This window comes from Plecotus auritus (assembly GCF_963455305.1).
Source record: "Plecotus auritus genome assembly, chromosome: 7".
In the NCBI taxonomy this organism is placed as follows: Eukaryota; Metazoa; Chordata; class Mammalia; order Chiroptera; family Vespertilionidae; genus Plecotus; species Plecotus auritus.
The window spans coordinates 129,124,642-129,268,820 of NC_137774.1; positions in this window are offsets into that span (position 1 = coordinate 129,124,642).

The window sequence follows — 144,179 nt, forward strand, 5'->3', positions numbered from 1 at the left end:
CTCCCCATACTCTTGTTAGAGAGAGAGAGATTTCTGAAACATTACATATATACTAAGTTAATCACATCATAGAGTGTGGTATTTAGAATAAATTATTTTAAATTTAGTCCCTTTTTTGTTAAAATGCAAAATTGAAAGGAATAAAAGAAAAGCTTTGTGTATTTTCTTCACATGGCAGAATTTCCTAAAACAATTTACTTGTAGTCCAAAAGAGATGATGGTGACTACATATTTGCTGAGTTGTTTGTTTTTATTTTTAATTGAGACATAAATTTTCATCTGGTTTATAAATCTAAGTGTTCTCTAAATGCTTAGTGTTATTTAGCAGTATGTATAAAACAACATTTGATAATGTGCCTATTTTCCTCATCCACCCTCCCCACTCCTCACACCACACACAAATATTCACCTGCAAATTACCGTGTGCAGAATAATGTGACTCTAACCTAATTTCAGGGATCCAAGAACAGGCCAGGATTAATTTTTTTAAAAATATATATATTTTATTGATATTTTACAGAGAGGAAGGGAGAGGGATAGAGAGCTAGAAACATTGATGAGAGAGAAACATCGATCAGCTGCCCCCTGCACACCTCCCACTGGGGATGTGCCCGCAACCAAGGTACATGACCTTGACCGGAATCGAACCCGGGACCCTTCAGTCCGCAGGCCGACGCTCTATCCACTGAGCCAAACCGGTTTTGGCAGGATTAATTTTATTAGCCACACACAAAAAAAGATGCAGTGTGATCCAGCAATCCCTCTTTGGGGTATATACCAAAAGAAAATGAAAACAAGATCTTGAAGAGATATCTGCACTCCCATGTTCATTGCATCATTATTCACAATAACCAAGATCTGGAAATAACCTAAGCAAACATCAATGGATGAATGAATAAAGAGGATATTTTATAGCTATATTGACATATTTATAAATGCAATGGAATATTATTTAGTCATGAGAAACAAGGAAATTCTGCCATTTGTGACAACATGGATGGAACTTGAGGCAATATGCTAAGTGAGATAAGTCAGACAGAGAAAGACAAAGGTTGTAAGATGTCACTTACAAGTAGACTCTAAAAAAAGCCAAACTCATAGAAATAAAGTGGAATGGTGGGCACTAGGTCTGAGATTCAGAGGAATTGGGGAAATGTTGGTCAAAGGTTATAATGTTCCAGTCATAAGATTAATAGCTTCTGGAGATCTAATATCCAGCATGGTTATTATAATTAACTAGAGGCCCAGTGCACGGATTCGTGCATGGGTGGGGTCCCTCTGCCTGGCCAGTGATCGGGGCCAATCAGGGCCATCTCGCCCAGTCCCGATTGCGGCCGGGCAGGGGAGGAACTGTAGGAGGGACCTTGGGAGGGCTCCAGGGCATGTCCAGCCCTGTCTCACCCAGTCCCGATTGGCTGGACCCAAGCAGCAAGTTAACCTAATGGTCAGAGCATCTGCCCCCTAATGGTCAGTGCACATCATAGCAACCGGTCAGTCAACTGCTCAGTCGGACACTTGGCATATTAGGCTTTTATATATACAGATTTTAACTCACGGCTTGGAATGCTTGGCATGCACTTTCTCTCCAACCCCTGGTCTTGGAGACCTCATGTTCTTCCCAGGCTCTGCTCACTCTCTTCAGCTGCCTCACGAAATAAATTGCATTGTGTGTGTGGAAACCCTTTGCAGGCTCCATGACTTTGTTTTTATTCGCTGCATTCTGATTACCACAACATAAGGAGAGACACCCTCATTATCAGGTAACACCATCGTGGTAAGACCCCTCTTCAGCCTACTGCAGTGGTTTTAAATAGGCCATAGGTCACCCTAGATGGTTTGGCTCAGTGTATAGAGCCACGGCCTGCAGACTGAAGGGTCCTGGTTTCAATTCTGGTCAAGGGCACATTCCTAGGTTGCAGGCTCAATCCCCAGTAGGAGGTGTGCAGGAGGCAGCAAATCTCTCTCATCATTGATGTCTCTATCTCTCTCTCCCTCTGCCTTCCTCTCTGAAATCAAAATATATTAACAAAAATAAAAATAAATAGGCCACGAATCAAGCATTGCTGCTCTCCATCCATCCACTCCCCTCACACCCTCTTTTGTCTTCGCCCTGCCCCCCCCAACACACACACTCCGTTGGGGTCTGTAAAATGGGGTCAGAATTTCTATTTCAAGGGCGACGCTTCCTCATGGCCCTCCATCCCCGCCCATCTCTGTCCCCATTTCTGTGGGGTCTCTCCCTCTCTCCCCTCCATCTAACTTGGTGGGCCCTGTTCTGCCCCCTCCTCCTGCAACCTCCTGTCTACAGCTTCCCCTTTTCTCCTTCAGGGGCAGCTCCCCAAAGGCTGTGCACGGCAGGGCTGTGTGGGGCAGGGCAGGACTGTGTGGGGTGGGCGGGGCTGTGTGTGTTGGGGGAGAGGGGGCCCAAGCCCAGGCAGGGCCTCGGAGGAGAGCTGGGGTGATGGGTCACAGGGAAGAGGAGGGAAGGACCTGGAGCCTGTCCCATGGGAGAGGCATGGGGCTCCTCGGCTACCCCCACCCAGCAGCTTTTCTAGGCCCCTGTGCAGCCGTCATCCTCCACCTCTCGCTGCTCCTGCTTTCTTTCAAGTTTTGGACTCGGTTTCTCTGACTCAGCCCCGCCCCCTCTCTGCTGTGCCCCCAAGAGCCCCACGTAGTTAGTGAAACTTAACAAATAAAAAGAAGCAGCTCTGAAGATTATAAATTGTGCACTGAAAATGCCACAGGCTGCACAGGGTTGCACAGTCCACAGCTCTCAGATCACACATAGCAGCCTCCCACCACCTGGTCCCTCCTGGCTCCCGCCCCCACCTACCTCTGCCCAGGGCTTGGGCCAAACCCTGGAAGCTTCCTGACGGCTCTCACCTCACACCTCACTTGCCAGTCCAGCCCACCAGCGCCTGCAGCAAGCTAACCTATCGGTCAGAGTGTCTGCTCCCTGGTGGTCAGTGTGCATCATAGCGACTGGTCGAGCGGTCCAACTCCCAGCAGAACTGCAGTCCAGGGGACAATTTACATATTAGGCTTTTATTATATAGGATAATGCTGTATTATATATTTGAAAATTTATAAGATAGTTTCTCTTAAATGTTCTCATCATAAAAAAATAGTATGTGACAAGATGGTGGTATTAACTAAAGTTCTGGTGGTAATGATTTTGCAGTGTATAAGTGTATCAAATCAACTCACGGTATGCTTTAAACTTACACTGTTATGTGTCAATTATATCTGAGGAAAGATGGAAAAAATATCTCAAACATAACATAATTCTAAGATAATCTTTTTACTATATTCCCAAAGGACCAGATAGTATGTTTATTAATTTTGTAATTTGAATATTTTCATATTTTATTATGTCAAGAACTTAAAAATTTGGATGTGCCCTATATTAAATATACAGCTTGTTTGGTTAATTGATGGTATTTGTTTCCTCCATTTTTAATGGTATACACAAACTTAGATTGGATGAAAGTTCATTTTCAAATCTAGGAAGAAATATCATTAATGTATTTAATACACAGGCCTCATTTAATAAATATTTCACAAGTTATTGTCAAGCATTGTGGCAAAAGGAGAATTAATTATAAGTAGTAATGACTTTTAAATCATTTTGTTATCAGCTTTTGATAATAAATAGGAAAAGTAAAGCAGTTTTTCTAAAAATCAGTAAATCAAGAAAATAAGGTGTAATGCAGTGCATAAAGAACTCAGGGCCATCTGTACATGAGATGTATTATATAGAATAGATGAAAGCCATTACCTCCATTACTTTTCCGTGAATATACAGATGATGTGATGTTTCAGAACTGTTAATCTATCACCTCTAATGGGCATTACATCCAAGTTTGGCTAACAATCACCTATGTTACAATCATCAAAAATTAATACACCATGGACTGTTTATCCTCTGAATGATATGCCATAAATGGAAAAAGCTTTTGACGTATTTTTTATCTACTGAGACTGTTCCCTTGAAATTTCTCTCATGAATCAGAATTGTGGCCCATTTAGCCTAGAAGCGTCAAGTAAGTAACAGTTCATAATATCCTTCTTTGTCATTTTTGTAGCTATGATTTCCATTCATGTGGGTTTATGAAAAATGAGAAAGACTTATTAAGTAGATAGGCAATAACCCTGTGAATTTCTGTCTCTGAGCTCTTCTATTCCATGTAAAACATTTCAGTGAAAAACACTGACATGAAAACTCCATACATCATGTTTACAAATGAACTTGTGAATATACCACTAAAAACAGGAACTTTACCCTAGCTGGTTTCGCTCAGTGGATAAAGTGTTGGCCTGCAATAATAGAAATAAATTCTAAGATTCCCGACTTCAAATCCATTAGGTGGTTTTAGATACTAGTGTTTCTAAACACAGCATGTATTATGCTCTAAGCATTTTTTATTATGAATTACTTATGTTAAATTTAATTTTAAATTATAAATTCACTTTGCCATAATTTAATTTGGTAATAATGATTATTTATCCCTCATCCTTTTACAGTTACCTATTTACCCATTTTCTGAATTTCTAAATGGTCTGTTATTCAATTTATGATGTCTAAACTTGGCATAACTATTTTCCATATATTAATATCATTTGTGATGCTCTATTAGCATTAACATGAGATTAAATTACACAAATGTAACTAGTATATATTTCTCTTACATGCCACCAAGGAAGTGGGTAACATTACTAGGACTAGAATAGAGAAAATAAATGGGAAGGAAGAAAACTCTATTTAGGTCTGTATCTTAAAAATGAATTTCACAAATTATTTTATTTCACAGTCCTTGATACCAATCTGTTTTCCTTCTCTATATTTTGGCTTTTATATGAGTTATAGGTTATGATAACACCAGTATTTCTCACTAGAGTTAGGATATTACATGCCATTAGAAACACATAATTCTATTTTTTATCAATGATAGTCATGCATTGGAGCAGAAAAATGGTAGCATATTCTAGACAGATATTTGATGTTTAGTGTTTGAACATGTTTCAATGTTACTCTATCACATTATCTGATATTATATGAAGTACTTGAGAAAATAGTGTCAAACAGCTAAGAAAATGTAATTTTTTAAAAATGATGGCAAGGTTCATCATGTATTGGTATACAAGAAAGAAAAACATCATTCCTCACTGGAAGAAAAAAGAATGCCTATTATTATTAAATCATCTTGAGAGACATGCTTATGAATATTTAAAGAGGTTAATGTAAAACTAAATGAATGTTTGATTTTATCAATTAAACATATTGAAGTACCTAAACACACAATCTAAATTTGCAAGTAAAATGCAATGTCTTTTGAATATATCAATTCATTTTTTTAAAAATCTCACTGAAATTTTTTAAAAATCCACTTATGTCTCTGTGTAATTAAAATAGTTTATCCTGATTCTATCAGCAAATTTTTATGTGACAAAAGCAAATGGCTTAACTTGTTATATATACAGCAATTCCCATGTTTTAGCATTAATATAACAAATGTAAACAAAATTATGACTGCTATTATAAATAACTAGAGGCTCGGTGTACAAAATTTGTGCACGGGGGGGGGGTGGTGTCCCTCAGCCCAGCCTGCACCCTCTCCAATAAGGGACTCCGAGAGGAATGTCCGACTGCCCGTTTAGGCCCGATCCCGGTAGGACTGCTGGCTCCCAACTGCTCGCCTGCCTGCCTTCCTGATTGCCCCTAACCACTTCTGCCTGCCAGCCTGATCACCCCCTAACCATTCCCCTGCCAGCCTGTTTGTCCCTAACTGTCCTCCCCTGCAGGCCTGGTCCACCCCCAACTTCCCTCATCTGCTGGCCTGGTCCCTCCCAACTGTCCTCCCCTGTTGGCCATCTTGTGTCCACATGGGGCAGGATCTTTGACAACATAGGGGCAGCCATCTTGTGTGTTGGAGTGATGGTCAATTTGCATATTATTCTTTTATTAGGATAGAGGCCTGGTGCACGGTTGGGGGCCAGCTGGTTTGCCCTGAAGGGTGTCCTGGATCAGGGTGGGGGTTCCCTTGGGGCATGGGGCAGCCTGGAAGAGGGGCCTGTGGTGTTTTGCAGGCCAGCCACGCCACCCAGTGACCCAAGCAGAGGCCCTGGTATCTGGGATTTTTTTATCTTCTATAATTGAAACTTTGTAGCCTGGAGCGGAGCCAAGCCTCCTGCTCGCTCCATGGCTGCAGCCATTTCTTTTGGGATTTATTTATCTTCTATAATTGAAACTTTGTAGCCTTGAGTGGAGGCCTGGGCCCACCAAGGTGTGCAGAAAGCTTGGCTTCCTCCATTGCCGGGGGCAACTCAAGCCTCCTGCTCTCTCCAGCTACGTGGCTGCCACCATATTTGTTGGGATTTATTTATTTTCTATAATTGAAACTTTGTAGCCTTGAGTGGAGGCCTGGGCCTGCCAGGGTGTGTGGAAAGCTTGGCTTCCTCCATTGCCGGGGAAACCCAAGCCTCCTGCTCGCTCCGTGGCTGGTTGTTTGGGGTTAATTTGCATACTCGCTCCTGATTGGCTGGTGGGTGTGACTTGAGGGTGTAGCAGAGTGATGGTTAATTTGCATATTACTCTTTTATTAGATAGGATTTATTGCAGTTATATATTTTTCAATTGTTAAAATAACATAAGAAAAATGATGTTAATGCTAATTGTCAGAGTCTCTTAAGATAAGTTAATTATCAGTTTCAGCCCAACCAGTTTGGCTCAGTGATTGAGCATCAACCTATGAACCAAGAGGTCATGGTTTGGTTTCTGGCACATGCCCCTATTCTGGGCTCAATCCCCAGTGTGGAGCATGCAAGAGACAGCAGATCAGTGATTCTCTTTCATCACTGATGTTTCTATCTCTCTTTCCCTCTCCCTTCCTGTCTGAAATCAATCAATAAAATATATATATATATATATATATATATATATATATATATATGTACACGTATATATATATATTTAAAAGAGAAGAAAGTTTGTCCTACTCAGAAGTATATTCAAAGGTCCAGATTTAACAGAATGGGTACTGTACTTAAGGAAAATGAGATGTGTGCAGAAATAGTTTCACTAGGTTTTAGAATTTGAACTTTTCATTTGCTCAAATATTTATATATTTTTCTTTAATTATTTATTTTAACTTGAAACTAATTTTGCTTATACTCTTAAATGCACTTAGCATTTAGTATGACAAGAATGTTGGGAATCATTGCACTACTGTGAGTGATTCATGATGGCTTTGGTTAAATATTAATATATTTAACATCATGCTGGTTGCTATTGCCATTATGAGGTTAACATTCCTTTCCATTTACCTGTCTGTACCATAAAAGAGATTTAGTTTCTTTTTTCCTTCTTCTTCCTCCCCCAACACTTTTTGAAACTTAACATGCAATTTATTTATTTTACTTATGGGAATTGGCACTCAGACACCAGCCTGCTGCCCTAACACACAATCCATCTTTCTCTGCTGATTCCTGATCGACATCATTAGTTTTGCACAACGTCCAGTGGAATGCAGGAATTAAAAAATAGTTAAGTGGTCATGGTGGCTTTGTTTCTGAATTGAAAAGCCTATTTTTTTCTGAAGCCTATTTTTGAGATACAGTGGATGAATTTCAGACTTAAATGTTCAGGTGTAAAAGAATCACATGACTTATATAAAGCCAGATTGATATTTTGTAGTCATAGCCATACATCAAAACTTTAATAAATAAACAGCAGAAGAGTGAATTGAGTCATTTTTTCAATTTATTTGTTTGTAGTTTATATAAGGAGTCTATTTTCTAACATGTTATGACCTTCTCCTGGTGCTATATTTTGTAAAAGTATAGGAGAACACTACAAAATGAAAACCAAAATTGGCATACATAATAGAAAAGAACAAGTATTAGAAAATTCAGTAACTAAAGAGTTAAAAGTTTAAAATATGTAAAATTATTACAAACAATACAAAGCTTTCACAGTCCGTACAAGATGCATATACATGCCTATGCAGATGAATGTTGTTTCTATTTGATGTTATTTTTTCTTTCTTTCATTATCATGTATTCTGGTTAAAGTTTTAAGTTTTTTTTAAAGTTCTTAAATTTAATACTAAAATGTGATTTATTTACTTTTTCCAAATCAATGCAATATTTCCTTTTTCTCCTAGTGGTCTGGTATGTAGTTTAGGAAAAAATAAAAATAAAAAAGCTATCTTAACTCTGCAGCTTTGGTGTTATTGACCTTGTCAAATGTGAGAAGGATGACAGAAGAGAACACACATTTTTCAGTGGTATAAGCTGATTATATTCAGTAAAGTCGACATTTAAGGATCATTTCTAATCACATTTAGAGTTGAATCTCATGCTACTCTTGCTAAAGCCTTTTTGAACCTTAGAGCCTTTTGAACTTAAGAAGTAACAGTCTGATCCTTGAAAAAAATGCTTGGCATTTAGGAAAAATGGATACTGATGAAGGAATGGACCATAACTTCAAATATAAGCAAGAAAAATCTTTACAGGATTTCTAAAATTTTACTTTAATTTAGAGGCACTTTATTCTACCATAAGAGATGTGTTAGGAGATTGGGCATATGCCATTTTCTCAATTGGCTTTTTTAAGAAGCACAGATTGCTTATTACTGTCCCCTTTTAATAACCTGTATACAATGGATTTTACTCCTATTTATGGGTTACATTCCAAAGTCATACTGCCAGAAGAAAAATTATAATGTAGTCCAAATTACTGCTAATTCCCCAAATTCTCCTTTAATTTCCAAAACCTGGACCTCAGATTCTGAAAATAATATGCATTTTATTTATGGCTTTTTCCCTGGAAAAATAAATGGAGGTCAAGGTTCTGATTGGACCAAAATTGTTCTACCTCTTTTATCTCTCTTCCTCTCCTTTCTCTCCCCTCCAGGCTCTATCTTTACTTCTGTTTCTCCTTTTATCTTACTCTTCTCTATAAGCCATATTGTTGCAATCAAGCTTGTTATATGTGCATATGATGGGATTCCATTGTACTGAAATGGATGGAGCTGATATAAATCAAAGGCCATAATTTTAATACCAGATCATTGAAAAAAAAATATTTCTTCTGTGAATAAATGATATATCTAGTTAGGTCTTGTTACATATTTTCACAGCCTCCAGCTCAAGTAAAATATGGAGGTGAGAGATCTCTAAGGACACTGAATCCCAAGTTCTATTCATTTGTTCTACTCTCAAAATCAGAATTATATTCTCTGGACCTTTCATTTAGCTCTTTCCTTTTTTAGTCAAGCATATATATATACCTTTGTTACCTTTAACATGAACATGTCATGACTATTGCTTGTTGCAATGGGAGACATAATGGCTCATAATATAACATACATTGTACCATTCTTTCTATACATGATTTTGATAATCGGAACGGTAAACCACGGTTTTTTCCTGGGGTTGTGTCTTGCAACACTGAAGAATGAGCTCTGAGGACCAAAAGATTTAAGCAAAAGTAGAAAATTTATTACAAGCAGATTCAGGCTCCCCAATGGGGAGGAGGGCCTAATAATGAACTGCCCATTAAAGCCTTGTAGTCCAGGGGTATATATTTGCTACAAGCCTGCTCTATGTCTATCTGTGTCGTCACCTGATTGATTCCCTCAAATGTTCTTGCCCAGTGGACCTCAACTTTCCCTGTTTCTGTGTGTTCTTTCTCTGTTCCTATGCTGAACTTTTTCTTTTTTCTATGTGTCAGTATATCTTATTGTTGCAGGCCCTCTCTTGCTTTCCCATGCCTCCCGCTTTGAGCACAGAAACATTTTATTTCTGTTTGATTGGTTCCTGTGGTTAGGCTGCTCAAACTGCCGTGTCTGCCTGCCTATGTTCCACCTGCCTTTGTTTTCCACTGGACCCCTGCCCTATCTGCCTGCGTTTCAAGTTAACCTTCTCAATTTAGCTAGACATACACAGAATCAATGAAATCCCCAAATTTGAGACAATAGAATCAAAATATTGTGAGATTCACTTTATTATCTCTAAAGAAAAGAAAACATTTTTATAAAAAGGAACACACTTTGCTAAAATTTTAACTTGAGCACTAGTGCATGAAATTATAACAAATAAAAGTGGGGTCCTATTAAAATTAAAATAATGCTTTCCACACAATATCAGGTGAATATATTTGTTTTCTGCTCAAAAAATTTGCTCAAGAATATTGGCAAATATATTCCTCTAATACTTTTAAAATTTGACAAATATTTTCCAAGGTTATAAGTAATAGGAAGACAATGCAAGACACAAAAGCAAGGTTATTGGATAACGTTATCTAAACAAATTACTAATAATAAAATAGATGAAAAATGATAAAGGAATCACATAACATAAAGTTTATGCTGACTTTTTAATGTGACAGAGCTACCCTTCTTTCCTTTCCAAAGACACTTTTAACTGCCTAATATAAAATAACTAGAGGCCTGATGCACAAAATTTGTGCATGGGTAGGGTCCCTAGACCTGGCCGGCGATCAGGGTCAGTTGGGGCCTTCTGGCTGCCAGCTGGGACCTTCCTTTGTTCTGTGCTGTACCCCCCTGGTGGTCAGTGCACATCATAGTGAGCAATCAAACTCCCAGTCACCTGGTGGAACTTCTGAGGGGACAATTTGCATATTAGCCTTTTATATATATATATAGATTCTCAATCATTTATAGCCATTTTTGTTCAGGTTTTATTGTAGATTAAAATTACTTGACATATTTGCCTCAGCCTATTAGGCAAAATCAGTAGTTTATAAAACTAATAAATCCAACTGATATTACTTTTATTGTTTTGTCCATTCTACTCAAACCTAAATCATTAATTAATTTATTTTTAAATAAGCATGGTATTTTTAGTGATCCATTAATATACTGGAATAAGAATTGAGGATTTTACCTGTCCGAAGAGTTAACTTTGCACACAACAGACTAGTTGCAAACCTTAAACACCCACATCTAGTAGGGTGTTTTACTATGTTTCATATTTTGTCAAATATTACAAATTTATCAGAATAAATGGGTTAACAAAACTGTTGTCCATTCCATTTAAGCCTGAATGGCTATTGTTAAAATATTCTCTTGTGTCTTCCCAGTAGTTAGTTATAAGGAAGTATAATTCCAATTGTGTGCATTGAACTTTAATTTTTGTTAATTGTCCATGAACTGAGATTCATATTATGTATAATTGACAATATTTTTAACAATATTAATTTAGTAAACATGACTTAATAAATTAAACTTTTAAATTAACTTTACATTCTGAAATACAATATACATTAAGTTAATAAAGCTCTAGTGAAAAGAAATGTGTTAGATAGAAAAAAGCAAAATATTTTCTTTAAATAAAAAATTCCATTAATATATACAGAATATTTTTTTTCATATCTGCAAGTGCTTTAGGCCTATTCTTTATTTTAATAACTATGAACATTCTATTTTTATAATTCATTCTTTAAACAATGGCCAAATCATTCATAGTGTCCTGACTATGAAAGAGAAAAATGATTTTTGGCAATAAATTATCATATTAATTCCCTTGAAATAAATGTGTATAAATATTCTAATAAAGTGCAATTCTATATTTATTTTTACAATAAAAGTTAATAAAACTAAATAACATTTAGAGAACTGCTTTATTATGTGAATTATAAAGAAACAGATTGTATTAAATAGGTCTTTCTCTTGAATTAAATGATACAGTTAATTTATGTAAACATAGATATCTATAATATCTATATCTATTCAGATAAAATGATGGACTACATACTCCACTCTAAGAGTTCACGACTCTATTTATAACCATTTGCAGCATTAACATTATGTGTACATGTATATAATTACTACTATAGGCCCAGTGCACGAAATTCATGCACAGGGGGTCCCCTCAGCCCAGCCTGCACCCTCTCCAATCCAGGACCCCTCGGGGGATGTCCAACTGCCAGTTTAGGCCCGATCCTGGGATCAGGCCTAAACCGGCAGTTGGACATCCCTTTCACAATCTGGGATCACTGGCTTCTAACTGTTCACTGGCCTGCCTGCCTGATTGCCCCTAACTGCCCCCCCCCCCCCCCGCCAACCTGATTCACCCCTAACCGCCTCTGCCTGCCAGCCTGATCACTCCTAACTGTCCCCCTCTGCTGGTCTGGTCACCCCCAACTGCCCTCCTGCCGGCTTGGTCACCTCATTCAGCCTGCTGTTCAGTTGTTTGGTTGTCCCTCACTAACCCCCCTGCCAGTCTGGTTGCCCCACACAGCTTGCTGTTCAGTTGTCCATCCAGTTGTTTTGGTCATGACGGCCCCTGGCTTTTTATGTATTAGGATTATGAAACTATAGTGCTGATATTTGCATTATCCTATCTAATAAAATAGTAATATGCAAATTGACCATCACTCCAAGACACAATATGGCCGCCTCTATGTGGTCAAAGATGGCTGCCCCCATGTGGACACAAGATGGCTGCCACAAGATGGCCTGCAGGGGAGGGCAGTTGAGGGTGACCAGGCCAGCAAGGGAGGGCGGTTGGGGGTGACCCAGGCCTACAGGGGAGGGCAGTTGGGGGAACCAGGCCTGCAGGGGAGGGCAGTTGTGGGCGATCAGGCAACCAGGGAGGGCAGTTAAGGGTGGCCGGGCTGGCAGAGGAGGGCAGTTGGGGGAGACCAGGTCAGCAGGGGAGGGCAGTTGGGGGGTACCAGGACAGCAGGGGAAGGCAGTTGGGGGTGACCAGGCCTGCAGTGGAGGGAAGTTGGGGAGGAACCAGGTCTGCAGTGGAGGACAGTTGGGCGGGACCCAGGCCTGCAGGGGAGGGCAGTTGGGGGGGACAAGGTCTGCAGGGGAGGACAGTTGGGGGGACCAGGATAGCAGGGGAGGGCAGTTTGGGGGGACCAGGCCTGCAGTGGAAGACAGTTGTGGGTGATCAGGCCAGCAGGGATGGCAGTTAGGGGTGACTGGGCTGGCAGAGGAGGGCAGTTGGGGGAGACCAGGTCTGCAGTGGAGGGCAGTTGGGGGGGGGGGCACCAGGCCTTCAGGGGAGGACAGTTTGGGAGGGAACCCAGGCCTGCAGATGATGGCAGTTGGGGGGGGGGGCAGGCCTGCAGGGAAGGGCAGTTGGGGGGCCAGGCCTGCAGGGGAGGGCAGTTAGGGGTGACTGGGCCAGCAGGGGAGCAGTTAGGTGTTGATCAGGCTGGCAGGGGAGTGGTTAAGGGGTGATTAGGCTGGCAGGCAGAAGCGGTTAGGGGCAATCAGGCAGAGGTAGGTGAGTGGGTGGGAGCCAGCAGTCATGGATTGTGAGAGGGATGTCCCAGATTGGAGAGGGTGCAGACTGGGCTGAGAGACACTCCCCTATCCCCCCCGCCCCCCCCCCCCCCCCCCCCCCGTGCATGAATTTCATGTACTGGGCCTCTAGTTATTTAATATTAACATTAAAATAGTTTATGATTGCTAATCAGCCATATGTCATATATGATTTTATCTTATACTATTTTAATTTGTTTATATTTATCTCAGATAAGAAAATGTGTTAAACATATAGATATATCCATCCATGATCATTTGCTTCAATTTGTCATTGATTTTTTTTAGCCTTGAAATTTTTCCTGGAAGATACATTAATACTGAAGTAACTACCCGTAACAAAACTGTACCTAGACAAGAATTCTGAACTAGTATGGAGTCATGCAGAATATAACTATGTAATTTTATGTCAAAATATTTTTGCAGTTTTACATTCAGAGGAAAGGGTGAAAGCACAGGGAATTTGTAGTTATGTTAATCAATACACCTCTAACTTTTAATATTATCTATACTACATGTGTTTGTATGTGTTTTATATACACTTTAGTAATTATAGTTTAATAGTATGATTATAAAATAGTCCAATTTTTTTCTAAAGTACCAGAGAAAAAGTTAAAAAAAAAAAAGATATTTGTAACAGCAGTCTGCCTTGTGGCATGTCTAATTTTGTTTTATCTTGTGGTACAATTATCTCACCATACATAAAAAACCCTTGAAGTTAGGATACATGTTATAGAACTCTATGTCTCTGAAATTACCAGCATAATATTTTACCACAGATTCTCAATGCTGTCATATATATATATATATATATATATATATATATATATATATATATATATTAAATTTAGCACCATGAGAAATATAAAAATAGGGGTGAAAGAAAATATCCTTGTCCACAGCACTTATATGATCTATTGTGGATGTATATTTATATGTGAAAGTTTCAATTATAGCATAAGGAAACATGATCCACCATTAATACACTAAGGTTGATAGAAGTTTCTACCCTGAATTAACAAAAAAGATACATATAAGGAAACAATTTCAAAGTCTTGGTACAATCAATTTATTTACAGAATGCAAGTTCCCTAGTTTCAAAATATAGAAATTGTTTGAACTCATTTTGTACAAAAAAGTAATGAATACTTATTTCCTAGCAATTATGAAAAAAAAAAAAGCTGCTATAAGTATCCTTATACATATTTTTGTATAGATGTTAAGTTTTTAATTCCATTTGGTAAAAACCAAGAAGCAAAATTTCTGGATCTTATGGTAAGAACATGTTTTATTTTTATAACAAACTGGCTAACTGTCTTTTAAAGTGGTTGTATATAGCCCTAACCGGTTTGGCTCAGTGGATAGAGCATGGGCCTGCGGACTGAAGGGTCCCAGGTTCGATTCCGGTCAAGGGCATGTACCTGGGTTGCAGGCACATCCCCAGTAGGGGGCGTGCAGGAGGCAGCTGATCGATGTCTCTCTCTCATCCATGTTTCTACCTCTCTATCCCTCTCTCTTCCTCTCTGTAAAATATCAATAAAATATATTTAAAAAAAAATAAAGTGGTTGTATCATTTTATAACAACTAGTGGCCTGGTGCACAAAATTCATGCACATTAAAAGGGAATTAATTAGAGGAAATATTTTAATATTGCTATTTGCGCTTTCTCTATAATAGAAGTGTCAGAGATGAAAAGAAATTAGTAAAATGTATATGAAAATAATACATAAATTTATTAATAAATAAACAATAACAAAATGATATAACAACAAAGACATGATATAAAAACAACAAAAACATGGTATGAAAACAACAAAAACATGATATAAAAACAACAGTGGATAACCCGAGGGAGACAAAATGGCGGCAGAATAGACAGACATGTCCTGAGCCTTGTCCCGGAGCAAATAGAGGGAGCAGCTGAAACGAGTGGAATCCAGCCCGAATTGGCGAAGGAGGCGCAGCTGGTGAGACAGTTTGCAGCCGAGAAGGGCAGAGATCCCCCCGATAAAGAAAACAACTCCAAGACCATGTGGATTCCTGCAACAGAGAGGAATTGACAGGTCTGCTCCAACCACGAAGACAAGAGGAGAAACAGTCCAGAGATGGAAGATGCTGACGAAGCCTTGCCACGCTAGCAGTCAGCAGCTGTGCGACGCAGCAGGTTGCCTAGGACCAAACCAGAGAGGGTCGGACCTGCATTGCCACCACGTGCCCACCATCCAGATATCATTGCTGATATGTACACATAAGGAACTGTTTGACATTGAAATGGAGACTCAGAGCTGTTGGACATTGAAATTGGGACTCAAACATTTTTTCTTATTATATGTTTATTTCTAGTCTGCAGAGGCAAGATTTTTTTAAAGGAAAGAAATGGGGAAAAAATAGATACAGAGGCAAAGAAGCATTGAACAGACTGTCAAACTACAGTGGGAAGGCAGGGGAGGCTGGGGGGGGGGGGCGCTGTAAGAGATCAACCGAAGGACTTTGTACGCATGCATATAAGCATAACCAATGGATACAAGACACTGCGGGGGGTGGGGGGGGAATCAGGTAAAGGCATGTACTGGGGGGTAGGGGAGGCCGGGGGGAGATCAATGGGAAAAAGAAAAAAAAGGAGACATGTGTACTACCATTTGTAATACTTTAAACAAACAAACAAATAAAACAGTGATGCAAACAATGACTGATAAAGTGATTAAACTTACTCTAATATCTCCCTGTATACCACATTAAGAGTGAAAACACTTTCAGAGTGCTTGACTAATTTCTCTTGTGATGAAGTATTTACAGCTTTAACTATAATGTCACATGCTCTTCGAACTCGAGAGAAAACAACATATAACTGACCATGTCTGAAAACGGGTTCAGGTAGGAGTATTCCTACTCTGTCTAGAGTTTGTCCTTGTGATTTATGAATAATCATCGCAAATGCTGGCATCATGGGAAACTGTCATCAAATTAATTTAAATGGGAGGCCAGTGTCAGTTAGGAACAAATCAATTATTGGAATCAGAACACCCTCTCCCTCTGCAGATCCTGTTAATACTTCAGCTTCGATAATGTTAGGTTGTAATCTTTTTTGATAATAAATCTAGTACCATTACAAAGACCCCATTTACTATTAAGATTTCTTGGTAGCATGATGATTGCATCCACTTTCAATTTTAATTTATGACACTGCATTCCCGAAGGAGTAATACTATTAAGAAATTCGATGGGAAAATTTTTCTTTTCAGCATCATCTGTTGAATCAATGGAATCATCACTCAAATATGTGTGAAAATCTCCATCGAGTATATCCAAATTTTCTTCATTTAATTTTTGAACATGCTCATTTTTTGGACAAAGAATTGCACATTTAGATATATTTTTAATATTATCTATAGATATACTATTTCCAAAGGTAGCTTCAATAATAGATCCATTACAAATCATTTCACAGGGGATTTCAATAATATCTATTCCTATTCTTATTATTTTCTTCTGCTTACTTTGGAATAAATTTGCTCTTTTTCTAGCTTCTTAAGGTTGGAATATTAGATTTCTTATTTTAGAGCTTTCTTAATTTCTAATATATGCATTCAATGCTGTAAATTTCCTAAGAACTCCTTTTACTTCAAATTTTGGTAAATTGGGTTTTCGTTTTAATATATTTCAAAAAATTTAAAAATTTATTTTGAGATTTTTTCTTTCATGCATGTATTATTTTCAAGAATGTTGTTTAACTTCCAGATATATTGGTTAGCACCAAGGCAGATTTTCAAAGAGCCAGCTCTTGGCTCTTGGTTTATAACTCTTGGTTTTATTGATTTTCTCAGTTGTTTACCTATTTTGAATTTTATTAATTTCTGATCTAATTTTTATTATTTCTTGTGCTTGCTTTAGACTTAAATTATTATTATTATTATTATTGTTATTATTTTGTTAAACCTCACCAGAGGATATATTTTCTGTGGATTTTTAGAGAGAATGAAAGGGAGAAGGAGAGACAGAGAGAGAGAAACACAGATGCGAGAGAGACACATCCACTGGTTGCCTTCTGCATGCTCCCCAGCTGGGATCGAGTCTGCAAATGAGGTATATGTCCTTAACCAGAATAGAACCCAACACTCTAACTACTACACATAACTGGCTAGGGCTTAAATATCTTTTCTTCTTCCAGTTTCTTTTTTCTTAAAATATATTTTTATTGATTTCAGAGGAAGGGAAAGGGAGAGAAAGATAGAAACATCAATGATGAGAGAGAATCATTGATTGGCTCCTCTTGCATGCCCCCACTGAGGATCAAGCTGTGGACTCAGGCATGTGCCCTGGGGTGGGCAGCTTCTTCCTCTCCCAGGCCGCAGCCACAGCCGCTGGCACCCGGGACCGTGGGCCGGTGGATTCGCCCAAGCCCGGCTTTCTCAGGAAGGACGTCCGGTCTAATTAGCATTTTACCCTTTTATTAGTATAGAAGATACTTTCTGGTTGTAAAATATCTATACAATGAAACTTGCCTTTTTGTGCCTTCAAAGGTAATATTGTAGTTTTATGAAATAAGAAGAAGTAGCACCAACTTTATAGTAGCTCAAAAGTTCACCAATGTTATAGACAGTTTGATAACTAATATTACGAACACTGTGCCTGTCACTTAGTTGAAGTTTCTTCTAAAATATAGTTTATATAGAGAAACAGCTAAAGAAAATGAAAGAATGGTAGGTCATAAAAGTCAAACAGAATAAGACATAAAATTTTATAACTCACCTTCAGTCAGTCCAACTGAAAAATCAAAGAAAAGAAAAGTGAAAATCATTTACCATGGCTAAAGAATGGGTAATAGTGGGCAGTTTATTCTCAGAATAATTATTTATGATGAAACAACCACATTTGGAAACATTTTAAAGGCTATAAGTTGGTTACTGACATCACATGCTTGCATGAAGTTTATTCCCTTTATAAAGTATGGGCATATATAATTATATACTTATAAATAAGTAATGGAAAGTATAGGGAATTATGAATAAGCTAGATAGTTTGGCGGGGCGGTGGGTGGGGGGGGGGCAAGGAAATGTTTCATAGAACAACAAGGACAATTCAGAGGCCATACAAAGAGAATAAAATTATAATCTGTTTCAGAGAAAAGACATCTCATGGAAGATAAAATTGATGCATGAATTTAATCTGTGAAGTAAGTTGTATATTGAAATTAAATGTTTCATGACTGGAACTTAGTAGAGTTAGGGCAGTGGTCGGCAAACTGCAGCTCGTGAGCCACATGCGGCTCGCGAGCCGCGGATTGCCGCTCTGTTGACTAATGAGTTTCCGACCACTGACCTAGACTCTCGATTCCAATAATTACAGGCTGTTGTTGTTCCTTGTAATTAAGCCCCTAGGGTTTAACATGTGACAGTCTAATGAGGAATGGGGAGCAAGAAAAAGGAGAACCTACACATAAGAGAGCTTTCTCTGGGTCTAATTCTCCATTTGCCTGCACTTGGTAGTGAGAATTGAGTTGACCTGAGAATGGAATCCTCAAGAGGGAAAAAGTAAAATAGTTCTTGCTTTGTTTTCTCTATCCTGTTATGATGAAAGAAAGCTGACTTTTAAAATACTGAAAACAAACGCCTGATGGTAAAATTTCATTTGGTGCTGTAATTTCAGGCCTTGTTGAAAAGCATTACTTGGTTCAAGACTACTAACCAGGTTCCAGACACAGAATTTAGGTCCTCCAATCCTTTCAAAAGATCTAAAAATTATAATTTTTTCTTTAGTTGTATTTTTTAATCCGCTCCAAAGTGTTATGAGCCCTCTATTTTTAAAAAGCTTGTTATTTCTACTTGCCAAAATATTTGTGGAACACATTCACATGTGTAACAATAATATTTGGAAAAGAATCAGTGTGTGTTTTCGGTTTTGCCTGTTAGAGCACATTTATTTATTTACTATTATTTTTTAATCTAGTACATCTAAGGCACTCTCACTCATCTGAGAACCATTTGGGAGTGTTGCTGATTTTCAGTGCTCCTTTCTTCCCTTTACAGTAAATGTGCCCACCATGTTATTGTCATTATGTCCTGGCATTTGACCTTTGATGTTCTAAGATCCCCTCATGAAGCTTGAAACCAGGAAGTCCATCTCAATGGCAGTGTCCCCTATGTTCACACCTGGGCTACAGAGGAGAGCAACCAGCTAGCAGTTCAAGGATGGTGTTTGCCTCACTATGAAAGCTTGGAGAAGAGAGTGTCTTCTGGTCCTTTTCATGGAATATAGTTGGGTAGTGGGCATACAAGTCATACATGATAAATCCAGTCCATCTTTTCTATATCTCCAAACCTCTAGGTTCCCTCCTCCTTATCACACTACCAAAGTTCTGGAATCTCAGTCCATTACGTGTAGTCAAGTTTTATTCAGTCTGCTAATATTAGAGCTTGTTCTAGCTGTTTATCTCAGTTGCAAGAGCTAAATTGTTGTGCTCATATAAGTAAATACAACCCAATTTAGTGTTACATCTAGTCCTGTTTGCTCTTTGGAAGCCATTCCCACACATTCCTCCCCAGCTTTCTGATGACATATAAAGGCTTGTGTGAGGTTTTTCTTACTGTATCATCATATGAGAGAAAGAGAATTAGTGTTTCTGGTGAGATTTGACCTTAGTTATGAGTAAATGGCAGAAGGGGGAAAGGAAATTTATGGTAGTTCTTGAGGGGAATTAGCATCCTTCCCCTATTCTGTAATCTAACCTAGGTAAAGTTACCACAGCTTTTCAAACAAAGAAAGGCTAGTCACAAAGACACAACAAAACCAACTCCAAGCCCCAACATTGAGGTCTATCTCCTGTAACCTTTCCCGGTACTAATTCAGAGTCAGTCATAGTTCAATCAGGAGAAACCAACTGCTTAAAAATTTGAACAGGAAAAGTTTAATATAAATACTAAGTAAATATAATAGAAAATGTTTATTTAAACAGATATGTTGAGTTATAAAAGCTAATTTATATTTTGAATAAGAAATTTTCAAAAAGGCAAAGAAAAATATCAAGATCAAAAAAAGACAAAACAAATTAATCAACAGAAATTCTTAATGGACCAACCCGTTTTACATTTGTGTAGTGTTACAAAAGCACTAACTAAACAATATTCTCATTTGTACACACTACTTGCTCAGTTATAGAAACTCTGGCTCTTTACCCCTCTGACTATCTATAAACTGATTTAGGGAACTTACAGTGGTTTTGCACAAGTCCATGAAAATGAGTCCAGGCTTTCCTGCTCTAGCTGGCTTAGAGAGCAGAATGATTGGTCCTAAATTACTCTGTGTCCTCTACTTCTTGGTTCTTTGTAAGTCAATTATGTCATTAATATGGAAAAAGAAATAGTAAATGTCATTTTTCTTTTTAGTTTATATCACGATTTAAGAACCACCTCAGGAGCAGGAACCATGTTTTACTTATCTTTGGATCTCTGTCTGATATTTTAAGGTTAACCTAGATATCCTTTACTATTATTTTCAAAACTGTTTATAAAGATGCTTTAAGTAATAGGAAATGAAACATAATTAAGTAATAGGAAACTAAACATGAACACTGTGTTTTAATAAAAATTCCCAACCACATAAAAAGAATAATGTAAAGACAGAAAATTTTGAGGACCCTAGCCAGTTGGCTCAATGGAATCTGCCAACCCAAGGGTCCTGGGTTCAATTCCAGTCAAGGGCATGTACCTTGGTTGCAGGTAGCTCTGCCTCCTGAGCCCTGGTTGGGGTTCCTGCAGAAGGCAACCAATCATATGTGTGTTTCTCTCACACTGATGTTTCTTTCTGTCCTTCCCTCTCTTTTCCACTCTCCCTAAAAATCAATGGAAAAATATCCTCAGGTAAGGATTAACAAAATAAATAATTAAAAAAATAAAATTTTGAGGGAAATAGAAAAACTTTATGCCTCAATGATAAATGAAAGCAAATGGAAAGCAAGTAAAACCAAAAAGCAAGAAAGAAACAAAAAACATAAAAGCATTAAAATTCTATTTTCCAATTAAACAGGTGCTTTACCATTATGTGACATTAATTGTTGCCAAACTGGCATATTAAAAAAGCATTCCTATTAAAATTAACTTATTAGCCATTGAAAAAGAAGGGAATAGAGTGATATAATACCTGAGGTTTACCAGGCAGCATACTGCTGACTATTCTTCCTAATCTTGGTAGTATTGAGGCCTGATAGCTATAAAGGTAAATAGCTGGAAATACAAGAAACATAACTTATTCAACCTGACAGAAAACCAGCTGGCTGTAAATTTTCTGTTCAGTTTAATGTATTCATTTTCAAGAGATGCAGAGCGATATGTAATTTAAACATCTGGAAATCATACCAATGTGAGGCACTAACATTTTATGAATTAATATCTTCTCTTTCTGCAGTGAACTTGAATGGATTGAATTGTTTATCCAAAATTGAAAAGCTTCTGCCACAGCCATGAACTTTGTTGCCTTGTTTGTGTAGTCCTGAGGGTCTGGCAAATGAAACATAAAATGTTACAGGGAAAGTGACTAAAAAATGATGGAAGAGTACACAGATGGTGTGACTGAATAGTAAGAAGTGTGTATTATACAACTGAACATGAGCAGATTGATACTAGAGCAACCACAAAGTGGAGATAACAAATAGAGATAATGGTATAGCATTTAAAGGGGATTAGTCATTAACTGAGATGTACTTGGGACTATATTCGTGGTTATTATAAATTGCATACATTAGACATTTTTTCCAGGCATGGAGTAATATTTATTTAACTGCACAATAGTACTGAGTTTAAATTATCTACATTGTGCTTTGTCTCATTTGCACTCAGTCCATAATAACCTTTTTTATAAAGAAAACTAGGGGCCCAGTGCACGAATTCATGCACCTTGAAAGGAACTGTGGGCCGCAAGGCTGCAGTGGGCACAGGGGTGGGTCTCGGCCCATCCTTCATGCCCCCACCTGGCCCCTCCCACCACGACCCCTGGTCCCCTGTCTGCCGGCAGCTCTGCTCCTGCTGCTGCCGCTCCCACGCGCTGATGGCACGGGCCCTGCTTGCACCCGCAGACAGAGGCTCTGCTGGCACCGGCCCCAAACACTCTGCACTGTCAGTGGGTGCAAGCAGTGGCTGCTGCCCTGATTGCCCCTCAGGAGCAGGGGGAGGTGTAGAAGCCCTGAGGGGCAATTGGGGCCAGCAGCTGCTGCTTGCACCCACTGACAGCACTGAGAGTTTGGGGCTGGCGCTGGGTGCCAGCAGTGGGTGTGAGCGGCGGCTCTGGCGCTGGCAGCGGGTGCGAGCAGGGCCAGCACCAGCAGCAGGTGTGAGCGCTGGGCGGGACTGCAGCGTGTGGGAGCAAAGAATTTTCAGTAACCACCAGAGGCTCACCCTAATGACAGTGACTGGTGCCCCACCTTGGTCTGGCACCCCCGCTCACCTGCTCCACCATCCCACCACGGCCAGTGCCCGCCATGTTCCACACTCTGCTGCCTGTTGCCGACACCCGCCATGTTCTGCATGCACCCCCTGGTGGTCAGTGCATATCATAGTGAATAGTTGTTCGGTTGTTTGGTTGTTCCGCCGTTCAGTCTTTTAGCATATTAGCGTTTATATATATATAGATATATTTGCTTTAGATTTTATTTTTGTCATATTTTATATATTTTCTTTTTTATCAGTATAGATATCCAAAATATTGTACCACTCAATGTTCTCTACCTGTTAAAGAGTGGGTGCTTGTGGCTATGATACATATTTTTACTTTCCACAACACACTAGTAATTTCAACAGGAATTTCCTGGTATAAGTTAAAATAGGAGATATTCTGAGATTATAAATGTCTGTGAGAAATTCTTCTGAAATGCCAAATAAATTCCCTTTCAGTGACTCTGGAGTGACCTCTACCTCTAGGCCATATACACAGAAGCAGATTTGATGAGTTTTGGTTATTACATATTGTCAAAGTCCTCTTCAAAGTGCTTGTGACAATTTATACACCATCCTACCAGTAGTAAAAAATAACTCACTGTTATCTTTGGAAATGCATGGTAATATCAGCCTTTGTGTTTGATTTTTCCTTAACTGATGAGCATGAAATGCTATTCTCCATTGTACTTTTAATTAGTCCTTTTCTAATTACATGTAAGAATGAGCAGCTTTTTATTAATTTATTCGCTCTTCAGCTTATTTTTCTTTTACTGAGTGTCCTCTATTTTAGAATGTTGGAATTCTTAAGATTATACATATATATCTTTTCTTATGCTTTTTTAAAAATCACAAGTATATCCTTCTTAGTGTTTTAATTATGGATCCATGTGAAGCAAAATTTGGTTTTTATTTTTTCTCCCCAAGTACCTCCATGTTTTCATTCTTTTATTGATATTTAAGATTGATTCATTTGCCTATAGATATTATTGCTACAATATATTCAATTTTTCTATTTCAATTTTATTTAATAATTGTATATTAATGTAAAGTAACATGGCTATTCATAGTACATTCATAACTACTAAACTTTTTGTTAGATATAATAGTTTTTTTTATTTTGTAGAGTCAAATAATAATGACTATCCTTTTCTAATTTTATAACTCTGATTTATTTTATAGCTTTATACCATATTTAAATCTCTCCATACAATATTGACAAATGAATAAAAGAGATCTTAGTGGATATGCCTATCTGGCCTGTCACTTTAAAAGGGTTACTTCAAATATTTAACCACTGGTATTTTTATTCATGAATGTCATATTTCATATACTTTTCTCTATTTGTTTATGATAACCACTAATTTCATCTTAGCAAATATGATATATGTAAATATAATTTAAGAATATGACTTATCTTTGCAATCATTAAATAAACATACTTGGTTATGGTCCATTTTGTAAACTAAAATCACTTCATTAAAAATACTTAACTTTTACTGCAGTTTTAGCATTTGATTTAATAAAGTTTTCAGTTCTTGATTTTTAAAAAATTTTCATTATATTTTACTGACTTGTCTTCATTATTATGATTATATTATTTTGACAATATAAATTAGTTACTGTTAATTTCCTATTCAAACAAATATATAATATCTGTTCTTGAGAGTTTGTTAAGATTTATGTATAGATTTATTTGCACTTGATATTGTATTAAGGCAGCAGAAGAAATATTTTATTATATATTTAATTTCTTAATGATTATTGGATATTCAGGTTCTTAACATTTATAGAGTAAATTTTGAATAATTACATTTTTGAAAAAATTTATTTAAGATTACATATAAATGCAAAATAACCCCAAATGTTTGACACAAAGTATCTTATAATGTTATAGTCAAATGACAATGTACCACATTTTCAGCTTACTTTTATAAATGAGGAAAACCCAGCCTAACCCCTGGTATCAGGCAGAAATCCTGGCCCTATTACCCCATTATAACTTCATAGAACAAATTCCTGATTATAATTGTTTACTTCAGGACCTAAAGCTAGCATAAGCAATTTTACCGACATACATACTTTGCTTAGCAATTTTTCTTTTGTGATCCATGGAGCTTGGGTTTTTTTTTTTTTTCTGTTAGTTCTTTTGTTTGATTTTCTAACTTTATATTTTAACTGTCATTGCTACTAGTATGTCTTCAGATCAGAGAGAGTGTACTAAAAAACCTAAATGACTGTGTCATCTTAAATGGAAAATTTTACAAGATTTTATAATAATTGCAACTTTTTTTTCTCAACCTGTCAGTTCTTCTTAGGCAATAACTACAAAATTCTTAAAGCAGAAGGAATTATCTTTCTATACCACACTGCAACTATTTTTTTTTAATTTTCTAGGACATCTATGAAGAAAGATATTCAGGTAGTAGAAATTAGTTGTGGCAGTTAGCGCTAGATGTACTATACTATATAGTAGAGGCTTTGGGAAAAAAAATAATTGTGTACGAATGATCAGGCCTATTACTGAAATTAAGTTATTATTTAGGTGGTTTGTCTGAGCATAGTAGAGCTGTAGATTCATTGTAAAGCTATGAATGGCTCTGGTAATTTTTTTAGTTTTTCTATTAAAGCTTCTCCATTTTTCATAGCTATTTAGTTATGCACAATTAGGCAACATTTACTACTACAAAAATCAACCAGAATCAAAGCCTCTTGCTCAAAAATATCTATCACAATAGCTTGTCCTGGTGTCTAGAGTTTTATATTTTATATTGATTTGTTTTCATTAAAGCATTATTTTCTATTAAAATGCAAATACTCTTGAAGTTTGTACTTAAATTTGTGTCATATCTAGTTGTCATACAGGGCCCATAGGAAATTTAAGATTCTACGGAGATATATTTTAGTGCTGGTGTGGAAAAAAATGTGCTTAAAGGAGATAGTATGGCCCAAGAAAGCAAATATTATAGGATAAATGTAGGAAACCTGTATCATATCTCAAATTTTAGGAGCCTTCTCAGAATATTAAAATAATCAGTGGAAATACATACTGTTTTCTAACATGCAAAACCTTTAAATTTGAAGCTATTTATTTGGAAATTTAAAAGATCAATGAATATATGAGTATTTCTGTCTTCCCATAAACCTGTTGAGGAGAGTGAAGAAGGCTAGACAGACAGGGACCAGGTAGAGTAGGGGTTGGGGGCCGGGGAGCCTTGCAGATGCCAGCAGAATGCAACTTGCTTGACCATGCCCTCTTCCAAGAAAAACCACAGAGACAGACAAAAAAGCTTTAAAATGTATGGATGTTATTAAGGCAGGCAGCTTGCAGATAACCAATCCCAAGGATGTTTCTAAGGCAGAATTCTTTGACAAAAACAATCAGAAGCCAGCAAAGTATGTATTTACCCCTAGACAAAGAAGCTTAAGGGGAAACGCACTTTGGACACTCTCGCTGCCTACTGCAGGGAGCCCATCTATCTCTAATAAACTTTGCTTCTGCTTACCATCTTGTTCATGAACTCATTCCCTATTTATATCACAAAACTATAAAATGAATGTGATTCAAATATGTTTGGCTTTTTTATGTTAAATTTTGAATAAAAAGCAACATATTTTGTACTTGCTATTAATATGGTTGTTCCCAAATTAAGTTTTATAAAGCTCTGAATTTGCTATATTAATTTTAATGTTTGTTACACTACATAATATAAATAAATATCAAGGCACTTGCATTTTATCAGGACATTTATTACTTAAATTAATGTAGGTTTATAGATATTAGAAATTGTGTGTTTGATAATTTTTAAAATGTGCCTTATACATAAGAAAATTTATACTTAATAACTCATTATCAGGTGCAACCCTTTACATTGATAAGGGCTGTTTTTGTTTTGTGTTTTTACATATAAGATTAACTAAAGAATTCATATTTCTAAACTGAATTCATATTGCCTGTTGTGATGACTTTTATTACAGTTTGAAGACATGTGCGTGTGTTATCTTGTTCCTTTGTTCTTATCAATAATTGATGTAAATAATATAGTTCTCTAAAAAGATTTAAAGTCTACAAAAGATGAACAACCAATACCACCTAAGCCAACCTTTCATCTTGATATGGTTCTTCCTTCATAAAGTTAGAGTTAATGAATAATACACATGAAGCATGCTTAAAGTAGATCTGCATATATTACCCTAAGAAAGTACTTACTGATTTACAGTATCAGAGTTATTTTAAATACTATTTATAGTTAAAATGCAAATAAATCTTGTGCTAGGTGTTATGTATCTGGAGAGAAGCAAATCTGTATTTTAGGACAAAAGTATCAATCATTGATGTTTTACTGAAATTAGGTGTTAAAAAAAAATCTGCTTCTCCTTAAGGCAAAAGCTTAGAAAAAAAATAGTATTCTTTCCACTTGCAGACATAAGGAAAGCATACAGTTCATAAACTGTGACACCAAGACAATTTCAGTCACATTATATACCATGTTTCAGTTAAAATTGATTTAATTTCTGGTAATATAACCTTGACCTACAGTGTAGTTGCTCCTTAAGCTCTACAATTAGAAAAAAATATTATATAAAAATACTAGTAGAAATAAAATACAATGATGCATTACCATCTTTAAATCATAGGCTTATACATGTCTTTTCTTCAACAGTATAATGTTTGTATTGTCTAACAGACTATTTATACTTCCATAATTATTGCTGCATAGTTCACCATTTAGATTTCAAATAACAGTTTGCATCCCTTCTTAAGAATCTTCTTTAAAGAATTAAGGACAAAATAAAAATAAAGGCATGCATGAATGTAATAAATATCACTTATTGTTTTAGGCAGTATTTTGAATACAAATGTTACTTATTATAAGTTCAAAAGCCCCTGCAATAGTAATTCTTAACTTCTGAACTCGGTAGTTTTTTTCCAAATATATATTTCTATGTGCACATTGGGAAATTTAAGAAACAATAATATTGTTAGATATATTAATTAGTTGCTATGCACATCTACTTTTTTTCAATACCACAATAAAAAATATAAAGAAATTTCTTTGATTACTGAGGTTGTTAGAATTCTATGCTAATATATTTGAGTTAATGTGTTGCTTTTGAGGATCCTTTTTAAAGTATCCCTTTAAAATTATAAAGAGTAAATGAGATGAAATGTTCTAAGAAAACTGTTGTAAAGTTGATGTAGTGATGCTTTATCTCATTTCACCCTATTAGTGTTCATTAAATTGTCTTGATAAGCAGGTAATTGCTCAGATGCATACACAGATTACTTAAGGAGAGAAGTCGTATTTTCAATTTATAACCTCCACAGCACGGATCACAGTTAAATTCCGAGAGTATGTTCTTCATAGACACGTGGTAAACAAGCCAATGGATAAGCCAAAAAAAATATTTATTACTAGAGGCCCAGTGTACAAAATTCATGTACTGGGTGGGTTTCCTCAGCCCAGCCTGCCCCCTCTCACAGTCCAGGAACCCTCAGGGGATGTCCTACTGATGGCAGTCTGCGGGAGGCGACTGTGCTGATAAGGGGAAGGTGCCTCCCCCATCATCCCGCTGGCTGCTGCAGCCACCAAGGTGTTTTCATCAACACGGACTCCAGTCCCTTCACCATGAAAAAATGACAACTTTCTTTAGGCATTTTCAAGATGTCTCTTTCATAGGATATGACATTTCTTTCTTTTTTTCTTTTTTTTTTTTTTTTTTATCCTCACCTGAGGATATGTTTCCATTGATTTTTAGAGAATGTGGAAGAGAGAGGGAAAGACAGAGAGAAACATCAATGTGAGAGGCACACTTAGATTGGTTGCCTCCTGCATGAACCCTGACCTGGGCCCCAGCCAGGGAGGAGCCTGTAACCTAGGTACATGCCCTTGATCAGAATCAAACCTGGACCCTGCAGTCCACAGGCTGAGGCTCTATCCACTGAGCCAAACCGGCTAGGGCAGGATATTAAATTTCTTAGCCCCTCCAGCAGTGGACCTTTATTTTTTCCTCCAGGAGTGAAGTGCAAAAACCCTAGATCACCTTCTTGGATTCTTATTACCCAAACAAGTGGCATACTGCAAGCTTAGCCAATGAGTGGTCAGAAAAGGTGTTTCCTCTGCAGCTCCCGAGCAGAGGCAGGACTGCTGGCGCCGCAGCCATGGGGCTGCTGGGTGCTGGCCCCCCTGCGGGTTTGTGTCTCCACTCCAGCCCCCCCTGCATGTTGTTCTCTCTGGCTCTGGGGCCGGGCATGGGCTGCCCTGTGTGTTGTTCTCTCTGGCTCCAGGCCCATGCCTGTCCCCTCCTCCTGAGCTGGCCGTGACTGTTATGGCATCCTAATCTGCATATTACCTCTTTATATATATGGATTGCTCTTCTTTTTAGTGTGGATATTTATAAGTAATGGATATCTATAGTTATTTTAATTAGTTAATTTATTAATTAATTTATTTTTCCCATCACTATTTATACCCTTGGGGCTCTCTTCCACCTCCACCCACACCCCTTCAATCACCACAATGTTGTCCATGTCCATGAGTTCTCTTTTTTTCTCAATCCTTCCACCCCATCAACACCCCCCATTTCAGCCACACACACACACATACACCAGAGCTGTCTGCCTGCTCTCTATCTATGAGTCTGTCTCTATTTTGCTTGGTAAGTCAGTTTGAATATTAAATGATAAATAGTAATGGTTTCTTATCAAACCCTTTTCCCTTTGGCAACTTGAGATGTCTAAAAGTAAAAAGTCTCTAAAGCAGAGAAGGAAACCCTTCCTTACTGCTTAAACACAGAATAAAAACCACAACAAACATAAAGAATGTTTTTGCTTGTCTTGGTAAACGGCAACATTATCTGGGTTTTACTTTTGGTCAGGAATTATGCTTGGAAATGTACATAAATTATTTGGTTTAATTGTCACAATCTTACTCGATGGTAGCATTATGAATAAGCTTAGGTTAGAAAAGTTAAGAACTTTACTAGAAGTTACTTAGCTAGGTAAAAAGCTGTTTCCAAGAGCTTTGGTTGCAAATAACAAAAGTAATACTAAGCTAACCTACGCAGAAAGAAGAAATTCAATATTAATGCTCAGAGCATTTTACGAAATCCATGAGTACAAATCCAATTGAGCATTAAACAGTGGTTGTTACCTGGTATTGAATAGTTCTCTGTGTCTTTAATTCATTCTTCTATATCTGAAAAATATATGCTTCAGCTTCCATGTTTTCATGGTACAATTTGATCAAATTTCACATATTACGGCTTCAGAAACCTGAAGCTAATGATTTTTTTCTCTGTCTCAGCTTAGTTGAGATGTGCATTCATAGACCAATCACTCTAAAAGAGAAGGGTGTCACATTATGTGCACTTACGTGAACCTGCTCACAGTCCTCCCCAGGCAGAATAAATTAATAAGGTCATCTAAGAAGTGGCTCCAACAGGAGCAGAATGGCACAGTACTTAACCAGGATTAATTGTCTCAAAATGCATGAGCTGAACACGACTCTGTTTCATTTTTAAAAAGACTTTTGCATTTTATTTTTGTACTTTTCTGTCTATCTTTTCCCCAGACAGCACTAAGTAGTTGCTGTGGTCTGTAGCTCTCAATAGCAGTTAGATTGCACAAACAACTGGAAAAACATTCAACTTTGGGTGGTGGACAAACAATGGAATATATAGATGATGTGTCATAGATTTGTACACTTGAAACCTATATGATTTCATTAACCTATGTCACCCCAGTAAATTTAATCAAAAAAGAAATCAATGAAGAGTATTTAAATACAAAAAAATGGTTCTAAATTACCACTTAATAAAAAATTAGGAAAATATTAAATGTATGGAAACCTCACTGAAATGATATGCATTTTTGTAAAAGAAGTTTGTAAACACAGCAAGAATGTTTTGAATTATAAAAATTGAAAAATTAATAAAGAATATATTACTGTGTTAGGGAAACTCTATAATACACGAAGTTTGGTAATTAGGTTGTAAGTGATTTTAATGTATGAAAGTTAGGAAGTTCTATGATTCTTTCTGTTCTCATGAGAGGGCTAATGGTTTGAGTGATTCCTGGCATTTGGATTTTTGCAAAATAAAGATGCATGGACTTTTAAATTTTAAAATCAAGGCAAATAAAAGTCCAGAATTTAATTAATTCTGTACAAGGAACAAAGACTTCATCCAGTGAGTCTATCCTTGTGTTTGGCTTTAAGCACAATAAAAAATGGATGAATGGAAGACACTGCATTTTTATTTCTAATTAGGAACAAAGGGAGGAAAAATTACTTTGTTCTTCCCCATCCCCCTATGGAAGTAGGAAATTTACAGTGAAAGATTTGATTGTAAAAACACATGAAATTTACAAGCACAGGAAAATTTTACAAAGCAGGATACCATTCCTACCTATAGAATATGATTATTAGGTTTGGTGAGGTCTCTTAAAATATCTATACATACAGCTTTATCAAAAAAAATGAAATTTAGCCTAACTATTGCTATGACAACGGAATGGAAAATTCCAAAAGTTTATTTCAAGTGATAATCTGAGCTGAAATATATTTCTATGGCTAATGAGCAGAGTAGGCCCAAGGCATGTAAAATCTGGCAACTGGACATGCCCCATAACAGTCACATCATGCATTTTAACCAGTATTTGCCCAAATTGTACAATCTTAAAATATTGGCTCACAATATATAAGCATGGCTTTTATGAGATATGAATTCACTTTGCCAACACATTTTTTCCTCTTGGCCCAATGTACATTTCTATGAACACAATAGCTCTAAAAAATATATCCATCTGTAGAACATGCCAGTACAATAACAAGAAGGAAAACTGACAGTTTTATAATGACTGACAGCATAAAGATTTTAGAGAGGCAAATGTATCTTCCAAATCACTGGAAATTATTAAGGACACATTGTATTCCATGTGTTTGCCTGAATAAAATCCCAAACTGAAATGAATCAACCAGCCTGTGCAGATGGATACCATCCTAGCAGGACAGATTGTTTTGGAATATGGAAGACTGCAAATTTATGGGAGTAGCTTCCTTTTCTAGGTGTTTGTTTTTTTTAAGGCAAAAATATAAAATAGTTTAAAAGAGTATCCTCTTTGACCTTTCAAAATTTTAAGAAGTATTTTTAAATGATGTTTTTTATTTAGGTACAAACAAGTTTGGAATGGCCTGCCATATTTTTATCTCTACATGTGCTAATGATTTCCAGTATCCATTTCCTAATACTATTTCTTATACACCCTGGCCTTTGAATAAGATTTTGGAATTCCTGATATTTCTAATAAGATGCTGTAATGATTGAAATCTTTACTTGCATGTAGTAACCTCCCTGTATAGGCTATAGAAATCTCCCTTCAGTATTTGGAGGAAAAAAACAACAACAACAACACAAATTATCAATTGTAGTGGGTCAAGAAATGTGCCATTCAAATTGCCAAACAAGGAAGGCCGTGATGCCCCACTGTGGGCAGTGTGGATAGCAGACAGCTCCAGCTGTGCATTGCTGGAATATACCTCAGCAGAGAAACTGCCTTCTTCAAGGCCATGCCTTCCTAAGCAGCCTGCATCTGATGACTGAGCAAAGTGGAGATGCAAATGATTGGCCATGTTAGCCTATTGTAGGACAACTGATGGACAGTATTAGTTCAAGAACTCCTAGTGGGATTGATCAATTCTCTGTCAGGACTACATCACATTTGACATTTCCATCTGCTATATCCTCTCCTTTATTTCTTTTCACTGATATTGCCCCACAAATATTGTGCACTCCAAACTATGTCTTGTCCTCTGGGTTTGGAGAACTCTCTCTACAACGTATATTCAGAATCAAATACAAATAGAAACATAGTGAAAAATTTGTGCATGCCACTACATGGCGTGGCATATAAATGTGACAGTAGGAAAGGAGGCAATTGAAACAATGGTTCAATATTTGCTAATTCAGTGTTTGTGGAGGTTTTGTAGATCATAATTATTGCAAATAATAATTGACTACATATAACATTGTTGATTTGCAGTTCTATATAGACATGCTTTGTTCTCCCTCCAAAATTATTCTATTAGAAGCCAAAGATGGCTACTTAAGACTAGTATTTTGTACTAAGCTTATTTTAGGGTTTTATCCTAATTTCCATGAAGCCAATCTTTTTTATTTTATACTAGAGGCACGATGCACAAATTTGTGCACTGGTGGGGGAGGACTGTGGGAGGTTGGCGGGTCACGGGAGGTTGGCTGTGGGAGTGCACTGACCACTAGGGGGCAGCTCCTGCATTGAGCGTCTGCCCCCTGTTCGTCAGTGTGTCGTCATAACTATGGTTGTAAAGGTTGCTTAGGCTTTTATATGCATAGATTTATAATAATTTTTCCAACCATGCTAAGATTCCATCAGAATGTGTCCAGTTTTGCAAAATGAATTACCAAGGCCTGACTATACTTGCAAAAATGTAAGCAATTTCTATATAATCCTATAAAACTTTATTGCCAGTTAGAGAAACAAAGATGCCTTCTTAAAGAGAAAATAGAGAAGTGGCATGTGCAAATGCCTTGAAAACTATAAATATCTAAGAACAAATATAGATGTTGATGATTATTAATATCATAAACATGTCACATACAGAAGTAGTGCTTTGGATCATATACATTTGTACTAGTAAATTATCTTACCTAATAAAAGAGAAACATGCAAATTAACCATCACTCTGCTACACCCACAGCCAATCAGAGTGAGTATGCAAATCAACCCAACAAAGATGGAGGTTAATTTGCATATGCAGGTGCAGAGCGGTGTGAAGCCTGCTATGAGGGGAAGAGGGGCGGCGGAGGGAGCTACTGGAGTGGTACTCTGGAGAGAAGCGAGGACGTGCTGGCTCCCCGGCGGCCAGGGAGCGGGGACTTGCTGGCTCCCGGGCGACTGGGGAGCGGGGACTTGCCAGCTCCCAGTGGGAGCAGGGACATGCCTGCTCCCGGGCGGCTGGGAGTGAAGCCAGGGGCCTATTCTTGCACGAATATCGTGCAACGGGCCTCTAGTTAATTTATATAACTATTGCTTTATGAAGTCAATGAAAATTATTCATCCTAAACACTATATATGTTTACATATAATTTAGTAAATAGTCCAAATGTGGTATTCTTATGATGAAGCATTCAAAATATGTTGCCAACAATTAAAAATTAGCTTAATGTGTTTACCAGTGAAAACTATTTGGGTGCAGTAACCGCATGAATGTAATTCTTTATTACTCTATCGTGGCCAATTCAAATATATGGGCATTTGTTTTGTATCATTTGGGAAATCAGTTATTAGAAACCAATAATTTCAGTAGAGAAATATATGGAAAACCATTTGTACATCATTGTACATCTAGAATTTCAGCAACTCTGGCTGTATTTGCATGAACATATGAGAAGTATATCAATGTCTAAAGTGCTTACAAAGGGCTTTTCTTCATTCCAACTGAATGATAAAGATGTGACAGAAGTTGACTTGAGTCCTACCAAGCAATAGCCATGTAATGGTAAATATAAAAGACCCTAAAATTGGACCAAATGGTGTTACATTCTTTGTCTATGTGAACTTGGATAACCTACATCACAGAGTTATTATAAGAAATTAATATTATAAAATGTACATGAAATACTTGATATCAATAGCTAATGTTTTCACCTGTAGAAAAATAATGGTAATTTTGTATTTTGTTAGACGTTAACTTAGCAGTAAAAATACAAAAAAAAAATACAGAAAAATCAAGGCTTGGTTCTATTCTAAGTACATAGGCAAAAATAAATATTAAATTAAATTTTATTTACTTTATATTTCAATTTTCTATTGAGGAATGCCATTGGACTTTGACTTTTGGTGTCTGATTCACAGAAATGTCAAATATCTATTGACAGGCTACCTTTCATTTTAGACTGGAGGCCCAGTGCATGAAATTCATACAGGGGGGTATGTGTCACTCAGCCCAGTCAGCACCCTCTCCAATCTGGGACCCCTCGAGGGATGTCCAACTGCCTGTTTAGGCCCGATCCCAGTAGGATCAGGCCTAAACGGGCAGTCGGACATCCTTCTCACAATCCAGGACTGCTGGCTCCCAACTGCTCACCTGCCTGCTTTCCTGATTGCCCCTAACCGCTTCTGCCTGCCAGCCTGATCACCCCCTAACCACTCCCCTGCCAGCCTGATTGATGCCTAACTGCTCCCCTGCCAGCCTGTTTGCCCCTAACTGCCCTCCCCTGCAGGCCTGGTCACCCTTAACTGCCCTCCCCTGCAGGCCTGGTCACCCCTAACTGCCCTCCCCTGCTGGCCTGATTGCCCACAACTGCCCTCCCTTGCAGGCCTGGTCCCTCCCAACTGCCCTCCCTTGCTGGCCATCTTGTGGTGGCCATCTTGTGTCTACATGGGGGCAGGATCTTTGACCACATGGGGCAGCCATCTTGTGTATTGGAGGGATGGTCAATTTGCATATTACTCTTTTATTAGATAGGATTATTTGAAGACATTTTCAACATTATAATAAACTAGTGGCCCGGTGCATGAAATCATGCACATTAAAAGGGAATTAAGTAGAGGAAATATTTTAATATTGCTATTTGCCCTTCCTCTATAATAGAAGTGTCAACAATGAAAGAAAATTAGTAAAATGTATATGAAAATCTCCCTCTTGTCAGAGTCTGGGGCACGCTGTGGGACCTAGAGTCAAGTCCCTGCCCACCACCCGCACACGCTTCGAAAATGCAGGAAACCCAAACCTGTCTGGCCCCACCTCCATTAAGCCCCTCCGGGTTGGGGGGCGCAGTCTTAGGTCTCTCAGCCCAGCGCCGGGTGTGGGGCACAGCCTCAAGTTTTTCTGCCCGGCGCCAGGATGGGTGAGTGGCCTGAGGTCCCCCGGCCCAGCGCTGGGGTAGGGGGACGTGGCCTGAGGTCCCCCAGTGCAGTGCTGGGGTGGGGTGGTGGGGCATGAGGTCCCCAGGCATGGTGCCAGTGCAGGGGTTGGCACGGCCTGAGGTCCCCGTCAAGCCCTGCTGGCCAGCAGGTGTGGCCTGAGGTCCCCCGTCAAGTCCCATCAGGCAGGGAGTGCAGCCTGAGGTCCCCTGGCCCAGCGCTGGGGCGGGGGCATGGCCTGAGGTCTCCTGTCAAGCCCCATTGGGTGGGGGGGCGGCCTGAGGTCCCTCACCCCGGCCAGACGCCATGCAGTCTCAGGTCCCTGCTGTTTGGTTGTGATGTTATGGTGTCCCATCTAATTTGCATATTCCTCTATTATATAGATAGATTATGGAACATACATGTGAAATAAAAAATAAAAGTTTTAAAAGATTATTTTCAGTGTTTTCTGCATATACTTAGTATTGTTAGACTTGTTGCCAATGTTGTGAGTATAAAAAGGTACATCAGAGTGCATATTTTTAATATGTATGTCTCTCTTTTCTAATAAAATTTAATTTATTTTCTAGTCACAAGAAACCCGAGGTGATGTAGAACAGGCTTATTGAGGAATGACATACCTTTGAGTCATGTCTACGGTTCAGGAAGTAATTGACTTGCTCTCACCTGTCCCCTTCTTTATTCAACTCATTATCCAAGCAGTGAAAGATGAGTCAGGCTTTTATAATAAACTAAAATTAGCATTCTTTTTCTCATTCACTTGTCATATTTTTTCTCCTTTGCATGACCCTGCTTAGCCATCTATTTTGACATTTTAAACTGCTCAAAATCATGCATTTCCCTATCATTAAGTATATTACATATATTCTAGGGTAAATTGTGTGTGACAATAAAATATGAATCCTAAAGTCAGAATTGTCAGAATAGCATTAAATTATTCATTTATATCAGGGAATATCCCTTAATGCTTATACTTACTAAATTAAAAAATAATTACTTTTTATAGTCACTTTTAATAAAAGCCCTTTGGACAGCATTCATCCATTCAAGAGTTATGGTTTATGAGTTGAAATAGAAAAAAAATAAAGGAAAGGGAAGAGAAAAAAATGAAAAAGAGTTGGCATACAAGTTTTCTTTAATGGATGGGCATAGATATAAAGTGGGGGTAAAACTAAAGTCATTCCACACTGATGTATCAGAAAATAGTATGGGGCTTATCCAGAAATCATAAATCAAACTTTGCCTGAACTGTGAGATAGTGATGGGCCATTAGGCTGGAAAGTAGAGTGAAATGGCTCATAGCATTACAAAGAATTGGTTTTTTATTCTGGATTTTTTTAAAATTAAAGGGCTTAAACAATTAGTTAGAGGCATCTAGTACTTTGGGAAGATAATCTAGTATGTCAGAGAAAAAGTATTAAAGTATAATTGCATTAAAGACCCTCTCTTAGTTCCATAATACAGGGTATCCCCCCCAAAATGTGTACATACTTTAATAGCTGATAACTCACTTAATTTTGAAAATGAATTCTATATTAATAAACACTAACTTTATAATCATTCAACATGTGTATATAGTTTTGGGGGACACCCTGTATGATAGCTCAATTTGAGCAGGCAGAAGGAAGCTAGGTAGTCAAGAACTGGGCCCTAGTCGAGGAGGAAGTAGAACCAGGAACCCAGCTGTACAGGGAAAGAAGGGTGTGTGGGAGCAATGAGCTTTAAAATGTATGGATGGGTTGCTAAGACAGGCAGCTTGTAATCAATCACAAGGCAGTAAATCCCAAGGATGTTACTAAGACAGAATTCTTTGAAAGAGCCAATCAGGAGCTAGCAAAGCATGTGTCTACCCTTGACCAAGAAGCACACGCTCTTCTCTGCTCTTCCTGGTGCATGGGGCTCCTGTCTCTCCCATGGAAGGAGATAGGCGCCCCTGTGCCCACGTGGCTTATGGCCATAGGGATTCTGCATATGGACCAATAGACTTTAGTTAGCTTGGATACTAAACTATACCCAGCTGCAACCTGGAACGGAACTCTGGACACTGGCCTGCTTTTGGCTTTCCTGGAACCCCAGCTGCACCGTTTCCAGGACTGGCTTAAGGAGAATGAGACTTTGGAACCTGAGATAAAGAAACTTCAACAGTAACCTGCTTTGGGCCCCCTTATGCTGCCTCCTGTGGCAGGGGGTCTGCCTAACTCTCAATAACTTTGCTTCCACTCACCGTTGCCCTCCCCCCATCCCCGAGAATTCATTCTTTGATTTTGCAAGACAAGGAACTCTGACCCGAATGGAAATTTTGGCATCAAATTGATGTTTCTTTCTTTTCAGATTTAACACACTGAAATTAATAGTTATTCAAAGTGTGTATACATTTTTGGGGACATTGTATTTTTTATGTTAATATTTATCTTTTTTTCTGATTTTATGGTAAAATAGACTCTTAAAAATTATTCACACAATACTCATCTATATATACTAGGTGTACCAGTTAATAATGCGGATTTTGTAATCAAAGAAACCACGATAATTTCAAGAGAAACATCTAAAGTGCTTTATTCAAAGTAATGTCCATCACTAGCTACACATTTCCCCATCTTTCAGGTAATTTGTGGATACTGTCCCAATAGAACTTTTCTTGTTTTGAGGCAAACCATTCAGAGACCCAATTTTCCACTTCTTCATATGTTTTGAAGTGCTGCTCAGAAAGTGCGAGTGCCATCAATCAGAACAAGTGGTAATCTGAAGGAGCAAGGTCTGGTGAATACAGCGGGCGGGTTAATACTTCCTAGGCAAGAACTTTTAACATGTCTTTAACTGGTTTTGAAGTGTGTGATGGTGCATCATCATGAAGCAAAATTACTTTGCCGTGTCTTCTGGCCCATTCTGGTCATTTCATGATCAAAGCATGGTTCAAATTGATTATTTGTTGTTGGTAGCTATCAGTATTAACGGTTTCACCTGGTTTTAGAAGCTCCTAATACACCACACCTTCCTGATCCCACCAAACACAGAGCATTGTCTTCTTTCCAAGGCAATTTGGCCTTGCAGTAAATGTTGATGGTTGACCTGGATCAACCCATGATTCTGTGCATTTGGGATTCTCAAAATAAATTCACTTTTCATCGCCAGTCACAATTCGATGCAAAAAAAACTTCCTTTTTGTGCTATCGAAGCAACATTTTACAGATGACTTTTCAGTTTTCCATTTGTCTTTTGTTGAGTTGATGTGGCACCCATTTTCCTTCCTTTAAAATCTTTCCCATTGCTTGTAAACAATCAGAAATTATTTGCTGAGCAATGTTTAATCTTTCTGCAAGTTGTTCTGAGTTTGACACACATCTTCACCCAATAAAGCTTATAATTGTTGTTCTTCAAACTTTTTTTTTTTAATTTATTTCAGAGAGAAAGGGAAAGGGAGAGAGAGATAGAAACATCAATGATGAGAGAGAATCCACCGACTGGCTGCCTCCTGCACACCCCACACTGGGGATCAAGCCCACAACCAGAACTGAACCCAGGACCTTTCGGTCCACAGGCTGACACTCTATCCACTGAGCCAAACTGGCTCGCACTCTTCAAACTTTTTCAGTTGACCTGGACATTCTTTGTCTTTCACATCAAAATCATCACTTTTAAAGCATTTAAACCAGCGTTCACAAGTATCTTGAGATGGAGCATGTTCACCATAAGCTTTCTGAAGTATTCAGCAGCACTTATTCTTCAAAATAAAGTAATGAATTAAAACTTCCCACAAATGCTCTTTTTTAAGCATGAAATTCGAAATTTTAAGTGTAAAAATATCTATGATGTTAACATCTTCAGCAAATTTGACATATGAAGTTTTGAAGCTTGTCAATACAACAAAAAAGCATACATATCAAATTGCATGTATATCAACATATGTGTAACTCCATCGATTGAAAAAAATCTGCATTTTTAATCAATACACCTGGTATAAAAGGCTAATATTCAAAGTGTCCCCATGGGAGTTTGACTGGGAGTTCTATCGCTCGCTATGATGTGCGCTGACCACCAGGGGGCAGCATGGAATGAAGGAAGGCCCTGGCCAGCAGCCAGCAGCCAGGAAAAGGAGACCCCGGCTGGCAGCCAGAAGGCCCCTATCAGCACTGATCCCCGGCCAGGCCTAGGGACCCTACCTGCGCATGAATTTCATGTGCCAGGTCTTTAGTAAATATTATATTCTCCAGAGTTATTTCTTTATGCAAGAGGTGGAATGACAAAGAAATTCTTGTGTTGTAAACAATTTCTTATTTAGTTTAATTTCCAGGGCATATTTACTGATGCAAGAAGTAAAATATGTTCTTGAATTCCTACTATCCCAAGAGGGAGAACACTCTACCATCTCTCCCTAGGGAAAAAAGAAAAGTTATAGACTTGAAATCTCGAGCAAGAATTAAGCAAAAATATATGTAAAATCTGTATGAAAGAATAAATGAAATCACCAGGTGAATTAAATTTTTGTTTTCTATATCCAATTACATTTATTATGAATAAATCACTTTATGGTATATTAAGTATATAAATATAGCCATTAGATGTATAGTTAATGAAGTAAAGAAATAATTTATAACAAATAAATATACTTTTAGGCATGTATCTATTCACTGGAACCCAGATTTTACCTTGAGTCTAGAAGAAAAGAGAAATGGTAAATATGTTGGTAGTAGATGAAGGAGGCACATGAGAGGAATTTTTTCTAATTCTTCTAGTGTATAAACTCGTAGGACACAGTTTCTTATAAAGTTGAATATGGAATATAGTAGCAGCCATACTCCTAAATTAATGAAAGTATATATCTGCAAAAGCACCTTTCTATTGCTGTACATAGCACATTTATGTATAATTAACAAAACTGGAGAAAATTCAAATATCCATCAGTTGGTGATTCAATACTAAAATTGTGCTATATTCATCCAGTAAGATACAACTCAGTAAAAAACAAACATGCTGCTAAATGCAGCCATGTGGATGAATATCAAAAACAGTAGGCAATTTGATCAAAACCACATAGAAAAGGCTAATACTGTAATTCTATTTAAATAACTGTCTATGAAAAACAAAACCAAAGGAAAATATATTTGATCACTGGTTTCCAAGGCCTGGATCTAGGGACAGAAAATTACCCACACAGAACATGAGGGGAGTTTTTGAAATTTTAAAAATATTCATCTTGATTGTAGTCATGGTTATATTACTGTATGCAATTGTTAAAATTCAGTGAGTTATACACCTAAAAAGTGGATTTTTAAAGAATTTAAATACCTTATCTTATCTACATAAACAAACAAAGAACACAGAAAGCCCAGGCAGTGTGGCTAAATGGTTGAGCATCAACTTATGAACCAGGAGGTCACTGTTCGATTCCTGATCAGGGCACATGCCTGGGTTATAGGCTCAGTCCCCAGAAGGGGGCATGCAGGAAGCAGCCAACCAACAATTCTCTCTCATCATTGATGTTTCTATCTCTCCATCACGCTTCCTCTCTGAAAGCAATACAAATATATTAAAAACAAACAAACAAAAAAACACAGAGAAACCAATGAACAGGAAAAGCCATCAATTCAAAAAAAAAAATATTTTAGGGAATATTTTACTAGCATGTAAATGTAACAAGAACAAAAACACATAAAACTACACAAATATAAATAGCATTGATCTGTGTACCGCCATGAAATAAAAGCCAGATTTAAAAATTTAAGCTTCATTACATATATTCAAATAAAAATAGCATTCCTATGCATCAGATGTATTAGGTTTAGTGTAATTAAAAAATAACCTTCTCTATCTGGATTGTTAATTTTTTTCCAAACTAATACTCCCCTCCCCGCCCCCTTAAAGTAAAAGCCTTTATGTTTTACCAAATTTGCTGAGTTATTTTCCAGATGAGGATGATTTCATCTGTCAGTCTCTAGTGCAGTTATGTGGGAGTTATCTCAATTTCTACCCCTCTCTGATCAATATAAGTTATCCTTGATTAATTTCAGCTGTAATAAAAATTAAGTTCACAAGAAATTCTAGACAGGGTTGAAAGCTGGCACCAAAGCATGTTCATTGTTGGTCTTAGCTCCATATCCAAGGTTTTAGAGTAATGTTATATATTTATTTTATTCATTCATTTATTCATTTGGTAATATATCTTCGATAGCTAATCTGTGAGTTGTTCAGTAGTCCCTGATCTAGATATTACGTGCACAATGATGACTAGAAACATGGTTACATTCTATGAGGAGGAGACAAAACAAGTTAGAATGTGCTAGTTAGCAAACAAGATAGTTCAAACTGAAATTTGAATAAATGTTGTAATTAGGATAATCTGAAAGAACAGAACTGGGAAAACTGGTTTCTGCCCTCATGGCAATTCACCTGGAAGAGTTAAGGCTTGAGTGAGATAAGGAATGGTAAGGAGTGAAAATCTGAAAGAAAGGTATTACTGGCAGAAGGAAAGCAAATGTAAAGGCCTAAAGCAGGGTAAACAAAAAAGACAAAAATAGTAACATTTTTGAAAAACACAATTAAGTCTTATCTCTTGAAATGTCCCTGTGACATAAAGAATAACTGGGATGAACTGATGTAGGATCTTTTAACTGATTGCTCAAAGTCTGAATGTTATTCTACTAGTAAATGCAAGGAGAAACAACTGAAGGGATTTAAATATGGTAGAAATATGACCTCAATTATGTTTTCAAATATCCACTGTCTGATGTGTGGGAAATAGTTTGTGACAGTCAAGGAGGAAATTGGAGTAATTATTACAAAGGTCTTAGCATTTTGTTCCTGTAAGGGAGATGACTGCTTGCACCATGGGACTGGAGGTGGAGATGGAGGAAATTCTTCAGATGGGATAGAATTTACTTAACTTTGCTGTCAACTTAATTATTACATATGTTACTTAAGGTTTTGTGGGAGAGCGCAGATTAGGGTCATTGATTTTTTAAATGTTATTTAAAACCATGGGGATAATTAAAAGAATTGCTCTTAATGACAGAAGATTGTGACAATGCACTTTAAAAGCCTCTGAAATATATAAAACAAGGCTTAGTTTTACGAGGAAGATCAAATGGATCAAGATCGCTTAACAAGCCCTAACTGGTTGGGCTCAGTGGATAGAGCTTCGGCCCTCGGACTCAAGGGCCCCGAGTTTGATTCCGGTCAAGGGCATGTACCTTGGTTGCAAGCACATCCCCAGTAGGGGGTGTGCAGGAGGCAGTTGATCAATGTTTCTCTCTCATTGATGTTTCTAACTCTCTATCCCTATCCCTTCCTCTCTGTAAAAAATCAATAAAATACATTTTTTAAAAAAGATCACTTAACAACTCATATTAGTACCGACAACAGAGTGCTGGAAGAATATAATATATAATTTGACTATATATACCTGTACCACAAAGTAGTTAATTATTTTTCTTATTATTGAAATTGTAGTTGAAGATATTAGGCTTTTGGTGAAAGCATACTATTTTAGTGGCTCCATGTTAAAAAACAACATATCCTAAGTATGTGTAACAAAACCTAAGATAATATTAGAAGTAAGATATTTCCATAATTATATTTAGAAATTTCCTATAAAAGGTTTTTGCTGTCATGTGACATCACTGTAGCTGATAAACTTGTTTCCCATGGAGGACAGGTAGGCAGTTCTGCCATAGCTATAATGTATACTGTAATTGAACAATTAAATAAACGGGTGATGGTTAAAAGCAAGTTTCTGTTGAATTAGAGTTTACACGTGAACACAAAGAGTGATGGTTTTCTCCCAGTTGTGTTGGCAGAGATGTCTTATCTTACAGCTCTCCTAGCTGCTTAAGTGAGGGCTACTTTTGGTCTAACTTATGGTCCCTTTAATTGCTCAGGTCAGAGATACCCCTGACCTTGGTTTATGGCTGTTTTAATTGCTCAGGCCAGAAATGTTTCCATCTGCCTGTGGCATTTCTCTATCCTCTGCACAAGTAAGATAAGCATCTTCAAGTCCCCATCTATGTACTAGTATTCCTCTCCCATGGACCCTCCTCATTCCCGAAACCTTCCTAATTAAGCTAGCTAGCTAACCCTTTCAAAAGCAGGAAATACATGAGCAACAAAATAAGCAATGTAGTATTGGATTATAACCCTAAGTATAAAATAAATATCTATAAGTATATAGTGATATGAACAAATGGATCTATTATTTGTAAATCATTTTACAAATGAATTAAGTGGACATTTAGAAGTTATGGCTAAATAATAAACTACAAAAAAAGATTGTGTATGTTTTCAAGGATTTTAAATGATTCTCTAATTTTTCTGGGATTAAGACATTTTACCTCTGATGATTATATTCCTTTAATACTCAGACTAGCTCTGCCTCAAGTGATGATTAGTTGAATAGATTCTTGAATAGTAGGAAATTCCAACTGTGTTAATGCTATAAATTTTCTATATCCAGTGGAGGGATTGTTGGTTAAACATTTGAAAGGATTATGCATCACTAAAAATAAATGACTAACCCAGTATCATACTTGTCCCTGTATTGCTAACTGATTATACAAAACTTCTTTTCTGAAAAAGCTGAGAAACTGTCATTCATATTAAATTAAAATGTAATGTTGGAATCCAAGAAAATTGAATTGGCTGATACATAACATCTTGAATGTCTCCTGAAGTGTTATGAGTAATTATAATAAGAGAATTCTCAGGCACATGGCAACTTCTTGTAAAATTAGGAATGATTAAGTTTGTTTTGTTATGTGAGAAGATAAAATTGACATTGCTTTCATTATGACAAGGTAGAGATGCTCTCCTTAACATTAGTTAAAAATAGGTTTTGTTTCTCATGTTAAGAAGAAAATAAAAAGAATGTAAGAAAACTTTATTTAGATTTAAACAAGAAAGGAAAATTTCTGTTTTAGTATATTTGATCCTATGTAGCATTTTTTAATTTAAAAAAATTTCCTGTAACCCTATATCAGAAGTTCTGATGTAGAGAATACCATTTGGAATTATTTTTTTTTTTCTCTTTTGGTTTATTCGTCATGATAAATATGTTGGTATAAATTGGTTAATGTTGAAATAAATATTTGCCTGGCTCAAGTAAAAACTAATTTTGACTATTTTGCTATTTGTGTTTAATATATCATGTCATTTTGCCTCTCATTTTCTCTGTTACATTTAATTTATTTTTTTAGTTATTTATTTACAGTGTTTTGTTTTGACTCTCATCTAAAGCCTTTTAAATCATGTAGAAAGAAAAGTGGAGTTGCAAAGTAAAAACATGTGATAATGATAATGGCCGAAACCGGTTTGGCTCAGTAGATAGAGCATCAGCCTGTGGACTGAAAGGTCCCGGGTTCGATTCCGGTCAAGGGCATGTACCTTGGTTGCGGGCACATCCCCAGTAGGGGGTGTGCAGGAGGCGGCTGATTGATGTTTCTCTCTCATCGATGTTTCTAACTCTCTATCCCTCTCCCTTCCTCTCTGTAAAAAATCAATAAAATATATTTTAAAAACAAACAAACAAACAACAAAAAAAAACATGTGATAATGACTTTTATATTTGCCTATGTAATCACCTTTCCCAGAATAAAGATATGTTTAGTGTCCTTTGATTTCAAATTGAAGGACTTTTTTTTTTTTTAATTTTTTACCATTTCCTACAGGTCCACTAGTAACAAACTCCACTTTTATTTACCTGGGAATGTCTTAAATATTCCTTAGACTCTGTTCACTTCATTCTTGTTTTCCTTTGCAACTCAAACATATTGATTTCAATTGTGCTGTCTTTGTGTTCACTGATTCATTCTTTTACCTGTTCATATCTTCTGTTGAGCCCCTATAATAAATATTCCTTTCAGATATTTTATACTTCTTGCCAGCACTGACTCTAGAGATCAGCAGAGGCATAGCTTACAGTGCTCTCAGGTGTTTTGGGGGCAAATGCATTCTGGGAATGCACATGGTTTTCTCAATTCTCCAGTATACCTGAGCACTTTGAATGACATAATTTCTCTTTTCTTTGAAAAAAATATCTTTCCAAGTTTTCCTATTATATTTGGATAGTCTACTTTATATTTCAACTGTTATATTTTGACCCTGGTGCCCAGAGGTATTTTTTTTATTTACTTATATTGTTTCTGAACAATGCCCACCACTATTCTGACCTTAGGTGAAAAGGAGATGAACACCTGACCTCAGTTCTTCAAGTAGCCCCCAGATAACATAAAGTTACACAATAATTTATGAATAGGGTCTGCTCTGCTCCCACTGGTTTCTGTCTTCATGATCACCACCAAGTCTGGAGAGTAGTGGGGCAAAGACATTAGTGCCTCAGAGCTTTCCTACCATTTTTTGTTGCCTTTTCCTTGTTCAGGATTTGCTTGGTTGCTTATATCTCTGACCATTTTCCAGAGTATTGACAAAATTGGTTATGATGCTTTCTGCTTGTTTTTCAGTGTTTCTGTGGGGGTATGAGTGTTTGGAGCTTCCTGTCATTTTGGTAATATCATTTCTGATTTCTTATTAAATTTTAATAACAACACTGTGATATAAATAACATCCTTATTTTAAGCATCAGAAATTTTATCAACTTGGGTTGAATAAGTTAGTTAAGGCAACAATTTCAGTAATTTTTGAGAACAAGGAAAATAATAATATATTTCAAATATATTATTTCACAAGAAAATTCAAAACTGATAAGAAAAAAGGTAAAAAATTTGGGAAGTTATTAAAATTTGGGCTTGTGTTTCTGAAAAATAATGGGTTGAGTGAGACTTAGCAAATTGATCTCATCCATCCTAAACATCCTATGAAGACTTTACTAATCAAACCTCTCCAGGAAACTAACTTTTCTTATATTTACGATGATTACTCCAATGTGATACGTATTTTTTTATTTTACTGTTGATTCAGCCTTTCTAATTATTTTTCTTTTATATTCTTGTTAGTTTGCTACTGGCACAAGTAAAAGGCTTCTTATTTTCTCTGATGACAGGAGAGAGGAGAGTAAAAACAAAACGTTTTCATGCTCATGGGTATTACAAGTTTCAACTACACAAAATTCCTCCAGCACAACCACAACAAAGAGAGAAGAGAAAATATCAATTCACATTTGCAAATACCAAAAAAATGTTGTTATTATAATAACATTAACCATAAAAACCAATGGTTTTATATGTCACATAAATTAGAATTATTTATTATATGCATGATATCACTAAAGGGAAGTATGGCAGATAGTTAGCAAATAAAACTATATTGTACTATGAAAAATAAACAATAAAAATCATTGTGTAAGTCACCACTTCTGTGATTGCTCAAAAGACTCAGTAATAAACCATAATTTATATAAATATATCAATTTCTATATGTGTCGGTTTCTATTCCATTTTTAACTATTTTACAATTTCTGTTTCAGAGGGATAAAAGAAAGAGAACACATACCTCACAGAGTTACTTCACTTGTTAACAGAGATGACTTTTATAACAGATAAAAATGGTAACTAACATAGTATTAATATTTAGAAATAAACATCTTTCAGTCCTTGTCAATTATTATAAAATGATTTTTCATAATGCAGATATTTTAAGTACTGTGTGTCATTAAATTTTCTAACTATTAACCATTTCAAGAGTTAGTTTTATTATACTGTTTTACTGGCATATAAAGAAAGGTGCTGGATTTAATATATTCTAGCACTGGTTAATTTTCAATTAGTTACTGGTACTAATTAGATAGGACACTTGATTTATTTCTGTTGCTTTACCTTTACCTATTCTTTTTTCCTTTCACTCTACCTGCAGTCTAACAGAAAAAGTCAATCTATTTTATCTACTACTTTAGTTTAAATTACCTTAAGAGATAGGATGTAAATTCACTGTAACTAGCATCTCTCTATATTTCTAGCAAGACATTTGGCAATTAGTTCTAAAAGATAAAGATAAAACTGACTTCCAAATAAAATTTGTTATCCATTTCAAACAGCTTCCTTATTAATCAACATCTAAACTCTTTCTCTCTCAAGCTGTTGTTTTATTCTCAAGATCTGAGTCATTTAGTCCTTAAAGGAGAATGCAAAATTTTCTATATGAATTGATTTAAAAGGATATTAGGGACTTAACTACCACTCCCACCTTCCTCCACTGCCATACATAAATATTTAGCAAAAACAGGAAAAAATCATATTTACTTTCCCCCAATATTATCCACTTGTAGGCTACCTTGCTATAAACTTCAGAAGTCCTTATTAAACTTTAATCGAAAGTTAAGCAGAATTATTATGACAAATATAAACTGTGGATTATGTCTGTGTATATAAGGAAAATAACTTCCTTTTTAAAATGGTTCATTGTGATGGAGCCATGATTCTTTAGGAAGTCATAAAGGCCAATGTTCCACCAAGCCCAGTGGAAACATTTAGCTGGAGGCAACCTATTTGCACAGCAGGACTTAATCTTGGCATCTTTACTCAAATCCCTGAACCTGGCAAGTGGGCCTAGGATAGCTGCCTGCACAATCAGCCAATGATTGTCCACTGGACCATCCACCTGTATAAAAAGCATAGCCAGTTTTACAATGGCTCAACTGCATTGCTACTCTGTATAGACCAGGCATTTTCTTTAAAAACTGCTTTTATACCTGACTGAAGAAAACAGGCTATAGTGGCCTACTTGCAACTTACTTTCAGACCATCCACTCTATTATAGAGCATAATAAATTTAATGTAATTATTTATTAACTACCCCACAGGTCTCTTCTGAGAATAACTTTTGAAGGTTTCCTCTGTCTTTAGAAGGATGGGACTTTTTTCTATCCCTCTTCTTCCACTTCCTCCTTTAAAAAGGGTATCTTAGCATTCCACCACCTGTAGTTTCAGCTAATACCAGGCTTGTGTTAGCGTAAAATCATTCAAACCTGTAAAGAATTTTTGTGAGTTTATTTGAGCCAAACTATCAACAATTGCTGGGAAGCAGTATCTCAATGGATTGGGATAATGCTCCAGAGAATGGTGGTTTCTCATCTATTTTTATACATTGCAAAGGAGGGGACGTAGGTGGGTTACATGAAATCCATTGGTGATAGATTAGAGAGGCGGGAGAAAGCAAAGTGGGGAAACCCCTGGGATTGGATAAAAAGTAAAATGATAGACACATACTTAGGTGGGTGCAGGATAGTTAACAGTCAACAATTAACATGATAACAATAACAATGAAGGAATTTGTGGTATCTGTCCTGGCACCCAGGCACATTAGGTTGTGCCCCAAGGGGTCCGGAAAAATGGAAGTTACAAGTTACCCAGACATTTCAAAGATATGCTATCAGAGATGCAAAAAGACAGACAGGCTCATTAAGGTAAAGGTTGGCCTTGTCAGTGAAGATACTGGCCTAGGACATAACTACGCACCATAACTGCTTTTAGTTAAAGTTTAATTTTAGCCCATCCTTTAGTGGTTACTGTAGGTCTCTGAGTTTGCAAGACTGCCATGCAGTCCTTCCTTGAGCTTGTCAGGTTAGCATGTGGTTCCTTCCGTCCACACTTGGAAAAGCAAAGCAGAATGTCAGAGGTTCTGTAATCATGACAATGGTTATTGTGTAATGAAGGATGGACACTCCAGGATTTTCAAGAGCAAATGTGTTAGTCCTGCAGGCTTTAATTCTCTCACTCTAAAATTACATAAGAAAGCCTCTCTTTTATCAGATATTGTTTTTCTTCCTCTTAAAGACTACAGGGTTTATATATAGGAAAAGCTATATCTTACCTCACTCCCACATCCCTATGACCATATACACATAGCTGAGAATATGATGTAAACCATTGCCTGAAAGCTAGAACAAGAAACTAAAAGGAAGATGATTCACAACCATAAATGCAATGTTAAATGGTGGAGATGAGGGTGAATCTTAAGGGAAGAGTTAGAAATGGAAGAAGTTTAGGAGACATTTTATGATCTCATTGCTCATGAAGGTGTGCATTTGTGATTTCTCAACCCATAATTTAATTTAAACTCACAAGGTTATTTAAAACATCTTTTTGGAAATCTCCAGCACCTTAGTTGTGATCTCATGAAAGTTTCAATAATGATTCCTCTTTTAACTCAGCTCATTAAATGAGTATTTTTAAACTTGCAACTTTCTATAGTGCAACCGTTGTGGAAATCACTCCAGTTAAGATTTTACTTTAGAACCTGTACTTCTGAATAGTTGACTTGATTTACCAATGGAAACATTAAGGGTACCTGTTGCTGCCTGGAAGAAGAGATCTGCCACTCACTAGAATCCGTGGACTTCAATTACACCTCCATTAATGACTCTGCTACCTGACTATCTTCAGAGTCTTCAGCGTGTGTGCTAACATCACTGAGAGCCCTCTGCCTTCAAGTGGGGGATTATGCCTTAGACCCAGGCCTAGAGCTGCCAGCCCTGACCCATTATCACGCAACAACACCATTCTGATTCCTTGGCCTGTTTGGGGGAGGGGGGTGGCTGGGGAGTCACCCTTTCTTTATCCTGTTCCTCAGTGTCCATTCCTCTCGCTCTCCTCACCCTCTCCTTTCTTTTTTGCAACTCCATCAGGGAAGCCCTAGGACCAGACAGGGGTGCAGTCCAAGTGTGTGGAGTGTGGGATTTCCAGAGAAGTAAACCGGGGTGCAGTTGGAGCCCACAAGGTGTGCTCTGTGGCTTCAGGTGGGTATGGGTCCGGGGAGGAAGGATGGGTCAGAAAGCACTGAGCATCGGGATAGCTTACAAAACAGTGGAATCCGGTCTCCGAAGCCACTGCTGAAGCGATGCCCACCTGTGCGGGAGGAGGCCGGGTCTCTAATTTTGCGGGATCTTAGCTGAATCTCCCCAGTTCCCTGGGAGGCCAGGGAATGCTGGGAGGAGAAACACCTGGTGCCCTGGTTGCAGGTGGCTCCTCGTCCCAGACTTGTCCTAGTGTTTTCTGCCTCTCTCACCTTTCAAACAAGCCCCAATTATTGAAGAGGCCTCGCCACCCCTCCTCCCCCACTCAGCGTCCTGAAGCCGAGCGGGGGTACCTCTCCCAGGGCCTGGCCAGGTAAGGGGCAGGCAAAGGGCTCGTACCCAAAGGTGGTGTCGGGCAGGCAAGATATAAAAATGATTCCCCTCAGATACTAGCATCTCAATAAATGTGTGTGGGTTGAGTGGGTACATAAATGAATGTTATATTATTTACCCTTCCACTGAAAATGTCTTGTGTTAATTTAAACAACATATTTCAGCTTTATCAAAGTTGAGAGGTCTTAGATGTAATTAATACAGGATTTGAGCACAACCATTTTGGAAACAGTGAGAGAAGTAAAAATTTCTCCAATTTATTTAAAGAGAAGAAATTTATTTTTCTTGATAAGACTTCTTTGTATCTTTCATTTTGTTCTTGCAACAACTGATGGCTATTATTCCCATGTTAACTTCAGGGGGAAAAAGGGTATCAGTACATCAAACTGTGTTAGATGATATGGATTGAGTGATAAAACGCTAATTTCCTTTTGCTCATTATTTATCCCCTTTCAAGTGTATATTTATTAAATAGAAAAACAGTTAATGGAACTAAAGAGCCTTCTAAAATTGAAATTTTTAAATGGAGTTTTAACTATTAAATTTTATTTCTCAAACAGATGTGCATCATGAGAACTTGCAGACATGGTGCTTAGGAAGGGAGTTCTACTCATGGTGAGTGGTGATTTATTTGTTTAAAGCACAGAACCTGAATCCAAACATTAATGCTGCATTTTTTTAAAGAGTGGAATACAGTATATATCTGGTATTATATTGATCTTATCTATCTACTTATACATGATTATTTAATTCATCATTTGTTTATCTTCTTTCGCCAACTAAGTTATTGTACATTCCAACTAATTAGTCAGGGGATAGAATAACATCTGATGAAGTGATCAAGTTCAGTTTATGGAGAATATGAGAATGAAGCTAGTCCTTGAAGGAGAAGGTTTTAGATAGGCAAGCAAGGAGTTACTTAGAATTTCAGGCAGAAAATAACAGTGTATGCCAATGGGCAGAGTTTTATATGAAAACTAGAGGCCTGGTGCACAAAATTCATGCACGGAAGGGGGGGTCCCCCCAGCCCAGCCTGCACCCTCTCCAATCCGGGACCCTTCAGGGAATGTCCGACTGCCAGTTTAGGCCTGATCCTGAGGATGAATCCTGGGATTGGGCCTAAACTGGCAGTCGGATATCCCTCTCACAATCTGGGACCACTGGCTCCTAACTGCTCACCTGCCTGCCTGCCTGATTGCCCCTAACTGCCCCCCCTACCAGCCTAGTGACCCCGAACTGCCCCCCCCCTGCCAGCCTGGTCGCACCTTACTGCCCCCCCTGCTGGCCTGGTCACCCCCAACTGATCTCCTGCCAGCCTGGTCGCCCCTTACTTTCCCCCGCCCCTGCTGGCCTGGTCATCCCCAACTGCCCCCCCACCAGCCTGGTCACCCCTCACTGCCCCCCTCTGCTGACCTGGCCGCCCCTCACTGCCCCCCCACCCCTGCAGCCTGGTTGCCCCCAACTGCCCCACCTGCGGGACTGGTCACCCCACGCAGCCTGCTGCTCAGTCATTTGGTTGTCCCTCACTAACCCCCGTGCTAGCCTGGTCGCCCCATGCAGCCTGTTCAGTCGTCCGTTAGGTTGCAATGGTTGCTTAGGCTTTTATTATTATAGATCACCTGAGCTTTTTTTTTCTGTATTTTCATTTTATTCATTCATTTACACACCTATCTATTCAACAAGCATTCATAGAGTGCATATTATGTTCCAGGCACAATGCTAAGCCTTTGTGATTCAGAATAAAATAATGCACAGTTATCTACAGTTGTCTCCAAACAATTCCATTGTAGTCATGACATATGTATAACAGATTTAATATACACCTGTGTTATGTATTAAATCCTCACAATCTATTGGAGCTCACCCATAAAGCAGGCTATTGTTGAGCAGATGCTGTAAACAAATGATATAAAGCTAAGTGAGGAAGCACTGACAGCTCTTGTGACTTACTGAGCCATTTAAAATGAGCAATGAGCCAAAGCAGGAGTCCTACCGAGAAAGAATCAATAATGAATGCATTATCATGCATATTTCCCTAAGACGGGAGTAATGATCATGTGGCATTCACTTCTGTTACTAAATAATTTTAAGGAGCCTTCCCACCCCCTCCCATGGACTCTAACATACCTATTTCTGGTAAAATAAATAAATAAAAATAGAGAGATCTGATTGTTGTTAACACCATAACTTTGTGAGACTTTAGCTGCCAGTACATTTTTCAGAATCCATTGGCTCATTTAAACCTTCAGTGGGAAAATGGCAATTGAGCATGAGTTTTACATTAAAGCAATACTACACTGACAAGAAGCAATGTGGCATTTCACCATTTCATCAACTGTGCTGTAGCCTGGTAAACTTACAAAGGATAAATAAATTCCTTGTCTTCTCTCCCATCTTACTTTCCAATCCCAAATTGAACACAAACCTTATTTTTGTTATATTATCAAAATGATTATTTTCATATTTAAAAAAATTACATCATTTTAGAAAATAAGACATTTTAATCCTACTGTTTTATCCATGATTTTTATTATGCACTATTGTCCTTTTCTAGTATTTTCTTAATATATTATAAGTTGGTGGAGAGCTTACATATGTTCAATAAATAGTGGTTATATAAAATGCAACTGCATTCATTGGGAGAAAATAATTAAAGGATAAAGAACACAACAGTGCAGGTTATTCTGGCCACCTTTTTACTCACAGGGTTTACCCCCGGGTGGAAAGGAAAAACATAATTCTGCTATTTTCACTGCCAGTTTAAGTTGCCTCATGCCTTTCATAGATTGAACGTCAAATCCAAACAGATGCACATGCTACTGATTAAAGATATGTATTAATGTATTTTTAAATTTACTTTTATTAAATCTATTGGGGTGACAGTGGTTAATAAAATTATATAGGTTTCAAGTGTACCATTATATCGTAGATCATTTGTATATTGCATTGTGTGCCCACCTCCCAAAGTCACATCTCCATATGGCTCTTAGAGTTTTGTAGGCATCTCTTACAATTGCATAATTCCATGACTTCTAAGATTACAAAAGTGAGGAAGCATTGGAAAGCTTTGGAAATATTATAAAATGCTTACATTTTTGTTTCCAGATTCATACAGCCTAGACTACATTTTAGATGGAGTTAGGCTGAAAGTATAAATAGGAGCCAAAATCAAGAAATCCCAAGTCATGCAAAGTATGCATGGTTTTGTATATAAAAAAACTTTCGTAGTTTTAGTGTATGCTGAAACTTAAGAATCACAATCTAGGAAATATATATTTCAAAGCCTATCAACAGAGGTCTGAATTTTTGAACCATTTGCCTTTAATATAACATTTATTAAATCCCCCATAGTTACTCAGGCCTCTATAGAGAATTATATACTTGGCATACTGGGTTCAAGTCATTGTTTTTAATATTATCTTTATTACCTTAACATATATTAATAGAATTTGATTTTATGGGGGTAAGCAGAAATGCATCTTATTGAGGCAGGAGGGGGGATAATTTCTAATATTACCAACAAAAGATTAAAATATTTATAACTTGACTTCACAGTATCTCCTGATTTAGCTGATGATAAGACAATAAATAGAGACCTTATTTTACTTGACACTTCAAGTCCTGAAGATGGAACTCAGCACAACGCATTTCTCACCACCCAGCTTCACACATTCATAGAAACCTCTCTTCAGCATTGATAGGCATTCAAATAAAATTTAAAAGAATAAACTGTTCTCTTATCACATATGGCAACCAGCATCTCTGAGGACCTGTAAACCAACACATTCTCTACTAACTTGGCACCTGATTATTGTAGACTCCAGAAATAAAGGTAATTCTTTCCTGATGGCCATTGATTTTATTTGATCCAGGCAATTTTCTATCCTTCTGTCTTGGGGCATACTCTTCAACATGCCTTCAAACTGGACAATATAGGGGATAAGTCAAATTACCTTTTACACCTCATTAGCTTTAACAAATACATAGCTGGCACTTACAAAAACACCATCTTACCTGCTGTTCTGTTCCTCATGATATTGCTTTCCTGCTGTTTTTACAGGTGGTATTTAGGCAGTGCTATTCTGAGATACATCATTGTTACTACATCATTGTCACAGATTTGCAGACACAAATCTGGGAACAAAAGTTAACTTGGAAAAAATTACAATCACAGTATCAAAAGCTCCCACAGCACCATTTGGAAACTATTTCTTTAAGACAATCAACACCTGCAAAAGTCAATGGAAATAAATCACTGTTGTTTTCTTTCTTCTCATAGTTATTGTCTTCCTCTTAAACAGTCTCATGTCACGTTGGACATATTTGTACATGCACTGTACTGAAGTTCTCTTTTTTTCCTTTGTAAGAGTAGAGTATGCTGGTATCAGTAATAAAATAGGCAATTCTTTACTCCACCTTCACATATCATTTTGATATAGCTGCTTGGACTTCTGCTACTTCTTAGTATTAACCTGTAATGGTTATTAGTCGTTGTAAACAGATTTTAAGGTATCATTTTTTGGTGTTACAATGAAAATGGAAAACCAGGAATTTAATTTTAATAAAGATGATAATCAAATACAAATTTTAAATGTAGGCCAACACTTTCTAAAACAAATAACCAACAAAATAAATAAAATAAACTTTCTTGTTTTTCCTTTGAACAATTAAATAATTAATTTATTAAGTAAATAATTATTCCTATCATGTTCCAGGCTCTGGGGTTACGATATAAGTCAAATGGGATCCATACTCTATGAAACTTACTCTTTGAAACAATGGAAGTGGGATTTGTGAAGTTTGTTCAAGGTTCCATTGATAAGGAAAGGGCAGTAGAAAAACAAGCTCTGTCACAGACACCTAGATTTTATTATCCTGGTCTTGCTAGTAAGACAGCCATCATTTCCGTAGTTAACTTCAGAGTTGGACTTAAGCCTCTCTATGGCCAGTAATCTGACATAAGAATAGAGAAGGGTCTTCAAGGAGGCTGAGGCTCCAAAGAACAGCCCTTTGCACTAAATTCCACCTCCTATCCTTTTTCTCTCCTGAAACCTTTCCTCTGGGACTCTGTCATTAGAACATGGGGAGAATTTTCTGGGAAAATATAACATAGCCAGCAGCATCTCACACATGAAAGAGGGACTCTGGACAGAGATCATGAAACCAAATTTAGCTTAAAACTTAGCTTCCCAAGTGTGCGAAATTCTTTAGTGCATTCTGCAGTTATTAGAAATTTAGATTATATTCTTTGCATTTCACATGATTTCTCAGCTTTTCTTTTGTAACACAGGTTAAATGTGACACTACTCACTGGCCCTTATCAGGGAAACATACCCATTTCTTTGTTTTTAAATGCTTCCTTGGCAATGAAATAAGAAACAAAAAGGGATGAGTGAAAATTACTGCAAACTTGCCCTTGCTAAATTGGCCTAAAGAAATTTAACATGGTAGACCATGAAAACTATTGGAGTTGAATAACCATATTAAAAATTCCAGAGTCTTTATTTCCAGTGTTCCCAGTCAAGTCTGGGTGAAGTTAAGTTCTAATTTGAAAAGAAAATAAATCAAACAAACAAAAAACAGTGATGCCAATGCTAGTTAATGGATACCATTCCATTACAACAAAAGAGATTTTTTAGCTTGAAATCAATTCTTTGTCTTTGAGTGGAGAAAAAACAAAACCCCAAAAATGTTACTCTTGCTCCTCTGCCAGTTAAGATTTTCACCATAGTCAATGTAAAACTCTGCCCCCACCCTCCACACCATTATCACCAAAAAAAAAAATAAATAAATCAAGCAAATATCTTTTTCCTTTCTGGAATGAAGGAGAATGCCATTTTTCAGTGTCTATGAGTTGCTTCTTCCAGAGAGTAATCAATTATTGATTGTGTGAGATTTCATAAATAAAGTCAAATGTAAGCAGATGATTAATCATTCATTCTGGTTCACCTTGAGAGAACAATACAATGATAACAAAAGCAAAACATGGACTATGTTTCCTGTTCGTTCTGTGCAAGTTCGGAAGGTGAAGGCTCTATGTAGTTCATAAGGATTCTTGCACCTTCAGCTAAGACATTTGGTGAGGAAAATCACGCAGAAAGGGAAAAATGACATTTTGAGAGTGTTAGATCCACGCTAATAGGAGCCAGGCCAAGAGACGTCGTGCGAGTTTAAGAAATTTTATTAGATTCTCACAGTCGGCTGATACTAGTATATCGGTGTCAGCAAGCAAGAGAAGGTAGGGCGGGATATTTATGTCTCCTGTGCATGTCAGGGTGACCTGTCAGACCGAGTATAGGCAGGACTAGAAACTGGGTGTAGGTAGTTTACTGGAAACTGGAAGCCATTAGTCATGTCTTACAAAACCTGAAATGAGAATAATAGGGAGGGCGAGAGTCCCAAGAAGGACGTAATGGAAAAGGACTGAGCACGCAGGGGAATGGTAGAGAATATGCCTAACAGAGAGTACCTACTATGTAACAGTAACTTTATATAGTTATATGGGTTACTGTGCTAAACATTAATAACTTCTTCCTTTTTTTTTAAAAAAAAAAAAAAGGCTTATCAGACTGGTTCTGTTAGTGATTGAATTATGTGCTTATTTGCAATGTGACCTTGGACAAGTCTTTTAACCTCCAATTTCATTTTCTCATCTCCAAAATAGGGATAATAAAGAATATCCTATATAATAAAAGCCTAATATGCTAAGTGTCTGGTCGACCAGTCGGCCATTCAACCAACCAAAGCGTAATATGCTAATGATATGCTAAGGATGCTCAACCACTCGTGATGATGTGCACTGACCACCAGGGGGCAGTCAGTCAACCGGCTGACCAGTCGCTATGATGTGCACTGACCACCAGGGGTCAGACACTGCAACTGGTAGGTTAGCTTGCTGCTGGAGTCCGGCCGATCAGGAATGAGCAAGATGGGCTGGACACACTCTGGAGCCCTCCCTCACTCCCTCACCAGCTGGCCAACCTCCCATGTCCCTCCCCAGCCCCAATTGTGCAGCGGTGGAATCCCTTGGCTGGCCTGTGCCCTCTCGCAATCTGGGACCCCTCAGGAGATGTCAGAGAGCCAGTTTCATCCAGATCCTGCAGGCCAGGCCGAGAGACCCCATTTGTGCACAAATCCATGCACCAGGCCTCTAGTTATTTCATAAGATCATTGTGAGAACACACAACACATACACTTTATCAGTCAGGGTCCAACCAGAGAAACAGAACCAGTAAGGAGGTATAAATATACAAATATATGAATGCGTTTGTTACAGGAGGTTGATTTTTCTTACATAATTGTAAGAGTTAAGTTAAGCAGTCCCCACAGTAAAACTGCTGTCTCCACAACTGGTGCCAAAGTTAAGAGTCCACCAGGCAGGCAGTCAGGAAAGGAAGATGGATGCAAAGTGGTGAAGATCAAGGACAGGTGGGAACTCACTAGCAAGAGCTGGAAGTCCACTGGGGCCAGAGTCTGATGTTACTGCTGCTGCCCTTAGTGACAAAGGTATCCTCCCTAGGTTGGAAACCTTCTTTGTCACAGAGATGAACACACACACCTGGTCCAGGGGAGAGAGAGGCTAATAGATGATGCTGAGAAGAAAGTGCAATTTTAGGCCCAGCTGCTGCTTCAAATCAACAAGGTGAATCAGCTGATCAGCAGCAATGTATATCTGTGCTACAGAAGTATGCTGCTTTCCAAATCTCCTAAGAATCCTCCTTGTGGCTTCCCCTAACCAGAAATGTACAAGAAAGTGAATTCTAGGAAACGTGGTTCATCTTAGCCAAGTTGGTACATTATAACAGCATCTTACATGTGTAGATATACCACATATACAAATATATTTGGGGTTTCTTTGTTGTATATTTTTTGATAATGTCATATTTTTTTCAATTTACTTATTTTCATTCAAGAATTTAATAAGATTCAGCACAATTTTATGAGTAAAAGGTGGTGAAGAAGAGAGCTTATCAAGTTAAAATGAGATAGACTTAGAACAAGTATCAATTGAAATAAAGTCATTATTTATAATGGATTTAATTTAAAACAAACTTTAAAGTTACCAAAACTTCATTAAAATTTAAAATTTCTAATTTTTGTAAATCTGAGGCAGTGTCTGTCTCTCTACCAATTAAGATAAAATGTACCCAAGAAATCCCACTTTCAGCAAACAACCAGGAATGTAGTTCCAACATCTTTGAGCATTTATTTTCTCAATCATCTTCTATTTAGATAGATTTCATTTTGAAATAGAGATCCATTTTACACATGGATTCTGTACAGAGCCACTTTATTCTTGCTGAGGGAAGATTTCTTTGTTGTTAGGGTTAAAGTAAGTTTATCATTAACTGCTCAATTAAGTTTATCTTCAGTTGAACAACTCAGGTACTCAGACAATATATTAAACCATTTAACCTTTCATGATTGTTACTTTTATTCTTCAGTTAAGAGTATTAGCTTTGGTTCTTTAATAGCAATTTAGTAACTATTTCGTTAAATTCTTCTAACCTACTCTTAAAATAATGTCTTCTGCATTTTGGCCCATTGTGCCTTGAGATCTTCATGGACTTGAGAAAACTTCAGTCAAAAGTCTTGAATACTTAGGGATACTTTTTTTTTTCTTTTTTTTTTTTTTTTTTGTATTCAGATCCTATTGAATGGAGTTAAATTTTATTATCAGGTAGTTATGGAGACTAGAATCTGCATTTTTAAAAAACCAGAGTTTTGTGGTTTTTGTTTTTTTTTATGACTAAACCTTGAGAGCATTATTTTGGAAGATAGTATGATCTCAAGTTAGGGCTGGGTGCAGAAAGAGTGATATCTATAGATGTGTATAGGTGCAACAGGAGAAGGAAATTCCTAAAGGGAATATGAGTGATGCTGAGAAAATATCTTTCTCTGTCACAAATTTTTGCCCAAGAACCTTTGACAGCTTGTTTAGTGCATTTTAAGTTCCATAATCAATTGGTAGCAGACCATGCTAGATTTCTGGGAGTTTACTAAGAGTAATAACTCAAGACAATATTTGTTCCTGAAGAATATTTGCTCCAGCAATTTATAGAAAATATATTCTCACAGACTGAGGAATTTCATAGGGAAGTTGGAGTGGGGGGGGGGGGAGGGGATGGGGGAGAAAGAGATTAACCTGGAAATTTATATGCATATATGCATAGCCCATGGACGCAGACAATAGTGTGGCTAAGGCTTGGGAGGGTGCTGGGAGGAGGGGGTCAGTGGAAAAAACAACAATACTTTCAACAATAAAGATAAATTTAAAAAAAGAAAAAGAAAATATATTCTCGCAAAGGACAGAGCTGTTGAACAATTGTGTGAGAAATGAGTAATCATCTTGTTTAGATAGTTAGGGGTCATTTTGGTCAAAACTGGAAGTTACTCGGCTTCAGCTGTGTTCTTCAAAGTAGCAAGTTAACAATGTAATCTTTGTGTACCTTTCCAAACGTTTTCTGAAGGCCTATCATTTTCTAACTGTGAACTTTAGATATAGTCACCACGTCTCATACCTAATCGTTACTCAGTATTGTGATTTCAGGAAAAATATGGTATGAAAATATAAAGCAAAGCTATGTGAAAATACAAACTCCTGTTTATAGTGATTACAGGAGAAAAAAACACGCAAAGTAACAAAAATTCCTGCAAGCAAATATCCATCAAATTGTACCATTGCTTAAAAAAATCTCCTTGATATATTGTTGAAAGAACAGATTTTTTATGCACATATTATGACTCAGAATAAAAGTGACAAATTCCATTAAATGAAAACCAGTGAACACAGGTGGGAGCTTTCATTATTAAATAACTTCAATTATACCCTTGCTTATAGAGTATTATCTATTAGAACTAGTCAGATATTTCAGTTATAAAATAAAGGTTAAGAGTTTATTTATCTATGATGAAGCAAATTTTTAAAAAGTTTTATTTAGCTGATCTTCACTGTTTTACTGTCCATTTATTATTGCTTTTTTAATGCACTCAGTATTTTTGAATGCTCATTTTAGACAGTTATTAAGTGTTGTACATGCATTACTTTGTTTAATCTTCACAATATTCCAGCAACTTATATAAAAAGTCATTTCACTCATAACCAGGGTATAAATAAGAAATGATAAAATAAGTTGAAATGAAAAATTTAAATACCATATAAGTTTTCAAAGTTACAAAAATATTTATTTTTATTCTGTTTGTTTAAAAACAAGGCTATGGGGTAATTACTTAGTCAAGGTAATTAATATCTGCACTCTTTTTCTTTAATTTTCTTTTCTTGGATCTCTAGTGTACAAAGTTGAATTAACCCTATTCCTCAAGCGAAAGGGTTAGTGACTTACTTTGTTCATTTTGTGCAAAAATTTGTAACATAAATATGGGTAGAGGGTAAACTAAATTATATTCTATTCTGGGTGTTTATATTTTGTTTGGTAGTTTTAATTTTTGGCAAATGTCTTCATAATAATATCTACTAAAAAGATCAGAGTAACTGTAGCAGGCCTAAAGCTAAAGATTTAACCTACAATATCAACTAATATTCTATTTAATGATGATAATCAAATAACTGATCAACACTGACATAGATAAGTAAGAAAACACAAAAATTGTGGAAGTAAGCTGTTTGATGCTTGTACAAGCTGCAAAAATGTCAGAGGGACCTTGTTTCTTCTATCTTCTTATTGCAATTTAGTTTTGGCTTTCATCCACAAGATGATGATAACCTCTGTAGTCCTAGTAATCAAAACCATTTCTGATATTATACATAATAATCATGGAGTAGGGCAAAGGATAAAGGGCCAAATGAGATGTCAGGTGAGTTTGTGGATTATTTATAAACTTTCCTGGCAATCTCACCCAATGTATTTATCACATTGGCTAAACTTGAGTCACATAGCTACAGAAACACAAAAGTATATGCTGTAAGATTCCATTTATATAAGATAAAACTAATATATAGTGACAGAAACAGGTCTGGATTTCTTGCTGGCAGGTTGAGAAGGGAGGTAAAGGACTATGAGGATCCTTTTGAGGAAGATGAAGAAATCTGTATCTTGTTGATATATGTCTGTAAGAACCCCTTAAATTGTACATTTTAAGTGGCTACAGTTTATCTTTTCCTCAATAATGTTGATATGGAAAAAATAAGAATGGATTAAGGTAGGAAAAAGGAAATTCTGGGCAAAAAAATTTGCTATAGTGGAAAAGCATGAGCTTTAGAATCCAATAGGCTTGGGTACAAAGCCTGCTACCAGAACTTACTAGCTTTGAAACATCAAAGAAGTTATTTCATTCTCTGGTTTTCAGTTTAACCATCTCTAATACGTGGAAAATAATCTAACAGTGTTGTTAAAAACTTAAGTTAAAAGGACTTACAAACAATCATGTACACCATAGGTACTTTTTTTTTTTTTAAACTGGATTGCTGATGTAAGTGATTTCAGATATTTACTTGCTTAATAAGTTACAGCTTTACATAACTTATATCATTTAAAATGAAAAGAGCTAAATACAATTATCATAAACCCTACTAACAGTTCATCTCTGTTTAAATGAATTTGCAAAGTATTCCTCTCATCTTCTAGCACTTTTATTCCTATTTTCTCATATTCAACTGCCAAAGATCTTATTTGTTTCCAATAGAAAGAAATGATCATTGCCATGATCAGTGTCAGCCTTGTATTATTTGTCATATATTACAGTCTATTAAGAATTGGAATTACAAGATCATTTAAATATAAGAATGGGTTGGATATTGCTAGTAATGTGTTAAGTGACCACTGCATTTCCATCTGAGTTGCTATATTCAATAAACATAGTTCTTCCCAAGAATATGATTGTCCTATGAACTCATTTTATCCTACCCTTTGTATATATTTGGAGGACCCTGGGAGATTTTTACTTTTATTCTATGATTCATTGCTCAAAGGGACAGCCATTAAATTACCTTTCAAGGCCCAATTTCAATAACAACTTCTCTTGCAACTTCCCCTGGCCTTTTCTATGACAAGAAGAAAAGCACTGTAATTTAAGTAATAAAACCTTAAAGATATCTAGTCTAATTCCTTTATTTAGTAAATGGCTTTAGAGAAGAAAAATCACTTATTTAAAGGAAAATAGCATATCATGTCAAAACTAGGACTGGGATACAAGTTCATTATGCCCAGTAAAATCTAGCAAAATATTCACTTTCTATGTTGACATTTTTTAGATTTTCTGAAATAATATAGCCACTTTCTTTTCCATTTATTTACTTAGCATGTACATTATTTAGAATACATAAATTTATGTTTCAAAGAAGATACACTCCAAATAATGACATAAATAAGAGAGCTATTTATTTCACTTATGTTTCAAATCAGTGGTGAGCCATCTGGGGCTTATTGGCTAATGGCCCTGTCTTTCCTCACATGTGGTTTCCATTTCTGGAATACAAGATAACTGTTCAGCCATTGTCATAGCCCAAAGAATTTGAAAGGGTGAAGATGAGTGGCAGGCAAGCAATTTCTCTTAGGGTGACCATGCAGAAATTACACTTACAATGTTGTCTCACACTCCGTTTGTTTCATGGTCACAACTAGATACACGGAAAAGGGGAACATAGTATCTCCAGCTCAATACTGATATTTGATAAAATAAGGAATTATGTCATGGCAAGAAAAGACATGAAGAATGCAAAATGACAAATAATTAGAAGTGTCTGTCACAGGATGCTTTTTATCAGTGATTTAAACTTTTTCCCTGGCAAACCTTGAAAGAATTTTGAAACAAAAAAGTTAACATTTCTAAGTTAATATAGAAAATTATATCATAAATTTACACAGTTGCAAAGGTTATAAATTCTAGCATATGTTGATTAAATTGTGTTTTTATACCCCGTGTCATCCAGCTAAAAGTGTATAAAAAAGCTCTCCTTTAACAATCATTTTATGTTTTTTTTCTGCTTGAATTTATATTTTTATTCTACCTTTGCCATAGAATTATGTTCTAATCTATACTAATAAAAGGATAATATGCTAGTTAGACTGGACATCTTCCAGGCAACCTTCTGGACATCCTTCCAGGCAAAGCCACAGTGGTGCAGCCGAGGCAGAGGCAGTTAGGGGCTATCAGGTCAGCAGTGGAGAGCAGTTAGGGGAATCAGGCCTGCAGGGGAGAGCATGGAGGAGCAATCAGGCCGGCAGGGGAGAGCAGTTAGGGCGATCAAGCCAGCAGGCAGAGAGGTTAATGGTGATCAGGCAGGCACACAGAGGCAGTTAGGGGCAATCAGGCAGGCAGGCGAGTGGTTAGGAGCCAGTGGTCCCAGATTGCAAGAGGGATGTCTGACTGCTGATTTAGGCCCAAACCGGCAGGCGGGATTGGGCCTAAACCGGCAGTTGGACATCCCCCGACGGGTCCCAGATTGGAGAGGGTGCAGGCCAGGCTGAGGAACCCCACTCCCATGCATGAATTTCATACACTGGGCCTCTAGTCTATATATATAAAAGCCTAAGCGACCCTTATGCCCGGAAGGACCAGAGGTTTGGTCAGCCAGCTGACCAGTCACTATGATGCACACTGACCTCCAGGGGGCAGATGCTCAAAGCAGGAGCTATCCCCTGGTGGTCAGTGAACTCCTACAGCCAACCTCCCACGCCCCCTCCATCCCCCAGCCAGCTGGCCAACCTCCCATGGTCTCTTCCCCAAGCCTGCCAATCTCCCGCAGTCCCTCCCCACAGCTGGCCGTCCCCCAAATAGGCCTCAATCACCAGCCAGGCTGAGGGACCCCACCCATGCATGTATTCCTGCACCGGGCCTCTAGTATATTTATATTTCAGTTCTCTTACTAAGCACACTTTATAGCTTCTTACAAAAATATTATATACAAAATTTGAATGTTTTTTTCTGTGCTCATGTAGTTTGAAGTTTAAATTTTTTCTAGGGTAGCCTAATCATTATCATCTATCTATATAAAAGCTTAAGTGACTGTCTCAACGGAAACAACTGAATGGATGACCAAACAGGCTGCATGGGGCAACCAGGCCGGCAGGGGGGTTAGTGAGGGATGATCAAATGACTGAGCAGCAGGCTGCATGGGGTGACCGGGCCAGCAGGGAGGGCAGTTGGGGGTGATCAGGCAGGCAGGCAGGTGAGCAGTTAGGAGCCAGCAGTCCAGGATTGTGAGAGGGATGTCCGACTGCCGGTTTAGGCCCGATCCCAGGATCGGGCCTAAACCGGCAGTCGGACATTTCCCGAGGGGTCCCAGATTGGAGAGGGTGCAGGCTAGGCTGAGGGGACCCTCCCTCCCATGCACGAATTTCGTGCACCAGGACTCTAGTAAGTATATAATTGATAAACATTGTTATACATTGCGATAGTTTATTTTAAAAAGGTTTTAAAAACGACTTTGATGCATGGAGGTTTTTTCCTTTTTAAAACTATCTATAGATTAATATCACCTATTTCTCAATTGAGATATAATTGAGGCTCAATATAATTCCCATTTTTGCACTATGTATATGTAAATAATAATAACCATTATCTATATACTGTATATAAAAGCCTAAGTGACCTTCTGACTATTCGACTGTTTGACTGGTAGCTCTGACACACAATGACCACCAGGGGGCAGATGCTCCGACCTGTAGCTATGACAAGCACTGATCACCAGGGGGCAGACTCTTAATGCAGGAGCTGCCAAGCTGCGGTGTGTTGGCAGCTGCAGTTCTCAGGTGACGCATCCAGAACCAGAGAGGAGGTAGCCCGATTCCAGGCTGCATTACCCGAGAATTGCCCTCTCGCAATCCGGGACCCCTCAGGGGATGTTGGAGAGCCGGTTTCCACCTAATCCCTGCAGGCTAGGCCGAGGGATCCCACTGGTGCAGGAATCTGTGCTCTAGGCCTCTAGTAATAATATATAGATGAGAGTGAGAATAATGTCATTAAAAAATGCAATATCACTCAGTTCTTTGGACACCTTCTGAGTTACATGCCAAAAAAATCACATTGAGATTTGTTATGAATAATCTATTAATTGAAAAGTGTAAGAAGTATTTTTTCAATGTAATGAAAGCAAGGAATCTGGAAATTGTATGATATATGAAAGTATTTGTCACAACTCTTTACTGTCAGTCACTTTCTGGACACTAAACTGAAATCTTGAATCATCCTTTGTATTTCTACCCTGAATGAATTTTATACAATAACCAATTTGTAATTAAGATATTAAAAATGGAGGTTAACATTACTTTTGAAAAATGGATGAGAGAGACTGGTCAAGGAAAGAAGGGTAAGAAGAAATACCGGTTTATTCTCATGAAGGTTAAATTTATGAAAGCAGGAAGCCAAAATGTGGTGGTTGGGTCCCAATTTGTTGTCTCATAAAATCAACGAATGAATTTGTGGACAAAAACGGTTAGCAGAAACGAAATTTATTGAGAGAAGCCAGTCCTGGAGAAGGTGCAGCTCAGGTTCCAAAAGCAGGCCAGTGTCCAGAGCTTCCATTCCATGTTGCAGCTGGGTGCAGTTCAGCATCCAAGCTAATTAAAGTCTGTTAGTCCATATGTGGAGTCCCACATGGCCATAAACGATGTGGGCATAGGGGAGCACATTCCCTGCCATAGGACCCCAGAATCCAGGATGCCAGACAGAGCAGAAAGGGAGGAAGAGAGTGGGTTTCTTTGTCCAGGGATAGATACAAGTTTGCTAGCTTCTGATTGGTTCTTTAAAAAAATTCTGCCTTAGCAACATCCTTAGGATTGGTTATAAGCCTGCCCATCTTCGCAACATCCATATATTTTAAAGTTCATGTCTCCCTGGCATGCACCCTTCCCCCACCCTGCTGGGTTGCCTTAATAACCCCTGCCAGCTGAGTTTCCTGGTGCTACTTCCTCCCCAACAGTGGTCCAAACCCTGAATGCCTAGCTACCTTCTGTCTCCTCAAGCATACATAAGAGAATCTAGGGTTTGGCAATGATTGTGCTGTTTCCTTAGAAAGTCTTCATGTTATTCCAGGTTGCAGGTACCCTAATTTGAAGATTATTACTTAACAATGTATTATTTGCTTATTATTTTTAATGGTCTGTTTTAAAAGCTTTGCCCAAACACAACTTTCTACTCACAAAATGTTTGCCATGTGATATTTTATGTATATACAGAGTAAGCAAAGTAGGTTTACAGTTGTGATAATGCAACACAGTTAATAAAACTATTGTAATAATCATAGCCTGCATTTCTTTTTTAACAACTGTAAACCTACTTTTTCCCACCCCTGAATATACCTGGCATAGCATGTCCAACCAGGATTACCTACTAAGAAGTGAAGTCATTATATCAAGGGCATAGTTATTTATCTCAGGCTAAAACATTGAAGAGAGATCAATGAGTACGTATTGGAGAAGAACATAAAGTTCTTAGGATATCGTGTTTTACTCTGGATGATATGTTGCATTTCTCGTTATCCATTTCTTTTTCTTATAACCAAAACGATGTTCAAAAGGGAGCAGCCAAAACCACCTTTGGCCGATTGCCTGCAATTCCAACCAAAACAGACTTGATTCTCTATATTTATCAGAGCCATTATATCCTTTATTTTGATTGAAAAAATTAAAAATGGTCAGGAGTCATTCTGAATGGCCATATTTGAAACTCTTCAAGAACTATAAAATTACATTAATCTTTGCTGGTTGGAGTTTTCAGGGTCAATATTTAAAGGTATGTCATCTCACTATCAAATAACCAGCCTCTGAGATTCCCTCATAGTCCTACTTCAAGGGCAGATGCTAAGCCCTTGATAAATGTGCAAGTGAGATAAGAAGAGGGACTGCTTAGTAGGACCAGGTAATCTATCAAGCCCATTGGTATCTTATCTTTGCTTTACCTACTGGTTATCTTGTAACAGGTGTTCTTTTAATTAAAAGTAATTCATCTTCTCTTGCTTAACTGATAAATATGTCTAACCACAGGGAGTAGAGGCTAAGGAAATAGAAAACTGTAAGAAAAGAACCTAACTTTTTAGCAGGAAGTCTTTTACAGGCCATAAAAAGATTTAAAACTTTATCTGCTCCAAAATATCTTAAATTACTTAAGGAAAGACACATTTTTGTGTATTTAGTTTTTTTCTTGTTTGTTTTGTAATTTTTTAAATGTTCAACAAGCACTGACCCAGACTTTATTAGAATCTAAGAATATAATAGTAAACAGAAGAGAAAAAAAATCCCTGTTAGTGGACCTTGCACCCTAGCAAGAAATTCTCAATGTGAGTTTGTGGAGACAGCAGAGAACTGAATGAGTAGATTCATAAATTAATAGTATATATAAGGTTTCCAAAAAAATGTGTACACATACGTTTTTTGATAATTCAATTGATATTTCTTTCTTTTCAGATTTAACCCATTGGAATTAATAATTGTTCCAAGTAATTTTTAGGGGACACCCTGAATTTACTAAAAGCCACATTTCTTGTAGTTGAAATTGTCTAATGGCAAAGAGAGTACAGTTGAACAAGGACAAAAGAGTGATGATGCATAGAGTTTTCCAGATAGTCCTAATTTCAAGTATTTTATCACTTCTATAAACATGTTTGAAAGTAATGAATACATGTAATCTTTACATACATGCACAATGCAAAAATTACCCCAGTTATCTCAGTTCTATTTTGAGATCTTCCAGTTTCCATCCTTGGTGATCTTGGGTAAATCTATGAGCTTTGTTTCCCTCATTATGTCAAGTTAAAATATTGTCAACACTATATACCATTATATGGGTGCTATATATCAGTGTGTTTGGAAGCATCATGAAGAATATAGAGTGCTATTTAACTGTAGGGCTGCCATAACAAAATACCATAGACTTGGTGTCTTAACAGAAATTTATTTTCTCTCACTTCTAGAGAGAGAGGAGGGAGGGAGAGAAAAAGAGAGACAGAGAGAGAGATGGAGAGGAAAACATTGATCCTTTGCCTCCTGTACATGCCTCAACTGGGGAACGAACCTGCAACCTTTTGGTATACAGGACAACGCTCCAACCAACTGAGCCACCAGGCCAGGACTGTCTTATTTCTTAAGATTGTTGGGCTCTTATAAACCCTTTCATTTTCATATAAATTTTTCATTGATCCTGAGAAAATGTTTGTAAAAATTCTGCTGACTTTGCATTAGGTTGCAATAAGTTTATCAAATGATTTGGAAGGATTAATACTTTAAAAATTCTTATTACATTTTCAAACATATCTTCAATAAAATTATCTCTCTCTTGTCTTTTGGAAAATCAAATAATCCATATGTTTGACCATTTGATATGATAAAACATATCTCCAATGTTTTTTTTGCATTCTTCTCCACTTTTTTGTTTATTCATTTTAATATTGATGCTTTTTATTTACTTATCTTCAAATTCATTGAAACTATATTGTACTTCCTCTAGTTCTCTGTTAAGTCCATTAAAAAGATTCTGTGTGATAGCACCTTTTTTAATTTTTAGAACATACACATGGTTTTAAAAATATTTTCTATATTACTTCTGTAATTCTCCACCAGTATATACATAGTTTGTAAGTTTTCCACTATTTTCTTTAAGGTATTTATCATGATTATTTTAAAGTTTCTGTTAGTTGATTCTAACATAGGGTCCAACTTTGGGTCTGCTTGGGTTTGTGCCACTTACCAACATATTGCCTATCAGCTCCAAATTTACTCTTTATTGCCTTGCTTGTTATATGGGAGCTACAGCCTATAAACATTTCTCTTCTATCAGCTGACAGAACGGTTGTGCAGCATATTGAACATCCAGTGGTGCTAGCCTGCAGTGAGAGTCATTGCACGACCACGGTAGCTTCCCAATAAATTATGTGAGCATTGCAACCACCTTTTCATTAGCTCAGCAGCAAGCCTGTGGGCAATTCCTGGGGAGTTTCATTGACACCTAAGCAGGCAATTTCCTGCTTGCTTACTTCTGCCTGCACAACTACAGCAGACTTGTATGACAGACATTGGCTATAGCCGTACCACCTCCAGTGAGATCTGAATCTAAGTCATGTATTAGGGAATTTCTTTAAAAATTTTTCTTCCTTGGAGTATTTAGCTTCAGCATATTGATAGCGCTGTTCCCTATCGCTGATTTATTTTTATTTTTATTTTTTTAGAGTTCTATTTACACCTAAAACTTAATCTGTGTTAGCAGTTTATATATCTTTATTATAAACTCTCCCTATTCAAATATCCTGTGTTGTTTATATCTCTCCACAGGACTCTGACTGACATAAAATTGGTAGTAATAATGGTCCCACAGAGATGGGATTTGTGAATTGCTTTTGTTGTGTTTTGGATTTTGACACATTGCTGAGATCCTTGCTAATTAGAAATGGGATACTAATAATCCAGGACATTCTGTAGCATTATACTTAATCAAGCTATCATTAGTGTTTGGTTGTGGTGAAGTGCCAGTTAACACGAGTGCCTTGGAGTCCAGTGACTGTTCACTTGACTCTTGTGGCAGGAGTGACAACTCCATGAACCTCAGAACTATGGTGTGAAGTAGATTCTTCTGTGTGCACCGCGGCACTCATAGAAAACAAATGACAATCTCAGGCCCCTTAACTCACAGCTCGTCACAGTATGAAAACAGAGCACTTCTTTGAGAGGCTACAGGTTTGATATTGCTGAAAAATCAAAGACAAAAAGTAAAGACAGCAAAGACAAAAATGTGATTGTGTGACATGCTGAGTTGAAACGTTAGAGAATTCAGTATCACCAGCTTTCTATGTTGAAGTTAAATTATAGATTAGTAAAGACTAAAACTTGTAATGGGAACGTCTGGTAGCCCTAAATGAAATGAACAATCTTTATCACCTACGTCATTCTGAGCCGCACTTGTCAGTAGAAGTAGACTGCCCTTCTGTGTGTGAGGAGACTGGACTTTCTTTGCTTGCAAATCTTATGTCCTTAAGAAGGGATGGATTCAAGTTCTACTCAAGACATATCACAGTCACTCCCTTCTACCATTCGATCCATAACTTGTGTCAAATCTCACAATGTCCCAAAGAGGAAAAATACACACTATGACCCAGGAGAAAACACCATAAACACCAAAAGAATTTTAAGACTTAGCTATTTTACCTACAGAAACATGGAGAATAAATTAGATGAACAAAGGAGGAAACAGATACTATTTATGTTAATGAACTTACTAGCGATTCTGAACTTAATGCATTACCTTGTGTCCTGGAGGTGAGCCAAGTGGTTTATTCTTTGGTCTACTGAAACTTGGAATCAGTGTGGCCTACACTTACTGAGCTTAGGTGCTAGAGCTTACCTGGTAAGCTCTGAAGGAAGGAATTGAAAGGCCTAAACATATAATAAAACATATAATAAAAATGTAGTAGTCATGATGTATGACCGCATACCCACTATATTCTATATGAAGGGACGGAAGACAGTCCCTTCACTGAGGCATTAAAAATTCATAAACAAGGGCCGTATCTACATCTTTGAAAAGACCTTCAATTGCTCTCCTCTTCAGGAGAAATACTAGTATGACCATTTGGGTTGCTAGCTAGATATGGCTTTCTTGATTTTAATGTAATCATTAGTTCCCAGCATAGCAGAGACCTAAGTGACAATGCTTAACTACCAAAATCAAGGTGGTCATATCTACCACAGGAAATAAGTACTAAAAATGCCTCGGTTAGAAGGATATTTTCCAGTGTCGAATTATCACTGTTTCAGTAGGAATGAACTAGGTGGGTAACTAACTAGTTTATGGAGATATACCTATACCTATACCTAAACCTATACCTATACCTATGTATCTATATCTATATCTATATCTATATCTATATCTATATCTATATCTATATCTATCTATATCATCTATATTTATCTATATATTGTTATTCAGATATTGCTGGTAGATATTTAAATCAAGACCTTTCAGGTATTCTATGAATTTTCTAAATTATTGTTGCTATAAAAATTATGTTGGTTAAAAAAATTTTCCCTAATCAGATTCTTCAATATGTCTATATTTTGTACATTGAATTTTAAGTTGATCTAGTCATTTAATTTGATTTTCTGCTGGAAGCAAAACAATAAAAATTCTTATAATAAAAGGGCATCTTAAATTCCCTTTATAACTATGAAAAGATAAAATAAAGCACACTTAGGATAGACATGGGCTGTATGTAAAGCTGCAGTTGATTTTTTTGTTCAATATCATAATAAGAAACTCTAGTAGAATAATCCCTTGATCAGATTAAACAGATATCTATGATGCATTAGCACTAAGATGTGTGACATCCAGTGCATATGTATAAAAAATAAAATCCACAGATTCTGTCCTTAAGGATTGTACATTGTCTTTGGGAAGATAATTCTAGTGGATAAAGTATAATCATTGCATGTATATATATTATTTGGGTATATAATGTATATATGCACTATATATGACACATGTATGTAATATAATCATGACATAGCATTACATGCATAAGTATATGTGTTATGACCTTGCCCTATATTAACATGTGACAGAGTAGATTATTATATAAGGGAGAAAAGAGGGAAATAAAGGTGATAGAACAAAACAAAACAAACCATTAAATAGTATTCATACACTTGGAAACTAAATTGAAAAAAAAGTACATAATTAACTTGATACCATAGATGTATCATCACTTGCATGACAATTAATGGGGAAAAACAACAACAGTGAATCTTCTCAACTTCTACCTGGAATAATAAAAGTATTGTATCATTTACTATAGTCAAATTTGTGTTGGAAGCCATGTTGATTGAAGAAAAAAAAATGTTGCTTAGGTATGTCTAACTTTAAACATGTGGACCTAAGAAGAAGGGCTCCTGGTGGCTTATCTGGGTTTAAATTAAAAACAAAACAAAATAAAAAACACAGCCTACCAACCACTTCTAAATAGGGGCCTCACACAAATAGCACTTCAGGGAGAAGCTTGCACTAAGCTGCTCGCCTCCTGCATTGAACTGCTTTCCTGCACTGCGTTTCTGCCTTCTGAGCCAGCTCTTATAGAGGAGATCCTGGAATCCTGTTTCAACCAACAGAGCTGAGTCTTTCCCCGTCTAATTGGAGCTGCACAGCTATATATCCACCAGCATCTTTACCAACTGATTAGAACGGCTTCATCCCAACAATCAGGACAGTGCCTTTTGGACCAATAAAACTGCAAGGGTTTAGAATTCTCATTTGCATGAGGATGGACCAATCTGGGGACTAGGGACAGGACATTGTGTCTATGTTACTGGTATATCAGCTACCCTTGGGCTTAGGTGCCAGAAACCGATCATTGTCTCACTAATTAGAAAGGTGTGGACAAGGAACCCAGAAGGCTGGTCAACCTTGAAGCTCTGAAAGGTCAGAGCCAACCACTCCCTCTCTAATTGAGACAATGGTAGCTGAAGCAACTTCCCCACCAAATAATCATGTAAATCCTTACTGATAAAATAATCTGCCTGTTACTGCCTAAGGGCAATGGGTGTATCCCAAACCTGAATAAAAGGGATGGCAAGGCCAAAGCAAAGCGTAGTCTTCCCACTAGAGTTGGGCTTCCACCTGGCCCCCATTTCCCAAATTAACACTTTTCTAGTCTCTTTCATTTGTGTGCGGCCTTCTCCAGACTCCGAACCCTGAACCTGAATTCTGAACCACGCGGGACGTGAAAGGGGTTCCCACATTTAGGGAGCGCACTTTTTCCTTTCTACTAAAGACTGTTTCTCTGGCTGAAGCTAAAATACTAGAGATGTCTTGCCAGAGCAGAGTGACCAGCTCAAGCCAAAGCAGACTGGCACCGGAGCAGAGCGAGGCAGGCTGCACAGAGTGGAGCAGACCAGGCCAGAGCACAGCAGAGCTGCTTCGGGCCAGGGCTATCTCCCCACAACTTCCCCACAGCTGTGCTATTTTCACTACAGTCTGTCTCACTATTGAGCTGTTTCGCACTGCATCCAGTTTCCTTCTTTACTGCACCCTAAATTGGGGATTCCTGTTGGGTTTGAATTGACACCAACCATCAATTGACAGACCCTAACTCTGACTTCATGCATTTTATTTCACTTTATCACATAGTGTTTAGGATTATTAATTTACTTTTTTCTTTCCATGCAGATCCTATATAATAATCTATATATATAAAAGCCTAAGCAACCATTGCAACCAAAACAACCAAAAGGATAACCGAACAGGCTGTGTGGGGTGACCAGGCGGGCAGGGGGTTAGTGAGGGGGCGACCAAACAACCGAACAGCAGACTGCGTGGGGTGACCAGGCCCGCATGGGGGCTGTTGGCGGGGGGAGGGAGGTGAAAGTGAGGGGTGACCAAACTACTGAGCAGCAGACTGCGTGGGGTGACCAAGCCCGCATGGGGGCTGTTGGGGGGGGGCAGGGGCAAGCAGTGAGGGGTGACCAAACTACTGAGCAGCAGGCTGCGTGGGGTGACCAGGCCAGCAGTCGGACATCCCCCGAGGGGTCCTGGGTTGGAGAGGGTGCAGGCTGGGCTGAAACCCCCCCTCATGCACGAATTTTGTGCAGTGGGCCTCTAGTCCTATATAATAAAAGAGTAATATGCAAATTGACCCTAACAGCAGAATGATCTGGAATGACTGGTCGCTATGATGCGCACTGACCACCAGGAGGGAGATGCTCAACACAGGAGCTGCCCCCTGGTGGTCAGTGCGTTCCCACAGGGGGAGCTCCACTCAGCCACAAGCCCATAAGCCGGGCTGAGGGCTGCAAGTGCAAGGGCGGTGGCGGGAGCCTCTCCCACCTTCTCAGCAGCCCTGTGGATGTCCGACTGCGGCTTAGGCCCGCTCCTTATGGGAGCGGGCCTAAGCCAGCAGGTGGACACCCCCGAGGGCTCCAGGCTGCCAGAAGGATGTCTGACTGCCAGCTTAGGCCCGTTCCCCTGGGGAGCGGGCCTAAGCCGGCAGGTGGACATCCCCTGAGGGGTCCCAGACTGCGAGAGGGCACAGGCCAGGCTGAGGCACCCCATGTGCACCGGGCCTCTTGTGTTATATAATTGCAGAGACTACATTTCATAATTATTTGCCTTCTGTAGTGGCACTTTGCGTAGTGCTACTTGCTTTAGATGTAGCCAATACATTTTATCTTTTATTGTGTATAATTATTTGGCAATGAAATGGATATACTAGCTACTTGTGGAATTTAAAACTATATAAGCTTTTAGTTATTAGAATTAAGGAAGCTCAATTTTAAGTATAAAATATTAATTTAATGATAATAATTACTGTTGGACTTCATAGTAAAGTTGGCATAAATAAGCAAACTCAAAACTAAATATTACCCTTAGCTGGTTTGGCTCAGTGGATAGAGCATTGACCTGTGGACTGAAGGGTCCTGGGTTCAATTCTTGTCAAGGGCATGTACCTTGGTTGTAGATAAGAGGCAACCAATTGATGTGCTTCTCACACATTGATATTTTTCTCTGTTTTTCCCTCTCTCTTCCACTCTTTCTAAAATCAATGGAAAAATATTCTCAAATGAGGATTAAAAAAAACAACACCAAAATAAAACCCCCAAAACCAAACCCTAAATATTGTATAGCCTGTCATCATGCCTTCTTTTTTGGAAAGGTTCCCATCATAAGAAGGTTTTTTCTTTTCTATTTGCTATCTACCTAATAAAAGAGTAACATGTTAATTGACCTTACCTTCACAACGCCCACCAGCCAATCAGGAGTGAGTATGCAAACTAACCCAATAAAGATGGTGGGTTAATTTGCATACGCAGGTGCCGAGCGGCCGGGGGTGGGGTGGGATGCTTGTGTCATTGCCATGGCGACAACGCAGGTGTTCCACACCACCCCAGCCGCTCTAAGCCTTTGGGCAGCGTGGGGAAGGTGGAAAGGCGGCTCAGGCCCAGAGCAAAGGGGGTGCTGGCAGCCAGGGGAAGGAAGGCCCATTCTTGCACGAATCTTCATGCATTGGGCCTCTAGTTTTTAGATAAAGAGAATGAGTGTGTGGATATCAACAACCTCTTACATGTAATAAATGTGGTGTATTAGGTTTATAGAAAAATGGTTGAAGTATTCTTAAATAGTACTGTGTGATCTTTTAAATTTTCTAGTTTTCAGAAAGAATTCCTGAAGACCTGAGTTTTTCTCTGAAGTAATTCAGTGAAGTGACCAAATACCCTCATTTTAATGGACTGTATCAGCCTCCTAGGAATTTTCATTGGAACATTAACTTGTTCCTTTATAGCCCTATTCTCAAATAGTAGTTCTTGTCCTCTTTCAAAAAGTCAGCAATTGTGAAAGCATTCCTTTTTATTAGGAGTGTTTTCCAGTTTTGTGGAGACATTATTTTTAAAGCCACATTTTCAAAGCCATGGCTATTATTTTTGAATAGTCAATTTGTTGAGTTAAAACAAAAATATATTTAGTGTAATTGTTACCCATAATAGTCTCATTAGTAGATATTTAATATTTTAAAAGTAGTTTTTTTCTTTGTAATGGATCATTTTACATATATATTTTTTTAAATATATTTTATTGATATTTCACAGAGAGGAAGGGAGAGGGATAGAGAGCTAGAAACATCGATGAGAGAGAAACATCGATCAGCTGCCTCCTGCACACCCCCCACTGGGGATGTGCCCGCAACCAAGGTACATGCCCTTGACCGGAATCGAACCCGGGACCTTTCAGTCCGCAGGCCGACGCTCTATCAACTGAGCCAAACCGGTTTCGGCAATTTTTACATATATTGATAGAATATCTAATATACTCAGAGTGCTAGATTCTGACATTGTGGAGACAGATTATAATAAATATCCTAGAAATGAAAATAGAAAACATTGACTGTGAATAAAGAAATACAGAATATTTGCAGCTGAATCACAATGAAAGGAGTGCAATCTGTCTGAGAATTAGGTGAAGCATCACATGAGTATAAGGAGATATCTGAAACACATCTTTAAAAATAAGTGAGAATCATAAACTATATCAAAACATATTCATATTCTGGGCCAAGGTCAATCTGCAAAATATCAAAGAATATTCAAAGACCAGTGAAAAACCCTGGGCAGATTCAGTAATAATACCAGGTGGGAGAAAAGAAACCAGGACACACAATTGAGTAAGATTTTGTTTGTTAATAGAATGTATTGGACCCAACCGGTGTTGCTCAGTGGTTGAGTGTGGACCTATGAACCAAGTGGTTTGATTCCTGGTCAGGGCATGTGCCTGGGTTTCTGGCTCGATCCCTGATTCCTGGTGGGGGTGTGCAGGAGGCAGCCAATCAATGTTTCTCTGTCATTGATGTCCCTCTCTCTCTCTCTCTCTCTCTCTCTGTCTCTCAATCAATCAATAAAAATACAATTAAAGAAAGATAAGATATTGGAATGCTCTTGGCTCTAAGTAACAGAAAATCCCAATTCAAATTTGCTTTAACAAGAACAAATTTATCATATTATGTAAAAGAAATTTAGTTCTAGAATTAAGAGTATGTCTTCAAAAATCAATGTCTTAAGAAGACGTTTTGGGAAAATTGTTTTTTTAAAGATAAATCAGATACTTAGAAATATATAATAAAAATGAAATTAAAGAATATGATTATAATGGCACTGCATGGAGAGAGAGATAATATAGAATCCACATGTATAAAATTCTTTTATATAACATAATAGAGGCCCGGTACATGAAATTCATGCACAGGGGTTGGCGGGGGGAGTGTCCCTCAGCCCGGCCTGCACCCTCTCCAATCTTGGACCCCTCAAAGGATGTCCTACTGCTGATTTACAGGGATCAGGCCTAAACCAGCAGTCGGACATCCCTCTCGCAATCCGGGACTGCTGGCTCCTAACTGCTCACCTGCCTGCCTGTCTGATTGCCTCTAACCACTCTGCCTGCCAGCCTGATCACTCCCAAACGCCCCCTGTGCCAGCGTGCTCACCCTCAACTGTCCCCCCTGCTGGCCTGCTTGCCCCCACCTGCCCACCCCACTGGCCGGCTCACCCCCTACTGCCCCCCCCCCGCTGTCCTGATCACCCCAACTGACCCCCACTGATGGCCTGCTTGCCCCCAACTGGCCCCCCAGGTGGTCTGCTCACCCCAACTGTGCCCCTGCTGGCCTCATCACCCCCAATGCCCCCCCCCCACTGGCCTGATCACCCACAACTGCCATCCCATTCTGGCCTGATCAACCACAACTGCCCTCCCCTCTTGGCCTCTAACCACCTCTACCTTGGCCCCGCCACCATGGCTTTGTCCAGAAGAACGTCCCGAAGGTCTCCTAGAAGGTCTCCCAGTCTAATTAGCATATTACCCTTTTATTAGTATAGATAGAGGCCTGGTGCACAGATGGGGCCGGGTGGTTTGCCCTGAAGGGTGTCCAGGATCAGGGTGGGGGTTCCCTTGTGGCATGGAGCAGCCTGGGTGCGGGGCTGATGGCTGTTTGCAGGCTGGCTGCTCCCCACAGCGGGGACTCTTACACTATGGGGGCGTAGCCAGCCTGGGTAAGGGGCTGAAGGCCATTTTCAGGCTGGCCACACCCCCTTCAGCGTGGGGATCCCCACTGGGGTGCCTGGCCAGCCTGGGTGAGGGGCTGATGGCTGTTTGCAGGCTGGCCAAGCCCCCCAGTGGGGACCCTCACCCCATGGGGGTGTGGCCAGCCTGGGTAAGGGGCTGAGGGCCGTTTTCAGGCTGGCCACGCCCCCTGGCGACCCAGGCCCCCAGCCCCTCCTTGAATGGAGGCCAGGGTGGACTGGAAGCTTGGCTTCCTCCATCACCATGGGCAACCCAAGCCTCCTGCTCGCTCCAGCTCCATGGCCGCCGCCATCTTTGTTGGGTTAATTTGCATACTCACTCCTGATTGGCTGGTGGGCGTAGTGGAGGGATGGTCAATTTGCATGCTTCTCTTTTATTAGTGTAGATAAAGCATTTACAGTGAGAACACAATCACATCCAGAGATCTCCGCTTCAGTATCTTTCCTAGCTGTAAAGAATACTTCTTAAAGATTCCTTCACAGGTCTTCCCAATCCAGTGGCCATGAGATAGATAATATGGTAAGACGTGTTCTTAAAAGATGTTGACCTGTTGCATTCTGGAGACATAATTGAAGAGTCCTTATAAGGAAACCAGACTGAATGCCTTGTCTATTATTCACATAAGTGATAGCAGTAGCTGCATCAGATTGATGACAGCAGATATGGAGAAGGGATAGATTTGAGGAATATACCAATCATATAGCCCAGATGTTAGAAATGAATCGTTTCTAAGGAGCTTTGGACAGCCAGTTAAATTAATGACACCTACATTTCTGGCTTCTGGAAGGGAATGAATAGTGCTATTCTCTAAGATAGAGGAATAAAACTAAAAAAGAGCTAAATTTGGAAGGACGAATTATAAATTTTGCTTTTTGTCACTTGATTTTGAAGTGCCGAGGTTCCAAAATTGAGCAGCTGAATTTAGGACAAAGAGCCCACCAAATAAAATAATAGGTTCATTTTCTTCTACCCTACCACTCACTTTAAGGGTTTTTTCACTTTTGGTTCCTTAGAATTCTTCCCATCTTTGTTTAATTTCTGTGGAATCATACACTTAGCTAAAATTACCACAAACATGCAGATGATTCACATATTTATCATACAAATTAATAGTCTTCTATGTCATTCTGTATTTCTTCTTTGGGCAATCTCACACATTCATAGCCTCAATTACCACTGATTTTAAAAGAACTCACATATTAAAGTTGGGACTGCCCTGTCCAATTGTTCCTTGATGTTTTCTTTCAATTGTCTGAAAGTCTCCAGAAATTTTAAAAGAAGATGATTTCAGAAGGAAGGAATAAACAACTAATGACAGGATAGTTTAGAAAACTAAAAATTACCCTGATACTGATGTGAGCCTTGTGAGTGAGATTCAAGAACAATTTTAGTGCTTGATGAAGATGGAAGACAGTCTTTATCAGGTTGAAAAATGAATAAGAGATGAAAAAATACAGTAAGTGTAAAAGTTTGCTTGTAATAAGATGATATTTATTACCTTTTTAATACAGAAAAAGAGGAAATGTGCAAAAGCCAGTAACAAATATGCAGTTGCAGGGGGGAAGGTGGACCGTACAAGAGAAAGAAGGATATTCAAAACTGTAAATTTCCTGAGTGACTAAAGGGGATAAAATGAAAGCAAACATGGGATTAAAACACAGACTGCTGGGTTCCAGGCACACAATTTGTGACTTAATACATCTGACTGAAACCAGTAATTTGCATTTGCAATGAGTTTAAAATTGATGCATTTATTGCTGGTCTATGGGCCACATTTTGAGAATCACTACTGTGAAGATTGGGGGATTAAACTGAGCAAAAAATGTAGCAGTGTTACTGGGCACTGTTGAGTGCTACTTTGATATATTGATCATGTATTTATAGTGTCACCAATCTAATATTTGAGTATTTTTCTAGCAATGCTTTTATAATCATCAAAAGCATATACATCTTGGATACAGGTATGGTTAGGATACAGTGAAAGGAAGAGGGAAAGATGTTCATGGACAGGTGAAAACATTATTAAAATGATAGACTTCAAAATATTAACTGAAATTTATATGATTAGGCTGTGATAATATAATGAATGGATCAACACACTATTTATTTTCACATCTGTACATTATCCAGCATATTCAGGAGCTTGTGCCTTCAGTCAAATATATCAAAGCAGACCAAAAGGAGAATGAATTTTGTAAAAGGCAGATTTTATATAGCTTCATACTGGGCTTACAATCTCTATTAGTCACATTTTTTTTTTAAGAAACTGCTTTATAAACTGCTTTCTAGCCTATTATGAGATAATAGCTTTTATTTTATTGATATATCTTCAAGGAATTTTTGAATATTTAAGGCTATTTTGTAATAATTTTAATCTTAAATTACTGAAAATACAAGCTGTAAAGTGAATACATTTAAATTAAGTAAATTTTTGTAGCAATATTTAGAGAAAAAATAAAGGGAAACTAGATTTTCTTGGCCACAGGGTCTCCTAAAGCCATACTAATTTGGCTATTTGAAAGTTGAGTGGCTCCTTAAAGAAATACCTTTAGTTAATGTGTATGCACTATTTTATTTTTATCTATTAACAATTTTATATTTGTCTTCAGCAGAAAAACTTGCTTCTTTTAGAGATAATTCACTAAAGTCCTTGCTTAGAATTAATGTAGATCATTTTTCAAAAAATTCATCTCTAAGCAGTGAAACAGGGGCCACCAGAGTAGGCAAGAGAAAGTTGAGTTCTGCCAGAGCTATTCCTCTCTCATCTATCATTCACTAATTTCCACATAAAATTATTGTACATGCCATAAAAATGGGTTTAGATGTTTTAAAACAAAGCATGAAGAACAGTGTCTGAGAGACCAGCTTCACTGTCACTGAGGAGTCTCTAACGATAGGGTTTCTTAGAATGGCTTAAGAGAAATACTCATGCAGATAGAAATACACATACATTAAGCATATGCATTGCAGTAGGATTATTATTTTATCTCTCCCCAGTTTTTTCATCTCTAATGTGAAGATACGAATATGTGAAGTGAGTTAATACTCATTTTAGTATAGTGACTGGCACATAGTATGCACACACTTAATATTAGCTACGACAACAATTTTATTGGATAAGGAAGAGGCTTTTTTAAACAAATTGTTGCATTCAAAAGGAATATCTAGGTTGTATTTATTGAACTCAAATTGTTATTCTCTGGCTGGAGATGAAAATATATATTTTATATAATTACATATAAGTGACAAGGCCATTCTTTATCTACTTACATGTGGGGAATTTTTATTATTTGTTTTTATTATAAACACTTATCACAGTTGCCTGGTGCCTGGTATCAACTTTAATGTATGCTTTCAGGAAAAATATTAAAAATAAAAAATCGTAAGTAAACCAGCTTATAGTCACTATAAAAACATAATTCACATTAACATGGATGGGAATATTTCATATGCTTTCTATTGACTTTAAATTCACTAATGGAAAATCATACACCTCTGTATTAAGCATAGAAAGAAGGCCAAAGGACAATATGGGCATTTTTATAAGCAAGCTGTAATAAAAATAGGCTTTTGAAGCCACACAAAATTATTCTTTAATATTTTCTGTATCCCTAATACAGTATGTGAAACCAATTATTCACTTTCCTGTAAGGATAACAAAGTTTGGTTCCCAGTTGATTATTTCCTAATAAATAATGCCAAGTTTTAGGGAGAATTGTATTGTCAAAATCCGATGGATGAAATTGTTTTCAGAAAGAAAGTTTGTAAATATATGAATAATTTATAAATATTGAGGATTCTGTAGCACCATTTTCCAAACAGTATATTATTATACTGTTGAATTCATAGGCAAGTCAGAAAGAGAACTTTTGGGCATATGAATTTACATTTCAAAAGTATCATATAGTATGTCAGTTTTATGAAACTCCAGACTCTAGTTCTTAAACTTGAACATCTTTGTTGTCCCCCCAAGTTTATGCAGAGTTGACCAGTGGCTAAGGGATAATTCACACTAACCAACCAGTTATTTTTTTAAAGCTACATAATAATAATAATAATAATTATAATTATTATTATTATTATTATTATTATTATTATTATTATTATTATATAATGAGTAGCCCTGTGCCGGAGGCCAATCATTCTACCACTGATGGAAGGATGTGGCCAGGAAACTGGGAAGGCTGGTCAACACCTTAATTGTTTTGATCACTCACTGTTTAGTTGAAACATTGTTAGCTGAAGCAGCATCCACCTCTGTCTGTTTCTCCTATGTAAATTTCTGTTATTGGAATTTCCTGCCTAAAGGTTATGGGCGTATCCCATAGTCTCAATAAAAGGGATTGCAAGGCCAGAGCAAAGGGTAGTCCTTCCACTAGAGTTGGGCTCCCGCCTGGCCCCCAATATTTCCAAATTAATACTTTTCCGAGTCTCTTTTCATTTGTGTGCGGCCTTCTCCAGAACCCGAACCCTGAACAGGAACCCTGAACCACGCGGGACGTGAAAGGGGTTCCCACAGCCCTGCACACGAATCCGTGAACCCGTAGCTGGCCAGTAGCTCCCTGCCGCCCTTCAGTAGCTCTCAGCTCGCTGCCCCGCCCTCCTGTAGCTCCCCCCACACCCCCCTCATAGCTTGCTGCCCTGCCCTCTCCTGTAGCTCTCCACTGCTGCCCGTTTGTAGCCAGTAGCTCACTGCCGCCCTCCTGTAGCTCTCTGCCCACTGCCTCACCCTCCTGTAGCTCCCTCCGCCCCCCTGCTCCCCTTTATAGCTTGCTGCCCTGCCCCCTCCTGTAGCTCTCTGCTGCCTGCTTGTAGCTCACTGCCCCACCCTCCTGCTGATCAGTGATCCGGTCCTTATGTGGTCAGTCATTACACTTCACAGCATAACGACCATTTGCATATTATATCTTTATTATATAGGGTTATATAGGATAAGCAGCCTCTGTGATAGAGACTGTTAATAACCATTGAGTATTCATGTGCTAATTGACATCCCAGCAACCCTTACAATTAGTTTGGAGCTATGTTCCTTGTTTATTTCAATGAAATGTTAGCAAAAATGCTATGTCACTTCAGGACCAAGTCAGAAAAGCATAAATGTATCTCCTTCATATTTCTTTTCCATTGTGGAAGCGAGTGTGGAGGACACAGGAGAAATTGGCACAATCACAACATGAGAATTGCCTGAGTATTGACTGAGTGTTGCATACCCAAGTATTGCCCTGGATACTAGTAGCTGTTAGACTTACAACCCATTTTGTGTGAGTGAGATTTTAAAAATCTAACATTTTAAAGCTGAGACTTGGGAATTAGTTTATCACAATATAACCTGGAATTACCTCCATTAGTTATTTCAAACAGCTTGATGTGTCTGATCATTCTATAGCTGTACATTTATAGTATTGACACATTTCCTTCCCTATACTCTAGTAACTTTCAGAAAAATTGGAGAATTCACAAATACTTTGTCACCAATTTGTTTATGGTGTGTTATTTCTATGGTTGCTTAATTCTACCCATTTATTATGTTGTGTTTTTTTCTTTTTTTTAAATATAACTCTTTTAGGGTAAGTTTTTTTTTTGAGAGTTTATGTCCTGTTGTCATTTCCATATACCTACCCTAAAAAGAAGTTTACTTTTTTTTATGGTTTATTTTTTTAAAAAAGTATTTACTACTACTTAAGAGACTATTCAAAATAATGTATATTCCAAAAGATGTCTACCTATGTAGAATTTAGGGGTTGCATGCACAGGATTATAACACTGTAGGCATACCTATTCATTCTATAGTAAATATATTTAAGGCCATTAATCACTACATTGAAGAATGGGTGCTTGTTCTATCAAGTAAAATGATTTTTGCCTTAGGAATTATTTTATTCTATTATTTTTATGTAAATGAATATTGTTGCTAAATATCAGTCAGAAGCTATTACTGAAAGTCACCAGATATATAAGCCTAATATTTAACTTTTTTTTCTCAGTGTAAAAAAAACTATTTTTAAAGTTAACCTTTTCCAAAACTAGAAAAACTTGGATCATAAACATTTTGCCCAAAATATCAACATATTAAACAGTTTCACTGGACATGGGAGACAGTCAATGAATATAATTTTTATTGTTCAAAAATGTATATATATATATATATATATATATATATATATATATATGAATATGTATAGCATAAATCATAAGATGACACACTTCCTAAAATGTTGTTGTTTTAGTCTTGCAAAACTTATTTTACAATAATATCTTTATATTTGTGTATATATATATATATACATATTATATTTATATACATAAATAATTAAAAGAAGGCTTTTTGGGAATATATAAAGACATAAAGTAAAATCTACTGATGTATATATGCTTATATCTTTCAATAAGTTCCTCTTTTCATTTATGTTGATATACATTTCTAGTTATCACTAACAATGTAAACTTAGTATAAAGACAGGCCATGTTCTCATGTAATTTTGTTATGTCAATTTAGGGGAAAGCACAAGTGTTTCAAGTTGTTAGAGTTTCATTAATTTTTATAGTAAAGTGAATTTCTAAAGGTTGTGGAGCAAGTAAATTAACTATTGTCACCCTTGTGCTCTGGAAGCTTCAAACTGTTTCTCTACTTCACAGGAAGTGATGTGTGTCAATGGCAGAACTTGTTTCAATAGGTTGCAAAATGCTCACTTAAGTTATCTGGGACAATAATAGCTCTTCAAAATTTTAGCTTGAGAATACAAGGCTAAAATAACATACATTTCAGTTAAAAAAGAACCACGCTGTTTTTGTTTGTTTTTTTTTTGACCTAGGGATTTTCACATGTAATCTTTAATATGTTATATATGATGAAAGTTCTACTTTCATTTTGAAATAAAGATAATTGAAATGTTATATATCTCTTTTAAATTTAAAATTTTAAATTCCAGATTACATTTAATATTATTTTGTATTACTTTCAGGTGTACATTATAATGGTTAGACAATCATATGCTTTACCAATTATTCCCCCTGGTATTTTCAGTACCCACCTGGCACCATACATAGTTATTATAGTATTAATGAGTATATTCCCTATGCAGTACTTTATATTCCAACTAGTGCCCTGGTGCACAGATTCATGCATGTTGAAAAGAAATCAGTTAGAATAAATATTTTAATATCGCTATTTGCCCTTTCTCTATAATAGAAGTGTCAATTAAATTCATGAGTGACAATGACAGATTAAAACACATGCATGCGATTGGTGCCAGTGAGAGCTTTATATGTATCACGCATGTACAAGTCAACTTAGCCTTTTATATATATATATATATATATATATATATATATATATATATATATATATATATACACTAGAGGCCCAGTGCATGAAATTCGTGCACTGAGGGGGGTGTCCCTCAGCCTGACCTGCACCCTCTCACAGTCCAGGACCCCTTGCTCCTTACTGCCCGCCTGCTCGCTGTTCCTTACCACTTGGCTAACTGCTCTTTAGCGCTGCCACGGAGGCAGGAGAGGCTCCTGCCACCACTACTGCGCTTGCCAACCGTGAGCCCTATCTTTCTGTGTAGTTGTCTGTGGGCCAACTGCTCTCTTCCTTCTCATATAGGATGAGCAGCATGTGAGGGCAGAGCATGCCGTTGTGGAACGCAGAGGGCTGCCTGGAGCTGAGGGGAGTGGTCGGGCCCACAGAGTGAGAGGTGGACACAGAGGACACTATCTCACCCAATTGTGGGGCGGGCTGGCCAGCCTTCATCTGCCTGACCCCACCCAGGGAGGGACAGAGCAGGGTGTATGCCTCTCCATTCTCCATCCTTCCATCTGTGACACCTGTCACCCTTGCCAGGCCTCCCCCAAAGTGAGTTCAGCTCAATCCCTGAATGTAAAAGGGCACGGGGCAGGGAGGGGCTCCACTCCTGTGTCCCCTGATTCCCAGTGATAGGACCTGGTCTCAGGACGGTGGCCACAGCTGCAGAACATAGATCTGTTTCAAGAAAAGTTGGGAATGCAGACTTTTGTATGAGCCCTATTCCAAAAGTGGCAGTTTATTCACATTGTGGCAAAGACACCTTCAAGAGTAATATAAGTGGGTAAAGTCAGGGCCAAACCGGGCCATTTCCTCATCCAATCTCTCTGAGGCGTGTGGACAGAACCAAGTTTCAGCTCTTTGCAGGACACTTCCGGGGTTTTTTTAAGCCTAAAGGACAGAAGTCTGTCTCTATTCTTATTCTTTGGGATTTTTTCATCGTCAGATAAAAGGATAGGTACATTGGGGCAATCCTCTCGGGATACAATATTCTAGTTGCACCCACGTGATGACGACAGCACCCCTCAGAAGGAGGGAGCCAACAGATGGGGAGCAGGGAATTCTGAAAACCAAAGCAAAGGTTCAGAACACGGAAGAAGACCTTGGTGTTCTGGTGAGAAACTTGGACTCCTTCCTCTGCGGTCACACAACTTTTCAGACACCAGGCAGTCACTCAGAAATATCTTTTTCAGACACCAGGCAGTCACTCAGAAATATCTTTGAATCGGCCAACTTATGGAATACTCCCTTCTCTCCATTCTCCTGAGCCGAACTCTGGACATTGACTGTGGCATTCTCTTGGTCAGTGTTTTGTTTTTGTTTTTCCAAAACGTTACAAAGTTTATCCTATATAATAAAGAGGTGATATGCAAATTGACTGTCACGCCCTCACAAGATGGCTGACTATGACCAGGCTGGCAGAGGGGGTTAGTGAGGAATGACCAAACGACTGAACAAGCTGGCTGCATGGGGTGACCAGGCTGGCAGGGGGGTTAGTGAGGGACGACCAAACAACTGAACAAGCAGGCTGTGTGGGGCGACCAGGCCGGTAGGGGGTTAGTGAGGGGTGACCAGGCTGGCAGGGGGTGCAGTTGGCGGTGACCAGGCTGGCAGGGGGGACAGTAAGAGGTGACCAGGCTAGTGGGAGGTTGCAGTTAAGGGCGACCATGCCGGTGAGGGGGTGCAGTTGGGGTGACCAGGCTGGCAGTGGAGGCAGTTGGGGATGATTAGGTTGGCAAGGGGGGCAGTGTGGGGTGACTAGGCCAGCAGGGGGGCAGTTGGGGGTGACCAGGCTGGCAGAGGGGGCAGTTAGGGGCAACCAGACAGACAGAGGGGGCAGTAAGGGGTGACCAGCTGGCAGGAATGGGGCAGTTGACAGCTACCTGGCCAGCAATGGGGGGAAGTTAGGGGAGACCAGGCAGGAACGCAGAGGCAATGAGGGGTGTTCAGGCTGGCAGGGGGTGGCAGTTATGGGTGACCAGGCAGGCAGGCAAGTGAGCGATTAGGAGCCAGCTGTCCAGAATTGTGACAGGGATGTCTGACTGCCGGTTTAGGCCTGATCCCTGGGATTGGAGAGAGTGCAGGCTGGGCTGAGGGGACCCCCCCCCCCCCATGCACGAATTTCATGCACTGGGCCTCTAGTATGAATATAACATACAAAGATGCAGCCTCCTTTGTAGGAACAGGGAAGGAAGGGGTAGTTAAGTAAGGCACATGGAGCTGCAGCAAGCACCAGCTGTGGGGAGGGCCAAGGGGGAGAGGAGGTTGGTACTTGGGCCGAGGCCCTAGAGCCATTGCTGGGGAAGTAGGAATCCCCTCTGAGTGTCACATTCTGAGGCTGAACTAATTGGTCATGCTGAGGCAGAGTTGGCCGGCCATATCAGCCATCTTTGGTGCTGTTTACCCTTTCCCACCCCAGCTCTGTTGTAAAAACCCCAGAGCCCTTGATTCCAAAGGCCCCATCCAGAGCAGAGGCCCTGAAAGGGGGTGAGAGGAAGTGAGTAGGGCAAGTTTGAAAGCCGATATGCCTGTGTGCTGAGGGATGGACAGAGACAGTGGTGAGAGGTAGCAGGAGAAGGCCTCTCATACATACCCTTCTGTGGGGGCCACAGGTGAAGGAGGCCAGGGGAGTAGGGTAGGGATGGGGCACCTTGGCTCCAGCCTCTTAGGCATCCCTGTCTGTCCTCTGAAGTATACCTGGAGAAAAGGGGCTGCCTCTGAGGTGGGGCCAGGTGACCATCTTGAGTTTTGGCTGAGGTGATGGTCCTCATCCTGAGATGCCTTCTAACTGGTGATGGACCCAGGCCTGACTCCTGCCACCGCTGCCACCACCAGGACCCAGGCCTTACTCCCGCCTGACTCCCATCGCTGCTGCCACCACCACTGGGACCCAGGTGTCTGGTCGTCTGTCTGGTCGTGACTGCCCTATTATTAGTATAGAAAATAAACTTCCTTAATTAGACCTGCTTTCTGAATTAGCTAAAGTTTTTCCAGCCCAGTGAAGCACCCCAACTTCTCTTTCAGGTAATTGTCAGCAACACAGCAGTAAATACCAACACGAAGCAGATTATTATTGTAGGCCACACAAGGAGAACAAAGGGTAAAATATTTAACTGCAGCAGTGTTTGACTATATTCTGTGCAGTGAGAAAACCTGAAGTCATTTTCAAGGTCCACCATTTCTTACTTCTTTTCAGTCGGGTTAAGTTTCTTAACTTCCTAAATCTCTGTTTTCCAGCTGATGAAAAGAAAATAGGATTCTACCAAATCTACTATCTACCTATTCCAGGACTTCTGTGAGGATCAAATGAGATGAGGAATAGGAAAACGCTTCATAGACATTTGGTTAAAGTGTAAAATGTTTCCACCTGGCTATAAAGCAGGTCATGTTCCTGGGCTGAAGAAACTTCAAGGAGGCTAGTCACTAGGGAGAGGAAGCAAGGCATTGCTATGTGACATCATTACCTGGTGCCCACAGTGACCATTTCCAGGCTGGTCTGGGCTGTGGGCTGCAATTTGCTCCATGGAGTCTTGGTAGCATTGGCTGCAATTTGGTGGGGTGTTGCTCTGAGGTGGTGGCGGGGCCTGTGTCCCACTAGGGGGAAGCCTAATGTTGGTTTGTCAGCGCAAGGTCCACAGTGCTGTTTATTTTTAAATGGCCAGTGCACATCATGGCAGCTCCTGCGTTGGGCATCTTCCCCCTAGTGGTCAGTGTGCATCATAACTACCAGTCAGACAGAAACTTAGCCTTATATATATATAGACTAGAGGCCCAGTGCACGAAACTCGTGAACGGGGGGTGTCTCCCTCAGCCAGCTTGCACCCTCTCCAATCTGGGACCCCTCGAGGGATGTCTGACTTCCCGTTTAGTCCCTCCCAACTGCCCAGTGGGATCAGGCCTAAATGGGCAGTCGGACATCCCTCTCACAATCCAGGACTGCTGGCTCCCAACTGCTTGCCTGCCTGCCTTCCTGATTGCCCCTAACCGCTTCTGCCTTCCAGCCTGATCACCCCCTAACCACTCCCCTGCCAGCCTGATTGATGCTTAACTTCTCCCCTGCCAGCCTGTTTGCCCCTAACTGTCCTCACCTGCAGGCCTGGTCACCCCTAACTGCCCTCCCCTGCAGGCCTGGGTCCCCCCCAACTGCCCTTCTCTGCAGCCCGGTCGCCCCCAACTTCCCTCCTCTGACGGCCTGGTCACCCCTAACTGCCCTCCCCTTCAGGCTTGATAGCCCCCAACTGCCCTCCCTTGCAGGCCTGGTCCCTCCCAACTGCCCTCCCCTGCTGGCCATCTTGTGGCAGCCATCTTGTGTCCACATTGGGTCAATCATCTTTGACCACATGGGGGCAGCCATCTTGTGCATTGGAGTGATGGTCAATTTGCATATTACTCTTTTATTAGATAGGCTAGAAGCCTGGTGCACGGGTGGGGCCGGCTGGTTTGCCCTGAAGGGTGTCCTAGATCAGGGTGGGGGTTCCCTTGGGGCGTGGGGTGGCCTGGGTGAGAGGCCTGTGGTGGTTTGCAGGCTGGCCACACCCCCCGGCAACCCAAGTGGAGGCCCTGGTATCTGGGATTTATTTATCTTCCATAATTGAAATTTTGTAGCCTTGAGTGGAGGCCAGGGCCAGCCAGAGTGGGCAGGAAGCTTGGCTTCCTCCATTTCCGTGGGCAACCCAAGCCTCCTGCTCTCTCCAGCTCTGTGGCTGCAGCCATTTTTGTTGGGATTTATTTATCTTCTATAATTGAAACTTTGTAGCCTTGAGCGGGAGCCAGGGCTAACCAGGGTGGGCGGGAAGCTTGGCTTCCTCCATTGCTGGGGAAACCCAAGCCTCCTGCTCACTCCGTGGCCGCAGCCATATTGGTTGGGTTAATTTGCATACTCGCTTCTGATTGGCTGGTGGGTGTGGCTTGTGGGTGTAGTGGAGGTAAGGTCAATTTGCATGTTTCTCTTTTATTAGTGTAGACTAGAAGTCCAGTGCACGAATTCGTGCATGGGGTGGGGGAACTGCGGGAAGTTGGCTGCTGACCTAAAGGAGAGAGCCGGCCCTCGGCCCACATGGAAAAGGGTCACGTTCGCTGCCACCTACCCCCAGTTCTCTCTCTCAGCCTGGGCCCTGAAGGCCCCGGTAGGGTCAGGAGAGGGGGTGATGGTTGCCAGGCCAGGCGTGGAAGGAACCACTGTCAGTGTCCTGCCGCTGTGCGGATCCCCGCCTCACCCCCTCCTTCTTCCCTCGTTTCGAGCCGACACTGCAGCAGGTGGGCAGCCCCTGGGGAAGGGAGAGAACAGGAGTTAGACAAATCCTTGTGTCGAGGGATGACTTTCAATAGATCGCAGTGAGGCAGCTGCTCTGCTATGTAGGAAACCCGGCCCAGAAGCAGGTCTCTATGAATGGTTTAGCACCAGGGGCTGATCAGGCCAGCCGGCCGGGGGGAGGGGCCGTTGACTGTGGGAGTGATCACCAGGGGAAGCTCCTGCATTGAGCGTCTGCCCCCTGGTGGTCAGTGTGCATCATAGCAACTGGCCGACCAGTTGTTCCGGTCCACCAGTTGTAACAGTCGTTTAGGCTTTTATATATACAGATGATTATTTTCTAAGTGTCAGTTTGTACTTCTTAATGCCGTCACCTTTCTCACCCAGTCTCCCACCCTTTCTCCCTCTGGCATCCATCAGTGCACAATGCATACATATGTCAAAGCATCATGGTGTATGTTGTACATTATCTTACAGTTTTGTTATTTATAAATAAATAAAACTGGATAAAAGATTATGTGTTGTCATCTTAGCATTACAGTGACTGGCACATAGAGTTTAATAGTTTTACTTAGCAATTATGCCTTTTAAAAAATAGTATAAGAAGAAACTTCAAAATTTACAGTTATTTTTAGGACCCCATAAAATATGTTCTTTAAATGCTAAAAATATGTTTGAAATTGGTAAGGGTAAGAGCAAACAATTTTTTAAGATTCCAGTGGAAATCTCCCTTCTAAGAAAAAAAATAATCTTGCAATATTAACAATATAAATTATTTATTAGAATTAAACTTTAAAAATAAAGTTATAAATAAGCATGAAAAGGAAGCTTAAAACTTGAATCAAGTGTGATATAATTAAACAAAAATTTAAGTTTATGCCTTAATATTACTTTTATTTTACTTGATTTTTTAAAAATTTTAGAATAATCCAGTTCATTATCTCTAGTTTTTCTATTTTTCTTTTTATGCATGCCATTTTTCATTTTCATAAAACTATTTATTCCTATAAAAAGTTTACCAAGTGTCATTGACTATGTAGTGATCATGGGAAGGAGTCATTTGACTTACCTGAATGGCTTACTGAGTATCCATATTTGTGGGCATAGGTGTTTGTTTTATTTTGTTTTTAATCAAAGATAGGATGATACAGGAAATATTAGAAGAATACTTGTGGGTATACACATGAAAGGTAAATATATGTAGAAATATGTTGAGACTAAATACACAAAAACAGTTGTAGGCACATGGACCAATTCAAAGTCGAGGGTTATACAAATAGAAAAAGGATCAAAATCATTTCTGTAAGGCTTGTAAAGGACACAGCTTAGGTTCATATATAAAAACTACATAGTTGTAGTGCCTCAAAAATTTTAAAAATTCAAAACGTGTTGCTATGATAGTTTATGTATAGTCCTATGTAGCAGGAGGGAGTCGAATGAAATGAATTTGTGAGGATACTGCCTTTCCTATAATTCAGTGAGTGTTCACATAAACTAGGAACAATCTATTCAGTCTCAATGATCTGTGAAGAGGACATGTAAAGCAGGGGAAAAGGACTTGAACCAGATGGGCTGGTTAACAATAGAACATTTCACAAATTGCCAAGAAAATAAAAACGAGGTAGGAAACCACAGTGACAAAAACATTTCCCCTGATCTGATAGGAGCAGAGATGCTACATTTCTAGCAAACATAATCATTGTGTTCACTATAACAACCAATTGTTCTTAGCCATGTAGAACCAAAATTAATTTCTAAATTATGAACTGACAGATTGCAATGAGCTTCCCTTTCATTTAGGAGTAGATAATTGAGTTTACTGTTACTGTGTTTAGGGAAAATGTTTAAGAAATGCAAATTTTGCACATTATAATGGGATATAGGTTTCAATGATGATAAATTTTCAACAGTAAGGAAAAAACAAGGAAGGTGATGTCCGCATCATGGCAGGGAAGACAACCCTTATTTTGTCTACTCTTCCACAAAAATTAAGCATTCATGCAGGGACAGAAGTTCCTTTGAGGAAATTAAATGATCAGCTCTATAAACCAAGGGAGACAGCAGGAGCCTCGTGTACGTGTACTTCGGGTAATAGACAGATGGTCCTGGCCGTGGAACCAGCAGTAGCCTGTGAAAGATTCTAGCCCTTCTCCGCTGTGGTTCAGGAGCCTATGGAAAACACTGTTTTAGACAATTAGCCATGGACAAAGTAGCCTTTGAGGATGTTCAGGGTTCCCTACAGGATTCCTGTAGGTGCAAAAAACACACACAAAAAAAGTGAGTTTGGACACATTGGAGTGGGTAAGAGAAATAGCTTGATTTTACCCACATTATCTCTCCCTCAAGGCAGCACAGCTTAGGGCCATAAGAGATCCTTTAAAACCCTGGCTGGTTTGGCTCAGTGGATAGAGTGTTGACCTGCTGACTGATGGGTCCTAGGTTCAATTCCAGTCAAGGACCTCTCTCTCTGTCCCTCCCCCTCCCTTCTACTCTCTAAAAATCAATGGGAAAATATATTTGGGTGTGGATTAACAAAAGAGAGAGAGAGAGAGAGAGCAAGAGAGAACGAGCGCCTTTACAGCAAGCATGTCAAACTAAAAAGCTAACACAGGCCAGATAAGGTTTAAGTATATGTGGGCCACAAAAAAAGCTTCAATTTTCATAAAAATGTAGGTTTGTTTTGATAGAGATATGCTGAATACAAAGGGCTGAAATAAATGAGTAATTGTTAACAAAATAATAGAACATTTTAATAAAAATTAATATTTTTTCTTGAACATTAGCTTACCAGATACTGAATAACTGCACAAATTAATAAGCATAACGCAAATAAACCTATTTTTCTTGTTCTCTGAAAGCAAAATATTTCCTGTTGCGTACACCAAACAGGTCAGTCCGAGACTAATGACGTGGCACCGGCTGCTAAAATATTCGCTGCTAGTATTAGTGGAGAGAAATGATGCGCCTGTGCGTAAGGGAAATGCATGCAACACGATTATAGTAATCAGTCATCTGTGAATGTTGTAGTTCGTTATTAGTAATTATGTATAACAGGATATTGTAAAAATTAAGTTACGGAATTTTTATTAAAATGTTTCTTACATACCGTTATATTGGCTGGCTGCAAAAATATTCCTTGTGGGCCGCATGCGCCCTGTGGGCTGTGAGTTTGACAGCCTGTGATTTCTCCCACAGGGAAAGTCATGTGATCGTGTAAGCGAGCACCCAGCTTCCTCAGCCAAAGGGCTCATTTCTCGCCTGCTCCGTTAAGACTATTGAACAAATGTGACTTTATTAAAAAGCCTACCTTGAGCCATTGGGGATGCTTAACCAGCAGTTTCTCCCATTGCTCTCTGTGGGCCAGGGATATACCACAACCTGGAACTTTAGCGCCACATTTGGGGGAATAAAGGTGCTGTTAGCACTCAGCCTGGTGTGTGGCAAAGCATCAGAGAAGTCACTAACTTAAGAATTCTGCCATAGAAGGGGAAGAAGCATGGAGCAGGTTCTAAGAAATGGGGTTCACTTGAAAGACTGCAGAGTTTTACGAAATTCCTAGAAATTAAATAAGGCAAGTCTTTAACATATCTAAGGGCCAAATGAATTAGAAATACAGTTTTGGTAATAGGGAAAACTAGGTTATTGTTGCAGATTTCATTTGGCAAATGAAGAACTGGCTGTAACTTGAATTTAAGACTTTTGGACTAGAGAACCATCGTCTTTGGGTTATGAAGTCACTGATGTAGAATAAAATAATATCGTTCAGTTATCCAATCACAATAGCCTAAAGAATCCAGACAGAAGAATAGATTTTTAGGCCAACTCAATCAGTATCCACTAAGTCCAAATTGTTTGAAATGATGTCATTACTACCTTAGTGTGCTAATATCTTTCTGGCACAGGAAGATAAATAACTAAGTATGGGTAAATTTAAGGGAGTCATAATTCCTTTTTAATATTATTGTGTTAATAAACCTGTGCATTTTCAACAATTTTAAATTTATTTAAAAATTAACAGTATATACACTTGTGACTTAACACTAAAGAGAAATTAGTGCACACAAATATCCATAGTTGTTTTAACACTAATGGACAAAACTGAGAATTATATTCATAAAGATAAAAATTAAAGAAATTAATGTTAAGTACACATAGCATATTCACAAATAAGAAAAACTAACAAGCAACATCTTTGAATATCTTGGAATAATCTTAGAGATGTGCTTTTGTATGGAGAAACTTACTAATTTATATACTATACATAGTTGAAAGACCTTAACTTTCATCATATCTGCAAATGTATTTTATAATATTTATCAGATTAAGTACTTGAACAGGATAATAATTGAAATATTAAAAAGAAAATGAAAAATTTTAAATATATAAAGGTTTTTGAAAATAGTTGATAGTATATGAATTTTGTAATGATCCGAAACACTTACCAAAGACAATATAAAAAGTGATTCTTCAATTTTTGGGTCATAATATCCTAGAATAAATGTGCATCTAGACTTTAAATTTCTAACCAAGTAAATGGGAAATTAAATGATAGTGAAGTCCCCAGTGCTTGATTCTGTGAGCACAACTGCCCTTCAGGGTATCAAAACAAACAAAACCAAAAATACTCCTCTTAAATGTAGCAGCAAGCAATAAGCATAGTTCAGGTATCAGATGAACAGAGATCACATTCTAATGGTTCCTTCGAATTTAAGATGATTTTATATTGTGCACTTTGTCCTGAAATATCACTTAATGGTATGTGGGTACCAGTTCTTTAGCGTTCTACCTCTTCAACTAACTTTTTGTGCCTGTTGTAAATGTGCTCATAAATGTACAGAAAATGATACTTTTCTTATTGGCATGAATTCTGTGCAATTTAACATTTTTTAATGAATGTGCAGCTTTTAATTTTCTCTGCCTAATAGTTAGTTATATGCTGAGATTTCTTTTTCGAGTTATTCCTTTATCCCCTCCAGTTTATTTCTCTTTTTCTGTTCCTATAATATAGTAAATAAATACAAATCTCAAGAGGATAATTTATTTCCCTTAATTATAACTACTTTTTTATAAAAGCATATACTGAACCATAATAATGATAATAATATAATAACCTTAATTATTTACCTTGAAGCAGCCTAAAAAGAAAGGATACAAAGAAGGAAATAGTCTGAGAGATAATTTAATGAAATCATTATCAGTATGTTTTTGCATACTTCCAACCTCCAAGCTTTATAATTTCATAATACTTCATCACAAGTATCAGTTTTTATATTCTCCTGACAAAAGGTTGTTTCTCTTAGCAATTATAATAAAATAAAATGTAAAGAAGAAGAAGCTTTTAAGTGAAATTGCTTTAATGTTCCTGAGGCTCCCTGGACTCCAGTTAGCATATCTTATTCTTTGTATCTGTAGTGAAAGCACATTTCTCCCTTTTGGTTATACATTTCTAAATTTTCATTACTTTCCTACAAACAATTAAATCACAATGTAAGCAAAGGCAATTGAATGGTGTCTGAACAGCCATCACTATACTACACACTATAAAAAATGGAAAATGAGCACAGTGTAGCTTTATCAGCTAATTTAGTTAGGTATCACCCTAAGGCATCAACACAATTTATCACTATCATGGTATTCTGGCATGAAGGCACAATCACCAACTGCTTTTACAAAGCAAATGAAGAACTTTTAAAAGTTTTCTTTGCTCAGGAAAGGAAAACAAACATTTAATATTCTTTGTGTACAAATCCTTTATGCTCAGCTCCTGTGTCATGATTAGCCTTGACATTTAGCAGTTCTAATACATGCTACCATGTGTAATTATTTATTTCTAAAATAATAAGAATATAGCATTAAAATATAAAATATGGCATATATTATATTGAAAAAGAAATACATTATGTTCAAAATAGAGAGAAGGGAAACTCTATTGTCATTGATACTAATAATTAAAAGGTAAATTACCTTTATTAGTTATCTTAAAAATATTCTCAAAATCATGTATTGAATATAAAAAATTTTATTTCATTTTTATCTGGAATAAACTATTTTTTTTAAGAGCTGTTTTAGGTACATAAAAAAATTGAGAGGAAGGTACAGAAATTTCCCAAATACCTACCCCTACTGATGGGTAGCAACCCATTATCAAATTCCCTGACTAGAGTGGTATGTTTGTTACAACTGATCAGTCTACATTGACAAATCATTATTACCCAAGGGCTATAGCTTACATTTGGACTCACTTTACTGTTGTGCACAGTCCCTGCTTTCTTTTAGCCCGGAGTGAGATGCGCGCTGTGTTGCTCCAGTTCGCCCCTCCTCAGTGTGGAGTGGGATCGGGTTACTCTGGGTCTCTCAGTCCACGCTCAGCTATCACCCAGAGTGAGGGGTGCGGGTGCGTTGGGTTGCTCCAGATAGCCCTGACAGCAGGTCCTGGTGCTCAGGGTGGAACAGGTGCCAGGTGGCTTCGGGTCAGGCTAGCGGCACAGTTCTGGGGTCTGGGGCCAGGTGGGGCACAGGGTTTCCCCTGGCTTGCACACTGCAGGGTCTTGGAGCTGGATCCTAGGATACTGGGTCCCAGTGGGCTGGTGAGGAGGACTGGTACGGAGCTCACTCTGGTGGCCCGTGCTCCCTGCAGGCGTCTGGGAGCCTGACAGGAGGTACTGTGCCATTCACTGCTGGGGCACGGTGGTGGTTCCACATGGGTTATGGCTGGCAGGCAGCATTCTCTAGGCATCTTCTGCCCTTTCTTATTAAAAACTAGCTGCCCAGTGTACGGAATTCGTGCACTTGGTGGGGGGAGGGGGCCCCTTAGCCCAAGCTGCACCTTCTGGCAGTCTGGGAGCCATCAGGGGATGTCCGACTGACAGCTTAGGCCCACTCCCCCGGACACATCTTTAGCCCTGCTGTGGAGGTGGGAGAGGCTCCCACCACCGCTGCTGCGCTCATCAGCTGTGAGCCCTGCTTCTGGCTGAGCGGCGCTCCCCCTGTGGGAGTGCACTGACCACCGGGGGCAGCTCCTGCATTGAATGTCTGCCCCCTGGTGGTCAGTGTGCGTCATATCAACCAGTCGTTCCACTGTTCGGTTGGTTTGCATATTAGCCTTTTATTATATAGGATTGTCTCCTTAACTGTGTCTGATTTGTTAATTCAGGGTGGATGTTCTCTGATTTAGTTGATTTCTGGCCTGGCCCTAGGATGAAGTGCATTACACTACTGCCTATTCGGCCACCATTTTCCCTGTCCTTCAGAAGCAATTGTCTTTGAGTATTAACTTGTATCCTGCAACCATGCTATAATCACTTATTAGTTCCAGGAGTTTTTTTGTTTGTTTATTCTGTCCGATTTATTACAATAGATTGTCTGCAAACAGACAACTTTATTTTCTTTTTATTGATCTGTATACCTCTATTTCCTTTTCTTGTCTTATTTCATTAGCTAGAACTTCCAGAGTGATGTTGAAAAGCAGGGGTACAAGGAGATATCCTTGCTTTGCTCCTGATCTCACTATTAAGTATGATATTAACTGTAGGTTTTTGTAGATATTATTTATTTAATTCAGGACGCTTTCCTCTTTTCCTAGTTTACTGTTAGGAATAGGTATTGGATTTTGTCAAAAGAGGTTTTGCAGTTGTTGATATGATCATGTGATTTTTTTTTCCTTCTTTAGCCTGCTGTTTTATGTATTACAATATTTGATTTTTGAATATTGAACCACCCTTTCATTATTGGAATAAGTCCCACTTGATTCTGGTGTGCAATTATTTTTATACATGGTAAAATTTGATTTGTTAACATTTTGATGAGGATTTTTGCATTTATGTTTATGAGAGACTAGAGGCCCCGTGCACGAATTTGTGCATGGCTGGGGTCCCTAGGCCTGGCTAGCGATTAGGGCCAATCAGGGCGGGGCTGATCGGGGCCTGCCAGCCAGAGGAGAGACAGGGACACAGGAGGTTGGCTGCCAGCTTCAAGGAGGGAGCAGACACTTGACCCCCCTGGGAATGGGCCGCATCTGCCACCACCCACCCCCGGTTCCCCATCCCAGCCCACGGCCCGAGGCCCTGGTAGGGTCGGGAGAGGAGGCAACGGTCGCCGGGCCAGGCGCAGAAGGAATGGATGCTGAACACCAGTGCTGACTCCAGGGCCCTGCCACCCTGTGGTTCCCTGCCTCCCACCCTCCTCCTTCCCTGCCTCTGTACCACCACTGTGGTGGGCAGTTGGCAGGCCAGTTAGGGCCTGGCAGCATGGGGGAGGAACGGGGAGCAGGAGGTTGGCTGCTGGCCCCATGGAGGGAACCGGTCCTCGGCCTCCCCCTTGGAAAGGGGCCGCGTCTGCTGCCACCCACCCCCGGTTCCCTGTACCAGCACAGGGCCTGAAGACCCCAGCAGCGTCAGGAGAGGAGGCAACAGTCACCAGGCTAGGTGCAGAAGGAACAGACGCCGGACGCTGATTCCACCGGCCGGCCGTAGGAGGTTGACGGTGGGAGCACACTGATCACCAGGAGGCAGCTCCTGCATTGAGCATGTGCCCCTTGGTGGTCAGTGTGCGTCATAACGACTAGCCGATGGGTCATTTGGACATTTGGTCATAATGGTCACTTAGGCTTTTATATATAGATACGGGTCTGTGGTTTTCTTTTGTGTTTGGTATTAAGGTAATATCTGGTGTTGGTATTAGGGTAGGCCTGGTGTCTAGGTGAAAATGCCAAACCTACAGGAAATTTTATAAGAGGTTATTTGAGCCAAACTGAGGACATTCCTAGAAGCCAGCTCTCAACAAATTGAGAAAATGCTCAGGAGAATAGTAGGTCTATTTTTTTTTTCCTTTGTTTTTTTCCCCCCACCTCACAGCTTTTTATTGCCAGGATGGAATGGTGACTTACAAGCTTCTTAAAGGTTGCACTAAAAAACAGAAGCCCTCTTTTAAATTAATATGTCATAATATGCCGTTGAGTTAGCAAACAAAACTCAATTCACTCTCATAGTGAAGACTTTACAGCAACTTTTGGGATAGTAGAATCAGTTCTTGATTTTTATAAACCATTTATAATAAGCATAGAATTGAATTTGATTAAAACCAAGTTTGTAAAAAATAACATTTTCTTACTTTTAATTAGGAAAATAAAGGACAAAAGAATTAAGATATTTGTCTAAAGTCTGCAACAGAGTTTAAGTTGTGTAACTCTGATATTATGCTTCTAATTTGATATTTACCCTATTGCAAAGTATATACTTTAAAGTTTATAAAATAAAATGTTGCTTACTTTCAAAACACTTCGACATTATCAGAGTCAGGAGTTGATCTACCTTAAACTACAGAAATTAGAAAACCTCAAAGGTAAAATTAGCAGTTTTCATCCAAGATTATCCTGATAAATTACAGGTTTTAGTCAATTAGCATTAACTTTTATTGGCATATTTAAGGTCTAGATGGATGTCAGGTGATACGGTCAATGGATGTGTATTCTCCTGGTACTATTTACAGAACAGTGCTAATGAAAAAGTGGGTATACCCAACTCTCATTGCCTTTGTTTTGTGTATTTGAATTATCTAACTACACTGTTTTGATTCCATATTCATTCAACATATTTTGGCTTGCCCTATCAGTAGTCGGCAAACTCATTAGTCAACAGAGCCAAATATCAACAGTACAACGATTGAAATTTCTTTTGAGAGCCAAATTTTTTAAACTTAAACTTCTTCTAACGCCACTTCTTCAAAATAGACTCGCGCAGGCCATGGTATTTTGTGGAAGAGCCACACTCAAGGGACCAAAGAGCCACATGTGGCTCGTGAGCCACAGTTTGCTGACCACTGCCCTAGATTTATCTGCAGGAAGGGTGTGAGATTACTTAGGCATCCAGTCCTCTGACAGCTACTTTTTTAAATTTATTTTTATTTTTTTAATAAATCTTCATTGTTCAGATTATTACAGGTGTTCCTCTTTTTTTTCCCCCCATAGCTCCCCTCCACCTGATTCCCCACCCCACCCCACCCCATGCCCTTACCCCCCCGCCACTGTCTTCATCCATAGGTGTAAGATTTTTGTCCAATCTCTTCCCGCACCCCTCACACCCCCTTCCCCCTGAGAATTGCCAGTCCACTCCCTTTCTATGTCCCTGATTCTATTATATTCATCAGTCCATTCTGTTCTTCAGATTTTTTATTCACTTGATTTTTAGATTCACTTGTTGGTAGGTATGTATTTGATGTCATTTTGTTGTTCATAATTTTTATCTTTACCTTTTTCTTCTTCCTCTCCTTAAAGAATACCCTTTAGCATTTCATGTAATCCTGGTTTGGTGGTGATGAACTCCTTTAGCTTTTTCTTGTCTGTGAAGCTCTTTATCTGACCTTCAACTCTGAATGATAGCTTTGCTGGGTAGAGTAATCTTGGTTGTAGGTTCTTGCTGTTCATCACTTTGAATATTTCTTGCCACTCCCTCTGGTCTGCATAGTTTCTATGAGAAATCAGCTGACAGTTGTATGGGTACTCTCTTGTAGGTAACTAACCGTTTTTCTCTTGCTGCTTTCAAGATTCTCTCTCTGTCTTTTGCCCTTGGCATTTTAATTATGATGTGACAGCTACTTTTTAATGTAAATTAGGAATTATTATTTTGCTGTGTAAAAGATTCCTTTAGATAATAATTTTTTGAATACTTCACTGAGTTTCCAAAGTTGGGTTAATCCCTGCATAAGAACTATCATAACATATTGCACATACTCTACCAAAGCCCCTCCATACCTTGATATTTACTTGATTGTTTACTTGTCTGTCATCTCCAATAAACTATGTGTTCCTTGGAAACAAGAAATATATAATATTAGTTGTTTTATTACCAGTGTATTGAACATGGAGATATTACTAGTTCATAGCCTGGCCCATAATAGTTTCTAGTAAATATTTTAAATGAATGGATGACTGATTGGCTGAAATCTAGATTTCAGAAATACGAAATTTCCAGAAAGCTAGTATGGAATAGGCAATGTCTCAGTTTAAATATTTTAAATATAGTGACTTTTACAGAATACCAACTGCAGATAACCAATTTGTGATGTAAATTTTAAAGTCCCCGAAAGTAAAAGCTATTATTGTACTTGATTTGGTAAAAATATTGCCTAATGCAGTGTTTAATTTCAAATACTATGCATTATATTTTTAAAACTTTTTAAGTAGTATGATTTGTTTTTACTTGGCCTTGTACTTCAGTAGTAATAGGAAGTTTTCATACTCCAAAAGTATGAACTGGATGCAAACATTTTTCTGTCAGATAATTGTTCATCTTTGATATGTAGATTTATAACCAATGTTTTTTTATGATCGATATACAGTAATTCAAAATATAAAGACAAACAATTCCTGGTTTTTGCACAATTTAGAAGTATGTAAAGGATTATATCTTTCTTCTGAAAACAGCAACTTATTCCTGTGAATTCATCCTTTATGGATCCTCTTTTAGCCTCATCCCCTTACTTTACTAACTATACTTATTGCACAGTAAATAATAGGTATCACATATATAGACATACACATAAACATAAAGTTTCACACATACATATACACCAAATCCTGTCTGTGTGTCTCATTTATCTAATTTACTTTGTTTTTCATATTTAATCTGTGTTTGGATGACAGCCTTTTCTGTTTTATTTTCCTGTATTTCACCTGTTAACAAATAAGGACCTTCTTTTCATGGAGTTTAAATTCCTCCCTGTAGACCTTCATGAACTTATGAATGCAATATAATTGTTACAGCCTAGTGAGAACTATTAGGATAATACATAAATAATGATCACTAGCAGTAGGAGAATAATAGGAAGAATATCTAATCAATATATTAGGTACCTTGTCAGTATATATTCTATGTCAGTAACTAAGCACCTAATGCCTGATTAGAAAATGAAGCATATCACTCAGAATTGTTGACATTGTCAATATAATCATCAGATAATTTGCAAACTTTTTCTTTTTTTTTTTTTTTTAGTTCTAAGCTAGTCCCTGAATACTGTATTAATTCATAAAGCCTATCAGAGCCCTAGTCAGTAAGTAATTGTTTCACTGCACAAATTTTTGTCCCAGAGGCCTGCATTCTGGGATGAATCTATAAAATAAACTCTGGTTAATTATTATGAGTTTATTCTGTTCTTTTGTAAGATATATTGAGCCTAGATGAAGTTATAGAGAAACAACTAAATTTGTGAATTTATGAGATGGTGACATGGACAGACCAGTAAATTTGGTCTTTCTTTTCCTGAAAATGTATCATTTATTCATTAACATTAAACTCATAGCCAATATCACTATAAGACAGGACTGAATGAAGCTAACCTAAACATGTATTTTTTCCAAAAAGCACGGAAGTCTTCCCATGACTGGAACCATTAGAGAGCCCTTCATCACTATACCAGAGGGCCATTTTAAACAGCGAAATCACCAACAAAAAGCCCCAAAATGCAAGAAAAAAAAGTGGCACTAAGTAGTTTGTAGAATCCTCTGGTTTATGGTATGAGGGTTGAAACTAGCCTCAGAGCACTCGCTGCCTTTTGAACCTAAGCTGGGATGGTATGTTTCTTTTTTTTTAAATATATTTTATTGATTTTTTACAGAGAGGAAGGGAGAGGGATAGAAAGTTAGAAACATCGATCAGCTGCCTCCTGTACACACCCTACTGGGGATGTGCCCACAACCAAGGTACATGCCCTTGACCGGAACTGAACCTGGGACCCTTCAGTCTGCAGGCCGACGCTCTATCCACTGAGCCAAACTGGTCAGGGCTGGGATGATATGTTTCAAGTGACTCAACATTTTTGCTATTCTTCACAAATCTGTGAAGCACCATGAAAACACTGGGAGTACTGATTTTGGAATTATAAATATATTTTAATGAGTAGGCAAATTTACAAATACAGACTCCATGAATAATAAATTCCCATTTGAATAATTTTGTGAATAATTTTACTGGTTTTAACTTTAATACCTATTTTTAAATTTAATTTATCCTAATTGATAAGTTGCAGTCCTAATTGATTAAAAAAGGGAGTTCAGCCCTAACCGGTTTGGCTCAGTGGATAGAGCATCGGCCTGCGGACTGAAGGGTCCCAGGTTCGATTCCAGTCAAGGGCATGTATCTTGGTTGCAGGCACATCCCCAGTAGGGCGTGTGCAGGAGGCAGCTGATGGATGTTTCTCATCAATGTTTCTAACTCTCTATCCCTCCCCTCCTCTCTGTAAAAGATCAATAAAATATATTTAAAAAATAAATAAATAAAAAAGGGAGTTCTGATGAACTCCTAATACAAAGGTCAAAGAAAAGCCAACATATTTATCCTCCTATTCAGTGTTTACTTAAATGTGTTCTACTCAGTGCAAACATCCCTTTCCACTTTTGTCTGAGTTTAATGTTAGCTTTGTTTTTCATATTTTACTGGAGGCCCAGTGTATGAAATCTGTGCACTGGTAGGGTCCCAAGTGACTGCTGGCTGCTGGCTGAGTACGACCTCCCTTCCCCGAGCCGTCTGCCGCAGCCACTGGCCAGGGCCTCTCTCCTTTCTCCCGAGGGCCGCCGCTGGCCAGGGCCTCCCTCCCTTCCGCTGGCCAGCCCTGCCCTGCGTCGAACTCCCAGAAGAACTCCAGTTGAGGGGACAATTTGTTTTATTATATAGGATGGGAGGATAGAAGCCTAGTTCAGTAGGCCATCTAGCTCCAAAACTACCTCCTGCCATAAAAACGTGAGGAGTTTATTTTTATTTTGGATAAAGCCAATTAACAAACACAGATGGCCATCCCAATGAATCTATGATGAAATACGTGTGGCAAATGATGTTGTCAAATCCTCTTACTTGAGAACTGGTCATGGTTTATCTGGAGAACATGTATGTTGAGTTGTATCTGCATGGCTATATAAAGGGTAAGAATTACTTGTGTCTTTTTAATAACTTAGCAGATTGCTTGTGATATGCATTACATTATGGCTTAATTCTAATTCTGCAATAAAATAGTTTTATTTCTCTTATACTTTTGTGGAGAGATTTCTAGGTTGGTAGAAGATTTGTGTTTAATTATATTTCTCCAACAATACACATAGATAATACAAGAATATATGAATGTGTATATATGGATGTGTGTATACATACATATCTATATATATCTGAAATAACTTAATATCTCTAAAAAGAGCCTTTTAAACTTTGAAGCAGCTTTTATAGAAACTAAATCCATAATCATGATAAAGAATGTCATTTCTTTTTACATTCTTTATTAAATATTATATTAAAGTTTTTATTTTTATGACACTGTCTCATTTAAATAAGTAATGAAACAATTTTGAGTGCAAAAAACTTCTTAGAAGCGAAGTACCCATACATAAAATTTTATTTATTCATTTTAATCACAGAGTGTGTGGCTTCAGAGTTATCTTGATGAGAGAGTCAGGAATATTGAGAATAGAAAATTGTCAAATAACAAATAAGAGGAAAGAGAAAGAGTATATTATAGTGAATTTTGAAAATAATAAAATAAAGTTAATTCAAGAAAATTAGAGTTAACTTTGAAACCTGAGAGGAAGAAAGGGACCAATGTTGTTTTAAGGGTTGCTGTTAAAATTATGCTTTACTGTGAAATCTATTTATGTTTTGATGGAAAATGACATGGAGACACAAACATTCCTAGGCATCATCTTAACACACTTAATCCTGAGTACTGAAGAAGTGGTGAATCAATGTAATGAATCATAATCATTCTATTAAATTTTATGCTCAGTGTTTTATATGTTTGGCCAAAATATTTGCTGAATAGTACTCACGACCACAATAGCGTTACTGAATTTTATTTTCCTAAACAAGAAAATACAGATGAGCCAATGATTATTAGAACTCTAATTATTGGGCCTTGAGAGGAAGGAAGCCATTGAGAGAGCTTATCATGAGAATATTCTTAAAAAGCAGTCATATTTTTACATATTAAAGTGTTCTACCCAATTTAATGTTAAATTTGAATCTTTCATTAAATTCAAAATGTCAGCTTCCTCTCTCTCTTTACCCCCCACCCTCTCTTAGGAATCCTAGTCAATGATCTCATGCCTAATCAGAGGCTCATTGAGAGCTATAGGGAAGTGATGGTATAGTCTATTATTTCACTAACCAACACCATCTCCAGACATAACCCTCATCTGTTGATTTAGCTGTTCCAGGATTGAGTCGAGAGTAGAGGTTTCAGAACCAGGAAGAAGGTCTTTCAAGTTAGCTTTTAAAAATCTGTAGTTCTTGGTTGGCTGAGTCAAATACATTTTTTCAATAGCTAGCTTTTGTGAGGAGCGCGTACATGGTCTTTCAGAGACAATAAATACCCCCCCTGGACCTTCTAACCTTTCTAACACAGGCAGGGTATTCTCTAACTGACTTTTGCCATGCTTCTTTAGCTTTGATGCAGTGGTGCTTTCCCTCCCACTGCTGAATCTCCTTATTCAGAACACTAGTGGCCCGGTGCACGAAATTCGTGCACATTAAAAGGGGGACCCAGCCGAAACTGGTTTGGCTCAGTGGATAGAGTGTCAGCCTGCGGACTGAAAGGCCCCAGGTTTGATTCCAGTCAAGGGCATGTACCTTGGTTGTGGGTACATCTCCCAGTAGGAGGCAGCTGATCGATGTTTCTCTCTCATTGATGTTTCTAACTCTCTATCTCTCTCCCTTCCTCTCTGTAATAAATCAATAAAGTATATATTTTAAAATAAATAAAAATAAATAAAAGGGGGACCCAGAGTCAAGTCCCCGCCCACCCACATGCACCTCGAAATTGCATGAGGCCCAGACCCGGCTGCCCCCCTCCCATTAGGCTAGATTCAGACCCAGCCAGTCCACCCTTGTCAAGCCCCGCCAGGCAGGGGGGCGCAGCCTCAGGTCCCCTGGCCCGGTGCTTGGGTGGGAGGTTCGGCCTGAGGTCCCCCAGCCTGGCGCCGGGGTAGGGGGCGAGGCCTGAGGTCCCTGTCAAGCCCCACGGGGAGGGGGCGTGGCCTGAGGTCCCCTGGCCTAGTGCCAAGGCAGGAGGCATGGTCTGAGGTCCCCCAGCCTGATGCCAGCGTGGGGGGCATAGTCTGAGGTCCCATGTCAAGCCCTGCTGGGTGGGGGCATGGCCTGAGTTCCCCTGTCAAGCCCCATGGGGGCAGGGGAGGATGTAGCCTCAGGTCCCTTCTGATTGCTCGTTAAGGCTCCTTAAGGGAACTTGGCCTCAGCTGTGGGTGCAGCCATCTTTGTGACAGAGTGATGGTCAATTAGCATATTCCCTCTTTATTAGATAGGATAGTTCTCTTGAGAAATATCTTTCCATGACACCTGAAACTCAGTTACTTTTTATAGCATGGAACTGAAGCATTGAAACTTATGCAGCCTTGCCTATTCAGAAAGAAGCTGGTCCTCTTGTCCTCTTTCCAGTTTCTTTGCCATTTAGGCATATTCCAGTCAACTCTACCTTCAGACTTCATCAGGTAGGTACCAGTTTCTATGAAAACATTAGGGGGCTGTTATTAATTCTCCCAAGGAGTAAGTGACTAGATTTCATTTTAGAATATGGAACACATATCATTGATCATCTCTGACTTTGAGCCTTCAACTGAGATTCTTAGAGAATAGGTCAAATCCCATTTTCCATTCCGTTCCATTGAAAGGAATATAGCACAGTCATGAAGCATCAATTACATCAGTTACATCCATCTCCAGGGAGCAGGGTAGGCTATGAAAATGCCCTTCCTTGCAATACAAAGTAGGATATAAGGGAGGCTAGGCCTCTATGCAATTATGCCACTGTCTTTTGTCATTACTCAGTCTGTGTATATGTTTGTGTGTGTCTCTGTCTATGATTGTTAGATATTCTCCTAAAATACTAGTAACTTAGCTGAGAAACCCAGTTCATTAACACGCAATATTGTTGGAGGCAACAATATTGACTCAATTGTCAAGAATTTCTCTTATTCAAGAATTTCTCTTATTCTAAAGAGTGATAGAAATAAAATGGAAATATTTGTAGCTTCCCCTTCATATTAAGCTGTTAAGTTTGAGAAAGTAAGGTAATTCTCAATTAAAAATACTCATTAATTTGCCAATTAAAATAATAATGGTAAAGAATGAAATAACAGTAACCTCTCATCAAATGATTGCCATTTCAAGCAATATATTTGTATCTATTTTCACAAAATTACCATGATCTCAAAAAATGGGTATTAGAGAGATTATAAATCCTGGTGAAATTATTTTCAGTTTTATGTAAAGGATAACCATCAGATTATAAATTCTGATCTCAGCCTTAACAATGTGACAACCCTGACCCCAGTTTATTGGTCTCCTTTTACTTCTTTTTTTTTTTTTCAATTGACAATTCAGATTGCATTTGTGACCATGCTTAGAAAATTAAAGAATACTATAGCAATGAGAGATATCATTAATTTGAATACATAAGGTATAAAATTTCTTTATCATTCTATTTCCACAAGTAGCTTTCATTTTCTCATGGGATTGTCATATGCTTTATATACTTTTGTTATCAGAGTATGCTCTTTATTTCTAACTCACTGAGGTTTCCAAATGTTTTATGTACAGAAGATAGAAAATGGGAATGTAGCCCAGGCCTCTTTATGAAAAATATTTTCATCATCTTTTCTGTCACCTTCAAAAAGGGTTTTTAAAAAAATTCTATTTTTCCCATTGCTACCTTTATATAATTAATATAGGTATTGATTCTTCTATTTACTGAAGAGTAAGAATCAAATAATTGCTTGACTTTAATTTGAATTTAATCTAGAAGCTATAATATGATATATATATATATATATATATATATATATATGATATATCAATGGTAATATAATCTCATACAACTATCCAAATGGTTGATATGTATAAAGTATTGTAATAGTAAATTAGATATAACAGCTTTAACTTTTTCTTGGGGATTCCTTATTTCTTCCCCATTTTCATTGTTTTAATAGCATGAACTTAAGTGTTTATTGGCATTTCCATTTTCCACATTTATTTTAATGAATTCATATTTCATCCATTTTGTTAAATTTAATTTCACACTAAGCTTAAGTTTTCCATACAGAAATTTATTTTGCAACTATTATATTTCAATTTGGCTACAGTAAGCACTAAATGGTAAAAAAAAACAAAACAGCTGAATCTTTATTTTATGGTTCCATGTTCCCAATTCATGCTCTTAGAACTTGTGAGCTGCTTAGATTTCACAGGTCGTTAGTACCATTATGAGAGCCTTGCCTCTGGCTATATGTCAGAAAGACATTTAATTAGTGATATTAAGGTTTTAAAACTGTCCAGTGCACATGACTATGACTACATGAAATGATTTCCTATTGGAAGTATTGTTTTCTGCAGATGAACAGAATATGGACACAAATTAATTGTTCAAATAGAGAAAATGACATAGAAAATAATTGTTGTTTCCATAGAAACCCAGTGTCACAACACATTGAGTTTTCTCTAACACTGAAAAAGTTTATATTGTCTGATTAGAATATATATCAATTTTAGCAATCTATTCTCTATATATTTTGAAATATTCTCATAATTTCTGTTTGTATTTGACACATTTTAAAATGTTTTCTCAGTCCACACCTTCCAAACTTTTAATAAAAATCTTCTGCCTATTAACACATAGGTGTGCACTCTGGTAGTTGGTCTTTGCTATGAAATTTGTCTCCTGTCCCAGTTGATTTGTGCAGGCATTTGGTTGAAGTTAGACCAATCCTAAATATCTTTCCATGAATTTGGGACTGCGACAGAGCAATTTTAATTAGTCTCTGTTATGCACTTAAATTGGTGTGACAAAGCATGGCCAGGATGACTCAGTGTGAACATGCTAAAATCCAAAATGACCCATATGTCAAAGGAGAATGAAGCACCTCTGTGTTGAAATGCAAGGCAAAGAGACCTTGTGGCCCAGATTTAAAAGATAGCAGTCTCATTTAAGACTTCCTGATTCCTATTACTAGTGAGACTTAACTCTGTTCTCTGCCATTGGGTTTCATGTGGATAAGCTAATCTGCTGACAGTGAATTCCGTCCCCTCTCCCACTTTTTCCTTAAACTAACCAGAGTGAGTTTCTGATCATTCAAAAGAGCTTTAGCTACACCCTCATGGTTCAACCTGGAATGGTCAGCTTATTAATCAGGGTCAGTATCAGAGAGAAGAGAATACTTGAAATAACAAGGTCAGGGTTTACTTTAAATTACAGAATATTAGAGCTGAAATGGACTCAGAGCTCATCTTAATGAACTATCTCATTTTCTTTTTTTTAAAAAAAATATGTTTTATTGATTTTTTTTTACAGAGAGGAAGGGAGAGGGAGAGATAGTTAGAAACATCAATGGGAGAGAAACATTGATCAGCTGCCTCCTGCACACCCCCTACTGGGGATGTGCCCGCAACCAAGGTACATGCCCTTGACCAGAATCGAACCTGGGACCCTTCAGTCCTCAGGCCGATGCTTTATCCACTGAGCCAAACCAGTTAAGGCCTGAACTATTTCATTTTCTATCTCCTCACACAAGCAAGGCAACTAAATCACAGATGAACTAAATGTATTTTTTCCCTTTGCACGGGTACTTTTTTAATTCACCATGAGTATAGATTAGTAGCTAACAATTTTCATAGTGTGAGATATAATATTTACCTTCTTTGAGAACCAGTAGAAATAAATCGTTTTCATCTTGGCTGTGTACTATGGAATTGTAGTTGTCAATGGAAAAATGCAGATGTGAGAGAAGGTGACCACTGGGGAAAATGTGGTCAGTGAATAGGAGGCAGTTTTGAGTGCTAGCTGATATTTGCATCAAAATATGGTATAATTAGTTATAGCTCTTACCAAAGAGGTACAAGGTTACACACTGAAAGTTATAAGATATTGCAGAGAGAAATTAAAGATTTAGATGAAAATGTATTATATTTGAAAACTCAATATTGTCAGATATCAATTCATTCAAAATTAATTTATAGATTCAGCATATTACCAAATAAAATTATGGTAGGCTATTTTTTCTCCTCCCCTCCTCCTCCTGATCCTCCTTCTCTTCCTCCTCCTCCTCCTCTTCCTCCTTCTCCTCTTACTCCTCCTGTTTTTGTTTTTCCTCCTCTTAAGAAATTCAGAGGACCTAGAATAGGAATAACAACTTGAAGGAAAAAAAAGGAACAACAAACACATTTGGAGGACTTATACTACCCATCAGAAGTAATCTATAACTAAAAGAAAACAGGGCACTTTGAGGGGTTGTAATTGATCCTAAATTTGAAACAGGAGTTTTATGAGATGTACCTGCGATAATTTGTCATGTAGAAAGCAATCCAGATAACAGAGAATAGTTGGGTCATGTAAGAATGACCTAAATTCTAGCCTGAAATGTCTCAGCTAAGATATTGAGCATCAATGAAAATGTCAGTGATTTGAAGTATATCAAATATGTCAAAATTTTTTAATTGTTCTCATGGTAAGATGCTGGAGAAGATAAGAAAAGGTAGTATATTTTGTCTCATGGGTTAAATTAAAATAAAATGTAATTTAGGAGTCTCAAGGCAGCAAGAACTTAAGAATTTAACATCTTATTATTTTAAAGAATACTAAATAACAAAGATATTTTTTAAACCTCCATTTCCTATGTGAACAGTAACTCATGAAAACCAATTAATTAATTAGAGAAAGTTTAATTTTTTAAAATGTTCCAACTAAAAGTGAAGTATAAATTATTCTAAATACTAGCATCACTATTTTGCCAACATCTAATAGAATAATGAATCTAGGCAGTGATTATCAAAGTCCATCAATATCATTAAAGGGACATATGTAGATGTTATGTGCCACCTTGTGGAAAGACATGACTCTACCAATGAAATATTCTTGCCAAAATGGAACCTGAGCAATATCAAGATGCTAGCTGATTCCCAAATGGCCAATAAACAGATGAATACTTTCTCAATCTTGGTCATAGAAAATTTTAAAGTAAATCTAAATTGAGATAGCAGTACAGACTCTCAAGATTAGATAAAAGTAAAAATAATGATAAGCTAATAATATCATCTTTTGGCAAGAATGGGAATGAATTGAAATTCTCAATATACTAATGATAGGAGTAAAAATTGGTATGAGTATTTTGGGAAATGTTTAAAGCTATTTACTAAAGTTGAAAAGTCAATACTCATTTTGGCAAGAATATTGACCTAACACTTTTATTTCTATAATTACAGCTATCATAATTATGGAAATACTAGAGGCCCAGTGCATGAATTTGTGCACAGGTGGGGTCCCTAGGCCTGGCCGACGATCAGGGCCATCTCGCCCAGTCTCAATCAGGGCCAGGCCGATGAGGGCCCACCGGGTGGGGGGAGGAACATGGGGAGGGACCGCGGGAAGTTAGCCAGCTGGCAGGGGTGAGGGACCGGCCAGGGGGAGGGACCCTGGGAGGTTGGTGTGTTGCAGGAGGTTGGCTGTGGGAGTGCACTGACCACCAGGGAGTAGCTCCTATGTTGAGCGTCTGCCCCTGGTGGTCAGTGTGCATCATAGCGACTGGTTGACCGGTCGTTCCAGTTATTCTGGTCGTTCGGTCGTATGGGTCACTTAGGCTTTTATATATGTAGATTTGCAGCAAAACATATAGCCATATATTTTCTTAGTAAGAATATTTATAATAGATCCTGGAAACAACTAAAAGGCATATCAATGCTAGAATAATACATAAATGTATAAATTGTAATACATTTTAATGGAACAGTATTTAAAAAAGAGACTGATTAAATTACTACTGTGTACACAGTGTGCATAAATCTCAGGAGCCTGGTTTTGAGTGACTTACATCAGACACACACACACACAAATATATATATATATAGTGTGATGCTATGAAGATAAATTTAAAATTAAAATACAGGGGAAATTCTACCTTTGGGGATGAGAAGAGTCACTAAGAGAACTATGAGGGTGCTTCTAGGGATGGACTAATGTTGTGTTTCTTGATCACAAGATGTGTGATCAAGATGTGTTTAATTTTCAAAAAGTCATCACCTGTACTTTGATTTATTTTTCTGAATTAATTGTGTTACAATAACAAAATTTCTTTTAAAAACTACTTTACAAAGCAGCCCTATTCTTGTGGAATTCTTAGCATTTTAAGACAGTTTTTGTCATTGCAAAATCTTGTGGATGTAGCACCAAAATATAAAGTAAGAAACAAGAATCATACCTAAACTCAATGTTTGGTGCTTATTTTGATTTAATCCAAATAAGCCAAGTATATAATTAAAAGCTAAGAAATCTTTTATTTATTTATTTTTAAAATATATTTTTATTGGCTTCAGAGAGGAAGGGAGAGGGAGAGAGAGATAGAAGCATCAATGATGAGAGAGACTCACTGATAGGCTGCCTTCTGCACACCCCCACTGGGGATCATGCCCGCAACCCAGGGATTTGTCCTTGACCAGAACCGAACCTGGGACCCTATCTGCTGACCCAAACCAGCTAGGATGAAATCTCTTATTTTATATGTATGATAAGTATATCTGGTATGCATTATAAATAAGTTCTTATGTTTTAGAGATTTATATTGGCAAAAGTGTGTATGAAATTATATGATGCATGGAATTTACTTAAAAATAATCTGGTATGCATGGGTAACAGAGGTGAGGGGAAAGCTATGTGATTACTGATTAAATAACTTTGGTCATAAAAATTGATAATTGTTGTATCTGTGGGTTCAGTATACTAAAATATGTTTTAGAATATGAGTATAAGTATAACTTTAAGTTAGCAGCTTTTTAAAAACCTGTAAACTGTTAAAATATAATGAGAAATATAATAAATAAAATAGCCTTATAAATAAATAGTAAATACACAGTATTCATAAGTAATATAATTTCTTTGTTTGTAAAGATACTAGTTTAATGTATTGATATAATTTTTAATGTACCTGTATTTCTCAGGAGAGACTTCCAAATAACTTATTTTTAGGTAGCTACAATATTTCTAACTTCATGTGTTCTAAAATTGAAGACTTGGGCACAGAACGTACTATAGCTTTAGGACACATTAGTTACTTGAAGTAAGCTTTTTAATTTATAGTAACTCTTTTTATATACCTACCTTTTGACATATCCTTAAACATTAACTGAGAAATATCAGCATCCTAAAGAGTAAATCTTTTATGAGGCTTTTAATTTAATGTTACTAAAAACTCAATAGTTTGGTCAGGCATTGAAGCTAAGTAGAAAGATATCTGTAACCTTTCAATGACAGCTTCATGGAAGGATATGAAGACAGCTGTAGGTTATTTTCCTACATAAAACTTTTTCCTCATTTAATTTGAATTCATAAAGGATTAGCACCAACATTTCAATAAAACATTTAATGTCAAACTATTTGGTGTAACATTTCACCAATGTTTTATAACTTTTTATTGCATTTAGCCACCAAAGTTCTTGAGGCTTTTTTCAACTTTTAGTAAAGTAACATAACACTTTTATGATAAGATTAACACATTTATAATCATTCTATTAAATTGTGTTCCAAATGAAGCAAGGCTATAAAACTTGCTCCAGAAGGCAGAAGATTGTCAGAAGACAGTAATGTGACATTTAACAACCGTATTTTCTAGTCATCAACTCCTTATTTGATAGAGTCCATGGCACAGTTTTCTATTTCCCATCAGTTCAAATACTACTTAAAAGTTGAAGGGGGAAAAAGCCACTGTTGCAAATAAGTATATTCTGTTTTCAATTTTGAATGATTCTCTGAAAGATATCAGGCAATGGTAGCACCATTTCACTTAAAATGGGATATATATATATATATATATATATATATATATATATATATTTCATCCATACATTTGTTTTCTAGTCAATCACCTCTAGATCCAATACACTTCCTTTTGTAATTTATTTTTTTCTTAAAAACACCTTGGTTTTCTGTGTTATCTGATTAAGTAGGGTAAGCATGCATGTTCATTACCTGAATGGATCCTCTTGCCAGAGACATAAAACTGTCTGCCTTATCATAAACACTTGAACACTAGTAAATTACATATTGCTATTGCAATGAGACTCAAATATATGATAAATTAAAAATCATATAAAATAATTCTTTTTATTTAACTGTTTGAAAGGGACCAGAAATGTCAGTAGCACATCTCTGCTTGTAACCCTGGTATCCTAGGATTGTTCTTCCGACTCCTGCAGCAAAGAAGGGGTTCAAGATCATGCAGAGAATCTCTGAAAATATTATGTACCAGGCTTTAAATTAGTAGACATCATTTATGCTCACATTTCATTCATAAAAATAAATATAGCCAAATCTGACTTCAAGGGAGGCTTAGAAATGTAATCCAGCTGGGTGGCCCACAATATTTCTATTATGATAAAGAGAATATTTTTTTTGAAGAGTTCCACTAAAGTTAATAATAGAAGTAGATGTTGGTTATATTAGATTAAGAGAAATGGGGTAGTAGGAGGAAGTTTCAAGCCCCAAAAGCTGTCACCTATGAGAATATCTTTATGCAAAGGTTTTATTTTTTTAATATATTCTTACTGATTTCAGAGAGACAGAAACATTAATGATGAGAGAATTATTGATCGGCCATGACCTGCACGCTCCCTAATAGGGGTCGAGCCCACAACCTGGGCATGTGCCTTGACTGGGAATCGAACCATGACCTCCTGGTTCATAGGTCAACCCTCAACCACTGAGCCATGCTGGCGGGGCACAAAAGGGTTTTAAGTTCAGTCCCTGACAGTAACCAAAGGAATGGCCTTGATTAAGTCACATTTTTGGATCCTGCTTTTTGTATTTTTAAAATAAGCACTTAGAGTTGCCCAATATTTCTCAAACTTTAGTAACAAAAGAAAAAAACATATGCATGCATGTATGCATACACTCATGTGTGAATCTGAGAATCTGGGGATTCTAGTAGATTTAGGTGGGTGGGACAGTTTTAGAATTCATATTTTTAACTGTCTCTCTAAATGCTTCTAATGCATATAAACTGTTAACCTAAAAATAAAAAGCCAAAGTGAGAGACAACAACTATTTATTTGAGATTAAAAAAATTGCAATTTGGGGTATAGATTCAGAAACCCTAATTATATTCTGATTATCGAGTGATGCCATGTTTTTGTTTTGTTTTGTTTTGGAGGTTTCTTTTGGGTTTGTTTGTTTGTTTGTTTTTATGAGAATAGGAAGGGAAATAACTACATGAATAGAAGAAATAATTTTTTATTTTTTCCAGTAAGCTAAGTTATTCTTCAGCTGTACATATCTGTTAACTGATTCTAAAGAATGTCCTTAATTATCAGAAGATGTGCTTTCCGGTTAGCTTTACAAACAGTTGACTGTAAGATAATGTCGGTTTGGCCAAGTCCAGAGGTTATTTTGCCCAGTTCAGATATCCCAGAAGTTCACAGAGTAAGACCTGCATGGCCCTTCCTCTGGACTGGAAACTCAAATTCCATTTGAAATGGCTTTATTTATATTGTTTTTCTCAAAAGTGTGATACTTGGAGGGGTTCTAAATTTAATGTTCTCTAAAATCCCATTTAGCTCCAAAATTTTGAATCTGAATATCCATGAAACAGAGAAACGTGATATGTGAAACACAAAAGATAGACTTTGGAAGTCATAAAGAATGTAAATGGGAAGCATATTGGAGTTGGGCAAATACAGTATACTGATATCTGAAAATGGAGAAAGGTGGTTTTCAGAAATGTCTACTAACTATAAAGGATGAACTTAAAATTTTCCATAGTAAAATTATAAATTTTGTCAAAAGACACACACACACAATGATAAGCAACATATCATATAACCAACACATATAACTAACAAAGGATTAATATGGATAGATTGATAAATTGATTGTTAACAGAGAGATGACCCAAATTTTGATGAGAAAAAAAAGATGGATAATTAAAAGTGGACAAAAAACTTACACTAGCCTCTTAAAAAGAGGAAATCCTTATGATCAATAACCAATAAATAATCTCTCATTACTGAAAGACACTTTGTTTCATTTTTGAACATTGATATACACCTAGTGGCCAGATTATTATGATCTCTGAACACATAATAATCTGGCCACTCTGTATATCCTATATAATAAAAGGCTAATACGTAAATTGTCCCCTCGACCAGGAGTTCAACCAGCAGGCAGGCCGGCCAACTGCCCATGTCCCCTCTCCCTGGCCAGGCTGGCTGGACCCCACCCATGCACGAATTCATGCACTGGGCCTCTAATATATATATATATATATATATATATATATATATATATATATACACACTCTGAGTGGCCAGATTATTATGTGTTCAGAGATCATAATCATCTGGCCACTCAGTGTATAACATCCATCTTATCAAATTAATTTTGGCTGACACAGTAATAAAAGGAAACAGAATAATTGAGAGTTGAGAAAATTAATTTTCTATATGAATTAAATGATTTGAAATCATGAAAATATTATTGATTAAGAAAAAAGGGAAATTAAAGTACTGCATTTAGGTGTAAAATCTATTACATAGCATTCTCTTGATTCTACATCCTATAGTAAGTCTGATAGATATGGTGTACTACTAGAGTAATATAAGCCAACCAGGTACTGTGATGTCAGATAAGACCCAACTAATAAAATGTCAGACTAATAATACAAGCAAAAATTCTAAGATCAGGGAAGATAACAGTCCCATTTTTGTTTCTACTGGTTAGTCAATATTTGGAAAAAGGAGCTTTAGTTAAAAGACACCTTACTCTTGCTTGACCTAGAGGTTGAGGATCCTTGGAATGATGGCAAACAGGAAATGTCTGAAACAAAATAACATGTTTACCTAAGGTTAGACACTAACTATCTTCAGAGGATATTAAATAAAACTGCTTCCTTGAGATAGACCAGAGAAGAAAAATAAGTATGTGGAATAACTAAGTTTAACTCTTGCATCATGCCCTATATCAAGAAAGAAGAGTTTCTTATTTTTATTTTTATTTTTTGGTTTATTTTATTTCATTTTATTTTTTGTTTGTTTGTGGACAGTAGAAGAGATTGAACAATTAGAATATGGTACGAAAAAATAAAAATAAAAAACCAAAATACTAGAGGGTTGTGTTTTTGTTTTTGTTTTTTTCACCACTAGAAATATTCAAATGAGGATAAGATTATAAATTCTTATTCAGGTTTCAGTACTGGAGGAATGGTTTGATTAAATGTTGTATAAATTATCTTTGCCTTATAAAATTATATCATTTGATTTTTCTAAGAAACAAAGTTTTACAAAACTCTTTCTTTTAGGTATAATGCTAACTTTTAAAAAGAATACAATTCTAATTATGTTTAAAAAGCATGGCATTTTTTAAAAGATAAAGAATTTTATCTGCCAGTATTAATTTGTATTATAGTTTCCATATCAGATAGATAAAAAAAAAATGGATGCTGTTAAGCTCTTAAATTGGTATCAAGCTTTCAGACAGTTTCTTGACACATGTGACTATTAATTTCCTTTCTACATTTTGGATTATAAGGTTGTAATTTATTCTGCCTGTTTTTAAGTGGGAAATTCAAAACTACTCATTTAAATTTTGACTTTTAGATTTCAGTTGCTATTTTGCCTGTGGTTAAGGCAATTGCTAAGACTTTATCCCAAGCAATTCAGCTTGGATATAGTGATAATAGTGCCTAACTGCTCTTAACTTGATTTTAATAGAATCTTTAGATGCTTTTTTATAAACCAAATATAATTGTGATTTAACATTATTGAATTTAAATTTGGGGTCATATCCTTAAGGGTGTTATGGTCATTTCATCTCTGCATTTTGAAGTACATATTTTAATTTATCTGTAAGGTTTGTTTTCCTAATGAAGATGTAGACTTTGTCATTTGTAAACATAAATAATTGTATGAAAGATAAATAGCTGAGTACATACTCAAAAAGATATTTTCAATGCTTAGCTCTTGCTTCTTATTTATTCTTAAAATTTATAATAATTTTAATATAAAATAATTCAGTGAGCTCTTACTAATTGTCAGACATGCATCTAATGTACTTTCATATATTACTTCAGTTAAACCTTCAAATGAATCATGAAAAAAAATTTGTTCTATGTTAGGACTTTTTTTTTTATCACCAAACTGTTTTTTAAACTTTAGTTGTAGATCCTGGTTTGTTATAATGTTATGATGCCATAAAAGTTTCTGTCTGTGGCCCTTGAAGTGGTAGATAGATGTACAAGGGTAGAATGCGTGCATTTACCACTGTTAAAGTGTCCCTGCTTCTCCCTGATGAATGCTGTGTGGCTCCACCTCCTTGGAGGCCCACGTCATCAAGGGAAGAAACATTCTGCCACATTGCAGCTTTCCTATGGAAACGGCGAGTCTCATGGTGCTACTGCAGTGCCTTAGATATTCTAGGCACACAAACATGCTCTAAACCAGTGGTCGGCAAACTCATTAGTCAACAGAGCCAAATATCAACAGCACAACGATTGAAATTTCTTTTGAGTATCAAAATTTTTAAACTTAAACTTCTTCTAACGCCACTTCTTCAAAATAGACTCGCCCAAGCCGTGTTATTTTGTTGAACAGCCACACTCAAGGGGCCAAAGAGCCGCATGTGGCTCGCGAGCCGCAGTTTGGCTCTAAACAAATTGCTCTTCATTATAAGACAATTTTATGCCCTAAAAAGAAGGTGAATAAATTTAGGACTGCAGAGGTTAGTAGAGGGCAGAAAAGCACCAAGATGTAGAGATTTAAGGGCCTAAATAATGCCCAAGAAAAACTGCTAAATAAATAAATAAATAAATAAATAAAAGTACACATTTATCAAAATAATAGTGAAAGGTCAGCCTACAATCCCAATTCTTCTGTAAAATAAAAAATTGGGTGAAGTCTAAAAAAAACATTATAATTCAGGACAATTTCCTCTCAGGGTTGTTTTTAGTGAATCCTGCCGCCTATTAGGCAGAGATTTACAGGTGATCTGTGAAGGGGAATTTGTACTGTCACACATTAACAAAAGTTGGAGGGTAAAACATAGTCAAAGTCTTAACTTCTTGCCCTTATGGTATTGAAACTCTTTTAATAGCATTTTAAATTTGCTTCGTTTAATCCCTCTGTTAATTTAAAAGAACATAAAACTCAATAGGTTTATTGTCGTGCTTTATTTTGCCCTTTGAGGACCTCTATTTTAGTTCTTTTCATGATAGTTTTAGGCAGGCAAAATAGGGTCATCACAATGCACCTCAACTCTCCTACCAATCACTGTGCCAAGAGCTAAAGTGGAGATAATCTTATCTTCCCTTATTTTGCTTCTGCTCTCTCTTCTTTGTTTTATTTATTTTTAATTTATCTTTATTGTTGCAAGTATTACAGATGTGCCCTTTTTTCCCCATTGACCCTTTCTAGCCTGCACCTGCTCCCCCCGACCCCAGGCGTTAACCACACTCTTGTCTGTGTCCATAGGTTATGCATATATGCCTATAAGTTCTTTGGTTATTCTCTTCCCACCCACCCCGCCTTATCCCTGAGATTCATCAGTCTGTTCCATACATCTGTGTCTCTAAATCTATTTTGTTTATATACTCTCTCTTCTTTAAATGATAAAGGAACACAAAATACCATAAAGTTTTTTCAAGGCAAGTATGACATGCAGTTTGTTGGTATTCTTTCACTTTTAGACATATTGTGAATGTTCTATGCCTGCGGCCTAGTGGTAAGGGTTGGATTTTGGGAGGGGATTGGTAGAGGAATGGGTAAGTCATATGGTTTTTTTATTGCTTCTTCCTATTCCAAATGAGATGGTAGCTCTATGTGATTTGCAGTTATTCTTCATGGAGACTTCCCTTGCTAATAAATAAGTGGCTTCTGTGGAATTCTGGCCATTTGTAAGCAGTATCCTGAGTGCTTTTAGTCATCATTTGAGAACACAAAACTTTCTGGGACTCCTTCCTTATTGTAGAATTCCGATTGCTGGAGGGTCACATACATGGGAAAATTAACCTGATATAATTGGTTACTATTTTCTTTTCTAACAATGTAACTTAAAAGGTATCTTCCAAAATTGGTCATACTTCTTTTCAATTTAGGAGCTATCTAAACCAGCAATAAGCAATATGTATCTATTAGAATTATAATAATATTTACAATTCTTATGGATTGTGTACTAAGACAAAGTTAAGAAATTTATATGCATTTTCTTATTGATTCCTCACTTTAAATGTGTTATTTTTTTCACTTTACAGAAGAGGAAAATAGCAGGCAGAATTTTTGGCTCTCATAGATTTTCTTATGTAATTCCTAGGCAATAGGCAGTCAATTCTACTAATAAACCCAAGATCACCCTGTTATCTGCTTCAACAACTGACCTTACCAGGGGACTATCCTCCTGAGTTACACTGTTTGTAGGTACCTTACTCCTCATATGATGCAATTTTTAATCTTCTAGAATTCTGTATGCAATACTTTACACATATAGCATATAAATATGATGATAAAATCTAATGAAATTATTTTATGTAGGTTACAGATAGAGCCCCTTAATTATACTGAGTATTTTCTGCATTTGAACCATCCTTGCAACTTACACATAGATAGATGGAATCATCTGTAGGAGTAATCAGGTCAAAGCTAATTTAAGAAAAAAACATAATTAATGTTAATACCTGGTAACCCTGCATATTTTCTTTTACATTGTTTGTCTTTTGGAAAAATTTTAAACATTTTAACCTTGTCAGTATATTTTAAATTGCTCACTTCTTTAGATTACATGCTACATATTTTTTTATGTGCTCCTAGAAATTTAAAGTCATGGGGTACATTCAACTTATATATAAATCAGTACTGAAAATGAATCTATTATACAGCTAAATGTGAGCAATGAAATACTAAGTGAAAAAAATCTAAAAATTACATGCAATATGATACACATTTTATAAAATTAAAGGAATAATTTTAACACATATACTTTTTAGGAGATAAATGTATATAGAAAGAGAGCAGGGTGCCCGGCTGGTGTGGCTCAGTAGGTTGAGCATTGACCTATGAACCAGAAGGTCATGGTTCAATTCCTGGCCAGGCCACATGCCTGGGTTGCAGGCTTAATCCCCAGTGATGCTCAACCACTGAGCCATGCCAGGCAGGCTGAAAAATGCTTTTGAGAGATTGGGCATGACCTTTTCTCTACAAAATAAGGAAGGACATAAAGTAGAATGGTCTGAATTTAATAGCTATGTGCTTTGACAAAAGGAGGCAGATTAAATGGCTTCTTGTGTGTACTGTGTCCATTTTCCTTGTTTCACATGCAACATTAATATTTGGCTTGTAGTATAAATACTTTTTCTTAAAGCTGTGGATAATTTGTTTCCCTTAAGATAGGTCAAATATACTAAATTACTTGCTATTTAAGGTATTTGGCAATAGCTTACATTCACTTTTAAACATATGAATAAAGGATCTTCAGTCAAGCCTTCTTACAATGTACTTTAGAATTTACAATTTATTAATATGAATAGCAACATTCATTAAATTTGTTACATCACAAAATTTTATAGATAATACCATAATGAATCACCAAAATAATTTACACACTTTCATTTCACAAAGTGTGAAAATTTCAACCATTATCTATTTCATAAATATAATGAATACAGTAAATGTCAAGTAAAGTATTTTTTTCCATAAAAGAAATAGCCAGGCCCTCTTCCCTTCCTGGGAAAAGAGAAATCACATTTTTCTAGTCACAGGAAAAGACTCAATATTTTGTCTTCCCTTTTTCTACTTCAATAAGATATGAGTGCAATGGCTGTGGAGACACAGAATTGCAGGGTGACAGTTGACCCAGAGGAAAAAAGAATGCCTAGAAATGTGATCCCTTTCCAGCTGCTGGCAGCAATCACCACAAAGCTCTATTCCCATACTCTTCTTCTACATAAAATATCCTCAGTTCACATCTATAAAGAAATAAATACAGTGCATTTATTAGAAGGCTCTTTCATTGTACGGTGTAATGGCAAGTGGTGCTGGACATTCCCTTATGTAGCCTTGAAGCAATTTAGCTCCTTTTCAAAGACACAGAGGTTAGTCAGAATTTTTTTCTGTCAAGGCTATAAATGAGTCTCTGCTTATTGTAAGGGCTTAAAATAGGAAAGGGAATATTTTGTTCACTACCTAGAGAGATCAGTAAATATTATTTCCATGCCACTTACTTTTTATTTTACATTTTACCATAAATGACAAATAGTTAAAAACTGCATTGCTTTGTTTTCACAGTGAAATCTCACTATGAAGTTCATATTTTAAGATTTTCCCTCTAGTTCTTCAAGTTGAAACAGTGCTACAAATGATGAAAAAAATCTCCATCTGTTTCTTCTGAAGCTGAACCATGGGACATAGTGATGGTGGTGGTGGTGGTGGTGGTGGTGGGTGTGGTGGAGGTGGGACTGCATAAATACAGCTAAATGACTTCCTGTGTTGCTTTCAGAAAGCTAGACAAAGTACCTGATACTTCATCCAATTTATATTCCCAAACAGGTGTAAGCCCTGGAGAAGACAGCGACCATAACATCTGTCACTCTGCTCATTCTCACATTGCTGAATGACAAGCCTTCTATTATCTAGTTTATTAACAGATTTACATGTAATACTAGTCTAACCAATAAATACTATTTAGGTTACAAACCAATTTAAGCCACAAAGTGTCTCCTGTCCTCTTTTGATTTAGAAAATTTACTTAAGAGAAGCCCTCATAAGTAGACTTTGAATAACTTAACGCTGTTGTCCTAAATTATAGGGATTTATCAGTATAATAATTTGAGGCACATAGCTAGAGCAATATATTATTTAAATAAATAAAGGCTTGCAGTAAAAGCCAAAGGCTTGGATGTGTTCAGCAAATTTAAAAATTGTTGTTAAGCATCGATAGTACATGGCTGACTTATTTTTAGACTTTATTATAGTTTCTAGGGAAGTCGTAAGGGAAGATAATAAGTCATGTGTGAGAATTGATGCTTTATGAGATGTTCGCTATTTTATTTTGTTAGCATTCCCTAGTAGTATTTAGGTTCAGTTTCTGAATTTGAGGAATATAAAAATGATTTTTTAAATGTTATATTATCATAATGGATTTCAAAATGTTAAAATATTATTCTGTTTTCCCACCATATTAAAGTTTAATTTGGATTTATACAATCTAAACAACAAAAATGTTAATGCTGTCTTAAAATGTTTTTTTCACCAAGATGGCAATATTTTCAATATGAACAAATTTTATTTTTTGAGTTTATGTAAATCTTCATGGAAATTAGCATAAATGCTGATTCCTAAATGGTTTGTCAATTAATATATTCATATTCTAATCCCCTTATCTGTGAATTGGTGGGCACTTATATATCTGATTGAGATAACCCTCTATTGCAAGCAGAGGATTAATGAGGGTTTGGGAATGGAATGCAGAGGATAAGTTGACTCAATATGTTGGTGCCTGTATAAATCCTAAGTAGAAAAGCACAGTGCACTAATGTATGAACTAGAGGTAGGTCAAAGAATTCACATTATTACATTCTTTAGGCCCAGTATGTTAAAATGTGTTTTTTTTTCCAGTTAACAAAAGTAGAATAGTTTTAAAGACAACCAACATGTGGCTTCATTTGCCTTGTTTTCATCATTTCCTTGTTATGTGTAATAAATTTTCAATAGCCCTAACCAGTTTGGCTCAGTGGATAGAGCGTTGGCCTGTGGACTGAAGGGTCCTGGGTTCAGTTCCGGTCAAGGGCATGTACCTTGGTTGTGGGCACATCCCCAGTAAGGAGTGTGCAGGAGGCAGCTGATCAATGTTTCTCTCTCATCGATGTCTCTAACTCTCTATCCCTCTCTGTAAAAAATCAATAAAATATATTTAAAAAAAAAAGAATGGCCAAATGATGTTACATAGATCTCTGTATTGTCCCACAACTTGGTAGTAAAAATGAAGTGTTTGGCCCCTCTAGACAAAGTACCTGATAAAAGAACACGTGAGTTATGCCTGACACTAAAGGAAACAAAGAGAGGGCTCCCCGTGTTACAGGATAGGAGAGGGACTCCTCTCGCCCTGTTGCTGGTGAAAGTGGGGTTCTTGAGGTTCTGCTGGAATAAGAATTTCTGGAGGCCTCCATGAGAAGATGAGATATGGTAGATGTGTGGAATTATACCCCTGAGTTTCCAAAGTTCCATTTCCCTTTGCCTAGTCACAGAAGTGTAGCTGGGGCTTCAGTAGAGCTAAAATTAGAGCCAGTGTTCAGTTTTCTTACCACGTTGGAGTTGTGTCCAGTCCAATATCAGGCTAGTTTAGCCTGCGTTTTCCTGCTGCAGGCCATTAGTCCATTGAGTGTCGGGTCAGCATGGCCATGGGCCATCGGGACGAATACAGGGAAGGAAGCAGGAACAAGAGAGCTGCACAAGGCAAGAGTCAAGTGCAACAAGAGAGCAACAAGAGCATTTCTTTGTGTAAGGGATTATGTATTCCAAAATTGTTGCTTGCTTCCAGTGCCCATGCCCATTCTGGCCAACCATCTCTGACCCCCGGTTTGGTTGGCAGACACCTGCTCTAGTCACCCCATCATTACAGGACATTCTTCTATCTTCTCTTTGCAGGATCCCTGCCTCCAATGGTTTGCAGGGAAAACACTATTATTCCCTGGGAGTGTGAAATTGCAGCTTCCTGGTGAAGCTGGCCAAATGACATGCCTATAATGTCTGGTTTTCCCCTTTGCTTCTCTCCTATCTATAATAATAAAAGCATAATATGCAAATTGACTGAATGGCTGAACAGAGGAACAACCGTCCGGATGACCTTCTGGACGAAGCCGGGGCTGCAAGGGCCAAGGCAGCTGGGGCTGTGAAGGCCTACTCTTGCACAAATTTCTTGCATCGGGCCTCTAGTTATTAATAACTAGCTAATCACAATGGTATCACCAGGGCTCCAGAGGGAGATGCACAACATACTTTAAAGTACTGTTCAGAGAAGAATGCCAAAAGGAGTAAAAGGTAGAAAAGTGGGAGATTTTAAAAGTTCTGTTTGAAAATATTTAACTGTGTAAAGTAGAAAACTTCCTTCTTTCAATAATTTTTTTTTCTATAGCACTTAGAACAGTACAGACTCAAGAACTAGAGAACATTATTTGACAAAGTTTGGTATATGATTTCTAATGACTATTGAACCAGTACTTTTCAGATTTAAAAAAGAGAATAGGTGTTGCATATGTTCAGAATACTATACCATAAGTTAACTTTTAACATCTTCATTTTCAGAAATACATTATTTTGAGGAAAGAAAGATATTAGATATTATGGATATCCCCCCCCCCCTCTTTTTAAGCAAAAGTTATGCTCTCCTTTACTCAGGAGCTACACATACTTCTCAATTCTGGGAATGATTATATGTGGTGATGCCCAAGAGCTTTTTATACAAAACACTTAGATATTTTTTTCTACATTTATTCAGGTTAAGTATTTTTATTTAATATCCTGGGTTCCTTCTTAACATGCATAACTGAGTATAATTGCAAATGAGAGTTAAATGTTCTAGTGGCCCAAAATAAGTTTTAGATTTACTTCAGTGTAGACAATTAATTTAAGATGAACATATTTAGTATAGTATCATGTAAAAAAATACATAAAAATTAATGTAATTTGTGAAATTTGCTGATCCAATAGAAACAGAATTTTATGTTAATATATGCATATATTTTAAGATTTCTTTTTTATTAAATATCAAAATTATTTTAAGAATATTTTTACAAAAGGGACATATGAAATTACTTTATTCAGTAAGTTACATATGATTCCAATTAAATTGTTTCAGTGATTTATAACACTTTTTTGGGGGGTGCTCAAGACCTCTGAGAAATAATATACCTTCCCCTCAGCTATTAGTATGTCTCACAAAAGTATAGTTTCAGAGTTGAAGAGTAGATGGAAATGGGGTACATGCAATGTAAAAAATAAAATTAAATAATAATTTTTAAAAGACCCAGAGGTAATCCTATATAATAAAACCCTAATATGCAAATCGACCGAATGGCCGAATGACTGGTGGGATGACTAGTTGCTATGATGCACTAGGGGGCAGATGCTCAATGCAGGAGCTGTGTCTGCCCCAGAGAGGGAGGCGACCAGCAATGGCAATCGGGGGGTGGGGGCGGCCAGGTCTAGGGACCCTACCCTATATATTGGGAACAGTCTTTTAGATTTAAAAATTAAAACCTGGCAAGGCTACTCTAACACTGAAAAAACAGGATGATGCAGCGATGACATGCATGGACTCTGGCTTGCACATTTTGTGGTCAGCCCTGATTCTGACACTTATAACTGTGTGACAAAGCCAATTACTTAACTTCTCTCTCTTCAGTTTTTCCACCCATAAGATGGGAAAAATGGTACCCCTGCCTCAGAAGGATCATGTTATGTACTACTTTTTATAATCAGGGCAAAAAAAATGTAGCTGCCTATACAACAACAAGATGTATGAAAAGGATGGACACTGGTGCATGCAGTGTCCAGATTGCCAGAGGGATGTCTGACTGCCGGTTTAGGCCCACGGGGATCAGGCCTAAACTAGCAGTAGGATATCCCCCGAGGGTGCAGGCTGGGCTGAGGGAACTCCCCCCACGCATGGATTTCATGCACCGGGCCTCTAGTTTTGTTATATTCATCTAGAGTCTTGCCAATAAAGCTAAACTTTCACTAAAAGTATTTAATATGTCTATGATGATTTAAATTCAGACAATACAATAATGCATGCTTTTGAAGTAAACAAAGGAAGAAGTAATACAAGATTATTTGCAAAAGGAGACAATACATTTTTTAAATTTTATAGTATTCAATATTTAAAATTCATAATAGTCAGTATACTTGACACATTATTATCTACAATATTATTTTTATTGGTTTAGATCTAATTGCCTAAGATATTCATGTTTTTGTTTGTTTGTGTTTAATTGTTGCTATCTAACAAATGACCACAGCTAAAAGCTTTGTCAGCTTAAGACAACAAATTTATTATCTTATAGTTTCTGTGAGTCAGGAATGTGGATAAGGATTAGCTGGATCTTTGGCTTTGGGTCTTATAAGACTGATAGAGAAGTTTGTAGGTGGACTGAGGTACTCATCTGTCACTCCTCTCTCAAGATTACTGGTTGTTGGCAGAATTTCTCTTCTTCCCCCAATTTTTGACATAAAGCTTTGCTCTTCTCTGCAAATCAGTGGGTCTGGGTTCCTCTCTGCTATAGCCTGTAAGTAGAACATATGTTCTAATATTTCTAGCAGTTTGTTTTTCCAGTGTCCTCTCTCCAAAACTTCTGATTATCTCCTCACTAACCCAGAAGGTGGGAAAGGATAAAAGAAATGCCTAGGTCTTTATTTCCTTAGTTCTTTCTTCGAAATTTTACTTTCTTTGATTCATCACATCATTCATGGACTGACTGACTTTTTTCCTCCTTTGAACTCTTTCTTTTTCTATTTTTTTCATTTTTCATTTCAAGTAGTCTGCATATTAGCAAATGTTATTTGCCACAATTAACCTCCAAAGTAATAGTAATTTAAGCAAGATAGAAGTTTTTGTTTTTCAGAGAAATAAAAGTCTAGTGATTACTTATTCACCAATGAGATTGTGGATCTCCACACATTAGGGACCCAGACTCCCTTTGTCATTCTCTGTTGGTATTCCTAATGCTGGCCTTTTTATCTTTGACTTATGGGTATAAACACAGATTCTAAGGGAGTTTCTAGCACAACTGCTTAGCAAGTCTTCAACAAGTTCTTCCTTGTTGGATGAACAGAAAGATCCAAAAAAATAATGATTTTCTTAAAGTATTTTACCAAATATTAGCTTTGGGTGGCTTTGGCAGTAGCAGGTATCTGATTTGAAGAAGAGAAATTAGCCTTAATATATATTAATAATCATATTTAAAGTATAAGACTCTCATGCTTTGAAGACTAAAAGGAAAATTCAGGTATTGGTCTTTTTTTTTTTTATCTGTAGTTATTTTTCCAGGGTAATGATTATTTCTTTAATATATTCTTATTTTTATTGATTTCAGAGAGGAAGGGAGAGGCAGAGAGAGGTAGAAACATCAGTGATGAGAGAGAATCATTGATTGGCTGCCTCCTGTGTGTCCCCCACTGGGGATCGAGCCCACAACCTGGGCATTTGCTCCTTGACCTGAATTGAACCTGGATCCTTCAGGCCAACACTCTTTCCACTGAGCCAAACTGGCTAGGAGGACAGTAGTGATTATTTCTTGAATTTGCATTCTCTTTTGAGATTCTGATAATATATACCAAATAAAGGTATTCTTATTAAAAGTAGATGAGTGAATATAAATTATGCATGCCTTATTTTTAGCTATTGTCTTTTCTAGTCCTATCTTATACATATCATCATTATTCATGATACCAAGGATGTAATGTAAGTAAAATAGTCATAGCTAGTAGACATTGATTTTTAAATTGTTCTTTTATTTTAGTTTAAATTTTACATTCAATAAACCAAAAATAAATAATTTTAATTGTTGAAAAGTTTGTAGGTTAATATAATCACTTTTAGGTAATTAAGGGAAAAAAACACACACCTTCAATCAGATCTATTTTGTATCAAATTCGTGTATACTTGTATAATTCATAGTGACATTTTGACTTTTTAAAAATAATATTTTACAACTCCTACTATTTCAATTGTAATTGCATAAAATTAACAAAATGAAAAAAAATACCAGGCCTGCATATTTTTCACTTAAAGGTACAATACCATTTAGAAACTATTTGTAGAAAAGTTTTAAAAAATCCTACATCTTCTCTAGAAATTCTGTAAATGTTCTAGTGTACCAATGAACATGACGCTGAGAATTGTTTTACTACAGCATTTTAGTCAGTTCACTTTTTACTTTGAAATGCCTGTACTTGAGTTTTATCAGTTCCTTTCCAATCTGAGAATCAGAAATAAAATAATCAGGGGAAAACAAAGATAACAGAGAAAAGACATATTCTTTAACAAAATAATTCCTTTTCCTATGAGAAACTAAGATATTTATTTTCTTTATCCTTTATATGAAAACTTCCTTAGCTTTGTAAACAGTTTGCATGATTTTGAATATATTTTGTTCCAACAGTAGATAGAACTCAATTCATTACAAATGAGACATCCCTTTACAAATAAACACATTTTCTTTTATTGCTCCCTTCTAATATACCTAAGATATACAAAAACACAGCAATTACAAGTGTAATGCATGACTAAGTGTATGTGTAAAATTTGAGAGAAATTATTGATAATTGTTGGAAAATTTTTTTGTCATTATAAACACTAAATGTATTATATATGATAAAATTTTTTAAAAATTATTTTTAATTTTTAAAATTATATAATACAAACTAAAATATATAAATTAGTTTTATTTTACAACACACTTGCCAGCATATTCCATAAAGTAAAATATTGTCCCAAATTTATGAAAAACTAGTATAGAATATTACAAATTAAGTCTTAAAAATAGTTTTTAAATAGAAAATTTTTAGAAAAATGCAAGCACTTCAGAGTGCTGAAAAGTTACAGAAATCACCATAGCTTTATACTAAGAATGACATGAGAAACTTGTGTTTATGTCAAATGAAGTCCTTTATGGGGCTTATTTTATGCAACCTGCTTTGTATTCTCTAGCTGCCATAATTATATTTCAGCCGCCAATTCATTCTAATTGAGAGAAGTCCTAGCTTTCCTCTCTAGCTTGTGGATTAATTTAGTATGTTATAAATCTATACAGGGCTGTCCTAGTCATAATCCTATATATTCAGAACTTTCATTTGCGATTTGAATTAGAATTTGAAATGGGAAAGACTTCCACACATATTCAGTGCCTGAATGCTGTAGGAACAGCTCAGTCAAGTACTAGAACTTGCACTTTCAAAATAGTCATCAAAATGCCAATTATTTGATCCAATAAACAACAAGCAGAGACAGAAAAATTAGCCAGATGAGATGCAAGTCTTATGAAAGTCTACTTACAAAACAGAACAATAAAAAATCTGCAGTACACCATTATACAAAATCATCAGTGAATCAATGTAGTTCATACAAAAATCACTGACAAAAACAAACAAACAAACAAAAAAACAACAATCAAGCCCATTGAAGGTTTTTATTCTCTTCTTTGGTTCTAAGACTCTTGGTTCTTCATCCATCCAGCTATTTTTATTTTTCATAATGTTCTCATTTATATGATTACCTTTCTGAATGTTTTCTAGTATACTCACTTTCTCACTTATTCTGCCATCTTTTGACAGCCCATTTATCACATTTCTACATTCTATTCTTCATTTATTTGCGTATGTGTACCATTATACACTTTGTACACAGCACAAGGCATATGAAAATTAGTTAATAAATAATTCTATAGAAAATAAATATCCTTTTAACACTATACAATTTTGGTCATAAGCCTTTCTTTTATTGGAAGATACCCCTCATGTCTTTATAATATAAATATAAATCAGGATTTTTTTTAATCAAACACAATTATGATGGTTTTTAGTAATAAAAAATAGTTTTGTAGTTCCAGTTCCACCAGACAATCCACTGAAACTTTTTGTCTTTGAAGCACCACTCTCCCTCATCTCCAAATATTTCAGGGGTTTACTAGGATCTTCCTAATTGATACATATTCAATTGATACAAGTCTCTTAACTACCATTGACTTTTGGTAATTTCTGTTCTGCTGCAGCTGGGGATGTTCTGGTAATCACAGAAGGGCACTTTCAGTGCTGTCCAAATAAGGTGCCTTCAAAGCCACCAGCATTGCCTGTCATCATTAGTGTCAATTCAGCTAGATTCTCTAAAATCACTTAAAGTAAAACGTACTCACAGACATTGTCACTGCTATCAAAATGTATTAGCTGAAACTGCAGGCATTGCAGTGCCAAATGCTCATAGATTGTGGCCACTACTTCTGGAACCAATGAGGGCATTAATACTACTCACTAGTTTGTCTCTAGCTTTTATTGATTCAGAATAAATTGTAGGGTGCTGGTATAAGGCAACTATTAATACTTTATGATAAAGAACAATCCGTAAATTTCACCTTTGTTTTTAGTCTTATAGCAATTAAGATTTTTACTTACAATCAACGAAGGCTGACTGGGTCATTAAACAGAAAAAAAAAACTTAAAAGGATATGTATCAGCTCACAGATTTGGTGAGAAGCTTGGAGAATAAGGCTCAAGGTTACATTTCAAAAAAAAATCTAAAGCAACACTAAAAAGTCATCTTTAAGAAAAATATTCTGCTGCTGAGTAGAACTTGATGCTAGAGGTTTCCATAGCTTCCATTTATGCAGAAGCAACAAAGCTTTGTAGTCACTGTGCAGAGAGAGAGACATACACACAGAGAGAGACACTGAGAGAGAGGGATATCTTCATTTCTTGTGCCAGTGTGTTAGTCTGATATATGTTCCTGACTAATTAATAGAACTTAGTCCATATGCCTATGCCTTAGGTGCAATGTGAGCTGATAAAGTTAATTCACAGCATATATATCTATATATATTATTGATTTCTGAGAGGAAGGGAGAGGGAGAGAGGGATAGAAGCATTAAAGATGAGAGCGAATCATTGATAGGCTGCCTCTTGCATGCCCCACACTGGGGATCGAGCCTGCAACCTTGGCATGTGCCCTGATCAGGAATTGAACCGTGACTTCCTGGTTCATAGGTTGGTGCTCAACCACTGAGTCATGCCAGTCGGGCCACAGCATTTTTTTTAACTTCTAGAGATGGAAGTGTGTATTGCTCCCTCACCAATACTCATCAACTTGAACATTAACAATCATAAAACGACATTCAAAGACTGTATGGCCAAACAAAATACAAACAATATATACAAATATACATGAAACATCTCAATGGGTCTTCCTGGGCTTCAGTGTTTCACAGAGATAGTACGCGAAAAGAGGTATTTCCACTTAAATTTGGGCAATGTTTCTTGTTCAGTTGTGGAGAGGATAATCTATAGGCTCAATGTTTTGTTCAAAATTACTCATTCCATACTAGTATTAAGTCAATCATTGTTTTTAGACCCAGTCAGATGCCCCATACTCTCTTACAGTGAATTTTTTCTCCATGTCGTCTCCAGGTTCTTTGGTATTTGTTTTGGTTTATCCAAATAGTTTTCTGGTATGTTCCTCACTCAGTAGTGCTGCATATACTATACCTGAGTAATAGGGTGAGTGAGCTTAAATTTAAGTGTGGCCTGTTGTAGATTATATCATGATTCAATGTTTATTTAGGTATTTTCCTTGACTAAAATAGCATTACATTGGTGGCAGGGTAATATATTGGCATACATTTTTTGTATTTTTTTCATTTATATTCTTACACCTTCCAGGAATGCAGTGTAGAAGAAATAAAATGTGTGTGTGTGTGTGTGTGTGTGTGTGTGTGTGTGTGTGAGAGAGAGAGAGAGAGAGAGAGAGAGAGAGAGAGTTTAAGAAATTGTTATAGGAAATTTATTCCATGAAGCTGTTGAGATGCAAGTAGTTTCAACTGCTCTCCTCCTCAACCTCCACCAGAGGTATTTTGGAGTAAATTTAGATAATAAAAACAAATAAAGGAAGAGAAATAGGGTGAAAATACAGTTATTAACAACCAGCTCAACTTATCAGCTATCCTATCAAAGTTAAGAATTGCTATGCTAAAACAATTGGACATTTCAAACTGCTTATCTTTATATTGAAAATGAGAAAGCCAGTGCCCTGGCCAGTGTGGCACAGTTGGTTGGGCATTATCCGGTGCACCAAAAAATTTCTGGCTCTGTTCTGGTCCAGGGCACATTCCCAAGTTGTAGAATAGATCCCTGGTCGGGGGCATGCAAGAGACAGCTGATCAATATTACGCTCTCACATTGATGTCTCTCTCTCTCTCCCTTTCTCTTTCTCTCTCTGTAAAAATCAATAACTATTCCTTTTTTTTTTTAATGAAAAAGCATAAGGTGAGAATGTGCAATTTAGGATAAGGAAGAGGGCACAATCATTACATTTAATCTTACCTGAGGGACTGTGCCCCAGCCAGACTAGTCAGTTAATAGGGATCTTTATTAGCTCACTTGGTTGTAAATAGTACTTTTGTCTATCTCAGTCTTCTGCTTTAAGGAACAGCAATTTTTAACACAGTGCTAGAACTAAAAGAGTTTCATGGTAACCTTTTCCTTTTTTGAATTGTTTTGCCTATCCTAAATTTTAATCAGAGTTGCTTCTTTCATCAAAATGAGACCTGTATTCAATAACTGCTGAGCTTTTCCTCATCATCTCAGATGAGGAGTAGAAGTAGCAAGGTCATTTGCACAACAGAACTAAAAAAGTTGGAAGACTTCAATCTAATTGTAGGAGATTGTAGAAGATACTGATTGAAGAAGGAAGTAGAATCCCAAAGTAGTATTACAGAAAACACAGGCACTAGAGAAATTGTTTAAACAGCATCACTTAACGTGCAGGTTACAGAAGTTCTGTACATTTTTCCAAGAGAGTAGGTAGCTTCCCACTCCTGAGGGGTGAATTTATATTTATCTATCCATCCTTCAGGAAACCATTGCATCATGGGGTGTGTCCTATGAGAGACTTGGATTGAGGATTCTAGCTTCTGTACATCGCCAAGGAACATCCAAATGAGCCGTGAACTTTTTGTGCAGATGCCTTGATTTCCTGGGAAACCTACATGTTCGAATTTCTTTAAAAGTTAAATCTAACTTTTTCAGGGTCTAAAGCAGGAGTATAAATGTAAGTTTTTAAACCATCAGTCTAAGTATTTAAAAGTCATTTATCAATTTAATAAAACATTAATAAATTACTTTGAAAAAATATATAATTCCACAAAGACCAAAAAATCCAAATTCTAACTTAAAAGTCTTAGACTGGGATTCTACAATAGGCAGTGGAGAGTGCCAATACCCCTTCTCTTCCTACTCCTGATTCTATCCTGCTCGTTCTAAAGGCATGCCTGTCTGCCCAGGAAAATCCCTGTTTTAGCAGGAATGCTGTACTCCCAGCTATCTTTATATTGAAAATGAGAAAGCCAATGCCCTGGCTAGTGAATATGATGGATAATACAGGTCTCTCATTAATTGTGTAGAGACATGTTTGATGGAAGGCCAAAGTGGGGACTTCCAAAGTGTGGGGTTCAGGACATGGGCCCCTCTTCCTGGGTTTAAGGACAGTATTACTGAATATGAAATGACTCACTGCTAGGTGATGGAAAGGTGAGTTAACAGAAGGAAGATCACTATTTGGTTTATATTCTAAAAAAAAAAAAAATCATGAAAACAGAATATCTGTGCAGATAGAATAAATAGAAAAGAAGATAAAGTGATATTACAGCATATCATACCAGAATAAGTCAACTAACTGCTCAATTAAATGAAACACTGAATACCATGTTGATATTGAAGAAAATGGAATTGATTCAGTAGAGAATATGATAAATTATGTTAGAATTTTGAGGAAACATTAAAAAATGAGGAAAAATATGAGAGACATGGGGATCCAAGATATAGTTGAGAATATTAAATATGTACAGATAGAAAGAAGAGATATAGAGTTATTTAAATAATTAGCATTTTACCTATTGTAGAACATTGGGTAAGTAAAATAATAATCCTTTCTTTGAACAAGATTTTGTTTTCATTATATGTATTTATATATGCTTCACAATTCTGAGTCATGATGTAAGCCATGATGTTAGAAAAGCACAGTGATAGCACATAATTTAGAAAAAGGTCAGGATGGTGCCTTGAGCAGTATTTTTACAATATATAGAGAATATTGCAGGGCATTTTTTTTATGGTGGATATAACCATGCATCAGCATCATCTTCTTGAGACAACCTGGCTATTAAACTTAGATTTTTTTAAAAAAGCTTGACAGTTGTCTAAGAATAAGAAAAATTTATCCAGCATATAAAGTCAACCTTTTGGAAATTATTCATTTTTCCCTTGGGATAACTATTTTTTTAAAATTTAATGGTCCTTGCTACCCATGGCCATGTTAGTATGTGCTGAGAGAATAAAAATCTTTCAATATTTGCTAAACCAAATAAGTTCAGTTGGCAACTTTACAGCTGAAAATTTTGTTTTCTCAAAATAACACTATATATTTTTTTGGATCCTCTATACTGTTTGTATTGTTCATAGCATTGTTATTACTTCACAATCACTTTTTTTAAATGAAAATTTTTATAGATATATCAACAAACCAACAAGCAAATAGTTGTATGTGGTCATTATGAACAGAAAATAGCCCCAAGAGAGAATTATTGAAGTCCAAGGCAGAAATGCTGATGTTTAATTTGAGAAATTTACATTAAAATAATATAAATAGAAAGAAAAAAGTACAGAGCTAGATGTAGATATAATAATGACATATAATACATATATTAATGGGTAAACAATTCTAGATGAACTCAATAGTGCAAATGATAAAGTACAGTTTTACTTTAATGTAAAATAAACATTAAAGCATTTATATTTTTAACACTACTTTCTTTGAATATAGATATTTTGAATCTCAATATTTTTAGTCACCTAGTTTATTACATCTTGCTGACAAATTAGGAAGGCAAACATTCACATCATTACTGTCTTGATCTCTGATGCTGTTTTCACATTTTCAAAATAGAATTTTCAACAACACAAAAGCAATTTTATGTTTTAAAAACTTGAATATTATTCTATCTTAAAGAAAAGTGAACACCTAATGTGAAAGAATCCTAGTGTCAATGATGTTCCAGTGTTGGTTTTTGTGTACATGGAGTGTGTGTGTGTGTGTGTGTGTGTGTGTGTGTGTGTGTGTGTGTGTGGCATTCTTAGACAGGAGAACTCTTCATGACCCACTACAAATAAGAAAAAAATTGCCCTAGCCGGTTTTGCCCAGTGGATAGAGGGTCAGCCTGCGGACCAAAAGGTCCCAGGCTTGATTCTGGTCAAGGGCAAGTACCTTTGCTTGCAGGCTCCTCCCTGGCCCGGACCCTGGTTGAGGCTCCTGCAAGAGGCAACCAATCGATGTATTTCTCTCATGTCGGTGTTTCTCTCTGTCTTTCCCTTTGTCTTCCACTCTTCCTAAAAATCAATGGAAAAATATCCTCAGGTGAGGATTAACAACAACAATAGAAAAGAAAAATGCAAGCATTACTTTCTTTTAAAAATAGAAGTTATGTAAATAGAATCCTCTTATCTGCTGAGGAAAATTTTTGTTTTGGCAGATCCTAAAACTAGGCTTTCTGAATATATAATATTTCCTTTTCTGATTCTGTATGCATTATACTGTTACTTTACAATCGTTTTCCCTTTACAAGATACTAGTTTGTTTAACATTACTCTGCCTGCCAGTTACAAATTCTAGAAGCTTCATAGAGCTATTAGAACAGTAATTCTATGTTTCCTGAGTTATATATTTGACATGAGTGAATCTAAGAATATATGATCTATATGATAGTTAGAATATATGAACTAAATCTGTCTAATGTTGATTTACAAGAACCAGTTCTAGCACAACATTTTTTTGGGAGAAGGTCACCATTTTTTCAGCTTTTAAAAAACAGTACACCTTTATTAAAATTTGTATTTAATCATATACACAGTTATTAAATTTGACAAAGAATCAAGCAATGTGACAAAGAGAAATATAAATTTCACTTACCAAATTTTAAAATCTTTAAGAATTTGATAGTTTCAATTTTAAGCTTTTCTATTTAATATCTTATTCAGTTTTATGATAAAATATATACAACCACCTGTTCCATGTCAATAACCATGAGTGTTAATTGGCTTTAGTCAACTGAATTATGGGAAATAAGTGATGCAACCAATCCTAATAGTTCCTACTATTAGAAAGTTAATCACCAGAGGGGATATCACTACAAATATTACATACATTGAAAAGAGAATAAGGAAGTATAAGGCTCATCACTTGAACCATGTAGATGAAGGAGAGTAATTTCTTAAAAGACACATATTTCCAAATGACACTTAAGAAGAAATACATAACTGAATGATCCTATATCAAGTAAAGAAACTGAATTTTCAGTTAAAAACTCTTCTAAAAATAAATCTTCAGACACAGATAACTAAATGTTGATTTCTATCAAATATTTAAGAATAAAATATACTAATTTTACATAATCTCTTCCAGAAAGTTGAGAAGAGAAACCATTTCCCAACATATTGTGTGAGCCTAACATTTCTCTAATACTAAAAAAGATGTTATTACAAGAAAAGAACAGAGCAATCTCCAATGTCCCTTATGAACAAAGATGGAAATACATTTAATGGAATTCTAGAAAATTTAATCCAGCAGTATATAAAACACAAAGGCATCCAATCAAATGGTGTTTACCCCAGGAAAACAAAGCTCATTCAACATGCAATAATCAGTTTATTCATCATATTTAGAGACTTGAGAATAAAACATATTACGATCATGAAAGATGCAGAAAACCACTTGACAAAATTATAAACTATTCATGATAAAAGCTTTCCTTTAACTTGTTATAAAAGGGATTTCCTTAACATGGTAAATGTGCCTACAAAAAATTTACAGCTAATAACACAGTTAGTGATGAAAGACTGAATGAATTTTTCCTAAGATGAGAGACAAGGGAAAGATGTGACAAATGAGTTCATTAAGCCAAGAAAAGGAAATAAAATACATACAGATCAGAAAAAAAGAATTAAATCGATCTCTTTATAAACATGATTTTATATGTAAAATAATCAAAAGAATTCACTAAGAAATCTCTCTAAACTAATAAATTACTTGATCAAGGCCAGTGTAAATATAGAAAAATAGATTGTATTTCTCTGTACTTGTAATGTATAAGTGGAATTAAGTAAAAATCTAACAAAGTATGTACAGGATCTATATATTCAAAACTATAAAATATGTGCAGGATCTGTATATTGGGAACAATAAATGACTGGAATAATTTTTTAAAAAAATTGGAGATATACCATGTTCAAGTACTAGAAGCAATAGAAAAGAACAAACTACGGATTCAAGCAATGATATGCATGAAACTTAAATGTATTTTTCTAAGTTTAAGTAGCCCAACACAAAATCTAAATTGTGAATGATTTCATTTACATGACATGCTGGAAACTGGATTTTTCTCTTGTGTTTCTGTCTTCAATTTCAACTTACAGAATTTTTCAATTTCAGCCTTATTTCTTTATTTTAAATGTTCTGTTCTTGTTAGCTGGTAGACTTTACATTGATGTAATTGGCTTCCCCGATGCCAAAGTGAGAGAATCATGTTAAAACATAGCAACAAAATTTATACCATATGGTTTGCTCAACATTTTAAAGGAAAATGGTCTGGTTTTAAAGTAATTCACCTTTGTATCTTATAGTACACACTGGGTTGTCAGCTCCTCTGCAGTAGGGAGTGGAAGAGGGTGTGGGGCATGACAACCTTCCATTAACTTCCACTTTAAATGTTTCAGTCCTTATTGCTACATTTAGTACTTGCCAGCTTTGATTCTAGAACATTTCTAGGTTTCCACTTAAAAAACCAACCTGCAGTGGAATAGCAGTTCCCTCAAGTAGATATTCTGGCCTACAGTTTCCTCTGTTCATTTTTACCGTCTGATAATATCTTACCAATGCAGGTAATGATAGAACATACTTTTATTTATTGAATAGTATTATTCTCACTCAAAATCATTACTCTTACCCCTTAGAAATATAAATGCAAAATGCATGCATAGACACTTACTCCAAACCCTGATATTTAAAACTTAGTAATTCAATGATCCCACTGTTGCTCTGGAGATAAGACCTAATTTTTTTTTTTGACACACGCAAGTCTCCAAGATTTGACAATGAAATTTTTATCTTTAAATACAGTTTTCTGACATGGTGCAAATGTGGTATTAGAACCATTATACCAATATCCCTTTATTGTGTGATAAGGAAAAATTAGCAAAGCACTGATTGTAAGACTCAGGAAAAGACTCATCAAAGAGAAGAATGGGTCTCTATACTGTAAATATCTTAGTTCTAAGTTATTTGAAGGATAACCATAAAAAAGAACAGAAGAAGTGGAAAGTTTGTGAGATTAAAGTTTTCTCCCTGAATGTTTATCTGGCTGGAACAGATAGTTTCTTTCTGGGTAAGGCCGTTGCTGTCAAATTCTAGTCTAATTTGTTTAACACCAGGTGTTATTAGGTTATCTCTAAAGCATTCTTGAATAATTTGTTTCCCTGTAATATAAAATTCTAATGAGTAGAGCTCATGTAAATAGTCCAAACAAATTGACTAAAAAGAGACATAAAATTGAGCTAAAAATGGTAAACAAAACAAGATAAATTAATTTTTGGAGAAATAGAATTTCTGGCTAATACTTATTTTTGATATGAGATATATAAGTTTGGATCATAATTATCAATTTAAAATTAGTTTATTTATTGGGGACACTGGTATAATTAAATCACAAGATGAGTGATAAAAGTGCACATTGAATGCAATGCTGACAGGATATAGCAAACCGACAACCAGAGGTTTCATTGCAATATAGTTAATTATATATTCTTTTAAAATTTAGTATTCTGGCAATGGAAACATTCTGAAAAAGGAAGATGGTTACATTTTTAAAATACATGATGGCTCCTATAGTATTACTTATATTTTCTTTAGTAAATATTATATAATAATGATAGCTAAAATCAGTGATACACCAAATAAAAAATTAAATAGTATTTGAAAAATGAAGGGTGCTTGAAACTGATGTTTTCTTTGCATCTATTCAAGTACATAGGTTCAGATACTTGAACAGTTTTCTTTTTTTATTAATTTCTTTATTGATTAAGGTATCACATATTTGTCCCCATCCCCCCATTCCCATCCCAAACCCCTCCCCATGCATGCCCCCACCCCCCTGTTGTCCGTGACCACTGGTTAGGCTTATATGCATGCATAAAAGTCCTTTGGTTGATCTCTCCCCCATACCCCCACCCTCCCCTACCTTCCCTCTGAGGTTTGACAGTCTGATCGATGCTTCCCTGTCTCCGGTCTGTTTTTGTTCATCAGTTTATGTTGTTCATTATTTCCCCTAGATGAGTGAGATCATGTGATACTAGAAATACATTTATAAGAACCAAAAATGAGACAAGCAATAATGGTTATGCTGAGAGGCAAATGAATCAGTCTGTAGTGAGTTTCTTTCTGGGCCAACAGTTCTTTTGAGTCCCAATTTCAATGTCAAACACTTCCTTATGTGTACATGTCAGCAATGATATTTCAGTTCTGGATGATGGACAAATGGTGGTAATGCAGGTCCGACCCTCTCTGGTTTGGTCCTGAGCAACCTGCAGTGACGCACAGCTGCTGACTGCTAGTATGGCAAGGCGTCGTCAGCGTCTTCCATCTCTGGACTGTTGCTCTTCTGTCTTCATGGCTGGAGCAGTCCTGTCAATTCCTCTCTGTTGCAGGAATCCACATGGTCTTGGAGGTGTTTTCTGAAAATATACAAACATATTCTCCACCAAAGTTAATAGAGGAATCTTTTCTATAAATTTGACTTGGGATCCTTTTTCATTTTTTGCCCAAACAATTTTCCTTTGGCTTGTTTTGACACCATGTGTATTTTTCATGGGTGTCTTGCTGTTAGCATTACAAATGAAAGTTAATTTTCTAAAGTAAAAATTTTCTAGATGTAATTTACTTACAGGATATTTTTCCTTACATGATATTCTTCTACTATCCCCCCTTTTTTGATTTAAATATTAGGAGAGTACATTATAAAATTTCCAAAAGCCTCCTAATATTTAAATGAACAGTTTTCAAAGAGATTGCTGTCACTGTCAAAACTAAAAATCCTTTTTTCTTTTTTTTCCCCTTTTGATATGGGTTTTTACTTTTTAATTTTGAAAATAACTGAAAAACATGGCTTTGGTAATGTGTCTACTGAAATGTTGAGTGATTATACTTTGCTCTTTTTTCCCCTGAAACCATACTTCTTGTCCTTGTACAGCAACTACAATGTTTGGTCAATATCTGATATAATCCTAGTAGAGATATAGTGTGCTATTTTGACCTTTTCAGTATTCTATACTTTAATTGGTTGTCCACTCTATATCTTTCCTACATATTAGTGGAACAGCAAATAAGGGGAAAATGCTATGAGTAGCCAATCAAATCATAGAATATTGAAAAGGTCAAGGCTGTATAGTAGAATCCTGTAATTGACAGAATGTATGAGACATTAAAATAGTACCACATCCTCCTTATGACAAAAACTATAATGAAACAGAAAATGGCACCACATAAATCATGGTTTTGAACATTAAGAACATATTTTAAAACATTCCAATTATTATTTTTAAAAATTGTATTATTTTGTTATCACAGATTTTGTAGTATAATTGAATTACACAGAGACAGCAAAACTTTTTATCCAACATAGAATGACAATCTTATATTTAAGTAGGTCTACATTTATAAAAATCTAGAGAAACATTGTTAGCACAAAGGATGTTTTACTCTTAGACAGGATACACTAAACTTACTTGAGGAACTTAGAAACATTTTTTAAGGGAGACACCAAACTAATGTAAGAGTGTTTCCCATTTTCACAGAAGCTATCTTCATTGATGGTAAATACCAAACTCAGAGTCCACTAAAATGAAGCCATAAAGCCAGAAGCTGGCAATCTATTCTGTATCTGGTTCTTAGATTGTAATCAAAAAAGATAGCTTTAGTCAGAGCATTGACCTAAAAGCCACATTTTAAGTGTCTCTTCTTAGAATTCTTCCTTGACCACACATATCTAGGAGGAGATCACCTGGAAAAGAGAGAGAGACAGAGAGAAAACAGCTTTCTAGAATTTCAGCAAATGATATTGTAATGAATGTTGATATAATTCAGAAGAAATAAATCCAAAGCCTACAATTGTTATAGAACATGAAATTTGACAATCCTATTTGCAGTCACATTTTTTAGAATTGTCAAGCTTATTTTAATCACTAGAGGCCCGGTGCATGAAATTCATGCATGGGCCAGGAGGGGGGGAGGGCGGGTCCCCTCAGCCCAGCCTGCACCCTCTCCAATCTGGGACCCTTCGGGGGATATCCGACTGTCAGTCTAGACTGGCAGTCGGACATCCCTCTCACAATCCTGGACTACTGGCTCCTAATTGCTTACCTGCCTGCCAGCCTGATCACCCCTCACTGCCTCTGCGTGCCAGCCTGGTTGCCCCTAACTGCCCCCCCCCACACTGGCCTGATCACCCCTCACTGCCTCTGTGTGCCAGACTGGCCGCCCCCAACTGCCCCCTACCAGCCTGGTCACTCCTCACGGCCCCCCTGCCAGCCCGGTTGCCCCACGCAGCCTGCTGTTCAGTCATTTGGTTGTCCCTCAGGCTGGCCCTGGGTGTCTGGGCAGCCTCCATCTGAGGCTTGCCTGCACCTTGGTGCGGCCCTGGGTGGCTGGAAGGCTGAGGGGACTGGGCGCCACCATCTTTTGGCTATGGGCGCTGCCATCTTTGAGGGCGTGGCATTCAATTAGCATATTCCCTCCTTATTGGCTGTGGGCACTGCCCTCTTTGTGAAGGCGTGACAGTCAATTAGCACATTCCCTCTTTATTAGATAGGATAGCTAATATATACATGCATATAGGAGGTTAGAGTGTTTATAATTTATTTTCAGCTGCTGTTTTATTTGATAGTAATGTTGACTAGAAGAGAGGTTAGCAAAAATAAATAAATAAATAGAAAAAATACATACAGACACTTTACATTTCTAAGAATGTTTTTTCACTTTAACCCAATAGACTTATGAGGAACTCCAGAAATTGTTTTCCATTATCTGGAAAATAGTATAGTTGCTTCTAAGCTTTGACTACATCTAGCAGAATAATATCAGATATTTGGTTTATTTGTACTAAAGACTTTCCTGTTAACTCCTTGTGGAAAACATATTACTTTAGAAGAGATTAGGCACCAACATCTTTCTCTGTTATGGAAGCTAAAAATGTGCTTTAAAAGTTTATTTTATTATAGTTCAAGCTTCAAATTAAGCTTATTCTCTAATATTAACTCCATCTTCAAACTGGCATTTGTACATTTGAGTGTGCTTGTGTGCACTGGGGGATGTGTCTGTGAAACACATATTTGATGTAGCAGTTTTCTGACTACAGAGCCTGCTAGCTCTCACTATCAGTACAGTTTTATTTTATGTCTTTAAGTAAGTGACCTTTCCATTTCCTAAATATAATATTGCCCATTCAATTCTAATGTCCCAGGCCATTTTTTCTGCAATGTGTACTTTCTATGCTGAAAAATGCTGGTGGTACATTTATTAAAGGCTACAAACCAACGCTTTCACTGCATTTTTTAAAA